The 144,179-nt window shown below is 37.9% G+C and overlaps 1 protein-coding gene, 1 non-coding gene and 1 pseudogene across 2 annotated transcripts; all 3 read left to right on the top strand.

Moving 5' to 3' along the window:
* The first annotated feature begins 5,237 nt into the window (after positions 1-5,237).
* Positions 5,238-5,481, top strand: LOC123612450 (V-type proton ATPase subunit e 1 pseudogene; annotated as a pseudogene).
* Positions 5,482-53,181: 47,700 nt separating this feature from the next.
* On the top strand, positions 53,182-53,255 carry TRNAD-AUC (transfer RNA aspartic acid (anticodon AUC)). Its single transcript has one exon. It is a non-coding gene; the product is annotated as a tRNA-Asp (tRNA).
* Positions 53,256-55,160: 1,905 nt separating this feature from the next.
* WARS2 (tryptophanyl tRNA synthetase 2, mitochondrial) lies at positions 55,161-140,435 on the top strand. The gene is made up of 6 exons (XM_010968021.3): positions 55,161-55,280; positions 92,671-92,928; positions 118,103-118,183; positions 121,013-121,098; positions 137,860-137,978; positions 139,881-140,435. The coding sequence occupies exons 1-6, from the start codon at positions 55,191-55,193 to the stop codon at positions 140,327-140,329; spliced, it is 1,083 nt and encodes a 360-aa protein (XP_010966323.1). The 5' UTR covers positions 55,161-55,190; the 3' UTR covers positions 140,330-140,435.
* Positions 140,436-144,179: the final 3,744 nt, after the last annotated feature.

Genomic DNA, 144,179 nt, shown 5'->3' with positions numbered 1-144,179 from the left:
ACTTCTTTGAAAACAGTTTGGCAGTTCCTTAAAAAATCAAACATAGACTTATATGGCACAGCAATTTCACTAAGTAGATACTCAAGAGAATTAAAAACATATGTACACATAAACATTTGTACACAAATGTTCATAGAAGCCCTATTCACAATAACCAAAAGATGGAAACAATTCAAATGTCCATCAGCTGGTGTGTAGATAAAATGGTCTATGTTATTTAGCCAAAAAAGGAATGAAGTATTAATATATGCTACAACATGGATGAATCTTGAACAGATGGTAAGTGAAAAAAGCTGGGTATAAAAGTCCGCAAATTGTATGATCCATTTATACAAAATGTCCAGAATAGGAAAACAAAGAAGCAGAAAGTAGACTAGTGGTTGTCTGGGGCTGGGGAGAAGGGATAATGCAGACTCCTAAGGGGTCAGTGTTTCTGTTAGGAGTAATGAAAATTTTCTAGAATTAGTAGTAATAGCTACTAAATATATTAAATATTTTTTGAATATATTGAAAACCACTGAGTTGTACACTTTAAAATGGTAAATTAAAAATTTTTTTAATTGAAGTATAGTCAGTTTACAATGTTGCATGAATTTCTGGTGTACAGCATAATGATTCAGTCATACATACACATACATGTATTCCTTTTCATATTGTTTTTCATTATAAGTTACTAGAAGATTTTGAATATAGTTCCCTGTGCTGTACAATAGGAACCTGTTGTTTATTTTATATATAGTAGTTAGTATCTGCAAATCTCAAACTCCCAATTTATCCCTTCCCACCCTTAAAAGGGTAAATTGTATGGTATGTGAATTATATATCAATAAAAAATTTAAAAAGTATTTGGTATTGCTCAAAGGTTATTTAGGACCCTGCCAGGGACTCTAATGTCAACTTGAAAAGTTTTCCTAATTACAAAGAGCACCAACTGCCTCACCCCTCGTCCTCCAACTCCAATCCCAGTGCAGCCTAGATCCATAATCACTAGCAAGCTACTCCTAACGGAAAAAAGTAGGAGAGACATCAATCAGCATTTAAAGGTGAGCTTAGAGACACACCTGACATTTGCAGACATTCTCTGTAAGGGGGTGGGGAGGCGGTTGGACAGAAAAACAGGAATAATGGAAGACAAACTGTCAAATCCCAAGAAGGGATCACATGCTGAGTATGAAAGAAAGGCCATGTCTCCAGAGAACCCTCTTCTGAAACCCTCTCCAAGTGTTGACCATACATTAGTGTGGCCAGCATAATCTGCTTCGGTACAAATGTAGTTGATGGAAGATGGGAGGTCAGCTCTGAGCAAATGTGAGACTTGGCTGCCTGCTGGGCCCCTGCCTGGGTTCCTACTTTTCTGGCTTAACCTCTCCCTTTCTGTCTCCTAGGATGTGTGACAACCTCTGAAGGGATGTCAGTGTACTGCATGATGAGTTGCTTATTTAACTGCTTATAAAGCTAACTGTGAAAAACCCAACTGATTATCTTTAGAAGATGCTAGGGAACCAACTTTTTTTTTTTTTTTGAAAATAGCTTTTATCTCGTCTTTTCTATGCAAACTGTACCACTGAAGAAAACAAAAATGACATGGGTACTTAATTAGAATATTTTAACAAATTCATAAGGAAAGAATAAAACAATTGGGATGTCAATGTAATCTTAATGCATTAACAAATAGAGTAATGGACCTCAATGACTACTAATATTACAAGGAGAGACACTGCCTCCTGATGAAGAACACTTCATCACCCATGAGGCTGTCACGACCAAAACTAAAAAAAAAAAGGACCTGAATTGCATAAGTGGAACATAGAGGCTGGAGGAACAGACTAAGCTTCGCTCTGGGAAAGCAATCAGCGAAATCCAGACTGCAGGAAACTCTACAGAAAAGTGATCCAGTTTCTTCATTAAGTGAATTGTAAGGAAAATTAAGGAGATGGAGGGGAAAACTTATGGATTAAAAGATGTTTAAAAGATAATTTAAAAAAAAACAGGTAAAACTAAACTAGTATTTAGGAACATACACTTAGGTGATAAGACTGAAGGAAAGTGAGAAGTGGTTACACGTAGTGGTTACTCTAGTGGGGAGAGAGGGGTGGTGGCTGAGAGGGGGGCATTTAGGGGGCATTTGGGGTGACTAGAAAAGTTTTCTTATTGTGGGAAGTGTTTACGAGAGTGCCAGCCTTAAAGCAGCCTTATTTTAACCTGAACATTTGTTTTTTATGGTTTTCTGTCACTTAACAATAAAAAAGATTTTAAAATAAAAATTAAGTTAATTAAATAAAGTCAGCTATGATGGGAGAGATGAGAAACAAAGCCTGGAAGATGGAGAGAGAGATATGAAGAAGAGAAAACGGTCATATTTATGACCACACGATGACTTTTTACAGCAAAAGCAGAACCCATCGCTTTATTACAAAGATGATTATTGGAGTCACTCAGGACTTCACTCTTTAAAATGCACACTTAATTTGGCCACCTAGAATTCTTGCCATGGAATTACAGTGGAGATGGAAGAGTCAGTAGAGAAGAGACTGAAACAGAGATTGGCTAGGTGATGGTGTGTGTGGGTTGGAGGAATGGGAAACATCTTGAGGCCACTGTTTGGTAGAAGAAGGCATGTGGCACAGTGTCAGCACTGACCCCCATCAGTGAGACACCAGCATCCTCAGGAGCAGCTGGAGAAGTCAGGACCCGTGTGGGGAAGTGTCAGCCAAGTCACAACCTTGGGAGCAGAGAAGTGAGGCTTCTGTGTCTGCCTGTCCACATGTCTGTCAGCGTGACATTTTGGGTCAATAAATATTCATCAGATGCACCACTGCAGCTGACCTATACCGTCCCCTCTGCTGCAGGAGAAAATAAACAGGGCTTGTAGGTGCAGCGGACTTCTGCCCTTTTCAGAGATGCCATTGTGCTCTGTGTGTGAGCCAAGAGCTCAGGCAAATTTTTGCCTCTCTGGGTCCTCTTGGGACTTGTGCATCTAATTATCTGGCAAGAACCCAACTCCTTCCCTGTGTGTTGAACAGTAATACAGTGCTGCCAACATGTCAACTCCGGGAGAATAACATTCAAGGGACGGTTAGTCAATCAGTGAGCAACTCTCTCTGCAACCCACCAACAGGAGGGTTCTCCCAGCATGCTTTCTTCCTTCTCTGTGCCCTCGACATCTCTGTCCATACATCTGTTTCAGCTTTTCCTTTCATTGCTATTGTCTATGTTTCTGTCTCCACTGTTAGACTGGGAGCCATTCATTCAATAAACATGTATTGAGCAATTCTTATGTGCAAAAGCATTATGCTAAATAAAGTGGCAAACAAAACAGTACCTCATAGACCTAAGAGGGAGCTATTAAACAAAAATACAAATAAATGCATAATTACACATGTTTTCAGGGCTAAGAAAGAAAAGAAAAAGGTAAGATGAGTGATTTCATAGGGAGATTTGTTTGATATTGCCACATAAAGGGAAAACTTCAGTGGGAAGGAATAAGTAGGGATTGGCCAGGCTAGGGATGGGGAGTGTGTCGCTGGGCAGGGAGTATGTCCAGAGCATGAGGGCGAGAGGGTTACTGGTGCAAACCAGAGGTGGAGAGGTAGGCAGCGCCATTATCTGAAGAGGCCGGTAGATCTTGATAAGGATCTTAGATTGTTAACCTACGCACAATGGGAAGGAGAACACGTTTAGAAATGGGGGACCGGCTAGCGGACGAAAGGAGTGATGAAGGAGGTATGGACTAGAGTGGGGAAGGCAGTGATGAAAAGTCAGCAGATCTGATATGTATCTGGGAGGCAGATTTGGTAGGAATCTTGGGTGGATGTGAGTGGTAAAGGTTCGTTTCACAACTTATGGAAAGAACACCCAGGTAGGTGAAGTTGCCATTGACTAGCATAGTCCAACATCCAAGCAATACAAGGGCAGCACACAAGTGCACAAATGCTAAAGCATGACTAAACTCATTCATGAATATTGATGAAAAAACTCTGAATTAAAAAAATTAGTAAGTCAGACAAAGATAAATGTATGATGTCATTTGTAAATGGAATCTAAAAAGATGATACAAATGAACTTATTACCAAAACAGAAATAGTCTCACAGACATAGAAAATAAATTTATGATTACCAATGGGGAAAGGGGAGGTAGGGATAAATTAGGAGTTTGGCATTAATATATATAAAACAGATAACCAATAAGGGCCTACTGTATAGCACAGGGAACTATCTTCAATATCTTATAATAACCTACAATGGAAAATAGATTTTTACATATATATGTATATGTATATGTATCTGAATCACTTTCCTATATACCTGGAACATTGTAAATCAACTTCAATTTTAATACTTTGTAAAATACTTCAATTTTAAACAATGAGCAAGTAGAATACAGTGGTATAATACTAGTAACTTCCATGTATTATTTACCATGGGTCAGACACTATTCTGGTGAAGTTAACTCATTCATCTCAGATCACAACATAAGTACTATTATTATCTTGTTTTATTGATGGGTGAATTGTGTTTTGGAATAATGAGCTACTTTACCTGTATCAATGTGGATCACTCTCCCAGACATAATGGTAAGCAGAAACAGCCAGAGACTTCTTCCCACGTATGATTCCATCTGGTCTATGCAGTTTAAGGACAGGCAATACTAATCTATGGTGTCAGGATAGGGGTTACTCTGTGGGGAAGTGCTGCCTGGAAAGGAAAATGAGGGGGCCTTTTTGGGTGCTGGAAATGTTTTTTCTAGATGTAGGTGATTGTTATGTTATATATGCATACCAGCCTGTAAACTTAATGTTTGTACACTTTATTATATATGTTTTGCCTCAATTTTAATAAAAGACAATGACAACCTTGGAAAAGATATTGGGAGGACATATATAAGACAAAAAACTTAGTATCTTTATAGAGAGCCCTAAAAACTAATTTAAAAAAGTTTAAAAATCAATCTATTAGTGGACAAAGGACAGAAACACTGTCCTTTTGTCCAGTGTGAACAAATAAAGAAATATCAGTGAAAATAAATATATATGAAATGTTTAAGTAGTGAACTAAGAAATGCAAGGTAAACATTAATGAGATATTTTTCTCCTAACAAATGACTAAAATAAAAACGGTCGATAACACCAAGTGTTACGATAATGTGGGGAAATTCGTATTCAGTGTTGCACCTGGGACGCTTCCGGGGGAACCGAAGTGTGGCGGTGGGGCAGGGGCTGGCAGCTCCAACGACAACCATGGCATATACTGGCTTCACCGTGCCTCTCATTGTGATGGGTGTGTTCTGGGGCTTCATTGGCTTCCTGGTGCTCTGGTTCATCCCTAAGGGTCCCAGCCGGGGCGTTATCATCACCATGTTGGCGACCTGTTCAGTTTGCTGCTGTCCCTTTTGGCTAACTGCAATTCTGGTCCAACTCAACTCTCTTTGGACCACAGTTGACAAATGAAACCATCTGGTAGCCTGAGTATCACTGGCCTTGAGGAAGAAGACCTGGTCGCCAGTGCTCAGTCATTGAGGTCGTGAAGAGAATGCCTCTAGAGGCAAAATCACCTCCATTCCCAGACCACCTTCCTCGACTCGCCTCATTTGGCCATCAGCTGCCTTAAACATTCACACCACACTTGAATATCTTAGTCCACAATGTAGTATTTTTTTTCCTATCACCTTTTTTTGCACTTTGATGAATGATGTGCCTATTTAACCTAAACTGTGCTGCCTCCATAAATTGTTTATGTACTCTTCTGAGACAGAAAGTGCTATTCTTCTGGAAAACACGTTACTCTCTCCTTGGAACCTGTGGATTTGAAGATGGCAGCTAACAACATGGGAATCAGCAAAGTGTTTAAAAACTGTCACAAGACAGTAAGACTCCAGTGGGGCAGTCAGCAGGAAAACATGTTCAGAGGGAATCTGTCTCACCAGACTTATACCAAAGTATATATATTTTCAGGATGAATTTCTTATTTCTGCTATCTTTTGGAATAAATTATTTTTCTGCTTTCGATGGAAAAAAAAGTTGTACTTGGAAGTATAAACTGTTACCAATTTTCTGAAGCCAGTTTCACTGAATGTATCAAAATTCTATCCACTGCATATACTTGAAACAGAAATTCTCTTTCTCTAAATTCATCATAAGGAGTTACTTCAGCTATATATTTAGCTATATGGATGTTCAATATAACTTTCTTGATAAAAGCAAAAAATTGGAAACTATTCATGAATATGTAGTTAGTGAAAAAATAGGTGATTAGTGAATAGGTCATTAGTGAAAAAATTATTGTATATTCATACAACAGAACAATATTCAGCCATTAAAAATAATGTTGATCAGTATTTATCAGCATGAGAAGATACCCACAACATATTGTTTAAATTGTTAAAATTGAGTACAAAATCATATATAATTATTATGTAAATATACATACAAATGTGTGTATATTTATAACATAGATATGTATATGTGAATAATGTACATATTATATATTTATAACTACATTAGATGGATGTGTATGAACCAAAATGGTAAGAGTACTTATCTGTTGGTAGAATTATTGGATGATTCTTATTTCTTCCCTATAATTTTCCTATACTTCATGAATTTTTTATAATCAGAATATATTTTACAGTCATATTTATGTGAATATATATATCACTCAGAGAGGCAGAGCAAGGAGAGATAACCAGGTTTGTTGACTCCCATTTACATCAGTGGAGGGTGAAGCCATTTCTTAATCTACATAGAAATGCTTCTATCACACAAGTCTAATGCCTAAATGAAAATCTTGTTTAAATGTAAGCAGAAATAAATATTAAATGTACGAGGAATAACCATATTGAAAATATTGCCGACCAGTTACATGTATACTCTGACCTCTGCCACCATCACCCCCTTTGGGGTGTGTGACTGAACAGCCTAAAACAGCTTTTGAGAGAAACCTTGTGAAAACATTGCCTGGGGAACTGAGATCACATTTCCGCTTGGTTATGAAATGGAGAATTTAATTGACTGGGTTTGATGCAAGAAAACTGCCTTTTCTGAAGAAACTGGGGAAGTTGTTAGATTCTTTATTAATCAAGAGAAAAATATAAGATTGAGTGTCTAAATATTTTAAAATAAAAATATTTTGGAATAGATATTGCTACCTATACATGCATAGACAATAATTTTTGTTTCAATAAAATCCAAGATGTGTTTACCCCAAGGGCCATTTCTATCGACTGGGGTGACAGAGTCTTGCTGCATGCACGGAAAGCTGAAACTTTAAATTTCTGATTCATTTCCCTCTAAATCATCCAAATATTGCTTTTTATGGGCTATGTAATAGCCAAAGAGTCTCTAAGGGAGTATTAAAGCATTTCAAGACTTGCTTCCCTTAAAATAAAATAATAAAATAAATGTTAAAATGGAGGAAGTAGGCTCCAAGTAGCTCTACTTGATCTACAAAAGTTCTCATCAGCCCAAGATCTAAAATGTCTAAGTGGTTCTGAATTTTCTAAATTCTCCTTTCCTGTTAAGTACTGATCCTTGCATGGAGACTGCCTTGAGTACTTAAAATCTACCTTCCTATCAGAAGAATAAACTTTGTCCCTGAAACCAGAACACCCTGTTTTTCTCTACCAGAAGTTACCTTGAGTAACTTTTTTTAGGGTAAAAGTATTATACTAATCTAAACCATATGCATGCTGACATCTAAACCAAGAGACAATTACTGAAAAATTATACTTACCTAAGAGAGCCTACCTTTCAAAACCACTGAATTGTTCAAATAGTGGAGTGTGCAGCTCATAAAGGGTCAAACTGAGAAGAATTACACATGAACAAAAGGTGGACTCCTCCCTTTATCATTATTTTTGAGATGCACATCCCCGAATGGTTGAACGAAATCAGGTCACTTTTGCCTTAAACCGTCCTTTACCTTAATTCTCCCATAAGTGTACTTACATGAATAACCAGGGTAATTTGGAAAGGTTTAAGAAGTCTAAGATTGAAAAAGCCTTCTCTCAAACAATAGTTTAAGGCATTGTACCAATTTGTATAGCAGAAGAAATCCACCATTAAGTTCCCCATTTCCAGGCAGCTGGAAAAGTGATTTTTCGGATTTTTGGCTGGACAAAGATGACCTCAAATCTGAAGACAGGTTGGCAGAGATAACAACATAGTATCTTTAGCAGAAGTCAGAGGAAGCCATTCAGAAATTAACTAACTCATTTCATTAATATTTACTCAGCGCCAACTATGGACAGACGACGTCTGGCAATGGTGATATGACAGCCAACTAGAGAGACATGTATTTTCAAAGAAATGGATGACTAGAGATCTGTTCGGTTTGGTAATAACAAATATTGATTCCAGGACCCGTTAGTGGCATGTTTTGTATTTTTCAGAGAAAGGAAATATGGAAGTACAAACACCCACTGATGAATCTTCATTTTTAGTCCTGAGATATTTGGTCAGTGTTGTGCATAACCACTGGTACTCTCCTAATCTGGGATCCAGTAACCCCACTCTATAGTACATATGAGTCACTCAAATGTCCATTGTTTATCTTTAAATCTTTAGTCTGTATTTCACCTCTGCCCTACTCACTCCCACCTTGCCTTTGCCTCCTACTTCACCATGAAAAGTTGAAGTCATTGAACTTGTACTCTCCCAACTCTTCATTTTGCCACTTTCGTATTTGTCTAGGTCCTACATTTTTAATGCAATCCCAATAAATAATATCTGTAATATATCAGAAGAAACCTGAAAATGACATTAAAGTTCATGCAGAAAAATACATTGTCTGGATACTCAAGGAAATCTTAAAAAATAAAAATAAGTGAGAGATAATTAGTTCTACTACATAATGCAATGTATTTTAAAATCTCAACAAGTAAAAAGGTTTGCTATTCAATAAAAGATGGAAAATCAAAGGGATAGAATAAAGAGTTCAGAAACAGGCTCAAATATCTATGAAAGTTTGGCTTATGATAAAGGAGACACTTCCAACCGGGTGAGGAGGGAAGGGAAGAATTCAAAATATGATTTTGGGCCACTGGCTAACCATTGGAAAAATATTAAAACTATATTTCTCTCATAAAAAATAAATTCCAGATGGATTAAAGATATAAATGTATAAAACAAAGGATTTGGAAGAAAGCATGAGGAATAACAAAGACTTTACCTTATCTCCTGAAACAACTGAAAAAAAGACAAATACAAGAAACAATTTTAAAACATTGGATATCAGGCAATAAAAGACAGCAGTCTCTGAGAGATGGAAACAGATGACATGAGTCCCAGGATTGCCCCAGCTCACTGCTTGGAGAGGTTTCAGGAGAGGTTTCAAGGCTGCACTATAAGAAAGGGGAAGCCAGTTAAAGTCCAGCGGTCTCTCTAAATTGAGGAGATGCAGCTGAGAGTCCAGGAAGGTCAAAGTAGGTAATGTTCAGCGTGGAGTACTAGAGAGAAAAGAGCTGCACAGAGAGAGCTCTGGAGGTCTTCAGAGGGACCCCTTGCAGTATTCAGGTCAAAAAGGCTCAGCAAATGTATGTGAGTAAACCAGCAGAGGACCCAGATGCCGGGGAAGCAACCAAAGGTCTCGAGAGAACAATGCCTCATGAGAGCTGGAAACAGCTCCTGTTTGCCACCAACCACAGTTAAAATACCTCAAAACTCACAGGGAATCAGGAAGAGTACTCAGAAGGGTTTGTCTTATTAATAGGGGAAAAATAGCCCTTGATTGAATGTTGCTCTAGTCCTGTCTAACAACATTTAACAAAATCTAAGCAGATCACTGTTTCCCCAGTAACTGTGTTCTAGAGAAAACTTACGAACATTTACTGCAATACAAAAGAAATCAGTATCCAATAAGGTAAAATTCACAATGTCTGGCAACCAATAAAAAATAACTAGGTATGCAATGAAACAGGAAAATATGACCCATAATGAAAAGAAAAAAAAACCATACATAGAAACTGAGCCAGAAATGACTAAGATAATGGAATTAGTATATGAAGATTTTAAATCAGTGATTATAAATATAATCCACACCATCAAAAAGCTGAAGAAAAGATTAAGCATTCCACGTAGAGACCTGGAAATCATCAAAAGAAACAGATCAATTTTCTAGGAGTGAAAACTACAAGGTCTGAAATGAAAAAACAAACAAACAAACAAAAAAAAACAACTGATGAGAACACCAGCATATCAGACATTGCAGAAGAAAGTATTAGTGAACTTACAGACATAGCAATGGAAGAAAGAATGAGTCATTCTTAAAAACAATTTTGAAATGAAGCATGTATTTTAATACATGAAATAAAACAGGGAAGCCAAAAAGGAAAAAAGACTGCCCTATTTGACATATGAAAATTAGAAGCTCCTTGAAATAAAACATGAAACAAAAATTTCATTTTATTTTTTAGTTTGAATTTTTTTATTAAAGTATATTTGATTTACAAAATTATATTAGTTTCAGGTGTACAACATAGTGATTCAATATTTATGCAGATTATCCTCCATTTAAAATTATTATAAAATATTTGCTATATTACTTGTGCTGCACAATATATTCCTGTATCTTATTTATTTTATACACAGTGGTTTGTACCTTTTAATCCCCTACCTCTGTCTTGCCCTTTCCCCATCCCTCTTCCCACTGGTAACCACCAGTTTGTTCTCTGTATCTGTGAGTCTGTTTCTTTTCTGTAATATTCATTTGTTTTATTTTTCAGATTCCACACGTAAGTGATAACATACAATATTTGTCTTTCTCTGTTTGACATTTCATTAAGCATAGTACACTCCAGGTCCATCCATGTTGTTGCAAATGGCATTAATTTCATTCTTTTCATGGCTGAATGAGTCATATTCTATTTTATAATAAAATTCTGTTTTACAATAGAAATAATGCTGCTATGAACATTGGGATGCATGTATCTTTTCTAATTAGTATTTTCACTTTCTTCAGATATACACCCAGGAGTGTAATTGCTAGATCATGTGGTAGTTCTAGTTTTAGTTTTTTTGAGGAACCTCCATACTGTTTTCCATAATGGGTGCACCAGTTTACATTCCCATCCACAGTGTACTAGGGTTCCCTTTCCAAATGCCAGTTGGCCATCTGTATGTTTTCTTTGAAAAAATATCTATTTAGGTGTTCTGCTCATTTTTTAATCAGGTTGTTTTTTTTTTATATTGAGTTATATGAGCTGTTTATATATTTTGGATATATATTAGCCTCTTATTGGACGTATCATTTGCAAATATTTTCCCTCATTTAGTAGGTTGTCACTTTGTTTCATCAATGTTTTCCTCCTTTTCGTGAAAAAACTTTTAAGTTTAATTAGGTCCCACTTGTTTTTCTTTTGTTCCCTTTGCCTAAGGAGACAAAAAAAAAATCACTTTGACTTACTGTGGAATGTTCTGCCTATGTTTTCTCCTAGGAGTTTTATCATTTCTAGTCTAATATTTAGGTCTTTAATCCATTTTGAGTTTATTTTTGTATATAGTGTGAGATAATCTTCCAATTTTATTCTTTTACAGACAATAGCTGTTCAGTTTTCCCAGCACCACTTATTGAAGAGATTATATTTCCTCATTGTGTATTTTTGTCCCCTTTGTCATAGATTACTTGATCAAACGTAGGCGGATTTATTCTGTTCCGCTGATCTTTGTGTTTTTGTGCCAGTACTATGCTGTTTTGATTATTGTAGCTCTGTAGTATAGTCTGAAGTCTGTGAAGATGATCCTCCAGCTTTGGTTTTTTTCCTCAAGGTTGCTTTGGCTATTCGGGGTCTTCTGTGGTTCTTATTAATTTTAGGAGTATTTGTCCTAGTTCTGTGATAAAATGTCATGGGTGTTTAAATCTGTAGATTGCTTTGGGTAGTCTGGACATTTTAACAATATTAATTCTTCTAATCAATGAACATAGGATACCTTTCCATTTATTTGTATCACCTTCAATTTCCTTCATCAGTGTTTTATAGTTTTCACAGTATAGGTCTTGTACTTCCTTGGTTAAGATTATTCCTAGGTATTATTCTTTTGGATGCAATTTTAAACAGGATTGTCTTCTTGCTTTCTCTTTCTGAGAATTAATTATTAGTGTATAGAAAAGCAATAAATTTCTGTAATCTCCTTCCTCTTCTGTGTCCCCTGCTAGAGGTACAGTCCCGGCCTGATTGCTTTTCCTCTTTTCCTACCTGACTCCATGTGAATCTTTCTTTACAGCCTTGGTTATAGAAGAGTCCTTCTGTCAGCCTTTCAGCAAGAGTTGCTCCACATGTGATGTATTTTTGATGTGTTCACGAGGGGAAGTGAGCTCAGTGTCCTCTTACTCCACCATCTTGATCTCCCAACAAACAAAATTTTAAAAGACACATAACTAAATGTGTTGAAAATATACATACTGTATTTGAGAATTAAAGGGCTTGCCTAAAATGACAAAGATTCTTAAAATTAGTATGAAAAAAATGAACAATTTATGGAAAATGAGGGAAAATGTTATAGTAGTTAGATATTGCTGTACTACAGATTACCCCCCAAATTTAGCAGTTTAAAACAACTTACAAACATCTACTAACTCACGACTTCTCTGGGTCAGGGATCTGGAGTGGGTTATCTGGGAGGCTCCAGCTCTGTTTTTCTCATGAAGTTACAGTCAAGCTGTCAGCAGGGCCAAAGTCTCTGTAGGCCTGACTAGGGGAGGATCTGCTTCGAGTTCTCTCATAGGGTTGTTGTCAGGCCTTAGTTCTTTGCTGGCTGTTGGCCAGAGACCTCCCTTTCTTCCCATATGGGCCTCTCTCTAAGCTGCCTGGGTGTCTTCATGACATGCACGCTTCTCCCAACGTGAGTGATGAGAGAGAGACAGACAGAGAGACAGAGTAAGAGAGATCTCAAAACAAAAGCCACAGTGTATTTTTTAACCTAATCTTGGAAGTGACACACCATTCCTTCTGCCATATTCTTTCTTTTAGTTACACAGACCAGTGCTGGTACACTAAGGGAAGGACTACACAGGAGTCTGAATAATGGGAGTTGAGGATCTTGGGGCCATTCTAGAGGCTGCATACACAGATATAAACACACAGTTCACAGACCAAGAAATACAATTGGCCAATAAACACATTAAAAGCTGCCTAATCTCACATGTCATTAAAGAAGTATGAAGGAAGACAGCAATAAAGATATTTTTTCATATATTAGACTAATAAGGATTTAAAAGTCTGGTATTAATGTTTGGAGAATGTGAAGAAACAGGCGTATGGACACAACCTAAGATAGGCATATAAAATAGCTTCTCCTCTCTGGAGGAGTAATTACTGATACCTTTCATCTAGAAATTTAACTTCTAAAATTTTATCCTATGCATACATTTACAAAAGTGAACATATATATATACACATACACACAATATTATTTGTAAAAGCAAATAACTGGACATGGCTTCAATGCTCTTTCCTTGAATAACAGATTCTTAAATGAATTATGACAACCCATTCAATGACACAGTAGTCAGCTATTAAAAGAGAATTCTAGGTAGGGAGGGTATAGCTCAAGTGGTGGAGCACATGCTTGGCATGCACAAGGTCCTGGGTTCAATCTCCAGGACCATCTCTAAAGCTAACTAAATAAATAAATATACCTAATTACTACCCCCCAAAAAACCTAATAAAATAAAACAAAGTCACCTAGAAATATTTATAAAAAGATAATTCTAAGATATATTATTAGGTTAGAAAATTAAGGTATAAATCTGTACCGTCATATATACAATGTACATACATACATAGATATACACACTCAGCTCTGCTTCTTCCTGTCCTGTGTACAGGGTCAACTTCTTTACCTTATCTCCTCATTCCACAGACTCATTCCCCTCTTAGACTCTAATCCCGTTACCTACTCTACTGTGTCATTTCTTCTTCTCCTCAGGCCATTTGCACCTACCTACAAATGTGCTCATCCAAAAGTACAGCTCTCCTTTTTGGCCCCACCCTGTCATCCCAGGTTGTTGCCTTTCTGCTTTCTTTTTCATCACTTCACTTCTTGATGGAATGACAACAGCTACCGGTAACTGAACACTTACCGTGTGCCAGGCAGTAGTCTCAGTTCTTAATGTATAAGTCACTTAAACCCTCAAAACAACTCGATGAGATAGGTGTTATTATTATCACATTTTACAGATATGGAGACTGAGGGAAAGGGAAGTTAAGTCCCTTGCCTAAAATAACAGAGTCAGTAAACAAAGGAGTTGGGATGCTAATGCTAGCAGTCTGACTCCACGGTCTGTGTTTTTAACTACTACTGATTTTCCCTAAATAGGTTTTATTTGTCCCCCACTTCTTTACCTCCCATTAATTTCTCAGACCTTGTAGAATGACTCCACCAGTGAAACAGTATAAAGGTTTGTTTTCAAACTTTATCCTACTAAATCTCTTTGTGGCATTAATTCTGATAACTTCCTCCCTCTTAAAATGTTTTCCATGGTTTTCATAAGACACTCTCTTGTTTCTCTTTCCACTTCTTTTATTACCCATCTGTCATTTCCTTTGTGGGTTCCTCTTTCTTCAATCACCCTTTCCAAAGAGCTGTTTCTCAAGGATTCCATTGGTGATCATTTTTTTCCATCTTTACGCCCCTCCTAAAGTGAAGTCCCACTCCATGCTATTCATCTCTAATCCTGCTTACTTTGTGAACTCCAGGTCTTTACTGGGTATCTACAAAGGGATGTTTCCTGGCCACCAAATGAGTAACTCCAAAAAGCCCAAAGTGTATCCAGCTCCTCTTTTTGTCTTTCTATGCTTGTATTTATGATCTACTAGGTCACTCAAATAGAAACTGCAGAGTCATCTTTTATTATCATTTTCCACCTTTTTTTTCATTTGCTTTAGTTCAGATTGTCTGGCTATACAACCATAATATGACAGTAACTTCATAATTACCTTCCTGTCTCCAGTATTTCTCACTTCTGAGATAGCCTTCACACTGATAGTAGAGTATTCTAAAGCAAAAATCTGTTCATTTTCCTTGCATATTTAAAGTCCCCGGATGGCTCTTCATAGCTAACAGAAATGACAATAAAAAGCCAACCTCTCTAGCTTCTCATTCAAAGAATTAAATTATCTGCCCCTACATACCCTTCCAGCCTCATCTCCCATCAGTCCTTCTTACCTGCTCTAAGCTGCAGGTTCCTAGGACTACTTCCTTGTCACCAAGCACATGTCCCCATGTTTTCACACCACTAGGCTTTAACACTTTATTCCTTCTGCCATGAATTGCTTACATTCTTTTCATGGTTGGAAAATTCCTGATAATATTTTAAGACTGGGTCAAATGCCACTGCCCTCATGAAGCCTTCTTCAGATTTACTAGTCATTTCCTACTCCATGTCAACCTGATATACATTTATCTATTGTAATATTTGTTACACTTCATTTAAAGTACCTGTTTACATGTCCATCTCCCCACTAAACTCTGGACCCATTGTTGCTAGGCCCCATATCTTATTTAGTCTTAAATTCTCAGAACCAGGCACACAAATTTTATTCTGTGAGTCATCCGAGGGATATCTTTAGAGAACTATTTTAAATTACATCTCAGGTATGTTTTCTAAAATATGGGCTCAAGTTATACTCTGTCCAATCTGTAAAAACAAACATACAACCAAAACCTATTCACCTCCCAAAAGTGAGAGATTCATAAGTCTGTTAGATTTTGAGTGAGAGTTTTTCCTCAGTGCCTATTCTATCTGGATCACTTTGCTCAATAACTCATATGACGAACAAGCAAGTAATAAGCAATAAAGTTGACTTTATTGGTCAACAAGTTAATTTAGGTGGTCTCTGCAGGGAGGTAAAACTGGCAAAGGTTTAATGATAAATTAAACACAGCTAAAGAGAATATTACAATGAATGGAATCAGGGTCAGCAAATCTTTTTCATAAAGGGCCAGATACAGTAAATATTTTAGGTTTTGCAGGGCTGGGGTTTTCCATAACCATTCAATTCTGCTAACGTAGCACAAAAATAGCCACAGACAACACAAACACATATGAGCATGGCTATGTCCTAATAAAATCTTTATTTATGGATGCTAAAATTTGGATTCTATGTAATTTTCACGCATCACAAACCATTATCTTCTTGAAACTTTTTTTCAACCATTTGAAAATGTAAAAGTCAATCTTTGCTCATGGGCCATGCAAAAAGAGACAGTAAGTCAGGTTTGGCCCTTGGACTGCGGTTCACTGACTCCTGAACTAGAAAATGGTTCAGGGCACAATTATCTAGAAATACAAATGGAGAGACAAAATGATGAAAAAGTACACAAGAGATAATAAGAGACATAGAGGATACAGTGAGAAGTCCAAAAGATGTTCATTGTGAGGCCCATAAAAAAAGGAAAGAGATGACAGAGATTTTTCTAGAACTGATAAAAACAGGTTCAAGAAGTCAGCACTTGCCTAATGAAATAAGTGTTTCTTAAAGTTTACATGCAATGTTGATACATCATAATGGAGCTCCAGGCCACCAAAATATAATGAAAAAAATTATTAAAGCACCAGAAAAAAAAAGACAGATCTGCTTTAAATGAGCTACAGTTAGACTTACAGCTGATGTTTCAACAGCAATGGTGGAAACCAGAAAACAGTAAAATGATAACTTCAATAGGAGGAAACCAAATAATTGCCCACTTAAAATTATTTACTCAAAAAATCCATCCTTTGAATGAAAAATCAATATAATTTTTGACAAAACCAGAGTTTATCACCAGCTGATCAATTAAAGTAAATTCTAAAGGATGTATTTCAGGGAAAGGGAATATGATCTCAGACAGATTAGAAAACAACAACAACAACTGAAGAGAAAGAAAAATGGTAAAAATCTAGGTAAAACCAGAAGAATATTGATTATGTAAGACCATTATATTAATTCTGTATTCTTGGTTTTGGAAACTAGAATGAGAACAATGGCACATCAATCAAGAAGGTTTAAATGGATTTATATTGTTCTGATGTCTTTACATTTTTCAGGTGAAGTAAAAGTTAATCATTAATATCAGAATTTGATATGTTACAGATGATGTTGCTGCTACCAAGATAATAATTAAGACACAGAAATAGAATGTGTATCTTCAAAGCAAGGGAAAACAGAATGATAAAAAATAATCAATCCAAAAGAAAGTTTTGGAAAAAAAAAAACAGAATAAAAGGCACAAAATAAGATGTATATTTATCTACAGATGTATCAGTAATTATATTACTAATTATATTAGTAATTTACATCAGTAAATATATCAGTAATTATATTATAATTAATGGATTAAATCTTTTAGTTAAAGACAAAGATTGTTACTTTGGATTTAAAAACAACAACCAAATGCTATTTATAAGAGAAATATTTAAAATATAAGAATACATAAAGACTGAAAGAAAAAGAATGGAAAATGACATACCACGTAAGCACCAAAGGAAAGCTTCTACATAATATTAATAGCAGACAAAATAACTTTGAGAAAAAAAATCATTATTAATGGTAAAGAGAGTCACTTCATAATCATAAAAAAGTTGAATTCACCATGAAGGTAAAAGAGTCCTAAATTTGTATGTACCTATTTGGTGGTAGATTCCATCAAAAATTCTTGGAATAAATAATTCTATTCTTACACCAACTCTTCCAGAAAATAGAAAAGGATTACATATTACCCAACTCATCAAATGAAGACACAATAACATTGATAGCACAAGCTAAGACAATCGAAGAAAGGAAAATACATGCCAATCTCATTTCTGAAAAAGGATATGAAAATCCTAAGGAAATATTAGCAAAGAAAACCTAGCAACAGATAAAAAAAAAAAGAGAATATAAAATGATCGAGTTGGGTGTCCCCACTAAATGTCACAGTGATTTAGCATTTAAAATAATGCATTGATATAAATTACCTTACATAAATAAAAAGGATAAAATTTGTGATCATCTCCATAGATATAGAAAGGGTGCTTGACAACATTCAACATCCACTCACGACAAAAAGCACATCTTTAATGTGACAAAGAAACATACATCAACATCACATGTAACGGTGAAATTTTAAAAACTTCTCCTTTGAGGTAAGTGACAAGCCAGATATCCACTATCTTCTATAATCTACTTATTTTTAACACTGTATTAGAGATTGTAACCAGGACAATAAGGCAGGAAAAAGAAATAATAGGGTAAAAGTATTGGAAAGAAAAGAAGCAAAATTCATTATTAGAAGATGACGTGATTGTATATATAGAAAAACCAAAATCATCTACAGATAATCATATTTAATAAGAATTTAGAAAAGTTGCTGAATAGAAAATCAGTACATAAGATTTTTACTTCTATATACCAGTCACAGTTGAAAAATAAAAATATATGAAGATGTAATTTTTAATAGCATTTTAAAAATTACCTACCTAGGAATATACCTAACAAAAAATGTGCAAGAATTTTGAGGAGAAAATTATAACATTTTATTAAGAGACATTAAAAAAGCCCAAACAAATGAAAAAAAATATGATGTTTGTGACTGGGAAAAATGGTATTTTAAAGATGTTAGATATCCTAAATTGCTTTATCTTTGCTTTTATTTAAATCATAACTTTGTTCAATAGAAACCGTAAAGAAAGAGAAAGAACAAACCACAGAAGTGGAAGAGATACTTGCAGCATATATAACTGATAAATGAATAGTATCTAAACTATAAAAAGGATGCCTATAAATAGGTAAGGAAAAACAAACAAAATCAACCTACCAGAGACATATGCAAAAGAATTAAAGAGGCAATTCATAAAAGAAGAAATTTCAGTTGACCAATTAGCATGTTCTCAGGTTCTCAACCTTAAGGAAATGCAAATTAAAACCACAATGAAATTCCATCACAGACTCACTGGGTTCACAGAAAGACGTATGTCTGATAATATCAGGTATGACAAAGTTGTGGAGCCTGGGGAACGCCCATACTGTGAGCGAGAGGACAACCCCCTCTGAAAACCGTTAAATTTGAATTTACACATACCCTATGATCCAGAATTCTACTTCGGCGTACTTAATCTAGAGAAACTCCTACACCTGTCGATCACATTACAAGTACAAGAATGCTCACAGCCACATGGTTCATATTTGCCCCAAACTAAAAATAACTCACTTGTCCATCAACAGTAGAATGGGTAAATTAAGCTGTGTTATAGCATACAATGGAATATTACATGGCAAATGTAAATAAACCTGACAAAATTAAAAAAGCCAGACACAAACAAACAGACCCAGTATCAGTACATTTATGGAAAGTTTAAAAACAGGGTTGAAAAAAAATCCTAAACTATATTAGTAAAAGTGAGTATTAAACATGTTCATAGGTGGTAAAACTATACAGAAAAACAAGAAAGACTGGGACAAGGAAGGGACACATTCTGGGAGCTGGTAGTGTGCTACTTCTTAATTTGAGCTGACGTTACCCATTATTTGCTTATTTTTATACAGTACATTTAAGTTTTGTATATGTTTCTAAACGTGTATGTGTATGACATTCCAAACGTTGAAAAAGCTTTAACAAAAAAACAAGCAAGCCCAGCTAAATAATACCATCTTTAAACTCTGCTTCACTTCATAAAAACATGATTAAGAACAAATTTTGTCCCTTTGCATCATATGTTATTCTACAGTCAACACTGAATTCCACAGACAGGAATCACCCCCACAGCTGACAGATGAGGCCCAGACTATTTAGACTCTCAAAGAGTCTGTGTCCAATAAATAAGAAACGATAGGAATGGGTGTTTCTCACAGAAATATCTGACTTTCAATAGTCTCTTCAACCAGTTTCCCAATATTTCATTTGATACTTAAAAATTTTAATAGAAGATTTAGATTAATTTGTTTTATTCTTAATTCTTCAGATAAAGAACTTGTATTCACATAACAATAATGAAGATAACAGCTATCACATATTGAGTGCTTGAGTTTTAAATGAGAGTTAAAAATGTATTGTGTTCTTGCTATGTTCTTGTTGCACTGAATATGGGATCTCATCTATTCACCACTGCAACCCTACAATGTAACATTTATAACTGTTTTGCAAGTGACATTTTCAGAAATAAGGTAATTTGTATATATGGCTAATAATCTAATGATTCTTAACTAGGATTTGAATGCAGATCTTTTTTATTCTGAACACTAAATGTTTCCTGCTATTCCACACTGTTTTCCCTAAACAACTCAAAGTATGTCAGACTAATGGGATGAGATCAGCAAAATATCAACTTCACTGAACAACTGCCCTGAACCCAGCACAGTGGTAAATATTATAGAAAATGCAAAAATGGTACAACACAGCTGAGAGTGTCAAAAGGTTGCAAGACATAAGGTCATGCCTTAAGGACCATGATGACATCCCTCCAAGCCTGAGATGCTGTGACTCAAGCCAATGGAGAAAATGGTGATCACACACTGAACAGCCAGAGAACATGCCAGACACCACATAAATAAAATCAAAGCTGTGTAATAAAGAAGCAGTAGATTCTGCTGCCCTCTTTTTTATTACTTTCAGCTCTTAAACTCATGAGATTTGAACCCATGACTGACTTCCACATGTAGCTTAGCCATGGACTATGTATAACCATCACTTCTATGACTACTCTAGGCACTCTCTGTTCTCACAACAGGACATTTGGCCTTAGCTATTTCCATTTCTGTGATTAGATCCAATAGTGTCTAACAGAGCAGGTAGAAATAACAAAGACCTTCCCTGGATTATGGGCTAGAACAATGGTTCTTAATCAGAGGCAACCACTGATTCCAGCAGAGGTGAGGAATGCTGCTAAACAGCCTACAATGCACAGGACAACACGTCCCTCCCCAACCCCTACTGCCCCAACAATAAAGAATTCCATGAAGAATTATCTGACTCAAAATGCCAATAGTGCAGGGTTGAGAAACCCTTGCCTTAGAAGAACCTTTAAGAGAATCTCAGTGAGAACAGAAGAGAATTTGGGAATGTGCCCAGTGATTACAAAATTTAACAGCAGAAAGCAAAAGCGCACACACAGACACACACACACACACAGAGTTGGTTAGAAGAGATGATAAAAGATTTTAGTTTATAATAGCAACCAAAACCAAATAAAATGACCAAAAAATGGGCATAATTTATAAAAACAAAACTTTACAGTGCAAATGCAAAACACATACAATGAAATGTTCTTGGGAGCGAGCAAGCAATATTGTAAAGCTGCCTGCTTTCTCTAAATTAATGTATAAACTTAATATGCCCCTGATTGTTTTCAATGCCAAAATGATTTTTCGAACTAGACAAACTGATTCTAAAATTCATATTTAAAAAATCAACAAAGAAAACAGGAAAGAGAAAATTAATGAAGGGGAACTATTTCTATTAGATAATAAAACAATATTTAAAGCTACAGATAATTAAAATAATGTGATGCTGGCATGACATAAATAGTATGGACTAGGAATCTCAAAAAGAGGCACAATGCCATGGAGATTTTATATATTATAAAAGTAACATTCAAATCTGCGAGTAAATGATGTTGGGACAACTGGGTAGCCGTCTGGAAAAACATAAAAGTTTGATTTACCTGTCATTTATATGAGTACCAGAAGAAACAACAGAATTTTTTGAAGACAATATTAAAGTATAGGAGACCATAAGCAAAACAAAATGACAACCTACAGATTTAGAGAAAATATTTGCAAAGATGAGACTGACAAGTCAGGGCTTAATTTTCAGAATATATAAACAGCTCATACAACTTAATAAAAAAACAAACAAACAACTCAATCCAAAAATGGGCAGAAGACCTAAACAAGCAATTCTCCAATAAAGACATACAAATGGCCAACAGGCACATGAAAAAATGCTTGATATTACTAATTACCAGAAAAATGCAAATCAAAACTACAATGAGATATCACCTCACACTTGTCAGAATCACCATCATTCAAAAGTCCACAAACAATAAATGGTGGAGAGGCTGTGGAGAAAAGGGAACCCTCAAACACTATTGGTGTGAATGTAGTTTGGTGTAGGCATTATGGAAAACAGTATGAAGAGTCCTCGAAAGACTAAAAATAGACTTACCATATGATCCAGCAATCCCACTCCTGGGCATGTATCTAGAAGGAACTTTAATTTGAGAAGATACATGCACCCCAGTGTTCATAGCAGCACTATTTACAATAGTCAAGACATGGAAACAACCTAAATTTCCATCGACAAATAACTGGATAAAGAATTTGTGGTATATTCACACAATGGAATACTACTCGGCCATAAAAAAGAATAAAATAATGCCATTTGCAACAACATGGACAGACTTGGAGATTGTCATTCTAAGTGAATTAAGCCAGAAAGAGAAAGAAAAATATCAAATGATATCACTTATATGTGGAATCTGAAAAAAAGACAAATGAACTTTTCTACAAAATGGAACAGACTCACAGACATAGAAAACAAACTTATGATTACCAGCAGGGTAAGGGAGTGGGAAGGGATAAATTGGGAGTTCGAGATTTGCAGATACTAACTACTATATATAAAATAAACAAGTTTATTCTGTATAGCACAGGGAACTATATTCAATATCTTGTAGTAACCTATGATGAAAAAGAATATGAAAATGAATATGTATATGTATGACTGAAGTATTATGCTGTACACTAGAAATTGACACAACATTGTAAACTGACTATACTTCAATTTAAAAAAAGGAAAAAAAATTCCACATATGAGCAATCTCATATGGTATTTTTCTTTCTCTTTCTGGCTTATTTCACTTAGAATGACATTCTCCAGGGACATCCATATTGCTGCAAATGGTGTTATGTTGTCGTTTTTATGGCTGAACAGTATTCCACTGTATAAATATACCACATTTAAAAAAAAAGAACATAAATACAAAACAGAAATAGACTCATAGACATAGAATGCAAACTTGTGGTTGCCAAGGGGGCGGGGGGTGGGAAGGGACAGACTAGGAGTTCAAAATTTGTAGATACTGACAGGCACATGTAGAATAGATAAACAAGATTATACTGTATAGCACAGGGAAATATATACAAGATCTTGTGGTAGCTCACAGCAAAAAAAAATGTGACAATGAATATATGTATGTTCGTGTATAACTGAAAAATTGTGCTCTATGCTGCAATATGACACAACATTGTAAAATGACTATAACTCAATAAAAAAAGTTTTAAAAAAAAGGAAAAAAAAAAAAAACCCAAGATCAAAGTGGAAAAAACTTGTCTAAGTATGTCACAAAATCAAAACCCAGAAATCATGAAATAAAAGGTGAATATATTAATCTATGTAAATAGAAAAGAATGACAAACAGGAAAATACATTTGCAACTTTTACATCACATGGAGATATCTCCCTAATTTATAAAGCAGCCCTCTCAATCAATAGAAGACCAACAACTCAACAGAAAGGTAAAGAAAGGAAATAGACCATCCACTCAAAAGGAGACCAAATGGCTGTTAAACCTGAGGAAAGAAACCAACCTCACATACAGTAAGGGAAATACACCAGAATGATTTACTTTCCCCCCATCAGATTGCCAAAGTTGTAAAGTTTGTATTTGTGTGGGAATGGGGAACAGATACTCTCATACAATGGTGATGGGTGTGTAAGTTGAGAAATCAGTTAGCTTTGAACTAGACAACCTGATGCACATACGTTTTAACTCAGGAATTTTATTCTACACATCTACTCACACATGTGTAAAATGTTTTAAGTTATTCAGTGATGCATTGTCGGTAATCAACAATTGGTAATATCCCTAAATGTCCATTGATAGTGACCATGAAAGATCAGAAAGAATATAAATGCTCATGAGTTGCGGACTACAAGATTATAGCACATTCATGGTATAGATACTAGGTAGCCATAAAAAGTACTGAAGGGGTTATTTATGTGTCAATACGGACCAATCGCCAAACCTCCAGGATATACTGTTAAACAAAATACGCAAAGAGAAGAGCAGTATGTATAGTATATCACCACTTGTCTAAAAATGGAGGTGGAGAGAGGCACACGCACACACAGACATAAATATATAGTTGACTGTATGTGCATTAAAGTATCTCTGGAGTGAAACAGAGAAACAAGTAACCTTGGCTGTTTCTTCAGACTTGGTGACTACTTTATAGGAGCAAAAACAATACCTTCTGTTCATTGTATATACTTTGATACCTTTTGGATTCTGAACCGAGTATGACTATCAGCCTATCAATCAATCAATCAATATGAAAATTTAAACACAAACCCCAGTACTATCAGCATGATCTCCAGCTCTGGCCAGCCAAGTTTCCTGCCCTCTTTACCTATCTCACCTGGCCTTTTCCAAGCTGTCACTGCTGAGGAAAACTGGGAATAGACAGTTTAAAACATGGGGTTATCTTTCCTCTGTATGCATCAAACCCAGGCTACAACTCTGCATGGGTCCGCAATAGCCTGCTTTTAAATCCACAGGGGTGGAGAATTTAGCTTATTTTTAAATTGGATGGAATTCAGAAAAGAACTGCCAAAATGATTAAATAGACTGGAGAGACTGGTTCATAAAGAGAGATGAAAAGACCTAAACGTGTGTAATTTGCCTAAATGACAGCAGGGCCAATCTGTGGTTAGCACATGCAAGTATTCAAAGTGTTCAGTCACCAGGAAAGGAGAGGAATCGTTGAGGATGTAAATAGGAGAAAGATGAAAATACGGAAAGAAAAACAAAGGGTCTCCATCTTTCTGTCTGTCTCTATCTCCAGAGCAGCCTCTTCAAAGCAATGGATGTCTTGTTCCCTGGATAACACCCTAGAAAATCTTTCCTTTTGCAGAGTTGCAGGCCCGCACCAGCTCCCAGGCCAGAGGGTGAGATGTCACCACGGAGACCATTTATCTCTACTTCAGCTCCCCTTCCCCACTACTCATCTCCTTGAACTGGTGCTCTCCTGGGTCCCAGGGAGCACTTTGCTTGCTCTTTCTCTCTTCCTTATGCATACTCAATGAGGGTCAGTCTTGGGGGGGGGGTTAGTACACAGTTTATTAATCATTCATTCATATTTCAAAATCTTGCTGGGTGCCTATCATGAGGCTAGAAAACAAGACGGTGATTCCCGCTAGTATCAGGGAGTTCACAATGGCTCATAAGAGGTCTACTCTCAAGAAGTGACCAGTGAGATGGCCAGGTTGATAAAGACCAGCTTAGCAGCAGCACTGGGCTGCACATTAAGCCCATCTTTCTCATCAGACTCTCACTCAGCCTATCCCCTGGAGTGCACAGAAAATTTACTTCACTGCAATGCCACTGAAAATGAGTACCGTGGGGGTTATTTTGCTCTTTTGTAATCTATCTGCCTTGTCTTTTTAGCTGCTATCTCTACTCCATTCCTTATTTTTCCCATTGACTGAATCTGCATCCATATTCCTTTGAGCTTGTGTATCAGTGCACCAGGTATGTGTTTAAGGGTGTATATATTGATGTGGGAGTGTATGCAAGTATCTGCGTGTGCATGCATGCATAATCATGCACGCATACTCATGCACCAGTCTGCATGTGCATTTCTGAGTTTATATTCATGTGCTGCTGTGTATCTAAGAAAATGCACATCTGGGTTAAGATGAACCAAAAATAAGATGAGCCAAAAATAAAATTTAAGAAGCACTCGGGTAGGGATTCCAAAACTAATACCTAAGAGTATATTTTAAAACCATTTGTGGTTTATGTTTATTTAAATTTTCCCCTATTTATCAGATGAAGGAATTGAGCTGTGGCTGAAACTTGAGCCCGATGTGCTTACTATTGGCAGCAGCAGGTGAGGCCACACCCCTGTGGGCAGAAAGTAGGGTCTGGGAAAAGAATTATTAAAGCTCTCAATTATCCTGGAAAAGAGGCAGCTTCTGGGTCAGGAGATGAAAAATTGGCAGTTGGGCCCTTGGCTGTGGGTAAGGAGAGAATGACTTCTCTCTGGGCTCTGGTTCTCTGGGGAAGAGGCTCTGAAGAGTCTAGAAGTGCCGAAGGGTTTTCCTACACGGTGGAGAGAAGCTAAGCTCAGCCATACTCAGCCAGGCCAGGAGCTAAGCAGTCCCGCAGCAGGAGAGGAAGCAGGCTCACGCTGGCTATGCCATAATTAGATTTGCCCACAGATGACAGAAAACCCAAACGCACACAAAGAAGTCCAGAAGTAATTGTTCCAAGGATCCTGGGGTGACTTCACTGAGTAATTGGTGACTCCATCTCCTCCCCTCGGCTCTACCAACCTCAGCATTTGCTTCCAGCCTCAAGACCACCTCGTGTTCCAATATGGCTGCTGTAAACCCTGCCTTCACATACTCATTTCAGGCAGCGGGAAAGGCAAAAAGAAGCATCTCCCAGCTGTACCAGCCCCAGCAAGGAACCTTCTCAGAAGGCCACTTCTGTTGCATTAGCTAGAACTTAGGCTGGTGACTGTACCTAGCTGCATGAGAGGCCAGGAAAGACATCCTTTTAGTCTGGTTTATCGCCATCTCCAGTGAAACTGTTCTTCTACAATGAAAGAAGGAAGAGAGAATGGATATGGGTAGAAAGCTTTTCTGCAGTAGCTGGGCAGAAATGCAGCCTACACCAAACTGCATGAAGATGTTCAACTGTTAGCTGAAAGATGATTCTGTTGTAAACTTCCTTTTGGTTATGCCTGAGGCTGTACCAAAAAAGTAATACGAAGTTCTCCTCTTGATGTGCTGTGGGGTATTAAAGAAGGGTCTGTGTCCACTCTTGGGCAGAGGGGAGAGCAGTAAGCAGAAACTATGGTGGTGGCTGCAGTGGCCTCAGAGAGCACTAGCCCGTGAGGAACCACAGAGAGTTTTCTGGAGCAGCAGAGCCATGTCACACTCAGGGACAATGTGTCTATGTTGTCACTACTGATGGGGGGACACAAGAAAGACATCTCCTGGAGACTCCCTGAGAAGCACCAGAGGCTAAGAACACTTTGGAAGCGAGCTGGGGTCCTACTGTCCCACAGGTGAGGTTACCCAGTCAATGAACTTCGTACTGCACCACTTATGTGACCTCGTTTATAGTCATGAGCAGGTGAGACCTGGAGGGTATCTGAATGACTTAAAATAGAGGACACATTTCAAAATCATAGGCTTTGTAAAGAAAGAATTGATTAAGGAAATGTGGATGCATGTATTTCAGACTAAATTCCAGCTTTTTAAAGTGAGCTTAGCTAATCAGTGCTCACTTTGGCGACTGGTACGCTGGGTGATCTTCAAAGCACGTTTCAGGGAGGGTATAGCTCAAGCAGTAGAGTCCATGTTTAGCATGCCCAAGGTTCTGGGTTCAATCCGCAGTACCTCCTCTAAAAGCAAATAAACTTAATTACCACTCCCCAACCAAAAAAAAAAAAGGCTTTGCTTTCAAAGCACGTTTCATGGAACTCTCTTGGTTGGGTTTGTGCAGTTCCTCAGAGAGCAGAGAGAGCTTATTTGGCCTTGGTCCCCAACTCCTGCTACTTACATGATATTCAAATTTTTGCATTCCATATAACTTTGTAATTGAAAAATTACTTACATTCCCCCCAAATTAGAAATTACTGACTTAGGTATTTAACTTATTAATGGTGATTGTCTAATAAAGTTGGTCTCGTTATCTTAAAATAGCAACATTGCAGAAAAACTGAACAAAAGGACATGAATATGTTATACCTACTCTTCTAAAAAAAAAAAAAAATCCCGGCCTATAGCAACAGTAACTGAGATATACAATACCAAGATACCAAGCACTATGACTTAGTACTAAAAAGGCTCTGGACATCATCAATTAAAATATTTAGGAGGAGAGGAGGGGATTCCACATGAAGACAAACTTTGAAAATTCCTATTTATCCATCTGGAAAAACGAAGTGGTGGTGGAGGGCATGAACCAGTGACTGGACTATGTAATAAAAATCTGATTAAAGTTTCCCAAGTCATGGACGATATAGAAATGGTGAACCAGAGACTCTTTAACCAGATCCTGGAATACTGGAACTTGGTGAGACTAGAGTTTGAAAGAAGCAGATACACAACAAATGTGAGAAAGTGCTACTCTACAAAGCAGGTGGTGAATTTATGAAACGTAGTATCTCAAGTGAGCATACAAGGTGAAAATACAAATTGGGGTACAGGAAAGTTTTAGTGGGCCAGATAAGTTCTTCAGGTCTTGACTTCAATGAATGGCTCTTGGAAACCTGAAACAGGAATTTGAGATAAGCTAGAAATGTCTTGAAGTCCATTTTCACTATTGGGGGCCAGTATATTGTAGGGTAATAATTAATTTCCATACAAAATCCCATAATTTTACCTTTAGGCTTGGATACTGGTCTGGGTGGATCATAGACGGACATGTATTCTTAGGAGTGTTTCTGTAATGGGAAGTACTGGCATTTCCCCGACAGCCAACTCTTCCTAAAGCAGTAGGGCACAGCATCAATCATAAACACAATTTATAAGACACATACTGCTGTTACTCTTGATGTAAGAATACATGCCTGCTTTGCTTGGTTGGTTTTATGCTTTGTTTATCATAACATGGATGACAATTATGACAAGCAAGTATTTGTGTCACACTACGTTAATAAGAGTGCTTTCAGCAATCACTACAGACAGGCCACCCCTCCTGATTAAAGGTGAGATGTCACTGAATGCTGTGCTGGCTTTGCACAATGAATTAAGATATTATGGCTATATACATATAGCTTTTTATTAAAACTACCTTTATTGATGAAATTCCAGCAGGAAAAAAAAATAATTTTACTGCAGATCCAAGCCTCTAACTTCCAGTACTTCATTTCCCTCTGAAACAATAGTATTTGGGACACATAAGGTTACTTAAGAATATAATTATCGCGGGACAGCAGAGCTGTCTGCAACGGGGAGTTCTGAGTAGGTAGCGTTATCACAATCAGCCACAGGAGATAAGATTCATTAAAGAGAAGAACGGGCTGTGATTCTGGAGACACATGAGTAAGCCCCGTAAGAGTCAGCTCCAGCACTGTGAGAAGTGCGGCCCTTCGCAGAAAAGAAGGGGCTTGCTGCTGAATTAAAAGGCTGCAAGTGACCTCCCCAGGTCATCTAGTTCATCCCCTTCAGGCAGAAACCCTTAGAACCCAGAGTAATTCGATGATAATGCAGCCTGAGAGAGAGAGAGGGTGCGCAGGCATTCCACAATCACTCCAACACTCAGAACTTCGCTGCCAAGAAATTCTTCTTGGGTTTAAATATAATTCTTCATTCTATGGCTAATTTGCTTTTGTTTTTGTTTTCTCTTTTCTTCTCCTGAGAGACAAATCAGCTGATGAAGTGAGACTCGGGGAACCAAAGGAGCACAGCCTGCCTGGAGTTGGTGAATTCAAAACCAGAGAATGTGTTAGGTATCTTTTCTTTCCCCCAGGTCAAAAGAACAGCAAATGCTTTTCTTGGCAGGCAAAGGGCACTGGCAGGAGGCAGCTGGTCTACCTGTTTTCAGATAACTAAAATTCTTTAAGGCTTAGGGTACAACACACCAGGGAATCATCTGCTAGTGCCAACCAAAAAAAAAATAAAAAAATAAAAAAGGAGAGTAGCAATTTAAAAGTCTATAAAAATACTGAGCTCTGTGGGTCTGAGCCTGGTGCTTGAGCATGGGGGTGAGCAGGAGGTCTCTTTTTCACCCAGGTAATGACTATATGAGCCCCATAAGGAGATGGTTAAATCAAACACCGAGATGACTGCTCTTAAGAGGGGAAAAATATGTCAATCACACTTTGCCTTTGACACAAGGAAATTCCTTGAAACTGAGAATGGGGAGTGGAAGGGAGGGAGAATGTCTCCTGATGTGGGTGGCCAGGAAACCGGGGGCCAGAAAAGCATGAGAGGAGAGAGGGAGAAAGAGACTGAGAGGGAAAAAAACACAAGATTGAATTCTAATCAAAATGCTATGAGGCGTTCACACCAGGCCTTGAGAGAATATTAACAAGGTTACCCGAGGGGGGGCCTTTAGCCCCAGGAATTATTAGTGAATATGGAATTATATTTGCACAAACATTACCAGATGCAAGGAGCTAAATGTGCTGCAGATGTGGAAGGAGCCAGCGTATGTTCCAAATAGGCAGCAGCTTTATTTGTTTTACCCTTCTTACAAGAGCCTGGGCAGCACGTTTCTGAGGGGTTACATTTCTGGAATGACCACCACACCACTAGGCCTCTGTTTCCCCCACTGCTGCTTGTATGAGCCTTGAAAATATCTCTGCCCACCACCACGTGGAGTGGCCCTGAGGAAGGCTGGACAAACTTGCCAACTCACCTCTCCCACCTTCAGGTATCACAGCGCTCTAAGGGGATCATGGTGCACCAAGAAGGGATTTTTCTTAAAGATGATAGAGTTCAGAGTCAGGTAAATCACAGCAATTTCAAAGAAGAGCTTTGAAATTAAATGTAACAAGCTGACATGGAGGTTTAAAAAAACAAAACAAAACAGTAATTCAAGAGGAACAAAGAGTTCCTTCTGATATGCCACTATCAGATCCTCAAGACTTGGTTTAATTGAGATTCACCACTGCTGAAGGAGACATATCTCATCTCCGTGGTTGGACAAGCTGTTGCCTCCAGGGAGTCCCCGGAATTTGTAACCCCAAATCCCCACCACCATCCTGCTTGCTTTGAGCATGACTTGCCGGTCTGGGGACAGAACTGTTCTGCATGTTGATATGATGTTGTAGGGGCAGCTGACCATGAAACTAATGGCATGAGAGCCTTCCAAGGCCCTGGTAGGGACTCCATCAATGTGTAGGCATGGTTATGTTATTACAAAGTTTATACAATTAAGGTACTTAACACCAATTCGTTAATACTGCTCTGACTTCCACTGTCACAATTCTTTTGTGAAGGCTGGCCTCAGAGTTGAGTTGAAGATGCATTTAGCTGGAGTGGAGTGGGATGTACTATGTGTAATACACATCACTTTTGTATATAATTGATCCTAGTCACCCAGTTGTAGGAAAGGATTCCAGAATCACTCCTATCATTTTCTGTTCACCCAAGGAGCTGAGACCGAGGTGTATCATGCCAAGATGTGACTGTCCATCTCACAATGCCCAGCCCCCAAATTAGGAGGGTAACAGAGGAGAAACAAGATTTGACATGTACATTCAGAAGCTAGTCCATGAAAACTTATCTAAATCTTACAAATCTTTCATGAAAAACCTTCACAGAAGTTTTCCCAAATTCAACAACAATCCTAAAATTTTGCATGACAGTAGAAGCAACAACTTGCGGTGCTGGAAAAACTTTTCCTAAATTATCAGTAACAAAAACAAATTTTGATGCATCCTGTTAGAGGTAAGTTGAAATGTTTCCATTCTCTCTATGCGGTATATCAGTAAATTTTCAGTAATATACGAAGAGGCGAACAGGAATATATACACACACATACACACACGTATAAAATAGAGATAGTTCAGGTAGTTATTAAGTTAAAGCACCATGCTGTGATATTTGCAGGTTTTATGATGTTTGTGGTATTTATCCATTTGTTGGGGTTTTTAAAGTAATTTTTTGTAGTTTCTTTTCTCATCCTAAAAAAAAATTTTTTTTGCTTTAATTTTACAACCAGAACTGTGTATCTTTTTCTTAAAGAAGGACTCCAATATTGTTTAAGCTTCAGATCCAATATAGGCCAAACTGGCCTCTGGCACCATGTACCATGTTAACGTACCATGTCCTTTTATTCTACTCATCAACTTGTAAGGTAGGTCTTGTTCATACCATTTTTAAAAAGAACCTGAAACTTTTAGTCACATAGCTTCAAACACATCTGAATACAAAGTCTGTCTTATGCCAAAGGAAATGAACGAGTGCTGGTCCTAACTGTATTCCCTACCCCTACCAGAGCGCATGTGCTTCCCGAGGTCATCTTTCTGTGCTTTATCTAGTCTGGTTTAAATGGATTCTACTGACACCCTTCCCCCTACCACCCTAACCCATCTGCCCCCACGACTGCCTCATTGTTAATAGATCTGAAAGGTCTCACTGTCAGAGAACATTTCTTCATTTCCTTTCCATTACTCTGAAATGTGCCCTTGTGGACCCCTCGGTCAATTCCTCCTTCTTGTGTTATTTGACAATTTTTTGGTGGTGTTTACACTCCATAGAAAGAAACATGAAAGATATTTGAAAGCATCTGGGCTGAAGGACATGCCATCTTTGAAATCTCTTTTTTTTTTTTTAATTTAAATTCAAAACACACCCCCTCCGGGAAGCCCACCAGATTAATTCCAGGCAGCAAAATTCCCATGCCATCCTCTCACAGTCCCTTTATAACTTGCTATTAGCTAGTCACAACTACACTAGATGTGTTTGCTTATATTCTTCTTCTTACTAGAAAACTTGAGATTAGCAATGTCTTACAATCCTTACTTACTATTTAAACTTAAATGCATATTTGGATTGCAAATTTTTTGTGGGAACTCAGTAAATTTTTCATACTATATAAGGTAAGGAAGTGAAGCCTGTTTTTTAATTCAGTACACCTCAGTATCTATCATGTTGCTTTCAAAATGAAAAATATGCAAGTTCATTTTGCGTAAAAACAGAAAACCTCACTTCTCTGGGGGAACAAAAAGCTCATCAAAAGCCCAGCCTGGTTTTCCCAAATTCTTGTGCATGGCTTTAGCTCTTCCAGTGTGTAAGAGTGGCAAACAAGAAATGCTTCAGTTTCTCTATCTGTAAAATAAGAATCGTGTTCTTTCTTGCCCATTTACTTCACAAATGTCTCATGGGGAATAGGAGTTAAATGATTAATGACTGAAAGCTCTTGGACAAACACAAAATGCTTAATAAAAATAATCCCTCATTGCCACAGTGATGGGCACCAGTGACCTGATGCTAAACCTTGACCGTGATTGAAGACGATTCAGATAAACTTGGGGCCCTGTCCATGAATCTGCGTTTCTTTTCCCCTTGTGAGGACAATCTGGGCTGGTGTTCCTTGACTTCCTCCACCGACAGGCCCCTGTCCATGGCCCTCCCAGGCTCAAATCCAACCCCCAGGTAATGTGAAATCTGGCTTCCTGGTTGTAGAGGAGCCACATGTGGGAAACTGTAAAATGCACCATTGTGAGGTCAATATATAATTTCATCCTCCCTTTCTCAGGAAACATGCCTGCTCAGCCCATACCACAGTATTATTAGGAAAACTATTTGAGATCAAAACTCCATTTTTCATTTGTAGTGTAGGCCCTTCCTAAGAGAAGCCCTTGCATAGCTCTGGAAAGAGTCTCCAAGTGCTATAATATTTCCTGTCATGACTGAAAGAACTGGGCCGTGCTTGAAGAGTAAATATATCTCTATTGGTAGAAACTGGAAAGGTTATTATCAAAGGGAGCAAGGGATTTGGCATATTCTTAGTTCATTATGTTTATTGAACATAATCCGTTCTTGGTCTTCCGGTATAATACAGCCATGTGGAATCACCCTGGACTCAGATCCGATCTCCGAGAAATTCAGACAACTCAAGATGCATACCTACTCAACTGTCTTGTCCTAAAACCACTCTTTTTATTTCCTTCTTTAAGAGAATGAAAGAAAAATAAGAGAGTTCCTGTTAGAGAAAAGAACCGCAAAGCTTTATAATGTGTTATGACACGGGACAAAGCAATACGAGGGGCTTGGGCTCTGGCATCGGACCAAACTGAGTTTGGAATCTCAATAATATCAGTTACTCAACAGTATCAGTGGCTAATCTTGACCAAGTTATTTAACTTCCCTGAATCCATGTCTCTGTCTAAAAAGAAGGACTAAAAATTCCTATATCATAGATCATTAGTGAAGACTGAATTAGATATTGTATAAAGTGCATGGCAGAGTGCCTGACATATAAGAGACAATCAATACATAATAGCTAGTCATAATCATAATAGTGGGGGAAAAATACATACTCCTAGACTACCAACAAATCTATTATAATAAATCAACAAATGACTGAGCATCCACGTGCTGGGCACAATGGGGAAGGAAATAAAATGACTTACACACAATGAAACTGACCCCCCAAAAGTAGTTTCATTTTTGAAAATGTCAGTAAAAATACATCTTTATGGACTTTTTTGCTTTTGCTTAAGGTATATGCCAATCATAGCATCTGTTCTTAAACTGTACAGGTTTTAACTGCTGTACTACAATATACTCATTCCTCAGAAACATTGTATACCATAAAATTGTGTGCTAAAATAAAAGGGAAATGGAGAAATAACATATTCAACTTTGTAACTAACAAAAACAGTCATTGTTAGGTAAGAGGTATCTTGAGGGGAAAAAAAGGTGGAAAAGCTGGAAAGCCCAGCAAAGATGATCAGCTGGAGTTTGTCTCACGGGAAATTTAAAAATGCTTAAAAACTGCTGCTGCTTCTGGCCAAGACTGAGTGTCAGGGACCAGATTTACTTTGTTGTGTAAAACAGCAACAGACCTGGACAAATATATGAATCAAACAGCAACTCCCAAGATACTGGAAATAATCAACGAAGGCCAGTGATCTCTGAGTGAGCCCAAGGTTAGCCTTGCTTACTGCCTGAAGAGAGTTTACAGTCTGTGACACAGAGAGAACTCAGGAGATCTCCCTGAATTGAGATGGAGCTGACAGTCCAGATAAGCCAATAAGGCTTGAGTTCTCAGTGCAGAGAATTCAACTGGAGAGAACTGCACAGAGAACTGAGAAGTACAGAGTGCGCCTTTCAAGGCTTCAGTTGGTAACTGATCAAGCATGTGAGTGAGTAAACTACCTGAGACCAGGAAATGAATAGTCTTATGGAGTAAGAGCAAACTATCCAGAGGTTCATGCAGGGACAGCATACTGGCCATTCCCACAACCCAGAATGGAAAATTCATAAGTCATGAGGCTGAGATTAGTAATAAGAAAGTTCTTGCCTCAGCAGTGGGAAAAATTAACCCTAGGCTAAATATTGTTCTGGTGCCACCAAACAAAGCCTAGAAACAAGACCCAAAAGTATCAAACTGTTTCCAAATAACAACCAGATTCCAGAACAAAGTATAATAATATTTTTAAGAATACAAAAACAAGCAGCACTATTTACAATAGCCAAAACATGGAAACAGCCTAAATGTCCATCAACAGGTGACTGGATAAAGAAGATGTGGTATATTTATACAATGGAATACTACTCAGCCATAAAAACCGACAACATAATGCCATTTGCAGCAACATGGATGCTCCTGGAGAATGTCATTCTAAGTGAAGTAAGCCAGAAAGAGAAAGAAAAATACCATATGAGATCGCTCATATGTGGAATCTAAAAAACAAAAACAAAAACAAACAAACAAACAAAAACAAAGTGTAAATAAAGGACAGAAATAGACTCACAGACAGAGAATACAGACTTGTGGTTACCAGGGGGGTGGAGGATGGGAAGGGATAGACTGGGATTTCAAAATTGTAGGACAGACTACACTGTATAGCACAGGGAAATATACACAAAATGTTATGATAACTCACAGAGAAAAAAATGTGACAATGAGTGTGTATATGTCCATGAATAACTGAAAAATTGTGCTGAACACTGGAATTTGACACAACATTGTAAAATGATTATAAATCAATAAAAAATGTTAAAAAAAAAAAGAATATAAAAACAACCTACATCACACAAGATAAAATTCATAATGTTGAACATCTAATCAAAAATGTTCAGGCATGCAAAAAACTCCTCCATAAAGAGGAGAAAAACCAGTCAGTCAAAATATACTAAAAAAAATGACACAGATGATAGCATTAATAAATAAGGGTACTAAAACGGTTATAACTGTATTCTATGTGTTCAAAAAACTAGAAGAAAGAGTGAACATTAAACAAAGACATGGAAGATCACTTTTAAATTGAACTTCTACAGATGAAAACTGAAACTTCTAAAATGCAAAACACACTGGATGAGATTAACAGCAGATTAGACATCATGGAAGGAAAGTAAGTGAGATTGGAGACATAGCAATAGAAATTATCCAAAATGAAGCACAGAATTGAAAAAAAAAAAAAAAGAACAAGAGAAAAATAAAGAGTGTCGCTGAACCATGGGACAACTTCAAGCAGCCAACTATGTGTGAAACTGGAGTTGTTAAAGGAAAGAAGGCAATAAGAAGATACAAAATATTTGAAAAAGTAATGTCTAAAATATTTTCAAATTTGATAAAAAAAAATATAAACCCACAAATCCGGGAAACTCAATGGTCTTCAGACACAAGAAACATGAAGAAAACTACACTAAGGCATATCATAATCAGATTGCTTAAAACTAGTGATAAAGGGAAAAATCCTAAGAAGCCTAAGAAAAATGATACTTTACATACAGAGAAACAGCAATAAGGATGTAGACAGTGTAGAGCATCTTTAACGTACTCAGAGGGGAAAAAAACCATTAAACTAGAATTCTATAGTCCATAAAAATATCTTTCAAAATGAAAGTGAGGAACTTTTTCAGACATACTTAGAGGCAAAAAACAGAAAGACTAAAAGATGATCTATCTATGATTATCTCAACAGGTAGAGGAAGAAACATTTCACAAAATCCAATATACACTACTGATTTTTTTTAAAGTTTCAGCAAACTAGAAGAGAAGTAAACTTGATAAAAAGCACCTACCAAAAACCCTATAGCTAATATCATACTTAGTGATGAAAGACTAAATACTTTTTCTCTAAAATCAGTTTATAAAAAAGACAAAGATGTCTGTGCCATCACTTCTATTCAGCATTATACTGGAGGTTCTAGCTAGTACAATAGGCAAGAAGAGAAAAGAAAGAAAGGAAAGGAAGGGAGGGAGGGATAAAGGAAGGAAGGAAGGATGAACGAACAGAGGGAGGGAGAAGGAGGGTTTCCCTTTGGAAAAAGTAACACTGTCTTTATTCACAGGTGACACAATTATCTGTAGAAAATCTTAGGAAAGCTACAAGAAAGTTACTAGAACAAATAAGTGAGTTTAGCAAACTTGCACTATACAAGATCAATGCACAACAATCAATTGTATTTCTATGTACCAGTAACAATTAGAAATTTTAAAATACCATGTACAGTAATACTGAAAAATATGAAATAGGAGTAAAACTGACAAAAGATGTTTAGTATTTGTATAATGCAAACGACAAAATGTTGCTTAAATTTAAGAAGACCTAAATAAATGAAGCAATACATGGAATTCATGGATCACAAGATTCAATATTGTCAAGATGTCAATTCTCCAAATTGATCTATAGATCCACTGCTTTCCCCATCAAAATAACTACAGGCCGTTTTCATACAAGTTGACAAGCTGATTATAAAATGTATGTGTATGTGAAGTGGGTACACCTAAAACAATATAACATTGTAAATCAACTATAAATAAAAAATAATAAAAATTAGATGAAATGACAAGGCCCTTAGAATCCTTAAAACACTTGGGAAAGGCAGAACAAAGTTGGAGAACTTATGCTACTTGACATTAAGACATACTGCAAAGCTGTAGTAATCAAGACAGTGTGGTACTGGTGTCAAGGAAGACACATAGATCTATGGAACAAAACAGGACAAAACAGAAATAGACCCACACACGTATGGCCCATTGATTTTTGACAAAAGTACAAAGGCAATTAAGAAGAGAAAGCTGGTCTTTCCATAAATGGTGCTGAAACAATTGTACACTCACATGAAAAAAAAAAAGTGGACCAGTTCAACCCTAGGTACTTCAGCATGTATCAAAAAATTAAATGATTATTCTATCTTTCCTTGTTAGTGTTATCACATCGGTAAAGTTAACACTGACGTAGTAGTACCTGATGTTCAGTCCATATTCAAATTTCCTGAATCGACCCAATAACGTCCTTTTCTTGATTTTTTCTCAAGCTAAGGTTTCAAATCAAGTGTTATGCATTGCATTTCGCTTTCATATATAATCTATAATCTGAGTCCCCCTCCACCAAGTCTTTAAAAATTTTTATGACATTGGCGTTTTTCAAAAGCCCATGCCAGTATCTTGAAGGGTATTCAACAATCTGGATTTGTCTGACTGGTTCCTCAAGTATGTATACAGGTGGCATATTTTTGGCATGCAATACATAGGAGATGTACCCTTCCCATTGTAGCATGGTAGATACACCTAATGTCATTTGCCCCATTTGTGATGCTAAGTTTAAGCATTTGGCTAAGTGGCATTTGCTGAATTTCTAATTTCTTTATTGTAAAGATATCTTTACTCTTTGTAATGAATAAGCAATTTGTGATGTAATTTTTTTTTTTTTGCGTGAAAAGGCTATTTAGTTGCTTTACGTTATATAGCATACACTTTTACATTTCTTTTTTCTAAAGGAATTTCCTGTGGTGATGTAGTATTTTGAGATGTTTACTCTGCTCTCCAGTAACAGTTCATTATCGATCTTTTTGTCTCTTTTTAAAATTGATGTGTAATTGACATATAACATTATATTAGTTTCAGGTGTCCAACATAATGATTCAATATATGTATCTACTGTGAAACGATCCTCACAAGTCTAGTTAATACCCACCACTGATGAGCTTCATATGAATCAGTCATTGCACTGATGATTGCAAAACGATAAATGTATACTTTTATCATCCCTTCTACATAAATTAGTTGGCATTTTTCTGTAAAGAAGAGCTTTCCTCCTTCCTGCATTGCTTTAAGAATCACTATGAACATACGGATTTTTAAAAATTCAACATGTTATTATATTATTATAGTATATATTATGTCATATATTATAATGTGTTATACATTTTCTTTGGGATGCTCAAATTGTCTCAAATGTGGCCATTGGGAGGCCATTCAAGACTACTTCTGTGTCCTTTAGAATTTTTAGTCTTTGAGCACTCCCTTGACTTCCAGGACAATATATTCTGGGGTTATCTTGCACTTTGCCTGCTCCAAACTTGAACTGGACATTTGCTCAAGAAGCCTTGTTGTTTTTGGTGAAGGATGGTATTTAGAAACCAGGACCTAATTTCTAGGTCCTGCTGCTGACATGGAGTCCACAGTGGTGTCCCCCAATTTCAGGATTCTTCCTCACCTTTCCCCATTGCATTCTTCTCCCTCTTTTCTTAAACAGGGAGAACCTGGGTTGCCAACCACCTCAACACTGTTTTTTTTTTTCCCTCTATCTTACAATACAAATAAAATAATTGTAGTCCTCCAACAACAATGCTAACAACAAACCCACTAAGTTCCAGATTTTGTTACAGATCTTTTGATCCTTAGACTATATCAGATTCAGATGACTGTGTTCAAAAGTTACCTTAATTCTTTTTCCCTGCATGGTTATGTTATTAATTTGACAAATGGCTAGTTTTTTTTTTCTGATTGTATTCATACTATTGCCATTTTTTATTTTTCCTTCCTGTGTTTATTTTGTCCCAAATTAAGCAAATAGCACACACACATTTTTATTTCTCCTTTCTAACACAAAAGGTAATGTACTACATATACTCTGTTGCACCTTGCCTTTTTTTTTCCCCTCTGAAGAGTATATCCTGGAAATTACTTCCTATCAATTCACAGAGGTCTTCCTCACTGTCTTTTATGGCTACATCATACTCCACTGTACAAATATACCATAGTGTACCAGCTTCCTGTGGAAGGAAATTAGCATGTTTCCATTTTTTTTGCTATCATAAACATTACAATGAATAACTTTCATTATACGTTGTTTCATTTTTTGTGGCAGTGCATCTCAAGCATATGTATCCAAGAGTGTATTAGTTTGCTAGGGTTGACATAAAATAATACTACAGACTGGGTAGCTTAAACAACAGAAATTAATTTTTTCTTGCTTCTGGAGGCCAGAAGACAAGATTAAGGTGTCAGCAAGTTTGTTTTTTCTGAGTCCTCTCTCCTCGGTTTGCAGATGGACACATTCTTGCTGTGTGCTTTTGTGGTCTTTCCTCTTTCTGTCGTCTGTGTCCTAATCTCCTCTTAAAAAGATACCAGTCATACTGGATTAGAGTGTATCTATATAACCTCATTTTGCCTTAAAATGATCCCATTAGAGGTCCTATCTGCAAGTACTGTCACATTCTGAAGTACTGGGGGTAGGGACTTCAACATACAAATCTGGGAAGGGATACTATTTGGTCCAAAATAAAGAGTAAATGCTAGTAGTGGGGAGGGTACAGCTCAGTGGTGAGTGTGTGCTCAGCACACACGAGGTCCTGGGTTCAATCCCCAGTACCTCCATTAAACAAACAAAACTAATAATAAATAAATAAACAGACCTAAGAGTGCCATCTAAAAATTTCTTTAAAAAAGAGTAAATGCCAGGCACTGTCTAATTCCACTTCAATGGTTTATACAGTGTTGTACTACCAATAGTAATCAAGCACTTATTATTCAATCTCTTAAAATACAGCTGAAAAGACTATTGCTTAGCAGTAGCCGCACTAAAAATTTTTCCCTTCATACTGAAGGTTATAATTTTATTCCAGCTATTTCAGCTCTCCTTGCCTAGGAAAATCATGTTCAAGTATCACAAATTCCACGTTATACTGCCGTTATTGTCTTATTTACCAATGCACACGAGATACTTGATGTCATAGAAACATCTTTGGCAGCAGACCAGACTGGACTTTAAACTGCTGTGACTCAGATGTTTTACCCTGAATCTGGGTAACTGTTTTACAAAGAATTCTCGCCCTGAAAAAACTCTTCTACCATAGTAATGGTTCTGAGAGTGGAACATGTGGGTTTTCTAAAGAAAATGTGTAAACCTGGGGATAGATCCAAGTTTTCTAGTCTATGTTAGGAAAAGAGGAATTGAGCACACTCCATTCCCAAAGAATTTAAAATGAGAAACACAGATTGTATTGCCCTTAGGCTTATCCTTTGCATTTCATTTGTAGGTTGCAAAAATAAGCCCCCATTCTAGGGATTACGACCCCATGGGAAGATAGTAACACTGCAAGAGATTTATAGCTATCTCTGGGCTCCTGCATCTGGGTACCACAGGGTTACCTCCTCCAGTTCTCAAAGGTGAGTAGCCCAGAAGACTATTCCTTTCCCCTCTATCAGCCTGCCCTTATCAGACTCTGCCTCTGACTGCTCCCTCCCGAGGTCTCCTTTTGAGAATAGTCTCATATTCTGGGCTTGACTTTACAAGTGGAAGTTTATCCCCAGACAGTTACAAACAAGTGCTCTGAACCTCTTTAATCTGTTTTAATTACAAAAGAAAACATCATCACTGTATCAAATTTACATAGCACAGATGTCTAAAAAGCAAAAAGTAAAAGTCCTTTCCTGAACCCCAGATGGAATTTATGGTAGTGTTTATACGTTGTTATTTATAAAAACCAATTCTCAGTGATGACAGCAGATGGGAAACACTTTCATGCACTGTTGCTGGGTGTACACATAGGTGAACATCTTGGCAGATAAATGAGGAGATAGTTTTCAAGATGCAAATACACATAATTTCAGAATTAGTCATTTCACTTTTAGAAATTTACCCTGCAGGTAGATTTATTTTTTATGTGTACAAATATATACTTACAAAGGTGTTCACTGAAGCACTGTTTGCAGTGTTAATGATCTAAAAACAATTTAAACATTTACCAAAAAGAGACTGTATAAACAAATAATAATATTCTCATTCAACAGAATACTATGAAGCATGACTTTTTTTTTTTAACTGAGGTATAAATGAGTATTGAGATGTTAAGATGCTTGTGACACAGTACGGGGAAAACGAAGAAGTAGAGCCCGTGGGAAGGAAAGCATATGGGCGTTTGTGACATCTCCGTAATATGCATAGAATACTTCCGGAGGGATGTACAAGTGGCTAACCATTCTTCTTCTGGAGCAGGATTAAGGAGCTGGGATAGGATACTAGAGAAGAGAACTTTTACTTCTTGTTTTGTATTTTTCCCAAAATTTGAATTATTTTTGTTTACCATGTGCATGCATTCTTTTTAAAATTGAAAAAATAAAAGGTATTTTAAAGAAGGCCCTTCCGTGTTCTCAGGCATGACTCTTACTCATAGTTCCCTGTTAAGTAGATCATGATGCATTCGTTTCTCGGTGTTCCCTGAAAGTTTTGTTTTTGCTACATTCTTCCTTTTCAGGAGCCATTCTACATAATGGATGAAAATCACTTGAGTTTGGTCTAAGTTATAGTAGGACTGAAAGGGAAAAGAAAAGCCACTTGGGCTTTGTGTTACATAATTCTTTGTTGTGTTATAACAACACATCTAAACTCCCAGACAACACACCAAGAGATGCTTAAGCAAAAATGAAAAAGAGCAAGAAATGTGAGGTGGAGAGCTTGCAGTGGAGACACAGAAAACATCTGCCCCCCAACTATGATTCGAACATTCCTAATTGTTTGTCATCTGTTTACTTTCTAGATCCTGGAGACCAGGAAATAGTTTTTTCAGTCCAGAATTACATTACAATTGTAAAATGTGGATGCTTAGTTACTTTGTTATTGGGGAAGGTCTGACCACTATTTATTTGAGTAAGAGTAAGAATTACTAGAACTCACTAGAAATAAGGCTTTGTAAAATAATACCTGACCATCTTGGACCTCCAAAATTTTTTTACAGCCACACGGAAAGATAAATATTGGCAAAGGTGAAAATCAGATCACTTTGGACCACAGGACCATCAGCATCTTATTCTGAGAATTCAAAGCTGTACTGCAGAGTTGAAACATACAACAGCTGGCCATGTCATTCCACACTACCGACGTCTTCTAAAAGAACTGGATGGCATATGTAAATGAAAATCAAATGAATATTTATTTTCATTTTTAAAATATTTAGAAGCATTTTGCAATTCCCCTGGAGAACTACAGGCTCTCTGGACTGTCGCAAAGCCAGGGCTAGATCCTGGTCCGGGAAGAAATCGGCGCCAACTGCTTCTGAGAAGTCAGGGGTGGTAATGAAATGGCACCAGGACATGTCACTGTCACTTGTGTGGTTTAAATTCTTAAAAATGACCTCAACCAGCAGTTGACCTCTCCAAGTAGGTACCTGAACAGTATTATTGTTCAAAGATTTCTGGAAAGCCTGCACTGCCAATTTAGTGAAAGCAAAGCTTGAGTGCTTCCCCCCACCATCCCTGACCCATTCCAGCAATGGAAAACCATCTGCATCCTGGCTAAGCCTGAACAATTGAACGCTCTGTGCAAAAAGTAACCATTCCTCACCATTCCTGCATCCCATCCAAACATGGATGTCGGCCGCAGTCTGCAAGGGACTGAGGGGATAGGCAGTTTCTGTTCTAGTTGTGTGAAAACATAAACTAACATCTGCAACACACTTTAGCATTTTCAAAGTGTTTTTCCCTCATATATCTTGTGTTCCTTCTTCATACATGACCACAAGTTGGAGAGCAATGAAAATATAATTTGTATTATGCACTCGACCCACACTTCCTCCTCGGTGTCTCAAATCAGGTTGAAAATGTCATTGGTGAATATTAATTTGTAAATTGTGGGAACATTTTTGTTTTCTTAGAAATAATAAATTAAAACTGAAAATGATTTTCAGCCTTCTAAAATGAGTTTGACTTCAACGTTTCAAAATACGCCCAAACTAATACCTACATTGTTTTATTCAATTCAATTAAGCAGTTACTTATGGAGCACCCCTTGTGGGCAGGGTGCATGCCACAAAACCTCAGGCAAAACTAGTGGCTGCTCTAGAAAGATCTTAGGAGTCCATGGAGAACAGTCATGGGCTTCAGAGAGGCTGTGAAAGACCCCATAAGATGTGGGAGCACGAGGTGCTGAGGGAGCACAAGGAAGGGTGCTAATCGCATCTTGGGAGGAAAAACATGTCGCATGTGGCTTTCCTACCACCTCTTCACAGCATGTTAAGGAGAAACATACTGTTTGGATTATGGAAAGTAGTGTGAAAGAAAGCATCCTGTTTGGGGAAAGCAAGTGAAAACACGCACATTCCCCCTTGGCTTTGTCCATGTTCATCATGTTTTCTTCCAAGTCCCTCCCTTATCTCATCACAAGCTGTGCCTCTTTTTGAGCCACACAGGATGCTGGCTCTAAATAGATTCCTGGGAAAGGGCCTGTAAATGCCTGTGTCATGCCAGGGCGTGGGAGGCAGGGAGTGAAGGGACCAGGCAGGGACACCAAGACAGGGGAGAGAAGGCACCCACAAAACAGCTGGCTCTGGTTAGCAAAACACCCAAGGCCAGGGAAAGGCAGGCCTTGATAAGGATCAGACTACTCAACTGAGATATTACTTCGGGGTTTCTCTACTTGCCACCCCTCCACCCTGATGCTGTCCTCCAGGCAGGGTTGGAGTTCCCCTCTGAGCCTCCACCAAAACCCTCCTTCCCTCCCTGGAGACATTTGACTGGGCAGGGAGGGGGGTCCTATTCTCTGTTCACTTGTCACTTACACGTGTGTGTAGCTCAAGAATTTTCTTTTATTTCCAACGTCTACCACAGCGCCTGGCTCAGAGTATCTTTCAGAAAATATCTGTTTCTATCTTTCAAATTGAAAAGCACTGGAAATCCTCAAATTAAAGTAGAACAAACACACACACTTAATCCCACTGCTTTAAAATAAATTACATAGAGATGTAAAATTTCCCCTTTCATATCCTTCTTTTTGCTAAAACAGATTTATCAAAATATACAGTAAATTTTGGTTGTGTGAATTAATAAATGAGTGAATAAGTAAGTCTAATAGAGTTGAAGAGGCCGAGGGAAGGAACAGAAGTTAAGCCAACAATCAAAAGGATCACTTCCCATCCTTCACTTCACTACACCTGCAAAGTCTCTTTTGTCATGTTCTGGGCTACAGGATGTAGACATCTCTGGAGCCCATCAGTCTACCACAGAGCCTACAAGGCACAGAGATAGCAGATCTAAGTACTTTCTAAGTCCAGACTTTCCTTCTAAGGAGCCCTTTGACCTCATTTGCTTTCCATTTTTGGATCTTAGTTTCCTAATTTATAAACTGGGGAAACTCATTTAACCAGTATGTTACTAGCCATGCACATTCTAAATTTTAGAGGTACTGAATAAAGCAGACAAAAGTTCCTGCTCTTATGATGCCCACATTCTAGAGGACGAGAAAGTAAATTAGGTAAAATATGTTAGATGGTGGTAAGTGTTGAGGACTGATGAGGAGACCAGCCTGTCTAGGGCAGAGATGAGGGGAAGGCAATGGGCAAAGAAGCCAGAAAGGGAGGCTGGGATGGAGAATGCAGATCATTTGGAACTTATAGGTCTTGCTAAGGACTTGGGTTTTCTCCAAACGACAGGGGAAGCCACTAGACGGTTTTGAGCAGAGGAGTAACCATGATCTAATATACATTTTAATGGGTTGCTCTGGCTGCTGACTGAGAACAGACCTAAGGGGACAAGGATGGATGCAGGGAAACATGTTAACGCCTTACTCCCCTCTACCATCACTCCTTTGTATGCCTTTCCATTTGCACACCCACGCTTCCTTCATGCTGTTTATCCCTCCTAAAGACACCCTGCTCCTCTCTCCAACTTGAAATTCCATTCAGTCAGTTCCTCCTTCAGGAGCCAACTCAGTGCTCATCTTAAAGCTGTAAGGGCACTTGGGGAAGTTGTTATCCTTCATCCCCATCTTCAGGTGAGGACAGCGGGACAAAGACCCTCAGGCGTCCGTCCAAGGTCACACATATAGTAAGTGCTGCACCCAGGGCTGCCCTAAAGTGTGATTTGAAAAAAATTAAAAGATATTCTTGATAGAGACGTTCCCCCTGAAATTGTTGGCTGTTGGCAATTATCATTAAATTGTCATCTTGAAGAGCATGGATGGTTGTCTTACTCAGCTTTGTGTACTCGGCACTTAGCATGGCGCCTGGCATGCGAAAGACACCCAGTAATTGTTGCTGGATGAGTAAATAATAGACTGTCAAGAGTCCGTGTTTCTGTGTTACTAGCATCATGCTGCCCCACTTCATGCCACTGCCTCCTGGTTTAAAATGTCAGACAACTGGAAAGGTCTAAGAATCTATGAGAGCTAGTCTTAAGTGTTCTAGGAGGAGAACTTATTAACAAATGGAGCCATAACAGGACTGGAGTGGGATCTGCCTAACACAGTAAAGATCCGAGCTAGAGACCCCCTTCTCTCCTTCCCCTTTTCAATTCCCAAGTGATTAGATGGATAAAACAGGTTCTACAGGGGTGTTATTCTTTGAGGAGAAACCACAGTTCTATTATTGGGTGCCTTTCTGCACCCTTGGCATGTGGATGTGGTTTTTTTTAAAACATTTTTTTTATTGAGTGATAGTCATTTTACAATATTATGTCAAATTCCAGTGTAGAGCACAATTTTTCAGTTATACATGAACATACATACATTCATTGTCACATTCTCTTTCGCTGTGAACCACCACAAGATCCTGTATATATTTCCCTGTGCTACACAGTACAATCTTGTTTATCTATTCTACAATTTTGAAATCCCAGTCTGTCCCTTCCCACCCCCCACCCCCTGGCAACCACAAGTTTGTATTCTATGTCTATGAATCTGTTTCTGTTTTGTATTTATTTATTTATTTATTCTTTAGATTCCACATATGAGCAATCTCATATGGTATTTTTCTTTCTCTTTCTGGCTTACTTCACTTAGAATGACATTCTCCAGGAGCATCCATGTTGCTGCAAATGGCGTTGTCGGTTTTTATGGCTGAATAGTATTCCACTGTGTAAATATACCACATCTTATTTATCCAGTCATCTGTTGATGGACATTTAGGCTATTTCCATGTCTTGGCTGTTGTAAATAGTGCTGCTATGAACATTGGGGTGCAGGTGTCATTCTGAGGTAGGGTTCCTTCTGGATAGAGATGTGGTTTTCATTGATAGTGATTATCAACAGTGACAACAGAACTGGTAAGTAGCCAGGGCTGGCGTGGGAACTGTGTGTAATGACCAGAAGAGGCCCCAAGAAGCCCGCCCTTGTCCTGTCAGGGAATTTGTGGACTCATATTGAGTGACCTGGTTGCTAATAGTTTAGAAATGGGAGTATCTGCAAATTTACCCCTGGCCTCTCCTTCCCCTCCTGGTAACCACAAGTTTGTTTGCCACGTCTGTGAGTCTGTTTCCATTTTGTAAATAAGTTCATTTTCTCACTCTTTAATATTCCACATATAAGTCACATCATTATGGCATTTTTCTTTCTCTCCCTGGTTTACTTCACTTAGTATGACAATCTCCAGGTCCATCCAAGTTGCTGCAAATGGCATTATTTTATTCTTTTTTATGGCTGAGTAGTATTCCATTGTATAAATATACCACAACTTCTTTATCCAGTCATCTGTTGATGGACAATGTCTTGGCTATTGTAAATAGTGCTGCCATGAATACTGAGGTGCACGCATCTTTTTAAATTAAAGTTCCCTATGGATATATGCTCAGGAGTGGGATTGCTGGATCATATGGTAAGTCTATTTTCAGTTTTTTTTTTTTTTGAGGAATTTCCATACTGTTTTCCATAATGGCTGCACCAAACTACATTCCTACCAACAGTGTAGGAGAGTTCCCTTTTCTCCACACTGTCTCCAGCATTTATCATTTGTGGACTTTTGAATTATGGTCATTCTGACTGGTATGAGGTGACACCTCATTGTAGTTCGATTTGCATTTCTTTGATAATTTGCAATATTGAACATTTTTTTCATGTGCCTATCGGTATGTCTTCATTGGACAAATGTTTGTTTAGGTCTTCTGCCCATTTTTTGATTGGGTTGGGTTTTTTTTGTTATCAAGTTGTACGAGCTGTTTGTATATTCTGGAAATTAGTCCCTTGTCAGTCTCATCCTTTGCAAATATTTTCTCCCATTCTGTAGGTTGTGTTTTCATTTTATTTATACTTTCCTTTGCTGTGCAAAAGCCAGTAAGTTTAATTAGGTCCCCTCTCCAGTTCTCACTCTGCCTCCAGACTCTCTCTTTGGCGCCAGCTCCCAAACATCACCTTCCCTCACCTCCATGCATGTGATAATATTAGAAGACTCATTATTTTGCCTTTGTTTTGAATTTATTATCTAATGATTTTCTCACTAACACTCTCTTCAAGTTAGTCACAGTTTGAGTCAATTCCTCCAACACCACATTACCCAAGACACAGTTTCCGGGTCTTCCACAGGTTTATAATGAAATGATTAAAGAGTCCTTGAGGTCCCAGGGGAACATTGTCAAAATGGGAGGATATTTCAGTCTATCAGTTTGTAGATGTATTTCCAAAGCACAGAGATATCTTTGGGTTAAAAAATGTAACACCTGCACGAGCATAAGCTTATACAGTTAAGGGCTGAAAGGAACCTTGAGCATCATCTGGTTCAACCATTCCCATACTTTCAGCTAAAAAGTAAGTTGAGAGGTTAAGGACTTTCTAATGTCACTTTGCTACTTAGGGCAGAATTACAACTGGAAATAAAACCCAGGGTTCTTCCAGTACAGCCATGCCTCCTGGAGCACAATCTCTTCTCACACAATCTCTTTTCTCTTGCTTCCCATTGCTTCAACCCTCCTTATGAAAGTTTATCCTCTTATATGCAAACTGATAAGGACAAATCCTTAAAAAGAGATGCTGGCAGAAGGAGAACTTGATTATAAATAGGGAGATGATGCAACCACAAGGGCTGAATCCAGAAATAAATCATATCTTCACATAGTGTTTACTGAAATTGTCTTTTGAAAAATTTCCATAGAAATTATTTTACCCACCACAGGAATGTCACTCCCTCCCACAGGGATCTGACCAAACAGAAAGAGAAGCAGAATGGAGAAAAAGCAGTAATTTAGATTTATATATAAAACATTAGTTGGAACCTAAATAATAAGCTTCAACTAATCAGAATATTTTATGCATCCTGCTTTTTAATGGAAAAGGCAAACCACAAGAAAGCGACCATGTATCAGAGATTTAAAAATGCTTCCAGGGCTTATTTTAGGCTTTACATCCCCCCCCCTCACCATTTCCCTGCAACGTCTGTCTTTAAAATATCTCACTGCATACCTCCCTCCTTCTCTTCACATGTGTTCATTTGTTCACTTAACCAATCTTCCAATATCTATTGAGCCCTCCTCTGATGTCTCACGAACTCTGCTAAGATGAAAACATGGTTTTGCCTTAGTTTAATGTCTGGTTAAAAAGTTATCCTAAGAAGATTTGGATTGTTTTCACTTTTTTTTAAAGTTATATTTCCAGTTCTATAAATGGATAATTCTGTACTGAATATTTCCATTTGGACTTCCAGATCCACTGTGTACCATTTTGCAACCTGTTCCGTGCTTCTAGTGGGGAGTGAGTGGGGAAAGGACTGACCTTAATGGACCAGATAAATCATGTTCCTTTGCTCTGGTCTTCAGCAGATGAGAGGAATCCAAAGATCAGAAGATTAGAGGGTGGGAGGAGAGACAGGTAGGGTGACTCCCACCCACATCCCACCCCTCATTCCCCACACCTGCCAAGCTGTGGGTGAACAATGGCTACATTCCTCTCCTAAAGACCCCAGCACTTGTTAGGTAACCCCCTCCTTGGATTAGCAGCTGTCACATATATCACTGTGACTGTCAATTAAAAAATGATGAGTGTGTTTCCGAGAAACAACAGAAAGCAATGTAGTTGGGAGCTAAGAGAGCTGCTACTTATGTAGCTACACAGAAAGAAAACAGGTCAAATATTCGTCCTGCCTGCCCTTTGAAAATAGATCTGTGCAAAGCCCTTCATGTTCATAGCTAGGTGAGAAAGGTTTCATAGTCGCTGTTCTTCATAAACCCAACCCTGCCATGCCAGGATGACAAGTAGGCCCAGTTTTACTTGGTTGAGAGCAGATGCCTGGGGCACAGTCTTGAAAAAGTTGTGAGGCCTGTTTTCAGTATCTGCCCTGGACATGGGTCAGGGCCCACACTCTGAAATGTAGATCCGGACTGGAATATGGACCTCTATCTCTAAAGGAATCTGATTTAGGACAATTAGAATCTGGGACAGAAACCAGTTCCTAGAATCACAAGAGTTACAATGTATGTTGTCTAGCCCTATTTTTAAATCATTTTACAAACAAGGAAAAAGAGGTACATGATGGTTAAACCAGTTGACAAATCAGTAATGGAACTAGCATGCAAATTTCCTCTGAATTCACACTTAGTTCTACTTATTAAGGACAAAAAGTAAAGAAAAACATGGCTGATTGCAACTGTCAGTTGGTTTTGGAAAGTTCAATAGAATCTAACTGGTCAAGATGGGATTTAACTGAGATAGTGAGGCCAACACCTTTCCTGTTTTTGGAGAGATTGACATCTTTTGATGTTGTTTTTGGAAAGACTTTGATCTAAGCGTTATATCTGACTAGGAGCCTAGCATCACACCAGATACATACATGTGGGAAGGAAACTGATGTAGCTTGATTACATAGACAAAACAGAAAAGAGCCTACCTAAAGACATTCCAGGGAGCTTTTCAGAGACATTGCTCTAGTTCTCTTTGTAAAACATAAATCCAGAAGGGGGAAGCCTATTCACTCTAGCTACGAAGTAGCTAGGAGCAAAGGGTGGTGATTTAAACATAGAATGAGTGTGCAGATAACATACAGATTTTGTCTCAAGGGCTCTACCATCTGGAAAAGATACGGCATGCAAGAAGAGACAACAAAGTAAAATGTTCCTCCAAAACTTCAATTTGCTCATGTCTAAGCTCCATTTCCTCCATGAAACAATTTGTCCTAAGGCAGCAGGTCAACAGTGGGGATGGGGAACATTGAAAATAATCTCCTACGTGTCCTCAAAATCGTTCTCTCCATTCTAGCTCCATGCTTAATTAAGGAAGCAATTCTCTGTCTCCTTTGACGACTTGTATCCTAGTGTTGAAAAGTAGTTTGAAAAAAAGTATGGAGAGAAATTATGGAAAAAGAATAGGAATCCCAGGGCCTGCAACACCCTCCATATAATTAGTCTTCCTCTTGGTACTGACACTAAGAATTCTACAAGTAATGGAGTCAGTTCTCTGAAGACAAGTAACTGTAAATTATTCCCTTATGTCCACTCTGACTCTTCCTATCTATTCTCACCAACTTCTCCCAACCCCTAACAAAATGGCTTCATTGTTGTGGAGTAGGAAACGGTCCTTAATGTAATAAGTTGAATCTGGAAAAAAGAATACGGCCTTGGCCTTTAATTCTGAGAAGAAGGTACTTTGAGGAAAATTCTATTTTTCTATCCATGTCACTCAGGCTCTCCCTTGATTTTGCTAGATGGCATCTTCCAGGAAAAAAGTGACAGTAATATCACCCACGTAGCCCCTAAGCAGCTTTCCCAAAGACCAGATGAAGCCTCCTGATTATTACACAAAGAAGACACTCTCATTTGCACTTCCCCAAACACAACTAGGGAAAAAAAGCATCTTTTAACGTTAGGGGTGGAGAGAGGAAAATATCAACTCTTTAAAATTCAGCCATTGAGTTGCTCTGACTTTGTAGCATGACAAGGAAGTGCCCTGAGGTGAAACTAGCCCTGCTTGGACCAGTCCCATACTTAGCAATTTCAGCCTTACAATGGTATCACTTAGAGTAGAGCACTCATCTGGAGATTAAAGTTCTTTCTATTCCTACTCTTATTTGTTGTGTGAGTTTCACCAAGGTACTTAGTATCTTTGAACCCACTACAGTTTATAGTTTCATCGGCTATAAAATGAGGAGTTGAACTAGAATTAAGCCAATGGTGAAAAAGAACAATCTCCAAATCATCATTATGGTTTCCTAAGTACTTTAGTGATCCTGGGAAGTTATGTCATTCAAACATTGACTCTGCCTCACTTTGATTTAGGGCCTTTATTTAAGTCATAAAATGAGTCCAGGAAAAGACAGTATGGCCAGAGAACTGTGGCTGTGCCCCAGATTATGAAGACAAAGGTACACCTTCATTGTGCAATCTCTTCCTCTGTATTTGAAAAATATACTCAATATAAATGAAAGGTCAGAGGTGAATGGATCATACTTCAAGTAGGTTTGAACATAGATGCCATCTAGTCTTTGCATTCTGCAAAATTCTTCTTTAAGTGAATAAATGTGTAGGGTAACTCTCCATTACCTTGATCAGCATCTAATACCAACCTGACACTTAGAATTAAATTAGAGAAACAAAATTGGATACTCTGAGACTTGAGGGCTGATTATACTACCAGAGCTAGGAGTGGACTTAAACTCTTTCCTTATCCCATTTAAATCTAACTAGATATAAACTCTCCATTACTGAGGAACAGAGGTGTGTCTGCAGAGGTGGAGGCTCCCCTTGATGTTCTTGGACAAGGAAATCTAATCCTTTCTTCTGACACACATGGTTGCAATAGAAAGCCTTCCCCAACTGCCAGTCTGGTTTTAATCTATTGTTTCAAGCAAGATGGGATTTGCAGGGAATGTTAAGGAAAGAGCAAAATGACCAGAATGTACTATAAAATAAAAGTGTTGATGAGAAATCAAATTTTAAACAAGTGTTCAAAATTATAAGCACGAACATATGTAGACATACAGTGCATGCTACAAGCACATGACAATAAAAGTTTTTAATTGTAAGTATATCTAAAGTCTGCTTTGAATACAACATTTATATCTCATTTTACTAAAGTTCTTTGGCTTACCAAACGATAGCCATGGTAAAACACTGCCAATGAATACAGTGGTGCTTCATTTAAACACTGCTGGACAACGAAACATTCCTTAAGCAGACTTCCCATGTAACCAAACTAATCCTGCATTGTACAAACCTTCACAATGTTAAACACTTTATATGGAAACTTTTCAAAAGTTACATTTTTTTCTTTAAAAGATACACTGAATAACATCTTTTCCTGAAAATTCACTCATTCATTCAATTAAAATACTTATTAAAGCATGCTTATTATACTGCACTTCTTAGAAGGCCAGAAGATAGTAAGCTTAGATGGTGGTGAGCATTTTGGTGATACTTCCCCCCCAAACCAAAAGGTTTTAGAATGCCATTGTAAAAAAGTGCAAAAGCAGACAAAACTAGATTGCTTTTAATAGGTCTAGTGTCTTTTCTGCTGTCAGCTATCCCTTCTGGCTAAAAGCATATCAACCTCTATCAATTAGTTGCTTATTTTGTCAAAATAAAATTTAGATTTAAAAGATGTGCCTAGTGGGGCGGGGGGGGGGTATAGCTCAAAGTGGTAGAGCGCATGCTTATCATCCATGAGGTCCTGGGTTCAATCCCCAGTACCTTCTCTAAAAAAAGTAAATAAACAAATAAATCTAATTAACTCCCCCAGACAAAAAAAAATTTCTTAAAAAAAAAATGTGCCTACTCTGTGCAAGGCACTATACTAGATGCTGGGGGCATGTAAGAAATACAGAAGGAATGCCCATGCTGGCTGAGTGGCATTCAAGAGTCACCAGGTCACCACTGTGGTGGGAAACACAATTTATTCTAAGTTTGAAAATAACTTACTTTTAAAAATACAGATATTGAAACACAGATATTGAAAGTAAACATAATGAAAGTTCTGATACATTTTCTTCAATGGGAGTATGTCTTGGGAATATCTCCCAGAAAAACACTGTCAGCCATGTGAGTCTTCATAGACAAAAAACTAAACTGCTTGAGGAGATAAAGTCAGCAGGCCCTGTAACAGCTTTCTGCTGGAACCCAGTCTTACTGCCAGACTTTATCTTACAATCAGGAAGGCTTAAGATGTCACATGTCTAATCTTGCTAATTCCTAGGGTCACTGACTCTAATTAATATATCTATAAAACCTGTATTTTAGCATTTTAATGCTCTGCTGTATATGAGTACAAAACATGTAGGCATTTATAAAACTGCTTGTTTAAAAGGGATACTCTATCGTTTACAAGATCAACCATCACTTCTGCGGGCAAGGTCTCTTTTCAGGGTTTCAGTAACACCATATTTTGGGGCCTTTTAAATATTTTTTGGCTACTCCTTTTAATTTCCATCACCCAACTACTGCTGTTTCACAACTCTACCTTGTAGTCTCAAAAGATTTCCTTGGATTTCCATCTGTTTTGTAGCTCAGACCTCTCTCCTGAGCTCCAGATCTATGTATCTAATTGGTGTCATATTCGGAAGCACTATAAGCTCCTCAGAAACTGAGACAAAACCAAACCGAACAGTTTTGTTGAAGAATGCTGAAGAAATGACTTCCTTAGTTGGTTCCCCCACCCCCATTCCTACAATTCCTTCCCTGATTATTTCTGTATTACACCAATCGTGCTTGAACTTCACCAGTACTTTGTACCACTCTTATGAGATTTTCACTCTATGGTTTTAATTTGTAAGTTTTGTCTTACCTTGTTAAGATTTCAGTTCCATTATGAGTATTGGCCTTCTTACTGCATTTATCTCCTAACTCTCCCTAATGGATAAATACAACAAAACACATAAAGGAATTCTGACAAGTCTCCCCCAGTTTTATTTTTACTGATCGATTTTGGGGTATATTAATAGGAGCAGTAGCACTGTGCGAACTCTACTCATAATTTAAGCCAAACACAAAACAATTTCTTCTATTAGGTATCATCTTCCCAGGAAGCCTTCCCTGGACCAGGTGGAAGCACCACAGTCCTAGACACTCCACCTCCCCAATTCTGGCATTTGCTTCTGTAACACCTAAAACAGTACATCATTTATATGCTATCTCCTTAGGCCATACACTTCCTTAAGGCAAGGTATGTCTTTCTCTGTACTTTCAGCACCTAGAAGATGAAAGGTTTTAAAAAACGTTTACAGATCGTTTTAAAAGTGTAATCAATGTATCGAGGCCACATAGGTCACAAAAGACCACTTACTACCCTCTAAGTGGATTAGGGAGGCCCCATTCCTAGAGAAACTTCTTAAAAGCTTGCCTCATGATGGCGATGATTCGAAAGGCAACTTCCTTGACTTTCTTCCAGTCTAAAAAGCTGCTACTAAAGCCCTCTAAAGAGACGGTCCCTTCAGCAAGCCTGCATAAAAACTAGGTCTCCAGGGCAAATACTAAAAACAAGCCCCACCCTGTTCCTATCCGCACCTGCTCAGCAGCAGCAAAGCAGCCCGCCCGGAGGCCATATGCGCATGCGCAATAAACAAAAGCGCCGAGAATCTAGGACTTCGTCCCTGAGCTGACGTCACTCAAGACAAGACGGCTCCGCCCTCCTCAAGATGGCGCTGCACTCAATGCGGAAGGCGCGTGGGTGCTGGACCTTCATCCGGGCACTTCACCAAGGACCCGAAGCTGTTCCCGCTCCCCAGGTAACAGAAGCTGGCCCTCTCCCGCCGTTTTCCCATCCCGCTATGTCCTTCTCATCCCCCTTTCCTCTGCTTGCTTCTTCTCGCTTCCCTTTTCCTCTGGAGAGTACAGAGCCCTTTCCTTCCTAAGGTCGATTCGCCTACGACTGCCCGCCTACTCGGAGCGTGGCGACGTTGCAAGTATGCGCGGTGACGTAACGCGCTCCTGCTGGGAGGAGCGCGCCGTCGTTTGCCCACTCTGCCTCAGCCTCTCGACCTGAGGGCATCGCACGGGCGCTGTTGCCGGGCAACGCGGGAAGCCGAGCCCTGTGTGAAGTTTTCAGAGACCCGAGGGCCAGTCTCTCCCGGACTGCCCACCTTGTGATCCTGTTGTTGTTTTTAACTCTCCTTTCCCTAACAGCAAGCCAACGGTCCGGCTGAGAAATTAGGGAAGACGCCTCGTTAGGAATTGGGCCGTTTAAGTAGGTGCACCCTCTTGACGCCCTCTCTCTGGCAATGCGGTACTTGAGCAAGTGTCAATGCATCTTCCACTCTGATTTCTCCTCATTGCCCCGAAGTAGACGTGTATCAAGGAGGTTTTATGAAGGAATCTCAGCAAGCTGCCAAAGGCGTCTTTTTGTCCTGGCAGCACTGCTGTTACTGTTTCTCTGTCGGGCTGAGAGCATGGACACGGCTTTTAACCTGTCCCGTCAGTATTTAGAATTTTACCCTCATAGCAAAAAGAAAAAAAAATGTATATTATTATAAATACATATAATCTCTTACCTTCATTCAGATATTTGTTTCAGCCAGATATTTGCTAAACGTCTTCCAAGTGCAGTCTCAGTAGTAGGCACTTTGCCAGACATTTCTACATTTCTTTGGAGATAACTCCTGGGAACTAAGGAGATACTTGAGATTCTGTGATTATTAGGTGATTTCCTGTCATCTTTGCATATTCATAGTCTTAATGTGTGTGAGGATTTTGTATGGTAACTGGTGTATTGGAGAGAGTACTAGACTGAAAGTTAGGAAACTACAAGTCAAGGGATTTGTCTGCCATTTGCTAGCAGTGTGACATGACAAGTCACTTAATCTTGGTGGGTTTATTTTCTTTAGCAAAATGGGTGGAGGAAGGGTTGAACTGATTGACCACGTTCCTTCAAGCTTTGGAAATTCTATTGCTCCATGATTATGAAGTCAAAAAGTAAAGCAGTAAGATTAATTATGAAAACCAAGATTTAAGTTCAACTTGGTTTTCTAATCATCACATAAATTACTTAACTTTCTGTGCTATGTGTTCTTCATGGATGTGGGCCTCAAGATTCTTGGAAGGATAAAGCATATTAAACTAGAAAGCTATTTGTTAACAAAACAGCTATTTAAATGTTATTTTAAATTTCAGGCAGCAATGTTAGGTAAGAATTCATTCAAAATTAGATAATACATCTAATACTCCACTGTTTGAAGTTTGAGGGTTTCATTCTGTAGAACCAGAATTGGTTGATTACTATATTTATAGCTAATAGTAGCATATTAAAACCTGTGGATCCAAAGTAAGTCTTAGACCCAAACCTCCTCTCATTACAAACTCAAGAGTTGAGAATGTCATGAGAAATAAAAAATCAAGGAGAAAAGAAAAACAAATTACAGCCCACAAATACTTGCCCAAGAAAGTTTATGGCATTCAATCATTATAAATGCTAAAGAAAAAATTTCTTAAATCTCTACTATTGTTTCAGTGGCATTTATGAATACGATTATCTTAAAGTATTAATCTAGATTGTTTCAGGGTGTAGAATTTCCAGAACAGGTTACTGTTTCCAAACCTTTACTTTAGGTCTCGGTAGAATATGAATTAAATGTAAGCAAGAGCATTTTTTTGAAGTATGATCTACATATAATTTTCAGTCATTAAAAATGGTTTGAAAGACTAATGCCGTCTTTGGAAAGACCAATTGGGAAAATATATAAAATTACATTTAAAGTGAATTATAATGCAATTTGTAAATAAATATTTATGTAAATATATGTACAAGAAAAAAGACTGGAAGGAAACAACTATTCTTAAATTTTTTTGTTTTGCTTTGGTCTTCCTAAATAGTGGATTAAAAGTGATTTAAGTTTTCTTCTTTAAGCTTTCTGTGTTTTTCACATGTCCTAAATTGAAGATATATCATTTTCAGACCCAGAATAAAGTTTTAAAACATAAATCTCCAAATAAATGCATAGGCATTAATATCATCTGTGATATTTTAGATATCTGAAAGAGATAACTTGTCCGACAGTGCTGTTATTAAAATGGGCTTAGAAAAGTTATTAAAATGGCTTTAGAAAACTAAAGATTTATGGGCACTTCTCCTGTATGTATCTTCTTTTCCTCTTGAAAAGTTTCCTTTGAAGTCAAAGATTTTGTGAACAGATGCAGAAATATGTGAAGGAAGAATTGGATTCTTAAACCAGATGCATTAGACACTTTTATGATATCTCATACTCTTTGCGGAAAATAAAAAAATTATTTTGCAAGGGTGTAGTATATTGGAAAAAAACGTAAATTTGTCACGTGGATGATCCTATCAAAATCTAAGAAATAGAAATTTGCTTGTGATTGGTTTTGGCTGCGCGGTTACTTCCTGAGGTGAGAAGTAAAAGTGGGTGAGACACCGCAGTGCTTTGCTAGAGTCCTGTGATTCCTTGATTGTGTTAGTGTTTTCTTAAAAAGGCAAAATCTTGGGTAATAAGCTTGGCACTGGAGACTTTTAGTTATCTTAGGCTTTTGCCCCCCAAGGCTTGATGTAGAACTCAAGTTTAAAATAAAAACTTGGAAAAAACAGAAATAACAGTGTATCAAGTCCTACTCATTATGAAATGTCCACAGTTTATATGCAAGTAGTTTATTTTGCCAGGTGTTGCCTGACAGAAAAATATTGAAGTCTGCCGAGATGAGAGTAGTCACAGACTCAGGAATGAAGATCTGACATGTTATGTTTAAACGCTGATGGCATTAGGTAAATTTAGGCCTGTCATCATTGGCCAAACACAGAATCCATACTTCTTTAAGTACTAACTTATGATTGCATTGTGCAAAGAGTGAAATATTGATGACTAGCAGACTTTTGCAATAATATATGTAATCATTCAGGTGAAGTGTAAAATATCCACATTTGATCACAGTTGAACAATACACCTCATTCATTATTAGCTGTCCCAGTCTGGGTTTGGCCAGTATTAACATATTGTTCCTACTGTTAATGGCCATTAAATGTAGCCATTAGATGAAGGAATCATGCCTGCAAAAAAATAGGCAATATATTAAATTTTAATCTTGTATTTAGTTCTCACAACAAGGCTTTTTAAAAAATCAGACCCTCTTTTTTTTGGTGTATATATTTTTTTTATTGAACTATAGTCAGTTTACAATGTTGTGTCCATTTCTAGTGTACAGCATAATGCTTCAGTCGTACGTGAACATACATATATTCGTTTTCATATTCTTTTTCACCATAAGTTACTACAAGATATTAACTATAGTTCCCTGTGCTATACAGAAGAAACTTGTTGTTTATCTATTTTGTAGATCCCTCTTTTTTTTAAACATGTTTTATTTTAAAATAATTTGAGATATGCAAAATTGTGAAATTAGTACAGAATATTCCTGTCTACCCTGCACCAAGCAGCTTCTTCTTGCATAATCATGATATAATTATCAAAGTCAAGAAGTGAACTTGGGACAATTTCAAATTTCACATTTTCCCGCTAGTTACTTCCTCGTCCAGGACCAAATCCAGGATCCCACGTTGCATTTAGCTGTCATGTCTTTTCCTATCATTGTCATGTCCTCAGTCTTTAATGACCTTGGCCTTTTTGAAGAGACTTGCTTAATTATTTTGTAGAATGTCTCTTAATATGGATGTGTCTGATGTTTTATCACAATTAGACTGAGGTGATGGATTTTGGCAAGAATACTTCAGAAGAGATAGTGTTCATAACAAGGCTTTAAGGTAGGTGTTAACACCTTATTTTGAGCAGACGAAAATAGACTTTAGTTAAGTTACTTGCCTAATGTCTCAAAGCTAATTAATTGTGAAATTAGGGTGTTAAAATTTACTGTTGGCATTTCATTCCAGATTTTGTAGTTAGTATTTGTTTTTATAGGTTTCTCTGATCATTAAATTGGGGTAGTGTTCCCAGTGACTTTTCCCTTAGCTTTTCTCTGCCGAGTTCATCCATCCAACATGCGATGTGAGCTATAATCAGCCTGGAAAGCCATCAGGAGCCGCTGTGGCCATCTGGGAATTTTACTTGATGCTAACTGCCAGTTTGATCAGGCTGCCATATCTCCAAGTGCTTTTCTTAAATGGCACATAAAAGTGTTTTGTGGACCCACTCTAAAGCCCCTTTTAAGCTCAGTCTATGAGTCCATTTGTTTAAAATACTCTTTGAGTTGATTTTCCTTGTGAATTGACTTAGCTTATTAGAACCAATAATATTTCAATTCTTGGAAAATGTCTTTGAATGGCTAATGAAAACTACTGATGATAACTGCTGAAAATATAGAGGAGGAACAGTAGGTAGACGCTGAGCATTTATCCTGGCAACTGTTATAGCAGCCACAGCCGGGAAGTGCCGAACAGCGTGAGGCTGCTGACCCCAGATCCTTTCCCAGTGTATCTGTTGCATGGCCGAAGGTTACAGAGAACTGTGTGCAGAGGACCCCTTTTTATATTCTTTTTCATCATAGGCCATTCCAAGGTGTTGAATATACTTCCCTGTGCTACACAGTAGGACCTTGTTGTTTATCTATTTTATATTTAGTAGTTAGTATCTGCAAACCGTGAACTCCCCAGTTTTGGATTTCTTAAGATGAAGTTTGAAAAATACTTCAGCTTCCTTAAATATCCAGGTGAATTTGTTAACTTAGGACCGCATGCAATGGATGAATTATTTTTAAGGAGCTGCTCTGTAAATGAGTTATTTGGGAGTTCTTATTCTGTTGTGTATGTTTTTAGTCAATAAAATGCAATATTTGTTCTATTTATGTTAAGCTGTGTGAGTACTTGAGATAATGGCAGTCAGTTTTCCTTCCTTCCTTCCTTTCTAACTTCTTTCTTTCATTCCAAATACAGAAATACAGATTACTTCTGCATAATATGCTAATGTTTGTGCCCAGAGATGATGCTTTGACCTCATTCTCAGTCACTGCTGTGACTAACTTGGCCTCTAGCCTCCTCCCAAGGAGCGCTTACTCCAGTTCTGCTCATGATCCTATTTTACCACCACCACTCAGGGGTTCAGGAATTTCTCTCCTAGAGACTGCAGCACAAGGCCTAAACTTTCTTCCTGAATTTCCACAGGAGAAATATACTCACTTGGGATAGAAACTGCTCTGCCCACGTGAGACACTAGATGCAGGGAGATAATTTATAGGCACAGGGGTGATAAATGGACTCCAGCTTGGCTGAATTTAACTCCATTCAGGCATTTACAGTTTTCTCTCTATATCATTACTTAGCAATACTCTATCTTTTATGCCGAGTCAGAGGCTTAACACTTTTCCTTAACTTCCTTACTTATGGGGTGAAGCAAGGTCATATGTAGGTTTGTACCACCCCATCATCTGACTTCTAATGGTCCTGTAATCACTGACCAAAATTCATCTACTGCTCTTTTTTCTTGGCTCACAGTCTTCCTTGCATTGAACCTACTTCTGGTTGGCTAAGAACTACCCTTTTGACTGCCTCTTTGTGTCTTCAAAAGTGCAGTTGAGCTACCCTGGTTTCTAACCCACAGAGATTCTCACAGCTTCCACTTCTACATTCCCTGCCCTCCAGGCTGGGACACCAACCAGCAGGCAGACAGAGATGTCAGTTTCTCCTTTGCATTCCTGTCCTGGTGTTCTGGCTGTGACTCATTATGGCGCCAGGCAACTCCACTGTGGATAGAGCTCTGAATGACCTTGGATATATCACTGCTTGTTTCAGGTTCTTGGACTAACAGTTGTAGATTTTTCATCAAGGCATTTGAAAACAAAATAAAATAATAAATATCACCTTGTGAAACATTTTCAAGTGGGATCTTTTATTTTCATTAATAATAATACCCTGTTCTAATAAAACACTTCGTAGTCTTCAGAATGCATCACGTATTCTTATTTAATCTTGAGGACGACATTCACTCTTTAGCCATCTAAAATTTTTACTCACTGATTAAATTTTCATTGTGTCTTCTCTCTCTTTTTTTTTTTTTACCAGCTTTGTAGCAATGATGAACCTAAATAAGTCAATACCAGTATTTTTTAAAGTTTTGGTTTGGTGGACATTATTTTCTTATTTGTACTAAAATTGATTTCATGTTTAATTCATTTTTGGGCCCTAGTCTGATAGGACTGTGTTAATTTCAGATATTACTGCATATGGTGATGACAGGGGGAGGTGATACCAGCACACATTTATTGGATGCTTACCGTATAGCAAGCATGTTTGAGGCACTTGACATCATTAGGTCATTTAATCCTTGCAACCTAATGAGGTCAGTGTTAATATTACTCCCGTTTTATAGATGGGGATACCAAGAGGTTAAATAACTCACTCATGGTCACATAGCAAGTATTAGAGCCAAGATGTAAACCCAGGTAGTCTGATTCCAAACTCTGAGTACTAATAGTAATAAAAAGCCATTGAATTCTGAAACAAATTACCTGTGTTAATATGCTGATAACTGCCATGCAAAGTTTTACATCTGTTCCATGGAAGCCACTTATATTTCTTGCCATGGTGACATGCAGAGTAGAAATTATAAATCATCCTTTGTTGTTGCTGTTCCTACAGTCTTGTTTGGCTCAGTGAATTATGAGAAAGGAGCAAAGCTGTCTTGTAAATTTATCTCCATGTCTCTATTTGGCTATTGCCACTAGGATTACCCTGTGTAAAATAAGGGCTTTTAACACGTAAGTCCCAAGGTGCATGTAGGAAGTTCTGTTTATACACAGTCTATAGCTGAAAGGTCAACCAGTGCACAGCCTTGCAAGCAGAGGGGAGGTGGTGAGTGCTGAAGCTTATGGATGGCCAGGAGACCACTATCTAGGGTCTAGTTGGGATTTATGGCTAGAGTATTTTCTTCAAAAGTAACAGAGGTGCAAAGTAGTAAGATGGAAAAGATGAAAATAATTAGTGTTGTAGGCTATTTCTGCAAGGGATAAGTAAGAATTTTATTCTAAAAGACTCTCATTCCAAAAAGTTCGCAGAAGAGTCTGAAATTCACTAATTGAACTAAAGCCAACTATTACCAATTAGTGCATTAATTAGGATACTCTTGCAGCAACATTGAACAGAATTTATTTTATATACCAGACAAAGGACTCCTCATGAACAGTTCCTTATACTCTGGAGAATTCAAATGGACCATTCTATTTTATATTCATTCAGCTCCACTCTTTGCTCACTGTATTACTTTGGAACCCTCTTGGGAAGCAGGAGAATGTGATGGTGAAGGGAAATGAAGCTGTTTATTTAAATCTCTGATTTGAATTCCTGTCCTCCCATGGGGAGAATGGTCTAAGCAGCCAGTTCATAACTTTGCTAGGAGAGAAAAGAGGTCTCTTGGGCTGGGGGTGAGTGTGTAGCATGAAGGTGGACTCCCAAGGGAGATGTTAATGACCAGACTATATGGAGCCCTTGCCAATTCTGGGGAGAGAGCCAGGTTGGCCTTCTGTGGATACTGGTTACCTGGCCATCTTGGGTGTAAAGGAAAGTCCTTCCATGCCGGCAACACTTGCTTCTCCAGTGTCTGGAAAGTTGCCAGGAAGCTGAAAGGAGCAAGGGTCTAGAGGATCAAGAGTCACCTGAACATTATACTTGTCCTCTTAAAGTTGACTGGCTTCTCACTAAGAGGAAGTGTGGTAAAGCAGAAGAGGCATGGCTATTGGGATCTGTCAGGCCTGGCTCCACTAAATGCTAACTGTGTGATGTCAGGCACATTATTTGACCTCACTACACCTCAGTTTTCTCATCTGCAAAGTATTAATAGTAATACTCACATGGTAGGAATTTTATGTGGATTTGAGATTCTACCAAATGTATAAAGTCCCTTGGCCAATGCACAGCACCTAGTGGGCCCTCCATGCTGATAATGATTATTTCTTCAATAATATATGATTCTACTCAGCGACTTTTCTACCATTACCAATCTTAATGATCTTTTGATTCCTCCCATCTCCATACTATCCTCTCCTCTCTCTCCCACCATCAGTCTGACCAGACTAACCTCCCAAAAGCAGTGCACTAATTATGTTCTTCCCTTGTTCAGAAAACTTTGGGGGCTTCTTACAAAGTTTAGACTCCTTATAGCCTCCCATTCAAGATCTTCCACAGTTTCGATCCAAAACACTTCTCTAGGCCATTGCTGACCTACATGGATCCTTTGCCCTGGAGTTAATATAATTTACAAGTTTGCTCAGAGCTATTTCCATTTACTTCTTGGTTAATGTCACTGTCTCTTGTTGGAAAAACCGTTCTTTCCATTCTAATTGGTCTGTATTCCATCATTCTTTAAAATAACAAATAGCAACAACAACAAAACTCATTTATAGGTTCCAGAAAACTTTGCTCTTAAGCTGGAAATGATTGCTCCCATTTTGAGATTTCATAAGACTTTGTACCTTTCTTACGGAAACTGACAAATCCTTCTTTATATTCTCTGTTTATAGGATAGATGCTTTAGGACAGATGGAAAGCTTGCTATTTTTTATTTAGACCTTTTATGAGAACTCCAGCAGGAGGCAGTTTATAAGAAATACATTGTTCCACAGATGCAGTCTTAGGCTGTCATTTAGCAGACCGACACCACCAGGAGTATGTTCTTAGAGGCCACCCCTCATTGTGAAAGACAGGGCAAGAAGGATTCTTCCTGTTGAGCCCTGGATATGATAATTAAATGTGTGAGAAAATGAGTTATTACTCAAACCTTTGATATAATAATTCCTGAAGCAGAAAGAGCTCAGTAAATATTTATTGAGTGAATGAATTCAGCAAAAAATAAATATAAGACATGAGAAGGTGCACACCATTGGCGTTTAGCATATTGTTGAATCTAAACCATGCACTATTTGTGTATATTTTTATGTTTTTAATTACAAAGGATACTCAGTTATTGCTGCAGTTAATAAGTGATCTTATTATTGCCCTAAGCATCCAGATGTTTAAAAGTGATTGGGAGATAATACTGGTTTCATTTCAATGATTTTCCAAGTAGGCTCTGACTTTCTAACTTGTTACTATAACTGACTTTTATTGCCACTCTAGCTCTTATTTTATTTTTCATAGTTACCTTTTCATAGCTAATTATACTGGAGTTTGCAACCTTTATATTTTATACTGAAGTTTGTTACCTCTGTATATAGAAAAGTGTAGACTCAGGATTAAGATGAGTAGATTTTATTTCGAGCAGTTTTGCCTCAAGAGACTGCCTGGTTCAATAAATGTGCGTATTAGCTATACAGGCACTGACATCGTGGTTTTCACTGCTATATCAAGAGAATGCTCTCTTCAATTCATAAAGGAAATAAAAGGCTCATCCTATCAACATTGCCTTTTTTCTTAATTGTTCATTTTAAGTCAGCCTTTAAAACAGCCTTTGAAGGTGTGCCTAGGAACTTTGCTGTATAGATCTAGTTATGCTCTGCAGAGATACAGAAAACAGCCCTAAGTTTCCCTGCACTGTTATGCTATGTAGACAGTGAGGCCACTTGTAAGCTTCCCATCCAATGCTATTTGATTTTTCTTTGCACTATGAAAACATAGTATGATTCAAGAAGAATTTATATATTCATTACAATTAACTTAAATTTTCTTCTTTTAAAGTGGCCTAGTGATGTTTTAGTGGTTGATTAGGAAAGTTTTATTGTTATACTTGCTTACCAACTTATCATTTACATGTTCAATACAACCTGAAATCAACCTAGTATAATCGCAGAACGGTTACAGAATGTCATGTCTGTTCAGAGGGGTTTGATTGCAGCATCTTTCTGATAAGTCTGTGACTACAGTGGCCAAACATCTTGTTAAACCCAGGACCGGTTGTATCCATCAATTTTTAAAATTCTTGGAAATTCCAGTGTTTCCACATCCACACGACATCTCCCGCATTGTTTTTCAAATTCTAAAGTGAAACAGAAATGCTTTAGTAGACCATGTGTCCTTAATTTTGATTAGGAATATATTAACATATCTGTAACTCAAATAGAGACACAGCTCATCCCCTCGTCTTATTTTTCTGTCTAACTAGCAGACTACTTTTGTCAGTCTTCCATGATTCCTGTCTTCCCGAAAGTCAAATGCCCACCTTTACACTGACTCTGTGGAGACAGGGTCATCCAGCTTCCATGTGGACCACATGTTAGAAGGGTTGGGGGTAGAGAGCAGTGTCTCTTCAAAAAAAAGTTAACAGAGCCAAGACCACAGATGGGATTACTGTGATCTGAGTGACACTTAAATTTGTGTCTTTTTTAGAGAGATCATCAAGAAAAGCATGTAAAGTGGGAAAAATAATTTCCAAAACCAGGGTTTTTTCTTTTTTAGTCCTTTTTAGGCTCAGACTTTGGGAGAGAGAGATCAGAACTGAGACATCCAAAAAAAGAGAGAGATGGGAGAAGAATCATTAGAGTGTGGATCTAAGGATTCCAAGAGGTTAGAGAATTTCAAAGAAAAAATGAAGAGCAAGACAGTACTATAGTATGATAAAGACTAAAAGTTATCCATTAGAGTTTATAATTGGTATATCACTAATGATATGAGCAACCACAATGGCTTTAGAGGAGTTACTGGTGCAGACTAGTGACAGTGAGATGAGGGGTGAGGAAGTGGGGATTGCTCTTGTGAGGAGCCCGAGTGAGAAAGAAGCATCAGAGAGGGAGAAGGGCGCTTTGAAGAATGGCCTGACCCAGCGAATTCTTTGAAGGTAGGATCTTTTAGGATGGAAGAGCCTTGAGCACGATTAGAAGAGCCAATAAAGATGGACAGATTGAAGATACAGAAAAGAGATGGAAAGAAATGCAATTCAGAGCAAACGCTTGAACATTAGGAGAGACAGACCAAGCAAGTCTGGGACTGGGAGAAAGGTATAGAGATGGCTGTGGGTCTAGAGTTTGCTGGGAATGGGGTGGGAAATTCAGGAACTCTAAAACCTCATGGGTATAATTCTGTCAAGGGGTTAATAGAATAAGTCAGTGATTTAGTGGACAGGCTCTAAAGTCAGACTGCCTGGGTTCAAAATAAGGTTCTTCTACTTGGTAACTGGAAGTCCTTGGGCAAGTTACTGAACCTCTCTCTACTTCATTTTCTTCATCTATAAGAGGAGTTAAAAACTTGAACTCTGTAGCCAAACCGCCAGAGTTTGGAGCTCATAAGCTCCACCACTAACTAACAGTATGTCCTTGGCAAGTCACTTAACCTTTCTGTGCCTTAATTTCTTCTTCTGTAAAAAGGAGACAATGATACTATCTACCCCACCAAATCACTGTGAGGATTAAATGAGTTAATATTTATAAGGGTCTAAAACAGTACCGGGCATATTGTGAGCACTATATGTGTTTGAAAAAATGGTTCAATAAGCGGTGTTGAGAGTTGAGAGTCCAAGAGACTATAATTTAGATTTATAGATAGTATCTGTGTTGTTTTAAGGTTTTTCACCAGAAGTGCTCAGCTATTCAGGTATGTAAGTGAAGAATGAGCCCTCTAGTCTTGAACCAGGATTGGAGTTTTTGTGTGGCTATGGGGAATCTACTGGCAAGGGTTACTGAAGTTGCTAATGAGAGCAAAGTCCAAGTGATTTACCTTGAGACCAGGCTGGGTAGGGAAGAGGAGAGGTCAGATAGGGACCGCTGCACTAGTTAAAAATGGAAAAATCAGAGACTCCAATTTCTAAGTGAGTTTGGAGAGGAAGTATAGTGGGAATAAAAGCATGAACAAGTTGAAAGGTGGAAGGTTGTAGACTGAATAGAATATTGACACTTAAGATTTCAAAAACAGGAATTCTGGGTGATGACAAAGTCCAGGGTATGGCCATGGGACAAGGTAGTTGAGGTTGAGGATTTCAAACAAATGTATTGAATGCTAGACTATTGGATGAGTAATATTCCTGATAATTGAACTCTTTTGGATAATGGAAGTTAGGGTTGAAAGAGAGCCAGCTTCCTAAGCCTTTAATCAGTTTGGGAGAGTTATTCATGAGACAGGAAGAATACAACAAAGTGCTGAGCAAGTGTAAACGTCTATCCTCCCATTTATGTAGTCACGTGAGACGTTTTGGACCATTTGTACCCAGTGTCTCCTGAACTATTAAAAGATTCTGTTCAGTGGAATATTATTTGGATATGTCACCTGGTAAACTGGGTCCTCATCTCAAATTCAGAGGATTAGTAAGATCATGAATATTTTCTGTGTATTGATATATTAGCAAATATTGAGCACCTACTACACCAATGAAGAACACAGATAAAATCTTATATCCCAGAGGGAAAGACAAATAATAAACAAGTAATTAAAATATGTTAAAATATGTATGTTAGGTGATAATAAGTGACACATTGAAAAATAAAGCAGAGACAAGCGATGGTAACTGCCACAGGATATTGCAGTTTTAAATTGGATGGTCAGCAAAGGCCTCTAAGAAGGTGAGATTTCAGAAGAGACCTGAAGGTGGTGAAAACACATGCAGGGTGGATATCTGGGGGAAGATGGTGCCAGGCAGAGAAAGCAGGAATGGGACAGCCTTGAGGTAGGGGGGTGGCTAACCTGGCATGTTTGAAGACCAGCAAGGAGGCCAGTATGGCTTAAGAAGAGTGAGAATTTCTGCATTTTACAAATACTATATAGTACTTTCTGTGTGTTGGACACTTTTCTAAATACTTTATAAATATTCATTTAATGCTCATAACAACCCTATAATGCAGTGCTATTATTAGCCCCATTTTACAGATGAGGATCTGTAAAACAGGTGTTAAGTAACTTGTCACACTGGCAACAAAATGCACATAGTTTAAGAGGGGAAGGAGCCAGGGTTCTAACCTTAGGTTTGTTTTGCATTATGCTGCCCATTATAGCAGTAGGACATGAACTCAGATGGCTAATTGGAAGGTGGGAGTGGGAAAGTCAATTGTATAGAATCTTGGAAGCAACTGTAAAGACTTTGTCTTTTGCTAGGATTGAGTTGCAAAGCCATTGGAAGGCTTGTTTGGAGGAATGACATGGGCTGACACAGGTCTTTAAGCTGCACTCTGGCCATTAGGTTGAAAATAGAATAGAGGAGCAAGGATAGAAGCAAGGAGACCAGTTAGAGGCTAGTATAAAGTCCGGGCGAGGGATGATAGTGGCTTGGATGAGGATGAGTAGTGAAGATGGTTTCATGAGAAGTGGTCTGATTCTTGATATTTATTTTAAAGAATGTAGAGCCAACAAGATATTTTTACTGACTAGATGTAGGATGAAAGAATGGAGTCAAGATTGATTCCAAGGTTTTAGGGTAGAGCAACTGGAGGAATGAATTTGCCACTTACTGAGATGGTAAAGATGGCAAGAGGAATAAGATATTTTTTGGAAGTGGAGGGGAAGGTCAGGAGTTGAGTTTTAGTCATGTGGAGTTTAGATGCCCAGTGAACATTTAAATGGAGATGACAGGTAGACAATTAGATATATGAGATCAAAGCTCAAGAGAGACATCCAGATAGATATATTTGCGAGTCTTCAGTTGAGACTCTTCTTAAAGCTATGAGATTGTGTGTGATCATCTTAGCAGTGTTTTTGGAAAGAGTTGAGAAGTGGTCCAAGTACTGAACCTGTGAGCATTTCAACATTAAGAGATTGGGATGATGAGAATAACCAGCCAAGACAGTAGTAGCCAGATAGATAGGAGGAAAAGTAGGAGAAGGTGACATCCTGGAAGCCAAGGGAAGATAATGTTTTCTAGACCAATTCACATGCATCTGTGCACATGTGCGCATGCGCGCGCACACACCCACACACACACACAAGTGCTTGCACATGTACACCACGTATCATATATGAAGACAGAATAATCAAGGGTACCAGCCACTTTTCTTCACTGATTACCATAGTCTCTACTTGCAGGAAAATTTAATTGGGAAGCCTCAGTATTAAATAAGGTCACTTGATGGGTGTGGAATCAGAACAAGGGAGGTTCAGTGGGTCACTTTATTGGCTGGTGTAATTAAGCTATGATAACCCGAAGCTCCATCCCCATCGTGGGGTGTACTTGCTCCTTAGGCAACATGTGGTACTGTGACATATGACTTGTGTCACAGAACCATTTCCTTTGGACACATGGCCAAAGTTTTCCCAAGGGAGCTGCTTTTTCTAAGCTTCCACCCCTCCAGGAGGCAGAGTCTTTCTTTAGATATGTTAATGTACCTCATCTTGTTTCCATTAAGTCTTATCCTCAGAGTTCTTAAACTTTTTTGGGAAGGGGTCATTATTTCCTTTGATTAAAATGTAGACTTTCTGCCTAGAAAAATATATATATATAAATTCTCAAAATTTTGTGTACGGTTTCACAAGTCCATGAACCCAGCTTAAGAACTCCTACTTTAGGCTGACCTGTCTCTGATTTGTTGACTCACTCATTGAAGGTTAACTTATTCCCTTCTTTCAAAGCCCTCTTCCTTATACACTGGAATAGTACTGCCACTTACCAATTACAAAGCTGGTCTTAGGATCTACACCATAGAACTTCTATGTGAAATTGTTTAATAACGAAATATTTCTGTTACTTTAATAAGTGAAACTTCTTGTCTAGAAGGGTGGTAGACTGTCATGCCATATGCCTCCCTGTACACATTGCTTCATAGTGAAGTTCTAGCATATTCATATACAATAACACAAATGTGTAAAGCTCATGCTAGCCAGTTCTGAAATTCAGCCTTTAGTAGGGGTGGGTGAGTCTTACTATAAGATGCTGCTGCTTAAACAATTAAGTATATATATATATATATATATATATATATATATATATATATATATATATATATATATATATATATTATATATATATAATTAAAGTTTGGCAGAAATAGAGGAAGATTCAAAATATTTGCTTGAAGGGTGAAAAGAAAAGCTGCCCAGAATATTAAGAGCAATACCCATCTGAACTTCACAGAAAGTGTCATGAGAGTGTCAGTGATTAGAACTGATCAGATATTTGGCTGTCCTTTTCAACCAGAAGATGGATTTGAACCAGATTACCACATCCACTGTTTAGTTTTGAAGAGAAAGAAAGAAAAAAAAAAAGCCAATTATTTGTCTCTTTGTTCAAAGGCTTTTTTTGTATTGTAGATCCCTGAAAGGCTGATAGAGAAGCCAGCCTTTCACATCCATTAAGGTTAGCCCTGAAACTGTTGAATTTGATCTCTTCCATTTGCCATCTGGATACAGTAGAGAAAAAGCTATTCTGCGTTGGGTTGCTGGACACCATCCAGAAAATAATATGTCAGGGGCATCAAAGGCTTGAGGCACTTGGTCCAGTCTGTCTAACGATCACAGGCAGGGCCTGCTCTCCAGTTTTGTAGTATGTTTTATTTTTGCAGTGACAATATATATCCCAGTAAAATAGATCACAAGGGTTACTGCCAACTTGTCAAAGCTGCAATTCTTCCATCATACACTTCAAAAAAGGGCCAGATTTTAATTGGGCAAGGCTTGATTTCCAAACGGAGGAAGCTCCATCTCATCACAGTCTATACCCTTTCTTAGGGAGACTACTTAATGCAAAGGGGATTCTAACTCCTAGATTGTTTCATCCTACACCCAAATGCCAAATTTAAAGTCTCCTTAAAGTTGACCTCATTTAAAGCTGTGTTCCTTACCCTCTTTAGAAGTAGGCCCAGTATCTGGCCAGCTAATGACCATGCTGGCAGCTTTCCAGGAATCTGACAACCACATCTCATTATTCACACCAACTGGAGCCAATTGTGGCTGAACTTTTTTCTTCTTCTTTTTCTTCTGTTATTTAAAAATGTGGATAGGAAGCAACAGCAAGCAATGGCATGGGTTCCTCTGGGATTGGAGAGGAGCCTAGCAAAATAGAACCTGTGTGTCAGGGAGCGTATGGCTATGTTTTAAGGTAGCTGCAGGCCGTCTAACTCTAAGCTCTGATAAAGCAAGCTTTAGTTTAGGTCTTTGCAGGATGTGCTTAGAGATGAATTTATAGCTTCTGCAGTAGGTAAAATTGTAGGGCAATTGCCATTTTGTCTCTTACACTGAGAAGGGGTGGCAAGAAGAGTTGCCAAGCCCTAACCGTGGACCGCACTTTTCTTTGTGGACAAGACTGGGCGCCAAGCTGACACTAAATACTGGGTCAACTCCCAAGTCTCCCATGCTGCCCTCAGGAGCTAGAGAGGCCCTGGCTGGTTTCTGTCCAGTTTGCTAAGTGGGGTGTTGTGGGCAGCAGCACTCTGGTTTTTGTTCCTTGTTCAAGTTATCTGGTAGATACAAAGTTATTACTTCTAATGCTCCCAACTGGTACTGTCCATGTTTCTTTCCATCCTGTCATTCAGGGACTTTACTCTCAGAATCTTTCTGTTCTTCTTTTCTCCCTTCAGATCTGGTATTGAGAGCAGCAAGCAGTTCTCCTACATTAAGTGAAACAAAATCTCCACACTATAATCAAGGAAAGCAGTGTTGATGACTCTGAGCAGCATTATCCCTGCTAAGATTTGGGCGCATGCTCCCAGCATCTGTTTGGCCCCTCCCAGGCTGGCCTGTCCCTTCCTGTAGTTGGTGACTTGTTTTTCCTGTAGTGTTTACCTGCTCTCAGATCCCCTCCCTGGCTTAAAAACAAACAAACAAACAAACAAAAAACTGGAAAGGCTGTGATGTCAAGTCACTATTAGAGCCAGACTTCCTGGCCTCGCCAACCCTACCCAGTTACTTAACCCGTCTGTGCCTTAGTCACCTTACCTGTATAATGGGGCTAGTCAGAGCGCCTGCCATGGTGGTGTTATAGGTTTGGTGTGACAGTTAAGAGAGGAATATGAAGGAAAGAGGCTGGCACAGCAGAGTGCTCAATATATATTTCCTACTGTTGTTATTGTTATCATTATTTGATGTAGGTTAGTATGAATGGATTTCATCATTTTTTACCTCAATCAAGTTATTTAGCATGTTGAGGCCTTTATTATTCATTGTCAACGACAAGATTTTGAGTTCTGCTAAAAGAACTTCTGGGATTAGCAACCAGGAAAGATTGGCGCCAGGGAGATCCTTCAGCTCCCATTGCTGCCCTGCTGGCTTTACAGCTGCACCAGAGCATAGGGTGTTGGAGGAGCTGAGAGGCCCCATCCCCTCCTGGAAGACAAGCTCCAGGAGTGCAGGGATTCCGTCTTTTTGTTCACCCTCATCTTCCCGGCATCTAGGACGGTGCCTGGCTTCTCAAGATGGCGACTCCTCATCTCCAGTCATCAACTTGATCTTGGCTCAGCCTCCACAGACTCCCATGATTTTTTTTTTTTTAAAGACATTTATTGTGTCCTTTAAAAAGAATTATTATCTGTCTAGATCCCTTCTTAGTTTTAAAGAATACCCTCTGTGTAAACTTTGGTGGGCACAGTGGCAGTGAGAATTAAAATACTGTTTTATTTTCAACTTAGCATGGGCCTAATGCCCCAATGTGTAGCTCTGGTAAACTTGATTAGGCCCAAGACTCTACCTAAATCCGAACCCAAAATTTGGGATGTGAATTACCAGCTGCCTGAGATAGAGGGTGCAAGAGATCAACTTGAAAGTTTGGGATCCAGACCTGACTCCAAGGCAGGCTTGTGGGGATGACAGAAAGGGCAAGATTCATCTGGTAACAAATCTGACCCAGTCACGATTCTTGAAGCTGGTCATTTCAACGAGCAATTTTCTGATCCAAGTGGGGAACAAGAATAGGGAAAGAACGGAGGCTCCCCTTCCAGTGAGCACTACCTGTCATGGCAGAAAAAAGTTGGAAACTGCCGCTATGGGGTAAGACCCCATTTAGCCGGTAAGATTAGAAAAGCTGGACCCCAAACTGGAGAAAGCAGATAGGTTAAAATACAAACAATACAGTGTAGTTTTGTGGAAATCAAAGGAGAATATTTTAAAGGATGATAATGAGGAGTGTCAGTTGGTAGATTCAGAGAGACCGTTGGAGAACAAGACAGAAGAGGCTGTTGGATTGAAGGAGTAAGAGACCATTATTAGTTTTAGAAAAGCTTTAGTAACTTGGTGGATGAGAAACCAGATTATAGGGAGTTAAAGTGGTGGTGGTGATATAGGGTTCTCCTGGCAATATTTAGGAAGAGTACGAAAGGGAGAAATAACTCAGGTAGGACTAGACTTCTTTATATTCCTACACAATCTGAAAGAATGTGTAAAGAGATGACGATTTAAAATGGAAGAAAGTAAAAGATAACTTGATGGAGAAATAGTCCTAAGAACACGAGAGGATAAATAGCACTGTGGGAAAGGGTTAGTCTCAAGGGATTTTTCTCTCTAAAACAAAAGAGGAGAGAAGATGGTTATCTACATGGAAGTACTTGGTGGTGCAGACTAGCGAAGGTGATACTAAATACTGAGCTCAGTAAAGAAGAACTGGGGTGATCTGATAAGAGGAGGAAAGCTCCTGGGGCTTAAGTAGACTAGAGAATTAAAATTAGCTCTAAATAAAATGAATCAGTGAATTAGCTGGGCACCGCATAATAGTCACTGCACTGCAGAGTTCTCAAGGGCAGGGATTCTGTTTTATTACTCTTGTATCCCTACTGCTTAACAGTGTTTGGTCCATGGTTAGTGCTCAATAAATATTTGAATGGATGGATGGATGGATGGATGGATGGATGGATGGATGATCTGTTATCTGGATGTGCTTATGAAAGTTTATTTTACTTGAATTAAACTACTCTTGACCCCTAATAAGGGCCTAGGTGAAATCAAATATAATCATTAAACTAAGCTCATAACTGTCTGCAATTTAGAAACAGGACTTAATAGATGGAACCTTTTCTGCAAGTCCCCATTTTTTTGTGTTGCGTTTTCCTAGGGTAAGGGAATGGTAGTGGTGATTTTGTTTTGCAATACTGGATGAAAGGGTGAGTTGTTAGATCTAGCACACACTATTCTGCTGCTTGTAGCTCTGGGATTTGGCCCAAATTCAGAAACGGTCATATTTGGGACCATATTTGCAGCTTCAGTGGCCCCCAAAGAACCTGCACCTTCCTGATTTTGCCTCCTCATTTGATTATTCCAGTAACTTAGGTGGTTCAGATATCCCTACTTAAAACTAGCATGTGTGTTAGAGACGCTTGGAACCCATGTTAGGAATCCTGTACCAGATGTAATAAGTGAAGATCAAGATATCTCAGATTTAATGGCTTGTGCCATTAAAGTAAAAGACTGAAGAGAAAGGAAGACACGGACAGACACTGCTTGAAAAAGAAAAGAAGAAAGACTTACAGTCTTTTATTTTTCTATGAGAATAAGGAAGAAACTGGTGATGACACTCAATTATTCAATAATTAGATATGGGGCACCTGTGGTAGGCAGAGGCCTCCTTAAGATGAGACTAAAATGTGAAATGTAACTTATTCACTGGGAAAATTGTTTCAGTAACCTTTATAAAAAATTACATGGGCTTGTTTTGATTTTACCTTTATGAACTAATATTCCAAATTGATTATTTCCTGATAGAGGGAAGTTGGAATGATTCTGATACTAAAACCTACATTTCTCCTCAACATTGCCAGTTAACATTAGGAGTTTGCTGTTTCATTACAACCGGGGACACTAGTAGGACCAAAGCATTTTCCTCCATGTTGCTTTCGGTTGTTAGGAACTGCAACAGTGGAAGCCCTGGCCCCTTGAACCATAGCAGCAGCAGGTGAGCAGAGGAGGAACTAGATTTCAAAATATTTTGTTTTAAGAGGCCACTTGATGGGTTGAAGTCATCACACAACATCTGAGGTTGATTCTGAGATTCTTAATTTATCCTTTTTAAAGATTCAGATTAAAAAACATAAACAAATTTCCACTCAGTTTTCCCATAAACCCCATCCCTTAACTCAACTCAAAACATCCTGATCCTGCAGTGTTCTGCTGTATTCCTGCCCCAGCCGAATTAGGCAGGCCCCTGGGTGCCTGGTGGGGGGCATGCAGTGCTTGTCTTCCAGAAGAAGGAAGTAGCACTATATTGTAGGTTAGGCACACTCTTCCTAAGGGGAGAACTGGTCAAAAATCAAATTGAATTCATACATGAGCTCCCTGTATACTTGTGAATGCCTTTTAACATCACCTTGTTAAAATAAAATGTCAGGAAATTAACACACAAAAGCCACTCTGAACCTTGAGGTATGATTGCTTTTATTCTAAGGAGAATTGAACAATTTTATAAGGGGTTCATAGAAATAATTTTTCCATACATTTTATTCTAAGAGTATTTTATTGTAGATTCTACTAAAATTATGATACTTTAAGAATTTGGAAAAGTGTTCTAATTGTAGATATTGTTGACTAAAAGATGCCTGGCATTTATATAGGTAACCTGGGAAGGGATCATTTGAAAATGTCCTGCTAGTCTTAAAAATATCCTTTCTTATTCTCTTCTCTGGGGTTACTGAGTGCCTGGAAACCTACAACCAGGCTTCCAGCTCTTGCATTCTATAAGTTGCATATAATTAGTATTCATTTCTACTTTGTTAATGTACGTGTATTGAACCTCCACCCTGTTGATGTTAGGAATGGGAGGAAACATGGATCTTGCCCGTGAGGATTTCACTGGCTGGTGAGGCAGAAGAGGGAGAACAAAGCAATGTAGGTACTTCCAGGAGCAAATAACTCAAGTTACCTTGGGAGGGTGGAGAAGACTTCATAAATGTGGTGATGTCCGAACTGGGTCTTAAAATATAAATTGAAATCTGTCAGGTGAAGACAGGCACACCAGGCAGAGAGAAGTGAATGTGCAAAGGGTTAGAATTTAGAAAGAATATGGCTTCTTCAGGTAACTAAAAGGAATATACAATTCATGGAGTAGAGTGGTAGGAGAAAAAGGCTGAAAAAAGTACACTTGAGTCTTGTTAACTCTGCAGTGCTGATGAGGTATGGATCAGCAAAAATGTAAAACTGCCAGAAACATGAGAGAACTTGCAAAATGTAATGTAAATCATCTGATAGATCATTGGGCTATAGTTTTCTTCAGCAGTGCTTTAAAAAATGTCATCAAGATGGAAGATTTAAAAACTATGTATATGTATGTATTATACTTTAATATAACTCAAGTGCTGCCATTTCAGCTGCATCATTTTTACCCAGTTGGTGTTCTGCCTGTCCACACAAAACAGCTCTGTTTCACTTGGTGCGTACATTTCTCCCTCTTCACTGTTTGATGGTTATGGCACAAGCATTTGCAATTACTTTCTCAGTAACTATGATTATTTGATTGTAATATAAAAAAGAGTCAGTGTTATTTTTCAGAAAAATGTCCAAGAGTTTACCAATTGAGGCAAACAGTAGTGTCACCTGTGGTACCATGTATTTTATCATTAATAATTAGTCAGTGTATAGTAATTTGTCATCTAAGTAGATGAAAAATCATGTTCTACTTTCAAGATGTACTTTCAAACCATCTGATTGAAATTGTTGAATATAAGAGCAATATTCTATTATTTACACTAATTATTTTACCCTACTAATGGTTAGTCATAGAGGAGAATTATGTACAATATAAAAAATTTCCAAATGGAGCAGAGTTAAAGTGCATTTAAAATCATTACAATTTGAGTGTGAGTGCTAATTTTGCGGTAAAGTTGAGGAAAGTTAATCATTTTTGACTCAAGGTATGTTTACAAAAATAGAATACACCCATGTAAGCACATAAAATAAATAAAAATAAAATTAGAGTTGAAAGTTTATTGAAAAACAGTGTTACTGCAAAAGGGACATGATAAATATTCATTGGTGAATAAAGGCAGGGTTTTGGAGTTGGGAATCAAACTAAAATCTAGAAGAGAATAATTATTTTGGTTTATAAATTCACAACTTGGTTAGCACAAAAATGCACAAATTCCAAGTGAAATAACTGGAATTAGAGAAATAAAATTATGATGCCGCATTACCTTATAAATGAGATAAATGTTTTTTTCCATTTATTCAGCAGTAAATGATGATACAACTTAAAGCGAAATGAAAAAGTGTCATCAATTTGTGTAAACAATTAGAAAAGGCCAGGCCCTCTTAATTAAAGAAATATTCTTGAATTTTATTAGGTATAATGAGACAACTGCCTAAGGAATGTAGAGTTATTTTACACACACACACACACACACACACACAGAGTGAGTGCAAATCAGAATTATGTTTCCATTAAACATAAATAGGAAATTAAATGTAGGGTGGGGAAATTTTAGAGGAAAAGCTAAGTACTCAATTGAGCAAAATTCTAGGGTTTGTTAACAAGTGTGAGGAATTGAAAACCCTGAAACGTCCTCAATCCTGACACTTCTTTGACAACGCTGTCTCTGCATCTACATGTAGATTACCAGCTTTTTCAGAATTGTGTAAGAGGCCCAAAGATGTGACGTGCAGGAAACTAATGTGGCATGTCAAAACTGTTTTGGACTGTTTGTTCTCCAACATTATGGGCTATCATCGAGCGCTTTCAGAGATTACTCAAATAACCTTTCAAATATAAAGTGGGATAGTAAGGGGGAGGGTATAGCTCAGTGGCAGAGTGCATGCTTAGCATGCACTTGGTCCTGGGTTCAATCCCCAGTGCCTCCATCAAAAAAACAAATAAACCTAATTACCTCCCCCTGCAGGAAAAAAAAAAAGTTGGGGGATAGTAAATTAATGATCAGCTGACACTAGTTTCCAAATGTGAATTTTTCCCTTTTCTTCCCCAAGTTTATTACAAACCATTATAAGAATTCTTTCTAAAGAGCCTCAAAGAAAAATTATAGGCATATTTTCTTAGTTTATAAAAGTAAAAGAAATAGTTCACTGTTTATTAGCTAAGAAAACCTATATCTCAGAACTATTTGGGCTGGGATAACTATGCCCAAAAATAATCTCTTAAGGTTTCAAAGGAAAAAAAAGAACTTTCAGAGGAGAACACTAGGTCGTGGCAGTTCAAATAGTGCACGTCATACTATTTCATCAGAAAAATGGTACCCAGTCAATATTTTTTTTACCAAAGGAAGCCGTATTTGCTAAGTGTAAATTTACATTTTTCTGAGTGATTACAGCATAGTGAAAACTGTAAAGCTACTCCTTAAACAGAAGGAATAAATGGAGCAAAGCCAACTATGTACAGTAATTTTATGGAATCAGTGCAAATGTGATCCTAGAACTCTGATTTTCCCAGAACAAAGTAACAGCAACTTGATCTATGGGTACATCCCTGCAGTTGATGCTAGCTGTTTATTGGACATGATCTACCCAGTAATGCTTCCCACACCTCAGCACCACTGTCTATGTATGTGTGGTCATGGTTCGGCCAGTCGCGACAGTCAGTGCAGAATGCTTATATTCCACTTAGCCTTGCCCCAGCATGGGCCTGTGCAGCTCTGGAGAAGCTCAGTTGCCTGGCAGATTACAGGTCCTGAAGGCTCACCGTATCAGCGTACGACATTAGCCGAGTGTGTCCCCTAAGGCTGCCGTAACTAAGTGCCACAAACCAGATGGCTTAAAACAGCAGGAATTTATTCTCTTGCATTTCTGGTGGCTAGGAGTCTAAAATCAAAATGTCAGCAGGGCCATGCTCTTCTGCAGGGACTCTAGTGGAGACTCCTTCCTTGACTCTTTCTAGATTCTGGTGACTCCTTGCAAAGTTTGGCATTTGCTGACTTGTAGCTGCACCTCTCTGGTCTCTGCCGCTATCTTCACACGGCCTTTTGCCCTCCGTGTCTCTGTGTGTCTTCTCCTCTCCTTGTAGAGACACCAGTCATTGGATTTACAGCCCACTCTGATCCAGCGTGAGCTCATCCTCACTGATTACATCTGCAAGGACCCTGTTTCCAAGGAAGGTCAAAGTCACAGTCTGAGGGTCTAGGTAGACAGGAGTTTTGGGGGGACACAGTCAAGCCACTACACCCAGCAATGGAAATGCTGTTAATTTAATCTGACCCAGAATACTGTCATTTGAGATACCAATATTTTTTATGTGTTGGGCTTTAAATTATAGAACATACTAAAGATTACTCTTGCGGTTTGAGTTGAGTATGATATTGGCCCTAGTGCTAGGATGAAGAATGAAAAGTGGCATGTTATAAAATATTAAATATAAAACACTAATCTGAAATTTCTTATAGGACTTCTCAGTTGTTTCTCGTTCATGGAGAAACTTGCCCCTCCCAGGTCTCAGTAATCTGTATGTGTGTGAAGTCAGATTATGAAGGATTTTCTACACAAACCTGAGGGGTTTGGACTTGACTGTAGGAAAGGAAGAACCAGTGGAGATTCATTACTTTAAGAAGACAGTTCAGGTGGTGGTATGGAAGATAAAAAAGTCAGAAACTATTGAAACGGCACAGGTGAGATGACTGGGGATTAGACTATATTGATGGAGAGGGAGAAGTGAAATTTTATTGGATAATATCCCTGAAGATTTAGCAATTAATTACATGTTAATAATCATAGCTACTTTTTTCCATCTTACTTAAGATACAGTTGACATATTATAAGTGTAAGATGTACAACATAGTGACTTGTTACCCGTATATATTGTGAAATGGTTACCACAGTGAATTAGTTAATACATCCACCACCTCATATAATTATATATATATATTTTTTTTTGGTGGTGAGAACATTTAAAATCAATCATAGCTGATATTTAATGAGTGCTTTCTATGTGCCAGGAGCTATTCTAAGCACTTTTTATGTACTAATATATTTAATTCTTACAATGATCCTAATGAAGTTAATACTATTAAAATTTTGATTTCAGATGAAGCAACTGAGGCACAAATACTTGCCAGAGATTTAGTAATTGGAGGAGCCAGGATTTTAACCCACAGAATCCGGTGAGGGAAAGGAAGGAATCAGGGATGACTCCTGTGGTTGGGAGACTGAGTGAATGGTTCTGTCATTAGCCAGGATTGAAAATACAGAACAGTAGGTTTGGGGAGAATTGACTGGAAGGTCACAAGTCAGTAGACTCCACTTTGGATGTGTCACTAAGTGTGAAGAGCTGCTGGTGGGACGTCCGAATGGCTATGTCCCACAGATAGTTAATAGTAAGTACTAGAAATAATATTTGGTGTTCAAGTTTGTCTTTTCTCAAAAAGGCAATACTGTTTTACTGTATACAATATGTAGCTGCAGTAAAATGCGAAAAATTGATGATATTGTCTTCGAGCTTTAAAAAACTCAATGGGTGCTTTCATCAGAGTGAAAAGTCTTTGTGATAGTTTATTCTCATGTCCTCTTCATATTGTTAGGTAAATAACTATCTTGCCTGGAACTCTGTGACAGTTTTTGGCCAAGCAGATAGAGGAGAGGAATTCATTCATTGTGATTTGTGCTCACCGGTCATAAGTGAATTTACTTCATTACAGACTCCCCTTACACTCTCACCCTTTGCGCCACACATTCCTCCAAATACACCCCTGCCTTGCTCTAACCACGGGGCATTCCAGTTCAAACCCAGCAGTTTATGGGAACTGCTTTTGTTGAAATCATTAAAGAAAGAAAGGCCTGTGAATTCTCCTTCCTAAGCCCTGCCTGTTTTCTGTGTCATTTCAGTCTCATTAATCAGCATTGCAACAAAGTAGACATGGTGCTGTGTATTTTACTGTCCCCAGCACAGCAGCTTCTGCGTCTCTGCCCCCAGGCCGACGCATTGGGGAAAAAGAGAGAGGGAAACCATCAATCTTCCCAGTTGCACATGTCAGCGGTGATTCCTTCGCGCTTCCTGTTGGCTGTCTCTCTCACCACCTGTGTTTAGAATTAGCACTGAAGCTGCTGCCCAGATGAATAAGAACCACTGTCCCTGTCACCTGCCCTGGTACGGGCCACCACTTCTAAATGAAAACAAGACATACATAGGGCAGTTATCATTACTGTGAGCGGTGCAAAAGAGAGGGTCACACGTCCCCCTAGAAGTTCATCATGACATAAAATTAAAGCAGATTTTAGGTCATTCATTTCAGGAGGTAGCATCATTTATTGAATCAGAGGGGTAAAAGCAATTAATTTCTTGAGCGCCTTGCTGTATCTCAGTCTCCCTCTGAAGTGTATACAGCTGAATTTGATCTACTTGTGTTCAAATCCCGACTCCACTATTTACTAGCTATGCAGTACTCACCGAACCCCTCAACACCTCAGCCTCCTCATCTGTAAAACAGAGATGATGGTACTACCTACCTCATGAGGCTTTTTGTGAGGATTAAATGAGATAATGCATTCATAGCCCTTGCTAGAGTAGTTTGCACACAGTGAGCACTCAATAAATGTTAGCCATTATTATTGTTAACCTCATTGTTCGCATAATAAAACTGAGGTTCAGAGAGATTAAATAATTTGTGCAAGCTACCAAGAGATGTAGAGGGAACTTGAACCTAGCACTCTCTGATTCCCAAAACTCATTTCTGTTCTGTTAACCTATATTGTTTCCATTCTCATTCCAGCTTACAAATAACTTAGTATGTAAGCTTAATAAATCACTTGACTTTATTCACATCTTTATTTCCCATTATGTAAAATGAAAATAATGTTAACTGAGGTTCCTGTTAGAATGAGACCCTTGTAATTACATGTCAACTAGTATAATCAGGCCATATAGAAAAACTAGGCATATTTTAAAAATTTGGCCACTGAAAATGTTCATGCCCTTAAAAAAAAAAAGTTAAATAGTACAAAAGTGTCAAAAGGTAGTCATTGTGCATTCCCATTTATTATTATTATTATTATTTATTATTATTACTCCCATTTTATAGATGAGATTCTGTGACTTGTACAAGGAAACACAGCTAGTGTGTGCAGAGCTGGCATTGGAGTTGTTGTTCTGACACCAGATTTGGGCCTCTTCACCTCTTCTCTGTGTGCTCAGTACTTAACATTCTTCTTAGCTGTTGCATAGTATTCCTTCATATAATAATAAAACAACTATTTAATTAATATGTTCCCTACTAGTGGACGTTTAGTTGCTTTTGTTATGAAATAATCATGTGGGGAATGCCTTGTATCCTTACATTCTCGTGTTTCTGTAGGACCAATTTCTGTATGTTGGATGTTTGGGTCAAAATATTTAAACACTTAAAATTTTGACCTCCATAAATGGTCAGATAACTTACTCCATGCCAGGCACTAAGCACTTTACACTAGTAAACTCGTCACAGCCCCTCCACCCCGTCTACCCTGTGAGGTTGGTATATCATTATCTTCATTTCGTAGATGCTCAAGGCTGTACAAGGAATAGAACCAGGACTTCAACCCAGGCAACCTACCCCTAGAGCCTGCTTCTTAACCATGGTCAATAACCAAACAAGTTATCCTAGTCATATTTGACTGCTTGACTTTGTGAATTTTCTAATTTATTCTAAAGTTGACTTAACAGTATGAGCTGACAAGAAGGTTCTGAACAAATATTGTTAAAACAACCACAGCCCTGGGGATTATATCTGTCTACAGGTCAGATAATGAGAAAGGGAGCCGTGGGTCGCTGGAAAATGAGACTTCTTCCTCCTAGCTGTGGTCAGGACAGCCAAAGAGATTCTTTATTTTGAGTGAACTATCTGTATTCCAGGAAAATAACTTTAGAATTTTTTTTTTCTCTGTTAGCATTGTGAGTACCTTGTAAAAAAATTCACACTTTATCACTCTCAAAGGTTTAGAACACTTGTAGTCATGGAGTTATTTCGTATGTCATGCAGAAGAATTTCTGGCATCTTGGCCTCGATTAGCCAAGGCCACCTGTCGTTAGTCCGGGTCTTAGTCAGCCAACCAAGCTGACCATGAGACCTGCCTATGGCTGCTTGAGTGTTGAATTCAGACTCTCTGATAGGGATTGGAGGGTGCTGGAGAGTTTGCCACCCAGGGAAATGGGTAGAAAAGAACATTCTATGCAAAGATAATTTTGTTTCCTTCCTATTACAATTCTTATGTCAAAACCTTCTTAGTGGGATTATTTTCTTGGCAAAGTCTGGGATACGTGTGCTTCCTGAATCTCTGAGCCTTAAGGATTTATGGAACCGGGCATTGCCAAGTAAGTTTACTAACTTGGAAGATGGTGTGCTTACTTGTCCCAGGTGTCTTTTCTCACCAATGTAGAGGCTCTAACCACACCTTCATAATCTCTTTACCTTCTTAATCTGCTGACCTTCATGTCATATTAGAACTGCCTGAAGCCAGAGGGGCCTCTGACCATGTATAAATAAATGTTCAGGGATTTTATTACCTTGAAATGTAAATTATAAGCAACTGAACCTTTCATATTTTTACAGTCTATTTGTGTGTTCGTGTGTGTATATGCATATTTCCATGTTTCTGACCCAGTTGGCAGTTTTGGAGAATAATTATGTAGTAGTTGGCTTAGAACAGTGGTTTTTCAAGCGTGACCACACATTAGAATCACCTGGGGAGACTTTAAGACATCCTGATGCTCACACCAAACCCGAAACTGATTAAATCAGAAGCTCTAAGAATGGGACCCAAACTCCCAGATAATCACTGTGCAGCCAAGATTGAGAACTGTTGGCTTAGAAGGTATCTTCTATCTTTTATTCATGGTGTTTTCATCTGTACCTCATTATGTGTGGTTGAAGTGAATTTTAAGAATAAGTGTTGGTGCCCCCAAAACCCCTGTCAAACTTGAGCAGGCATCAGAATCACCTGGAAGGCTTGTTGGAGCACAGATTACATAAATCTTCTCATTTCTTCTCCTGGGATAAAACCTACCCTTAGAATTTCTGAGTCAGTAGGTCTGAGTTGGGGCCCAGGAATCTGCATTCCTAACAAGGTCCTGTTACGGTGATGTTGCTGGTGGAGGGACACCCTGTGAGAACCTCTGCTCCCACCTTCCTTCCTCCTTCCTTCTCTGCTCTTTCTTCCCATAGTAGTGGCCAAGGCGACTGCCTCCAGGACAGTCCTCATACTCACAATATCAGTGTTAGGAAAGCTAGTGTTGCAAGAGGGAGCTTCCATGTGTTGCCCCGCCTCCAAATAATCATAAATCTAATTTTCAAAGTCTGTGTGCAAATACAACCTGCCCTTCTTACCAGATTGCTCCCCGTAAGCCCTTTCTGCTTGAAAATCAGAGCCACCACTGGGTAGGTGGTTTTCTAGTGTCCCCAAATGTAACTTGGACTTCACTTTCCCACAGAAACAATTTTATGAATGGGGTTTAGGTGCAGCTGAAATGGTGCTGTTAGAACCATTTCTTCAGAAACACTGTGGGTTCAGTGAGGCTTCGGTGGGCTGCCTTCCAGGAGCTTAACTGCCTACTAAAGAACTGAGTTTCTGAGTTTCAGAAAACCAATTTCAAACGAACTCTTAGGCCATAACTTATTTAGGAACTCCCTATAACTGGAACATTTGGTTCATTTTGTATAGTTATTTTGCCCTTTACATGGAGCCAGAGAACGTGGGGTTGGGGTGGGAGGTTTGTCATTTGTTCCACTAACATTTATTAGATGCTCACAATGTACCTGGCAGTGCCATGTACTGGGGATATAAAGATGAAAAAGACATCCCCTGCCCTGGAGAGCTCGTATTCTGGGTGGGAAAATATTTACTAAGCAAATAAGAAAATATTTACCAAGTTACCAACGTGATATGTGCAATAATGAAGAACTGATGAAAGAGGGATCTGTTCTGCTTGGAGAGAGAGACTGTGTGTGTGTGTGTGCGTGTGTGTATACGTGTGTGTGTGTACGTGGGTGTGTGTTTGGTAGGGAGAAGGTATGTTTAAGAGCTTTAGAATCAGGGAGAGATTGTTAGGCCTTGAAGACCTTGAAGGCCATGGGGAGTTCTCCAGGCAGGGAAAGGGCTGAGGAACTTCCAGGATGAGGGAACAGTCTGAGTGCTGAGGGGATGAGTTGTATGAAAAAAGGCAAATAACAAGGTCAGCTCCTCATGGAGGATGATGGAGGACCACTGGGAAGGGAAATGAGTGTCACATAAAATTTGAGTGAGAAACGAGAAGAGTTATGCTTAGAGCTAAGTCTCTATGTGTGGTATTTGCATTTTTATCCTAGGCTTTTTTTTTTTTTTTGAGAACTTTCTTCTGTGTATTTCCCACTACTCTGAAAAAGAACATTTTTTCAACAAAATATTAATATTTTGAAAAGGTACTGAATCAAGTTGTTTGCAAAGCTCTGCTCTAGGAAGCTCGCAGGGGGCCGCCTCCTGGGGATCCCTCCCCACCTCTCCCGTTACCCCTACACCAAGCTTTTCTTGGACTCTTTTCTGTATTAGGCTTGTCTGGTAAGAATATTGCATTGGAAAAAGGGCACATAACTAAAAAAGAGAAGTTTAAATACCAGTCTAATCTACTTCTCACACATTTAGTAACAGCCAGAGGGATTAGGTGTGAAGAGTCAAATCTCTCAGCTGCTGTAAAAGGACAGCTGTTCTCAGACAATCGCCCAAGGGTGGGCCATCAGGCGGGCATTGATGTGGCTGTGTGATTGGTGATCATGGGTAGGATGAGCCTTCGGCCACAAAAGGGCATGATGAAATCCTACCTTCCCAGTATGATCTAACACTTTAAGATCAATGTTCAAATTTTCTTATGAGGAAAAACTAATATTTTCTTAAGCATTTCAGATCATTCTTTATACTTTAAAATTTTTAGTACTTCTTGAGCTCTTGCCTGTATTTACTATTCCATTCAATATAAAAATAAATTATGTAATGGTGGTTAAGATATTTATGTCAAGAATTTGCTCTTGGCTGATTTAGTTTAGCAAGCAGTATTACATTAGAAACTAAAAGTATTTCTCACTACGTATATGTTATAATTACTGACGTTGTGTTTAGATAATATATTAATCTAGTTTTAGTCACTTTTTCAATAAAAACTAAAAGGACTTGCCAGTTTATTCTGTACCTACATATAACCTTTGCATTTAAACATAGCTTAGCTGCCCCAAGGTGACAGTGCAATCTTTCCTGGGAGCCACAGTCCCCAGATTTTATATTTCATCACCTCTGTCTGTTGGTGAGATATTCACTGAAGTACTGTTGGATATGTAAGCAAGAAGACAGAAAAGAAAGACCTGAAGAAAACAAACCCAAAGAGATGTTGAGGTATTAAAGAAGAAGAAAAAAACGTGATAAACACACAAAAGTGTCATGGTTTGGTGGGCGGAGCTGTGGAGGTCTGGATTCTGGTCCCAGCTGTACCACCAGCTGTGTGCCTTGGCCTTTCAGGAAACATCTCTGTGGCACACCTTCCCCTTTGAGGAGCGTGTGTGTGGAGGGGAGACCTGATGCAGCCCAGTGTGAAGGAAGGAGACAGAACTCGGAGTCCAGTGGTGAGACTGCTATCCAGATCTGACCACCTGCCTGTCATCTTGTGCAGGTTGCTGAACCTCGCAGTGTCCTTCTCTGGAAAGTAAGGCCAGTAATTCCTGCCTCCATCACATGAGATGAGGTACATGCAAGTGCCCAGGAATGTTTCAGATAGCTGAAGTTCAGCCCCAGAAGGAAAATACATCTGCAGAAACATTCAGTCACATGGTGGAAGGACAGCACAGTGCACGGAGGGAAAAGACATGCATGGCTCTTAAAATGTGGTGGTGGCTTAAATAAGTCTGTAGAAAACTTTTTTTAAAAAAATTAAGTTTATTCTTTTTAAACTATTTCCCTGGCCTAGCAATACATATTAAGTGCCCTTATGGAACTCACAGTCTGATGGGTTAGTCACACCTTTCTCTTTTTTTCTTTTTAAAAAATGATTTTTTCTTGCAGTTTTAATTGTTGGCCTACATATTACTTCTTGTTTGAGGGTGACATAAGACCTGCCTTCTCTTACATTGAATTAATATTCACTCTATGGATTCCCAGGTCTGAGCATCTGGTTTCATTTCTACTTAGGTTTTTTTTTTTTTCATTTCTACCGGGTTTTTTTTTTTTTCTTGGTGCTGAGTCAGCATTTTCTCACCGACCCAGGACTCTCTGTTCTTTCTGGAAGAAGGAGCTGACTGGCAGAACAATGCTGAGCTGTGGCCAAAGAAAGCTTCAGAGAAGCACCTGGATCCTCCCAGCCAGGGCCAAAGTGCTGTTTTTCTATGCCGGGTCTCCTACGTTTCAGTTCTTAAATCACTAATGAGTGATAGAGACATTTTCAAGAAAATGTTGAAGATATATGTGAGGTGACTAGGGTTGAAATAGTAGGGTGACATACGTGATAGAATTGAGAAACACAGAGAGCTAAGCAGTGAGAGTCTTAAGTTGAAATTTTTATTTATATACAATTAGAAGAATAAATTAGACATGCAGAAAGAGATTTTCAACCCAATTAGTTGATAATGTTGTCGATTACTTTTTTATCACAATCTGTGATAACATGCCTTTCATTGAACCAATTAGACATAGTGGTTGTTCAGCCAAGTTTTTGGTTCACCGTTGACTACAGTTAAAACAGGTGTGATGAATGCACAGTGGATGTTACAGCTGGACACAAGCAGGACTTAGTAAAAAGAATCTTGAAATCTTTAGTTGGTGTCTTTGGTTCCCATCACTGTACCAAAGCTGAAAGTGTTTCAAAGACAGCCTTCTTTTGATGTATTTTATTCTCTTGAGATTAAAATCAGAAGCTTCCTTTGGTTAATCACAAAAATTATCTTTTACCATAATTAGCCACTTGGGATTTTTCAGTGTTTTTTGGGTGCAGTAATTGAAATTACTGTGATTATGAATTTTGGATAGGCTCAGTACCTTACGTCAGGAATGCTTTTAGCTACGTTTTTCAGATTGATAAGTTTGTTCTCCCTTTGATTCCAACACCTACCGTCTCCTCTGGAATATATCAAATCCCAGGGCTGACGCTGCCCATTGGTAATGCTGATTCTGTTACAAACAAGCCAATTCATGTATTGATTGGAAGTGGCATTTGTTAAAGAAATACACCTGAAATAAAAATGAAGACCTACTTCATAAAATGCTCCTTTTTTAGCCCCTGTGCACTGCGATGGGATTGAAGGTTGATGCTCCAGACTTCCCCATGAGTGAATGCCTGTGGGCTAGTCTTGAAGCTGTTTTCTTTGTGGTTTGCCTCCTGTCCACTGGGAAGCCCGTGCTCCTTTCACTTTCATTCTTTTCCAACTCCAGTGCTTTTGAACACAGAACCCCCATCCTCCCACCACCCAAACTCCACATTCCAGCCCCATGATTTCATGGTACCAGGCGTATCTCCCCTGCCATGCCGTCAGGCTGCCTGCTGACTCTTGCAGGGGAACAGACGGGAACATAAACTCACCACAGAAGAGCAAGCCACTCTCTGTATATTTTTAAGACCAGGAATCCAGTTCTCATTTAGAGCCTGTATTTTTTTAATAGCTCCTTGAAAATTGAACAAAACATTTCTTGTTGCTCTTATTTCTTGATAACATCATTCCCTCTGCCTGGATGTATAGAATCACAGAAACTAGAGAATGAAAAAGACGTATTAGATCATGTCTAGTTCATTCCCACTGGTCACAATTCTTTTTTCCCACAGTCTGTCCTCTAGTGCTTTCCTCTTCTAGTTTTCTCAAGAATTTGTTTCTCCATTTCTCCTGGGGAATAATTCCTTAGTTTGAACATGGAGGAATTTATGTGGAAATATTCATATTCTAGTCCTTATAATCCTTTACATGACCATAAACAATTCCCTTTCATCCTAGGTCAAGCATTTCTGGATTTTTTTTTTTTTTTCCTCTCTTCCATTTATTAAGTTCAGAGCTTGTTTTTCTGCTTTGCTTTCTCTCTTCATCAATCAGGCCCTAAAGCCCATTAATCATTTTTTTTTAACCTCAGTGAAAGCTCCTTTGCTTATTCCCATATCAGGAACCCAGGGCTGGTTTAGGTCCTAAGGTCCTAGAGGAAGCCTCATTGATATGTACTTATTCTATGCTAACTTTTCTCTCTCCCTCTCTCTACCCCCTCCACCCCCAACTCCCTGCCTCAGTTCTCAATTACAAACTGTTTTTAGAATAGTGTCTCTAAATTGTGATTTGGGGAGTTAGTCATTTGAAAGCCTCTTGTGTGTGTACGTGTGTATGGTTTTAAGTGGTAAGATTGTATTTGTTCTCAGTTACTTAGAGGATATTTTTCATATTGTCAGAGCCACAAATCTTTTCGGTCTCCTGAGTGGTTGGATCAAATACAATTCTGGGTCATGGAATTATGATGTAGCATTCTATTTTATGGCTGTCATCTCAGGAGCAGAGAGGACAACAAGCAAATATGGGGAAAATAGACTGTATTTGTAGGATTTGAAATTCTTGGGGAAAGGGAAGGGCAAAGTAAGTAGCCTTGGCAGTCACGTACCTAAAGTAGATTAGCTCTTAGGAGATAATGTTAGATATAATGTTAGATATAAATATATAAAATATAATATTAGGTTAAGACTTTAAAATGTCATTCTTTTCTTAATTTTAGCTTTATTGATGTATACTTGACAAAGAAAGTTAGAAGATATTTAAAGTGTACATAGACCATGATGATTTGATATACACTGTGAAAAGGTCCTCCTCCCACCTACTTAATTATTAACACAACCAACACTTCATGTGTTTATCTTTTTGTGTGTATCTATGAGCATTTGAGTTCTACTCTCAGCAATTTTCAATTATACAATACAATGTTATCAACTATAGTCATCATGTTTTACATTAAATCCTCATTGGTATGTGGTTTTCTAGATTGGAGGACCCAATATTATAAACATGTTGGTTTTCCCCAAAGCAATCTATGGACTCAGTATAATCCCAGTCACAAACCCCAAACAAGTTTTTTTTTTCCTCTTGCAACTTAAAAAGATGACTGTAAAACGGAATGAAAAGGACCAAGGATGGGTTAGATACTCTTGAAGAAGAAGAAGGTAGAAAGACTTGCTCTACCAGGTCCCAGGACTTAATAAGAAGGCAGCTGCACTTGATACTGGTCCAGACATAGACAAATAGACCAGTGGACCAATGAGGCAATAAAAAGACCCAGACATGTAGAGATACTTGATTTATGCTGAAGTGGCATTCCAGAGCAGTGGGGAAAGACAGTCTTTTCAATAAACGATTTTGGAGCAATTATGTAGCTATATAAGGGGGAAAAAGGGGAGAGAAAATAAAGTGGATGCCTACCTCACACCATATGCAAAAGAGGACACAGACAAATGTAAAAACTAAAACTTTAAAGCATGCACATACATATGCTTTATATTTATGTACATGTATACATGAACTCAGGGTATTGAAAGATGTCTTCGATGGCAAAATCTGTAGTCAAAAATTATATATTTGGTAAAATTAAGAACATCTCTTCATCAAAAGATAACATAAAGGCAAATAGCTACACAATGAGAGAACATATTGGCCACACACGTAATTGACAAAAATATTAGGATCCAGAATATACAAAAATTCTTAAATCAATAAAAAGACAATCCAATCTGAGAAAAGCAGGCAAAGTAACTTGAATAGGCTCTCCACAGTTGAAGAAATAAAAATAGCTAATAACCATAAGAGTTCTCAACTTCTCTAATAAGTAATCAAAGAGATGCAACTAAACCATAAGGCAGTTCTACCTTCTATAACCAGTTAACTAAAAATAAAACTACTGGCAAAGTGTTGGTGAGGATGTAAAACAACAAGAATTTGTGGTATAAATTGTGAATTGCTACATACTTAGGAATAATTTAGCACACTGTAGTACAATTAGAGACACGTATGCATACCTTATGACCCAGCAATTCTACTCCTAGCTATGTACAGTACAGAAACTTGGCATTTAATACACAAGTATACATGTAAAAGAATTTTTTCTTTTTTTTTTCTTTTTTTTTTGCAAATTTTCAGACCTATAGAAAAGTAGCAGGATAGTACACTGAAGTTTTAATAGATGGTGGCCAGTCAAAACACGGTAGCTAGTGGAAGGAGTGTGCATGAGCTTTGAAGTCAGTGATACCTGGCTTGAAGTTTCAATTCTACATACTAGTTGTGTGACCCAGGGCAATCTATTAAATCTGTGAGCCTCAGTTCTCTCATCTGCAAATGGAGGTAATCACATGCCTACCACACTGAGTTCTATGAGGATTAAATACATTAATATGTATAAAACACTGAGCATAAATGCCTACAACATTGTAGTTGTGCAATAAATTATGGCTGTTACTAGTAATATTTTTATTGTTGCTGTTAAAAATGATAATGATTCATTTAATTTTTTCAGAACCTTTTATTTAGAGCCCAGTTACTGATAGACATTCATTTTTGGCTTTTCACTATAGAATGCAAAATCATTCAAAGGAAAAGTAGCATTTTTCACCCTATATTAGGGACAGAAAATATTAAAAAAATTCTTTTTTGAACTCAGAGGCTTACAAATACAGAGGCGTATTTCTTCTTCCCATTTCCTATTACAACTTTAATCATAGAAAGTGTAAACCAGTGGGAAAACATGACCATGACAAAAATGATTTTATACTTTAAAAAATAATGCAGAATTTAAAATGTCTTTTAAAGAAATTAAAAAAAAAACTAAGTATGATTTTTATCAAAAGTATAAGAAAACTGAAGCATGAAAAAGTTAAATAACTTTATCAAGAAGTAATATTAGAAATAGAGTATAGGTTTCCTAATTTTTCGCCCAAGATCCTGCACATTAAATTATAATATTAGCAATTATTTTTAAAGGAAACTGAATTAACAGTAGACTTTAGCCCTAATGCTATGGCCTTTATTTCCTTAACTACAGAATGAATGGAATTATGTGAGAAACCCTTGGGCCCCTTTAATCTCCAGTGAAATGTGATCCTACGTCTGAAGTCTTTGTAACTGACCACCAGAACCATAGTCATCTTTTCCTCTTGGGAACTTCTGTCTTTACCCCACTATTTATCTTTCCAAACTGGTCACGATCATATTGTCACATTGTACTGTAACTTAACATTTTTGTAAGCATATCCTCTGTCTCCAATTAGATTGCATTTTCTTGGAGATACAGACATTTTCTTATGTGCCTTTGTATTTGTAAGCTTTCAAGTGCAAAAAAAAATTTTTTAATATCATTTTCTGTCTCCTCATAGCACCTAACATAGTCCTTTGCATAGAGTAGGAACAATATAAATGCATAGGGATGAAGATTGTCAGATAGGAGTTCAAAAAAATAAGACAACAACCATAGCTATGGTAACACTGGCATAGGATTCATGGATTCTGCTTCAAAAGCATTATGTTTGTTTTCCTTTGTTCCAGAAAGATGCCACCAAGCGAATATTCTCTGGCATTCAGCCTACAGGAATTCCCCACCTTGGCAATTACCTGGGAGCTATTGAGAGCTGGGTGAGATTACAGGACGAGCATGGCTCTGTGCTGTACAGCATCGTTGACCTACACTCCATCACTGTCCCCCAAGACCCAGCCTTCCTCCGGCAGAGCATCTTGGACATGACTGCTGCTCTTCTTGCCTGCGGCATAAACCCAGAGAAGTGCATCCTTTTCCAACAATCTCAGGTCAGCTTCTCAGATTAGAACTGAGAAAACTTCCATTTTCAGATTATTTGAGGAATAATTTGAATAGTTTATATAGCTCCTGTTTGTGATTTTTAAGAAATCGTTCAAGGGTGATTTCATCAAATGTGAATGTTTCATTTTAATGTTTTCCCTGTATTCATATCACCGAGTATCATTATAATGCAATAGTATTTTTCAACTGTTCCTCCACTATATGTGGTAAATTTATAATGATTCATATACCAAAAAGTTGTATCTCATTAGTACTTCTAATCCTGGAATTGTTTTTCTCTGCTGGGTTGCATTCAAACTGATGAATTCATGCTGTTGACTAGTCTCCTGGTGATCAGGGATAGAATTTAACGACCTATGGTTTTGTGTAACTTCAATGTTACTTTGTTGGGTATTGCTTTTGGAAGGTCTACTGGATAATTCCCATTATTCATTCTTTGTATAATAGCTTTTGAGAAGATTTGAAAGAACTAGCTAGGAAATTGGAAGACAATGTCCAGTGTCTTGAGTCCAAGCCAAGAAAGTCTTCAGAACAAAGCCAGAATATTTGACTCATATCTTTACTATGGATGAATCAGTTTACTCTTGGACAGGCAGAGAGCCTGGACCAGAGACAGGGCACTTAAGAGACTCCCTAGGAAAGAAGATGAAAATTTTAACTGGATTGTGCCCTCATTACATGTCTACTTTAACCCTGTGACTAAGTCCCAGCCACGGAATGATATGCAGTACATGTTCTGGCACATGTTAACGTGTATAGATGTGTGGTACATGTTATACATGTATATAACTCCTTCCTTGATCATAAACTTCTGACAATCATTATTTTATGTATATCTAATTACCCATAGAACTTAATGTAATTCACACAGAACAACTATATTTTTAAAATATGTCATAAATGAAAAGACTGTCTTCAAAACATAAATGCATTTATCAACTTAAAGTTGTTGCCAGCTTAGAGATGATTTGATAAAATAATAGAATCTAATCATTAAAATGACCATAAAGGCAATTTATCTCAATTTCCTTCCTTTCAGTTGGTCAGGAAGTCTTTCCCTGCATATGACTTTTTTTTTTTAATACATATGACTTTTCAAATTCAATCTTGGACAGATCTAATTGTTATAAAGTACTTGCTTATACTGAGCAAACACCTGCCTCGCTATAACTTCAATCCACTCATTTGACTTCTCTCTAAAATTCATAGTAAGCCAACTCTGTCTTCTACATGACCGCTCTTCAAATACTTGGAGACATTTATTGTGCACCAGCCCTACCCTTCAGGTCCTTATCTCATAGGCCCTACTGTCTTCAAACTAGTCCCTAGATTTCTCACCCTCTTGGTTTTCCTACCTCAGAAGCACTCCTACCTTCTCTCTGAAAGGAATGTGTGCCTCATATTTCATGAAACAATGTGTATTCAAACTCTTCACATCCATCCCTGATATTATAATGCTGGTCATCATTAGAGCCAGTTTTTGAGTCACCTAATGCATTTTCCAAAGCCTACCATCTTCACTCCATCTTACTGTTTTTGATATAAGCTCTCTTTTGATCTTTATGTGATACTTTTTTAAATTGTATTCTCAGTACCTATTTCCATACTTCTTAATATGTGAAAATGTCTAATCTCCACAAAGTAACCACTTGTCAGATTGCTTTTTTAAGAGACCTTTAAAATTCAAGGCTTATTCACAACCATATCCAATACTTACACTTTGAGCTATACCCCTAGAATGATCACCATGTTATAAAAATTTTCTCCATTGTAAAGGATTTTTGGCAGTAACCTCCATAAACAACTAAAATTTGCAAAAATTGAGGTATCTTCTTCCACATGGTACGTTGTTGTTCAAAATAACAATTGAAAGAGGAACCCACAGTATGGGAGCCTTTGTAAGAAATCTCTTATAAATGAGCGATAATGAAATTTACCTTCCTTTTGGTTTTTCTGTGTTACATAATGAGCTCACTGGTTCCCAAAGTGGTTATGGATCTAGATCAGAGAGTGGAGGCAACTGGGGTTGCCTGTTTCCTCAGTGGCCTCTAAACTACCAATCCCCCTCCTTCCATCCCTGACTTAAACTCCCTTAGGGCAATTTCAATCCTTTGCTGGTAAAATTTGAGGAAAGTACTCATCAGCCCACATTGCACAATTTGTCCCACAAAGACAGTATGAAGGACTTCCTCAGGGGTCCTTCTGTCCTCAAGACATGCTTGGCTGAGGCCATTTCCTTCTTTAACTCGGGCCACCAGCCTTATTACAACTCAGTAGATGAGCTAGATATTTTATCAGGTTTTCTTTCCTTTTAAAATATTTAATAAAGAAACTTAAATATACACAGAAGAGTTAGAGTGAGGAGTATACTGTATCTCCACTGTCTCATCAATTTTTGTTGTTGTTGCTGAAGTATTTGAAAGCAGATACCACACATCATGACATTTTATGCCCAAAATATTTCAGCATGCCTCTGTATAAACTAAGGAAGTTTTCTTACATAACCACAATACTGTCATCACACCTAACAAAGTTAATGATAATTCCATATTATCATGTTATTTATATATTAGTTATATGATAACATGGAATTATAATAATATTGTTATCTTATCATGGTCAAATTGTGCTGATTCTCCCAAAATATCTTTGATATTGGCTTGTTTGAATGATGGTGATCTAACCAAGTTCTACATATCACAGTTGATTATGGAGCTTAAGTCTCTTTTTTTACCATACCTTTTGATTTGTTGATCAAATTTTGTTTCCTGTAAAGTTAATCCTTCTGCACTTAAAAAAAAATTAAAACTTTGGTTTCTCTGCTCCCACTCTTTTCATGCTTTTGATGTGTTAATTGGGTTTTCTTTTATTTGCTATAAAATTAGCTCTTTTGAACATAAAAATAAACCTTAAGATTTTGTTGCTTTCTCTTTGCACTCATCTGTGTCAGCTGATGTTTAATGGCCATAACCTGCTATCCCACATAATTGCTCATCATCATTTGTAATAGTTTGAATAGAAACTATGTTTGCGTAGCACCTATGGAGAGCCTGGGAAGAAGTGCTTGGACATCAGAATGGCCATAAAGCCTCAAGCCGTTCATGGAGGCTGGCAGGAAGTTCTTCTCTGTGCTTATCTTGAAACTGTGAAGGCATGTATTGGCTTTTGCTTGTTAGAATCATTTTCAAGTAGAAGTATAATTAAATAAGCTAATTGTCTCCCTGAAACAATTATTATTTTGAACACCTGGCCCCATATTTGCAGTGTTCTAGTAGGCAAAAGAATCATCATGGTGTTGGTATTTTATGTCTTGCAATACAAAAATCAATTAATAACTGCTTTATCAACCTATGGAGTCTCCAGGAGACGGGGATTGAAAAGAAAATATAACATCTCTAAATGTGCAATGTATCAGCCTTTTCATATATGTGACCTCTCTTTTAATCTTCAAAATGACGTATGAGTTAAGCATTACTGTTTCTTCAAGATGAATAAATTAAGGTATGAAAAGATTAAGTAAATTAGAAAATATACTTAAAACCATCTCTAAGAGGTGCATGGTACTCAGTAGAGACTAAACAAATATATCTTTTTTTTAAATTGAAGTATAGTCAGTTACAGTGTGTCAATTTCTGGTATACAGCATAATGTCCCAGTCATCCATATATATTCATTTTCATATTCTTTTTCATTAAAGATTATTATAAGATGTTGAATATAGTTCCCTGTGCTATACAGAAGAAATTTGTTTTTTATCTATTTTTATAACGAATACTGAGATCATGCAGGTTTCAGGGGGCAAATCTAGGACTCTCTTTTTCTTCCTAAGGCACCACTTTTGGAAGGTATACAGACAGTTTCTGACTTACAATGGTTTGACCTACAATTTTGATCTTTTTTCCAAGCTGGCAATATGCAGTATGGTACTCTCTTGTGATGCCTTTCACCTTCAGTATAGTATTCAATAAATTACACGAGATATTTAACACTTTATTATAATAAAGGCTTTGTGTTAGATGATTTTGCCCACCTGTAGGCTAATGGAAGTGTTCTGAGCACGTTTAAGGTAGGCTAGACTAAGCTATGTTGTTTGGTAGATTGGTATGTTAGATGCATTTTCGACTTAGAAAATTTTCAACTTAACGATGAGTATATCAGGATGCCCCATCATAAGTTGAAGAAGCTCTGTACTCACAGGGCAAGAACCTTTTTCTGTCTTCCACCATGCCTTTGACTCTGGAGCTGATGGCAGACGGGCAGTGCAGAGCCAGAGCTGACCTCAGGGTCCTGGACGATTAAATTACCCTTTCACCCTGACCTGAGTCTCACAGATAGACAGTCTCTTCCCTACATTGTAGCCCTGGTCATCTTTCTACTTGAAACAGATCAGCACCTCTCTCCTACCCTCAGGGTAAAAATCTAAGCTGAGTTTCTGGAAAGCCCTTCAAGCATGAGGCCCTTGAGAACATGAGGTCAGTGTTTCTTCCACTCCACTACTGTTTATCACAGGTTATTTTGTGTTCAAACAATCTGATTCACTTTTACCAACAATTCTTCAAAGCAGAAGTTGAAGTATTTTCTTCTGGTTTTATTTTGAGAAAATTTGATAAAGCAATTCTTATAAAACATAACCTTAGTGATTGGTTGTGCAATTTTAACAAGGTTTTTTGTTAGTTCCTTAATATTGGGAATTTTGTAGTGCATTTAGTCATTTAGTTGATCATTAAATATGACTGGAATTTAGAAAACAATTATAGTTAAAGTGTTGGGAGTCAATGCCAGTTAAAATGAGTCATGCTTGCATCTCCCCATACACAATTTTTCACAAGTAAAATTAAGAATTTTTAAGAATTGTGCTGTACACCAGAAATTGACACAACATTGTAAACTGGCTATACCTCAATAAAAAAGGGGTGGGGAATGGAGAAAAAAAGGATTTTTGAAATTGTGAAATAGAGGAAAAAAAATTTTTTTTATATTATATAAGTACTCTTTTCATGTCTGTCCATTGTGTCAAGCACAGTAGTTAGAGATAAATATAAAGCCTCGTTCCCCAAGTGCCATTGTTGTACATTGGAGTAAGTTCTAGTAATCATCTGAAATAGGGAAAGAATTTAGCTAGCTATGTTATAATGCTGATTTTTACCAATAATTTTTGTCTCTAGTCCTTTGCATTCTTTCTCAGCAGTCTGACTGGAACAATTTAGCCTTATTGAAGATTTTTCTCATTATTTTCTTTTTCTTTCTTTCCCACTGGCCTCTAGTCATGGGTCTTCCCTAAAATATGTTTGCCATATGTGGGAAATTTTACAGAGCCTCTCCTCTGAAAGGTGTGTGTGTGTGTGTGTGTGTGCGTGGAATAGAGAGAGAGGGGCTCTGCCTGTGTGTGTGTGTGTCTGGCAGAGGTTTCCATCCCGATGCCAAAGTCAATGGTCTTTTATTTCTAGCAGGCCTGAGTGCAGATCCAATCTGATTCCCACAGCTGTCTCTGAGGTGCATGTCTCCACATCTTTAGTTGTTACTTTGCTTGCGATTGAATCACCCTGCAGATGGAAGATAAAAGCTGGAGTTCATAGCTTTAGGCACTGGCTTCCTGCCAAGGCTGGGCGAAAAGGACAGTTTTGACCATCAGACATCACATTACAGAGGGGCTAAAACAGTCCAGGGAAGAGTCGAGGGAGACGAATGGAATCTCCAGCTTCGGAATGTGGCCTTATTCTCTAGTTAGAGTTAGATTTTGTTTCCCAGGAAACTAAAATCAATAATAATAATAATAAAGGAAAGAGGGCTTTGGGAGGAACCAATTTCTGATCGAAGGCCAAAGGAACTGACTACATGAATCTTGGCTCAAACAAAACAAAAGTTGTCCCATATCTTAGAGGTATATAAAACCAAAGCCTAAACTAGGACAGAGAATCTCTCGTGTTTTCACTTATCCTAGTCATTTTGGAAGCATATTTGAGTACATACTTATATTTGTCAAATTCTCAAAGTTGTCAGGCTACCGACAGCAGGTATACATTCGACTCATAACAGAAAGGGAGCAACAAACTTTTGTATAGGTTAATGGTCTTGAGGAATCTATTTGTAAAATAGGCATCATCTCCAAAGTTTCCAGGGAGAGACAAAGGACTTAAATGGCCCATGACATAACTAATAAAGAGAAGTTAGGAATGTTACTATATACCCAAATTCCTCATGCAATTCCCTGCTCTAAAGAGTTTCCACCAGCACCATTTCCTTGCCTAGATCTATATCCGTGTGTGATTTGATGAGAAGTTGTAGTATGTGTGCTGTTTCCATCCCGGACCACAGGGTTAGGTCCCATCTCAATTATATCTCCAAGAAGAGTTCTTTTTTACTATCAGGGCAATAGTGGAAAGAGTATGGGCTTTGAAGCCAGATATAGTTTGCTTGCATTTTGTTGTTGTTGTTGTTGTTAATGGAGGCACTGGGGACTGAACCCAGGACCTCGGGCATTCTAAGCAGGCACTCTCCCACTGAGGTATACCCCCAAACCCAAAGCCAGATATAGTTTGAATCTCACTGTGATCTCTTCTTGTGGTGACACACTGGGCAAGTTACTAAAGCTCTCTGAACCCCTTTTTATTGTCTATAATAGGGATATTTAAATAATATGATGTATAATACCTGGCAGATGTTAACTTTCTCTCTCACCCTGCCCCACCACACACATCCTGCCCCCACCCCAGGCTCCTTGACTTGTTTAAAGGTGGGGTGGATTTGGAATTTGGAGAACAAATTAATGACAGTGTCCCTTTTTATACTCAATAATAAAATATTTTCAGAAGAGTTTGTTATCAAAGGTTTGGGAGGACTTTTAAAGAAATATTTCAAACATTCAGAAAAGTATGAAGACGAATGGCTGCTTTTTGAAATGCTGACCTTTTGGCATACTTGCTTCGTGTCGCTTTTGTTTTTTAAGAAATAAAGCATTATAAGTATAGTTGAAACTTTGTGTTAGCTGTCTCTAATTCCATTCCGCTTTCTGCCTCCCCAGAGGTAACCGCCGTACTGAATATAATATTGATCATTCCCATGTGTGTTTATATTTTCATTGCATACAATTTGGCCATAACAATCCATGCTATTTATTTTGTTTGTTTTAAAACTTCATATAAATAACATCATGATGCACATATCTTTCTACATCTGTATTTTTGTATGTAACATTAATTACATGGTTGAAATTTATTCATTTTGACTGCTCTACAATGTTCCATTGTCTGGCTCTATCACAATATATTTAGCCATTTTCTTGGCATAGGATGTTTAGATTTTTCCAACTTTTTATTACTGCAAGTAATACTACCCTGGGCATACCTATATATGCTTTTTGTGCACGTGTGAAAGGCTTTTCTAGGTATACGTACCTAAGAGTGGAATCCTGAGCACATATGACATATGTATCATCGTTAGTGGATATTGCCAGATTGCTCTCCAGATTGGTATTCCAATTCACAGTCACACCAAAAGAAGAGTTCCTTTTGGTCTATGGCAATATTTGGCATTTTATTTTTGCCGTTGTAAAGGATGGAATATGCTACCTCATGTTGTTCCAATTTGCACTTCCCTGATTACTGGTAAGGTTAAGCATTTTTTTAATGTTTTAAGCCTTTTGTTTTCTTCTGTGAATTATTTGTTCATCCCTTTTGCCCATATGAAAAATTTGTTTGTATTTTCTTATTGATTGAAGAAGTTCTTTACATATCCTGAACACTAATCCTTTGTCTGTTATACATTACCTTTTTTCAGTCGGTGGCTTGTCTTTTAAAATTTTTAAACACTGTCTTTTGTTGCACAGAAGTTTTCACTTTAATGAAGCCAACGCAATCTTTGCCTATATGATTTTGTGCTTCTGGGTGTGTTTTTAAGAAATTGTTCTCAGGCTGAATGTGATAAAGCTATTCTGCATGATTATCTCCTAAATGGTTCAAAGTTTTGCTTTTCACATTTTTTTAAATTGAAGTATAGTCAGTTACAGTATGTCAGTTTCTGGTGTACAGCACAATATCCCAGTCATGCATATGTATATATATATATTTGTTTTCATATTCTTTTTCATTAAAGGTTATTACAAGGTATTGAATATAGTTCCCTGTGCTTTACAGAAGAAATTTGTTTTTTAAATCTATTTTTATATATAGTAGCTAACATTTGCTAATCTCAAACTCCCAAATTTATCCCTCCCCAGCCCCATTCCCCCAGTAACCATAAGATTGTTAACTATGTCTGAGTCTATTTCTGTTTTGTAGATGAGTTCATTAGTATCCTCTTTTTTCTTTTTCTTTTTTTTTTTTAATTCCACATATGAGTAATATCATATGGTATTTTTCTTTATCTTTCTGGCTTACTTCACTTAGTATGACAGTCTCCAGGTCCACCCATGTTGCTGCCAATGGCATTATTTTATTCTTTTTTATAGTTAAGTAGTATTCCATTGTATAAATATACCACAACTTCTTTATCCACTCATCTGTCAATGGACATTAAAATTGCTTCCATGTCTTGTCTATTGTATATATTGCTGCTATGAACATTGGGGTGCATGTATCTTTTTGAATTAGAGTTCCCTCTGGATATATGCCCAGGAGTGGGGTTGCTAGGTCATATGGTAAGTCTATTTTTGGTTTTTTGAGGAATTGCCATACTATTTTCCATAATGGCTGCACCAAACTACATTCCCACCAGCCGTGAGGAGGATTCCCTTTTCTCCATACCCTCTCCAACATTTATTGTTTATAGACTTTTGAATCATGGCCATTCTGACTGGTGTGAGGTGATACCTCATTGTAGTTTTGATTTACATTTCACTGATAATTAGCGATATTGAGCATTTTTTCACGTGCTTGTTGGCCAGTTGTAATGTCTTCATTGGAGAATTGTTTGTTTAGGTCTTCTGCCCATTTTTGGATTGGGTTTTTTTTTCTTATTAAGTTGTATGAACTGTATGTATCTTCTGGAAATTAAGCCCTTGTCAATCTCATCTTTTGCAAACATTTTCTTCCATTTCATAAGTTGTTATTTTGTTTTACTTATGGTTTCCTTTGCTGTGCAAAAGCTTATACGTTTAATTAGGTTCCATCTGTTTATTTTTGCTTTTATTTCTATTGCTTGGGTAGACTGCCCTAGGAGAACATTGCTAATATTTATGTCAGAGAATGTTTTACCTATGTTTTCTTCTAGGAGGTTTATTGTGTCTTATCTTCTGTTTAAGTCTTTAAGCCATTTTGAGTTTACTTTTATGTATGGTGTGAGGGAATGTTCTAACTTCATTGATTTACATGCAACTGTCTAATTTCCTAACACCCACTTGCTGAAGAGGCTATCTTCCCCATTGTATATTCTTGCCTCCTTTGTCAAAGAGTAATTGACTGTAGATATGTGGGTTTATTTCTGGTCTCTCTATTCTGTTCCATTGATCTTTATGTCTGATTTTATGCTAATACCATACTGTTTTGACTACTGTAGCTCTGAAGTCTTGTCTGAAGTCTGGAAGGGTTATTCCTCCAGCTTCATTCTTTTTCTTTAGTATTGCTTTGGCAATTCTGGATCTTTTGAGATTCTATATAAATTTTAGGTTTTTTGTTCTAGTTCTGTGAAAAATATCATGGGTAATTTGATAGGGATTGCATTAAATCTGTACATTGCCTTGGGCATTATGGCCATTTTAGCAATATTGAGTCTCCCAATCCAAGACCATGGGATATTTTTCCATTTCTTTAAGTCATCTTTAATTTCCTTAATCAGTGTTTTGTAGTTCTCCATTTATAAGTCTTTTATCTCCTTGGTCAGATTTATTCCAAAGTATTTTATTGTTTTGGATGTGATCTTAAAAGGGATCGTTTCTTTACTTTCCTTTCCTGCTATTTCATTGTTAGTTTAAAGAAATGCAACTGATTTCTGTATGTTAATCTTGTATCCTGCTACCTTGCCAAATTCTTTTATCAGCTCTAGTAGTTTCTGTGTGAATTTGTAGGGTTTTCTGTATACAATATTATGTCATCCATATATAGTGACAGTTTTACCTCTTCTCTTCCAATTTGGATCCCTTTTGTTTCTTTTTCTTGCCTGATTGCTGTGGCAAGGACTTCCAAAACTATGTTGAATAGAAGTGGTGAGAGTGGGCATCCTTGTTCCAGATTTTAGTGGGAATGCTTTCAGTTTTTCACCATTGAGTATTACGCTGGCTGTGGTTTGTCATAAATAGTTTTTATTAAGTTGAGATATGTTCCCTCTATACCCACTTTGGTAAGAGTTTTTATCATAAATGGGTGTTGAATTTTATCAAATACTTTTTTCTGCATCTATTGAGATGATCATGTGATTTTTGTCTTTTCTTTTGTGGATGTGGTGTATCACACTGATTGCTTTGCATATGTTGAACAGTCCTTGTGTCACTGGGATGAATCCAACTTGATTATGGTGTATGATCTTTTTTATATGCTGTTGGATTCTGTTTGCTAATATTTTGTTGAGGATTTTTGCATCTATGTTCATCAATGATATTGGCCTGTAATTTTCCTTTTTGGTAGTGTCTTTGTCTGGTTTTGGTATCAGGGTGATGATGGTTTCATAAAATGAGTTTGGGAGTACTCCCTCCTTTTCAATCTTTTGGAAGAGTTTGAGAAGGATCCGTATGAGATCTTCTTTGTATGTTTGGTAGAATTCCCCAGTGAAGCCATCTGGTCCTGGACTTTTGTTTGTAGGGAGATTTTTTATCACTTATTCTATTTCATTTCTAGTAATATGTCTGTTCAAGTGGTCTGCTTCTTCTTGATTCAGTCTTGGTGGACTGTATGTTTCCAGAAACTTGTCCATTTCTTCTGGATTGTCCAATTTGTTTCCATATAGTTGTTCATAGTATTCTCATATGGGTTTTTTTTGTATTTCTGTGGTATTGGTTGTAATTTCTCCATTTTCCTTTCTTATTTTGTTTGGTTCTCTCTCTCTTCTTCTTGGTGAGCCTGGCCAGAGGTCTGTCAATGTTGTTTACTCTTTCAGAAAACCAACTCTTGGTTTGATTGTTTATTTTCTATTTTTTTATCTCTCTTTTATTTATTTCCTCTCTGATACTTTTCACATTTAAGACTTAGTTATCTACAAATAGATCTTACCATCTTACACATTTTGACAGATATTTATGTTATTAAAAAAGCATTTCTTATTATCAACACAGATCATTTCAGGAATGTCTTTAAGTTTGGGAAGATGTCTAGCACATAGTAATGGATAAGTGTTTTCCAAAATGCTAATTTTTGATTGATAACTGACATTTTATCATTAGCAACACGTTCTGTGAGTTGTTTTCCTTGAATTCCCTTGAATTCTGTTTTCCCTTAATGAGTTTTGCTAGAGACTACACTCTTAATCTTTCCGGAGCACAAATTTGGTTTCATATCTTTGTTTTCTATTTCATTACTTTCATTGTTTCCTCTCTTGCTTCTATTTTCTTTGAAATTACTTTGTTGTTATTTTTCTAACTTCTTGAGTGGACCTCATTAATTTTCAACCATTCTTCTTTTCTAATATAAATATAATATATTTATTTCCTTCTAAGTACTGATTTATCAGCATCCACAAAGTTGTGATTTAGTATACTCACTATAGCTTATTTGTAAATGATTTCTGCTCCACTATTATTTTTTATTTGATCTGTGATTTATTTAGAAATATGTGTTTTATTTTCCAAATACATGATTCTTTTTTAAAAACCTTTTTACCCACTCAAATGACTAAAATTAAAAATACTGATAATGCTAAGTTTTGGTAAGAATGTGAAGCAATGTAAACTCACACATTGCTAGTAAGAATATGAAATGGCAATTAAACAACTTCCCTTCTTCTTCTTCCCACTGCTCCCTCACCTTCTTCAGACCCTGGAAACCACTGTTTTACTTTCTATCTCTATGAACCAGACTATTCTAGATAATTCATGTAAGTAAAATTATACAGTATTTGTCTTTTTGTGACTGGCTCATTTCACTTATCATACTGTCCTCAAGGTTCATTTGTGCTGTAGCATATGTCAGAATTGCCTTCCTTTGTAAGGCTGAATAATATTGCATAGTGTGCTTATATCACATTTTGTTTATCCATTTATGTGTCAGTGAACATTTGGGTTGCTTCCAACTTTTGGCTTTTGTGAATAATGCTGTCATGAATATGGGTATACAAATACCTATTCAAGAGCCTGCTTTGAATTCTTTTGTATGTATACCCAGAAGTGATATTGCTAGACCACATGGTAATTTTATTTTTAATTTTTCAGGGAATCACCATACTGTTTTCCATAGCAGTTGGACAGTTTTATACTCCAACCAATACTGGACAAGGGTTCCAATTTCTCCATCCTCACCAACACTTGCTATTTTCTGGGGTTTTTGTGAGTTTTCTTGTTTTTATGGGGTGTTTTTTATAGCTGCCTTTCTACTGGATGTGAGGTGATATCTCATTTTGTAGTTTTAATTTGCATTTCCCTAATGATTAGTGATATTGAGCATCTTTTCATATGCTTTTTGACTGTTTATATATCTTCCTTAGGAAAAAAACTATTCAAGTCCTTTGCCCATTTTTTAATCAGGCTGTTTTTGTTGTTGTTGTTGAGTTGTAGGGGTTCTTTATTTTCTCCCATTTCGTAAGTTACCTTTTCACTTTGTCAATTGTGTCCTTTAATGAACAAAAGTTTTTTAATTTAATGTAGTTCCCCCAAACTTTCATTATTTTCTCAGACCTAAATTATAGGGGCTATCAGATATAACCACATGAATATTTAACATAAAAAATTACTGAAGAGATAGATTTTATTTAAAAAATAATAAACTCTTTGCCATCATGTCCTCTAAGGGATAGACATCTTACTCTTCCTCAAGATAGGAATTTGGCCATTGTTATCATTTCTTATTATTCATGTTCATTTCCTGTAAGAACAATGATCATCTAACTTTTCCTGCAAAAGTATGGATAGTAAATATTTTAGGGTTTCCAGGCCTCATGTGTTCTCTGTCACCACCACCATCACCACCTCTCTTCCTCCTCCTCTTTTTCTTTCTCCTTCTTCTCTTTTTTAATATCTGACTACCCTTTAAAAATGTGAAAACCATTCTTAACCCAAAGGCTGAATAAAAACAACCCACAGGTCAGATCTGGCCTGTGAGCAGCAATGTGCTAACCCCTGCGTATGAGGATTATATGTCCTCATCCATTGTCTTGTGACTGACATTGCATCCTATAGGAGCAGCATCTATTCCTACAGGTGCTGTTGGGCTTGTCCACGTAACTTCTTCAGCCGTTGGAAAGTGAGCGATCATGATACACACCATGCTCAAACAGAATCTTTAAATCCATTCCGTGTTTGTTTTCAGTTTCTTGCTCTTTTTCCTTCCTTCTAACTCCTTCATTTTGGGTCCTGGAATGAGAAAGTATATAAAACAGAGTTGTAGCCAGCATACAGCTACCAATATGTCATGTGAGTGAGAAAGAAAACATTGCTGTGAGCTACTTGTATTTAGGATTGTTACCCAGCATAGCCTAGAAAAAGCTGACTAATATAATGCTGAAGATAAATACATATGTGTACACAGACACACACATATACAGGACAAACAGTAGATTTTAGATGGAGGTGACTTTTAATTCAGGAACAGACTTATAGAGGCTAATTATTTAGCTCTGGAAGTATTAACAAAGAAAAAGTATAGAAACATCCAAATGTGTACAGACAGATACTCATTGGCAAACATAAATACTGACATGAGACAGACCAGTTGAAAAGAGTGAGTGAGAGTTTATCATTGATAACAGCTCTTTTCATTAAAATCAGGTCCCCAAACAAGGATCCTGTTAAGGGGATTTGTGATGGGGATGACAAGAGCCTAATGAAAATAACTAAGCATGAAATTGCTAGTTTCCGAGAGGAAACGATAAATGGGAGTTTGTGAGTCTGGTAAGTTTTCCAAGTGTCCTAACCAAAACTGGTAGTACCTGATTTCTGGGAAAATAACATTTATACGGGAAATAATGAAATCTTAAGGGACACTTAAGACATTTTATCCAAGATTTACCAAATCAGCTAATTGCTTGAATGGCTTTGATAGATACATAGCAGCTGTATTTTTTGGAATCGCGCTATCCTATACTCTCCTTATTAATTAAATATTTTTGAGATAATTTCAAATGCAGTAAAATACAGAGAATAATGTAACATTCATGTCCCCAACACCAAGGATAAATATTGACGTTTTTGTCATACTTGCTTGACTTCCTGTATTAAACAAATAATTATAAATTTGAAAGGCCCCTTAATTCATTCCTTGCCTACTCCTTTCACTCCTCCTCCCTGCATCCCTTTTCTCTCTCCCCAGGCAGCCAAAATCTTGGATTTTGTCTATACCAATCTAGTCAATTTTTCATACCTGTTTTCATATGTAATTCCAGGAGCAACATGTAATATTTTTAATTGTGCAGCTTAAAAAAATAAGTGTTGCCATATTGTAGAACCTTTCTGCAGTTTTCATTTTGCACAGAGCAGTCTGTTTTTGTGATCTCATGTTTAAATGTATGAATCTAGCTCATGTCTTCTATTTGTTGTATAGAATGCCATTATATAAATATGCCACATTTTATTTATGTGTCACCCTATTAGTAAACCTTTAATATCATTTATGCATTCATTTAACAAATATTTATTGAGCACTTATGTGTCCTAGGTTCTGTGTTAGGTACTCATGTTATATCAGTGAAGAAAACACACAAACACCTTTGCCTCCATGGTTCTTACATTCTGTTGGGGAACACAACATAAATGATAGCTATAATAAATAAGCCAAACCTAAAGTATATTAGAATGTGATAGGTTATGTAGAAAAAGATTAAGGAGAATTGGGAGTGGTGTTGAGGGAGATAGATTGCTATTTTAAACAGCTTAGCTAGGGGAATAATGTTAGATATTGAGAAGACAATATTAGATAACTAACAAGATAATATTAAAGCAAAGACTTAATATGAGGGAGTTAGTGAGGTGAATATCTAGGGGAAGAGAATTCCTAAGTGCAAAGCCCCTAAGGTGGGAACGTGCCCAGTGTATTCAGGGAACACAAGGAGGTCAGCGGCTGAAGAAGGGGGAACAGAGGGGAGAGGAAGAGGATTCGAATCCAGACGTTATCCCGGGTTGAATGGGATGAAATTGTCATTAGGCCATTGTAAGGACTTTGAGAAGATGGGAAGTCCAGGATTTGGAGCAGAGAGGCAACACAATCTGTGTTTTAAAAGGATCACTTTGGCTGCTGTTAAGAATAGACTGTGTGGGAGCAAGGTTGGAAGCAGGGAGATCAGCTGGCAAGTTGTTACAGTAATCCAGGTGAGAGGTGATGGTGCCTCAGACTAGAGCAAAAGAGGTGAAAGTAAGATTCCGAACATATTCTGAAGGTTGAAGCAACAAGATTTGCAGATGGATAAGATGTGAAAGAAATAGAGATGTGTGAGAGAAATAGAGGAGTGAAGAATGACTCCAAGGTTTTTGCTTAAGTAACTGCAAGGGTGGAGTTGCAACAGAAAGGACAGCAGTGGTAGAGCAGGTTTGGAATGGAGGACCAGGATCTCAGTTCTGAATAGACTGAGTTTGAGATGTCCATTAGATAGCCACACAAATATGCTGAGTGGATAGCTGGCTACGTGAATCTGGAGTTCAGTAAAGGGGTCTGGCTAGAATTGTACATTCAGAAGCCAACAGTTATATAGATTGTAGTTAAAGCCACGAGGTGAGATGAAGTTGCAAAAAGACCGAGTGTCAAAAAAGAATATAAGAAACAAGGACTAAAACTTGAGTGTCTGCCATATTAAGAGATTAAGGAGGAGAGAAGGGACACACACAGAGACTGAGAAGAGACACTATGGAAATAGGGAGGTAAACTATAATAATGCAGTGTCTGGGGAGCCAAGGGAAGAAAGTCAATCAGGGTGGAAGAAGTAATTAGTTGTGTCAAATGCTGCTAAATATGCAAGCAAGGTGACAACTTGATCCTAACCATTAGCATTGCTGGTGGTGATGAGTGGCCGTAGTGGCGTGGTAGAGGCGAAACCTGAGTTGAGTGGGTTGAAGTGAGAAGGGGAGGCTCCTCAAACACAGTGGCAGCTCTGGTCTGGCATCTTTCTCTTTCTTCAGGATGAGAACCCATTCTCCCAACTCACCTTTTGAAAGGATCTGGAGGTAGCTTTAATATAAAGGCCACCTTTTCCTATGGGGAGAAAATTCCTATGTGGAGGAAAGTGGAGATTGTGGCAAAGATCAGAAAATCAGGATTCCGCAAACTATGTTATCTTTATTGCCTCGGAATAATTAATGTGTGATGTCCCAAAGAACGGTCATGATGAACTCCGCTTGTATAGTTTTTAAAACAGCCTTACTGAGATGTAATTCACCTACCATACAATTTACTCAATTAAAGTGTACGGTTTAATATACACCTTGCACTTTACAATGTACTCTTTTAGTGTATTCACAGAGTTGGGCATCCATCACCACAGTCAAGTTTAGAACACTTTCATCACCCCAAAAAGAAACCCTGTACCCATTAGCAGTCACTCTCGTCGCCCCTCTAACCCTCTCCATGGCAACCTCAGTTCCACTTTGTCTTCTATAGGTTTGCCTTTTCTGAACATTTCATATGAATGGAATCATACTTTGTGTCCTTTTGTGATTGGCTTCTTTCTCTTAGCATAATATTCTCAAGGTTTGTCTACTGTAATATTTATCATTACTTCATTTGTTGTTATTGTTGAATAATATCCCATTGTTGAATACTACATTTTGTTCATCCGTTCTTGAGCCAGTGAACATTTGGGTTGCTTCCACTTTTCCACATGTTTATACGTGAAAAATGCTATCATAAACATTGGTGTCAAGTTTTTGTATAGTTATATGTTTTCAGTTACCCTGGTTTATACCTAGGAGTGGGATTGCTGGATCATATGGTAACTTTATATTTAACATTCTGAGGAACTGTTAAACTTTGAAAGGGGCTACATCGCTTTACATGAGAGTTCCGCCACCAGTGGACAGAGGGTCCCTGACTTGGAATGGTTCAACTTAACAATTTTTCGACTTTACAGTGGTACCAAAGCCATAAGCATTCAGTAGAAACCATACTTCAGGTTTTGAATTTTGATTTTTTTTCCCTAGGCTAGCAATATGTGGCTTAATACTCTCTATGATGTTGGGTATCAGTGGGGAGCTGCAGCTTCCAGTCAGCCATGCCGTCAGGATGGTAGACAATGGATGGACACACAACAATTCTGTGCCTAGACAACTAACTGTTCTGTTTCTCCCTTTCAGTACAGTACTTGATAAGTTACATGAGCTATTCAGCACTTTATCATAAAACAGATTTTATGTTAGATAATTTTGCCCAACTGTAGCTAATGTTAAGTGTTCTGAGCACGTTTAAGGTAGGCTAGGCTAAGATATGATGTTCAGTAGGTTAGAAGTATTAAATGAGTTTTCAACTTAGGATATTTTCAACTTCACGAAGTAACCCCATTGTAAGTTGGGGAAGATCTGTATAGGGATTCCAAATTCTTCATTTCTCTCCTAAACTTTTTATTGTTTGTCTTTTTTTAACAATCCTAGTGAGTGTAAAGTTGTATCTCAATGTGTTGGGTTTTTTCAATGTGGTTTTGACATGCATTTTCCTAATGACTAATGATGTTGAGCATATTTTCATGTGCTTATTAGCCATTTGTATATCTTCTTTGGAGAAGTGTCTTTTTCAAATCCTTTGCCCATTTTAAATTGAATTTATCTGTCTTTTCATTGTTAAATTATGAGTTTTTTATGTAGTCTGGATACAATGACCTTATCAGATATAATTTGCAAATAACTTCTCCCATTTTGTGAATTGTCTTTCACTTTCTTGATGATATCCTTTGAAACACAACATTTTTAAGTTTTGATGAAGACCAATTTATCAGTTTTTTTCTTTTGTTGCTTGTGCTATTGGTGTCATACGGTCTAACAAGTCATTGCTTAACATAGGTCATGAAAATTTACTCCTTTTATTTTCTAAGCATTTTATAGTTTTTGCTGTTACACTGAAGTCTGTGATCCATCTTCAGTTATTTTTTATGTATGGTGAGAGGTGGAGGTCCAGCTTCAGTCTTTTGCACGTAGCTATGCCTATAGAAATTCAGTTGCCCTAGCATCATGTGTTGAAAAGACTATTCTTTCCCCCATAGAACTGTCTTAGCACCTTTACTGAAAACCAATCAACCATGGATGTATGGATTTATTTTTGGATTCTCACTTCTTTTCCATTGATCTACATATTCTATCCTGATACCAGTACTAAATTTTCTAAATTACTATAGTATTACAGGGATTGATTTTGAAACCAAGCTTGCATATTGGAATAAATCCCACTTGATTGTATTGTGTTACTCTTAATATATGTTGCTGGATTCAGTTTGCTAGTGTTTTGTTGGGTTTTTGCATCTATATGCATGTTATTGGTCTGTAGTTTTCTTTCATTATATCTTTGCCACGTTTTGGTTTCAGAGTAATACTGGCCTCCTAGAATGAGAAAGGAAGTGTGCCCTCTTTTTTTTTTTTTTTTTTTTTTTGAAACAGATTCTGAAGAATTGTTAATTTTTTTAAATGTTCATTAGAATTCAGTAGTGAAATCTTCCTTCTCCTCCCTACTCCCCTAGGGTTCATTTTTGTTGTTGCTATGTTTGTGTAGTTAACTTTTCTGCAGCAGTTCTGTAAAGTCTGTCTCCACAGTCAGGCATGGCCACTGCAATCTCTGCTGAGTTAGCTTAGTGCTCAGGAAATGACTGAGCAGAAATCTGCAAATGCTTTGATCTGAGATTTTCAACCCTTTACTGAGGGGCTTACACCGGGCCTCAAGGTGAGCCAGAGGTAAGAGATCAGGATCTTCTCAGGTCTTTTCTGGATGTGTGCACAGCCCTGCACAGACATGTGGCCTTCCGGATGCCCAGGAATATGTCAGGTCTTTTCAAAGTGCTCTATAAGCATTCTCTTTCCCAGCTTTTCTCCTTAAGCTTTTTAGCCAGCCTCCTATTTTCTCCTATTGGTATCAGCACCTCAGGCAGCTGTAATATTAAATCACTGCTGATAAATTTTTATGGAAGAATGTCCAAGGGATAGGCTTTTCCCCACTGAGTGAGCTCTGAGTCAGGTCATAACAGCAAGCCCTACAAACGGGGCTTTTCCAGGGGGCTGTTGCACAGGTGAAGTAGTGATGATTCTCTGAGCTTGGGTCTGTAAGAGGAGCTCCAAAGCCAGACGTTCCCTTCCAGGGGCTGCTGGCTGCTGTTTCCATGACTACCACAGATACAGGGAGAGGCTGATGGCAACTGGGCAAGTTAAAATGCCACGGAGCTCTCTGTTCTTACTGAGATTTGGATGTTTTTCTTAAATAAATACTCTTCAACTAATGGCAAGCCTCTGGTTAATTTTCCAGAGTTTTATAAAAGTGACTTTGACAACTTTTGCTTATGTTCTCATTGCTTTTATGGAGGAACAGATTTTCAGAGGTTGTTATTCTGCTATTCCAGAAGTCCCTTCACCTTATTTTAAAAACCGAAAAAGTTTTGATTGTATTTTATTCAAGGCCAAATGTGGTTAGATTTACAAGCCTCTTACCTATTTTCACAAACTGAACGTACCTGTGCACAAGTTACATGAGTAACTTGCAGTGCTCTTCATGCCCCTTTTCTTTTTGTAGCTTTATTTATATATGTATTTATTTTACAATATCATATTTTAAATTGAAGTATAGTTGATGTACAATATTATATGTTAAATTTATACAATATAAGTGATTCACAATTTTTAAAGGTTCTACTCCATTTATAGTTATTATAAAATATTGGCTATGTTCCCCATGGTGTACAATACATCCCTGTAGCTTATTTTATACCTGATAGTTTTTGTACCTCTTCATCCTCCACCTCCATCTTGCCCGTCCCCCTTTCCATCTTCCACTGGGTAACCACTAGTTCCTTCTCTACATCTGTGAGTCTGTTTCTTTTCTGATATATTCACTAGTTTGTTGTATTTTTTTGGATTCCACATGTAAGTGTTCATTGCCCCTTTTCAATTGCTAACCATCCCTTCCCCCAAGATAACCTTTTTTTAAATTGAATATAATTTAAATTATTTAGTACATACTCTTTTATGTCTGGTTTCTTTCATTCAACATTATGTTTAAGAGATTCATTCATGTCGTTGAATGCAATTGTTCAGTCTTCCTCATTGCTGTAATATTCCATTGAGTGAATATGCCAAATTTATGCATTCTATGTAGGTGGACATTCAGATTACTTACAATACAGGCTGTTACAGTATATTCTTGCACATATATTTTTGTGAACATATATAAACATTTCTTTAGGTATATACCTAGAAATGGAATATCTAGGTCATATGTTATATGAATGATGAGTGTTAGTGGATAGTCAGTTTTCAAAGTTGGTATACCAATTTACATTCCCACAGCACTGTATAAGAGTTCTGTTTTACTCGATATCCTTGCCATCATATTTGGCTTTTCACTTTAATCATTCTGAGTGTATAATGGTATCACCCATTATGACTTCAATTTGCATTTAGTCCATTTGGCCAATTTTCATAGGGTTATCTGCTTTTTTCTTATCAACTTGTAGGCATTCTTTGCATATTTTGCATGCAAATTTATATTCTGTATAGGCTTGCAAATATCTCCTCCCACTCTGTGACTTGCCTTTTCCCTCTTTAAATGGTGGTATTTGATAAAGAGAAGTTATTAATTTTATGATAGTTTAAGTTATCAAGTTTTTTTGCTTTACGTTTAGTACATTTTAGATCCTATGAAAAATCCATACTGACCAAAGGAAATTAAAGATGCAACCAATTGATTTAATTTTTCTACAGGTTTTTAAAAGACCCATTATTTAGGCAGGGCGTTTTAGTCTGCCATGAAGAATACTAGTGTTTCCCCACAGGCGTGTTGTACAAATGATTGTCCTCTTTCCTTCACAGAAATATTTATAAAACATCAAGCCTTACATAACTCTATTCCAGGATTTCTTTTGTTTCTTCCTATCAAACCCAGCAGTTCCACTGAGTATATTTCTTACCCTCTTTGTTTCTAATCACCCTGTCTTCTGTTTTCAGAGATAACAGAGCCCATTAGAGTTGAAGTTCTCTAACTTTCTGTTCTCCACTCCTATCCCACTAGCTCCTCATCTATGTTTATTTCCCCTCTTCCTTTTACAGTGAAAGATATTTCACAGAAAGTAGATCTATCCCACCTTAAAAAACAAAACAAAAACTTTATTCTCTAACCCCCACTAGTTATCTTCATTTCCATCCTTCCTTAAAAAGGAAATGTCTTACACACATGATAAATTACATAGAATGTAATATACCCACACGATGAATGCATGTAAAATTGGTGAAATCTAAATATGGTGGATGGATTGTATCAAACTTGATTTCCTGTAAGTGTAATGTAAAATAAATTATATTATAGTTATGCAAGATGTTGCCATTGGGGGAAACTGGGTGAAGCGTAATACTTGATCTCTTAGTATTATTTCTTACAACTATATTCGAATCTATAATTATCTCAGAATAAAATGTTAAAACCAGAGTCTTTCTAAAAAGTTATCTGTCATAATAATAACTACCATTTGCAGAGTGCTTACTGTGTGCTAGGTACTGTTCTAAGCACTGTCAGGTGGATACTAGTGTTAGTCTCATTTTGTAGATGATGAAACTGAGGTTAAATTACACAGGGTTACCCAGCTAGTAAGTGGCAGAACTGATGTTTAGATCTGGTAGCCTAAGTCTTCCACTCTGCTTGCTATACTTCTTGTACATCTGTCTTCATATCCTACCTCCTGGTCACATGTCAACTCACCCCTCCAAAATTCAGCTTCCATCCCAACCAGCCCCCTGAAACTGCTTTTGCCTGGATTACCAACAAGTTGCTAAATCTAGTGGATTCTTTTTGGTTGTAACCATTCTTTCTGCAGCCTTTGTTCATACAGTCAACAAATATTTGCTGAGCACTTACAGTGTGCCAGATTCTTGTTTTACAGCAGGGGACAAGTTAGGCAAAACTGCTGTCGCCGAAGACTACACGTCTTTACTTGTTACATTAGGAGGTCAGAAGTCTTAAGTCACTGCTAACTTGTTTGTGGATGGTCAACAGACCACTATATTATTCCATACTTTTGTTTTTCTGGAGGTAAAACAGATTGTTTTTGTTATAACAGATATTGTTATTTTATTTGTGGTTTCATAAGTAAATCAGAATGTACTATGTTTAATGCCATTTTCACTTTTCTCCAAATAGAAATCTGAACCTTTCCAAGCAGTTGTCATGAATATGAATAAATTAAGAGAGCCAACAATATTGCTAATTATCAGAAATGCAAATCAAAACTACAATGAGGTATTGCCTCACACCAGTCACAATGGCCATCATTCAAAAGTCCACGAACAATAAGTGCTAGAGAGGAGGCAGAGAAGAGGGAACCCTACTACACTGTTGGAGGGAATGTAGTTTGGTGCAGCCATTAGGGAAAAGAGTATGGAGAGTCCTCAAAAAGCTAAAAATGGACTTACCATATGATCCAGCAACCCACTTCTAGGCATATATCTGGAAGAAACTCTAATTTGAAAAGATACATGCACCCCAGTGTTCATAGCAGCACTGTTTACAGTAGCCAAGACATGAAAGCAACCTAAATGTCCATGACTGGATAAAGAAGATGTTGGGTGTGTGTGTGTGTGTATGTGTGTGTATATGTGTGTGTGTATATATTCAATTATATATACACATATATACATACATATATGTATATAATATATATGTATATTATATACACATGTATACATACACACACACATAATGGAATACTACTCAGCCATAAAAAAGAATGAAATAATGCCATCTGCAGCAACATGGATGGATCTGGAGATCGTCATACTAAGTGAAATAAGCTAGAAAAAGAAAGAAAATATCATATGATGTCACTTACATGTGGGATCTAAAAAAATGAGATAAATAAACTTACTTACAAAACAGAAACAGACTTACTGACATAGAAAACAAATTTATGGTTACCAGGTGAGAAAGGGGCAGGTGGAAGGATAAATTGGGAGTTTGGGATTTTCAGACACTAACTACTATATATATAAAGTAGATAAACAAGTTTCTTCTGTATAGCACAGGGAACTATATTCAGTAGCTTGTAATAATCTATAATGAAAAAGAATATGAAAGGAATAATTTCTGAATCACTATCCTGTACCCCAGAAATTAACACAACATTCTAAACCGACTATACTTCAATAAAAAAAAAATTTAGAGCCAAATTCTGAAGTATACTACCCTTCTTATGTAATTTTTAATGATAAATTATGAAAATTAATTGCCTTTGACCTTTTACTTACTTTTTTCTATATAAGGATCATTGAATTGATTTTATGCCCCATTATTTGGAAACACCAGGAAGATCTCTGCCAAATATTAAATAAGTTTCATTCCACATATCCAAATAAAAAGCTACTCCAAGGAGAATACTTAACTTCGTGGAGACATCATGGTAACTGTTTGCATATCACCAAAGCTGAACCCTTGAGCTCGAGTTGAGGGAAAGAAGTCATCTTGTCTCTTTCCACATGTCTGTGGTTATTTTCTCTGTTTTTATTCCTTTCTCCAGTTCAGTGAAGAAGAAAAAAAAATTTCTCCTACATTTCGTGCCAAAAAACAGCTCTTGTTTTATTAGTTCTAATGGGAATGTGTTTTGCTTGGTGATTGGAAACAACCATAATCCTCTTGCTTCCATCCAGGGTTACTGTTTCTGTCTGATCGCTCTTTGTTTACAGCAGCAGTTAGCAATTTGCATGGACAGTGCTGTCAAAGTCACTGCTCTCAATGAAACCCAAATGCCTCTTGGAAGAAAGATGACAGAGTCAGCCTAGTGACTTGCAAAACTTTAAAAGTGATTCCTTGTCAAACATGTGAAAAACAACTCTTCCCTCTCCATGACTGGGGGAAAAAAATGAGAAACTATCTTACACCAGATGACGATTCCTTGCTAGTAAACAGGCCTGGGCTGGTTCAGCTTCACTCCTTTATGTTCCTTTTGCAAAACCCACAAAGAACACATTTGGGGCCACTTTTCAGAGCTGGCAACAGTCTCTGCTTTTTAAAGAAATCAGATGGGCGCACACACACAAAAATCCACACTGGATGAAGGGCTCCGAATCCCCAGGGTCCAAAAACAGGCCTTAAATTCTAGATCACCAGTCAGGACCTGGCCTGGACCCAAGAATCATCCCAGTTGTTGCCAGATTTGGTTGTTTGATTAAATTTGGGTAAAACAAAAACGAATTGGGAAAAGTTTCTATTTTCTTGTTGACTAGACCTCTTCTTTAAAAAAAAAAAAAGGAAGGAAGAAATAAGAACTACAAAAACATGCTTTGGGATGATAAAGTGATTTCTAAATTTCAAATTATTCTGGGTCTAAAGGATTCAGTCTTTTAATTTTTTAAGTTCAGTACCTTTCTCTACTATTTACATGTAAGGTATTACAGCTGCTTTCATATATTGAGTTTGTTTAGAGAGGATTTGATACAGTGTATGTGTGTGTTTGTGTGTGGGTGTTTTTAATTACTTTGGCTTTTTTAAAATTTGATGTATAGTTGGCTTATAATATTATATTAGTTTCAGGTGTACAACATAGTGATTGAATATTTTTATAAATTACACACCATACAAAGTTATAAAATGTTGACTATATTCCTATGCTGAAATAGATACCTCAGGATAAAATGAAACCCTCTCACTGAAGATGTTAAAGCAGTGTCTGGTCAGCTGCTTGCTAAGGATGTTGTGACGAGGATTTAAATACTAGACTAGTAATTGGGTTTTATTGTTTAGTTTTGAAGATGTCTTCTTCATCTAAAATTCTGTGCATTATGAATTAGCTTCCTTCACCTGTCATTTTTTTAATTACTCAAATCTGGAATATTTTCAGCCATTTAAGATAATACTTGTCTGTTTAGTTTTACCTTCTATGCAAGAAAATATTGACCACCTTTGTTAATGTTCTGTATTATTTCTTCAGGTGTCTGAACACACACAGTTAAGTTGGATCCTTACCTGCATGGTCAGACTACCTCGATTACAACATTTACACCAGTGGAAGGTAAATGCCAGTGATCTGATTAATAAACAGAAAGAAGTTCAGTCTCCATTGCAGCTGTTTTTTCCCCTCTGTTTGTTTTTGCATTGGGCTCTGGAAATCCTGAGTTTACTGTCCTCCCTGACCCGCTACTCTCCATTGGCTAGACCAGGATCTTTAACCTTGCAGCCTCAGGGTATGAAACCGAAAGTAAAAGGGTTTTCCAAGATCCCTTCCAACTGAAAAAACTGGATAAAAATATCCAGCTTTTTAATTATTTGATTTTATCTGTGTATGGTTCACTTAGAGTGACCTTTGAGTAGACTTGGTAATAATGACTTTGAATGTACCGCATTCTAATGAACAATCACCATTTCTGGATTACTGGACTCTGGAGTTGCCTCCACTACAAGTAACTGGCAGTAAGGCAGGAATGTTTCCATTGTGGGGAGACAAGACAACATGTTTTGTTTAACATTTAACCAAGTTGAGTCCAGGCAACAGTTCAAACCCACAGAAAAATTAAGCCTGTTCTTTTTCTAAGGTCAACTGAGAAATATAAATTGGATAATTCATAGTACTTTACTTCCATATATTTTTGCAACTGGATAACTTGAGGGTAAGTAGCCTTCAGCTGTATCAACTCTAATTTCAGCATTAAGCTTCTTTCCAGCGTATATTCTGGGCCATTGATTTCCTCAAAAGCTGGTTCAGAAGCCTTCAAGTATGCTGCAGGAAGAAACAGCTTTAAAGTGGCAGTGCCCAAATAAGAGGTACTGGTGATGGGGCAGAATCATTACCTGCCAGGAGTTGGAAACAAAATTTTGTAATGTAATCTACCATAGTTTGGGTAAGACTTTCCCATTCTATCATAATATTATAACGCTAGGTTGAATGCTGAAATCCTTTTATAAGAACTGATTTAATGGGAAATGCTGCCCTTTAAAATAATTTCTGAGGGCCTCCTGATAACACATGACTAGTGAATACACTAATATTCTGGGGAATCCTTCCCACGGGTCTGTTGATTTCCTATTTGTGGGTAAAACATGGATTTCAAAGCCAGCCTTATCCTAGAGTATGTTATACTGCCTTCTGTGGTTCTTCCTTCATTAACAAATACTGGTGATGCCTTCTGCTAGTCTCACCATGCCGGGTGCTGGAGGTACAGCAGTCACCAAGAAGGATGGACGCAGCCCCTTTCATGAGGCTTGTAGTCTGTATGGGAACAGACAATTAAACAAGCCATCAAAGTGTGAAAAGTTTTAGGAGGGAAAGGCTCCAGTTCTATGGGAAGATCTAAGAACCCCTAGCTGGGTTTTGATTGGGACAGTGAGGGGCAGAACAGTGGGGTGGAAGGGTGGGGTCAGGGCTGCTGGGGTCAGGGTTATTTGGAGGATCGGTGAGATCACACAGATGGGAGGCATCTGGGGCACATAATAGGCACCCAATAAATGTTAGTGCTCCCTAAATCTCTCCCCTTCCTTTGTAGCTTCAAGATCCAGTATTCTAATATTAAAAGACTATAAATCCAATGCATTAGCACTTTTTAAAAATTGGATTCACTCATTCCCAAATTAACCTTTAATTATAATTACCCAGTGATCATTGCAAACTGGCCTTTATCATGGACACTGTAATGAGGAGAGATTCTGAAGGAACTGTATATTCAGACTTTGAAATTTCCTATAAGTGGTCTATATAGCATTAGTAGTGCTGTGAGCTAGAAACTACTTGAAGTAACCAGAAGCTTGTAACTAAATTATGGAACATTAAGATGGTTAAAGAGAGAAGCTGTTGTTTTCAGCCCCAGCCCCAGAGGGTGTGTCTGCATTTTGGTTGGGGAAGCCCGAGTGGTGAGCACACGCGCTTGGTCCTTGAAAGGGTGCAAGTTTATAAATTCAGTTGTTCGGTTCATTCAGAAATCCTTGGATTTCAGGGAAGTGATTCATATTAACTAAGCAAATAAAACTTACCTATACATCAAAATGTCCATTTATCATTTCATACATAAGAGACAATATACCTGGGTCTTAGCAGTTACCAGTCTGCACATAACAGTCCCTGCTAATAAGTAGCTCTACTCAAAAAGCCAGACTGTCTGCAGCAAGGGGGTCAGAGTCACACAGGCTCGTACTCAGCCTGCGCGGACTGTTAGTTCACAGTCAGCACCCACTGCTCACCGGCTATCAGGTATTTCCAATAACCACCTCTAGGGTTCCCACCAGCTTCCCTGTTAAGGAGCTATTCTAGTCTGTTGTTTACTGAAATCTCTTTACTCCCACTGCTTTAACACCCGAAGATCAAGACAGATCATTAGGATTGGTCTGATGACAATATCTCTTAGTTTCACTTTTTAATGACATGATTTGGGGATTTTTGTTGTTACTGTTTTTTGTTTAATGCAATTTTAAAGGAATATTATAGTTTTGTCAATAGCACAGTGTGAGACTTTTCAGGACGTTTCCACAGGCAAACAGTAGGACATTTGATGTTAGCTAATGTTAATTTATAGAAATTTAATTTCATGGTATTTTCTGACCTCCCCTGTGAAATCTGGAATTTATTTGATTCGGAGCCTAGAAGACCTTATGCTCTTACTTTAATAAAATGAAAAAGAAATAGTGACAGTGCAGGATCGTTTCCAGGGGAAGTAGGTTCACCTTATTCCCACCAAAACCTGGAGCATAAGGACAAACCAGCTGGAAGATGGCTGGAGCTGCTAAAAGGAACTGAGATAGAATGTTGTTACAGGTGGCTTCAGATCACCCTTTGCTTTAAAGGTTTCTTAATTTCACATTAGAATTAGGTTCATGTTGGATTTGTTTCCCTCCTCTCTTTTCACCCACACAGGCAAAGACTGCCACGGAGAAGCACAGCGGAACAGTGGGCCTGCTCACATACCCAGTGCTCCAGGCAGCCGACATTCTGCTGTACAAGTAAGGGGCAGGGCTCACCCTGGTCGTAGATGTGCTCGTGCTGACAAGAGAATGTTTCACCTAGCTCAAGAAGATTTGGTTCACGGGGAATGAGGGGTGTAGAAAGGATCAGGCATCTATTCCCCAGTTAATAATACCAAATGATAGAGTATGTTTCAGTGTTTAAACTAATAGTGTTAGGAGCTAACACTTAAATAGCACTGGCTATGTGTTGGAAAAAGTTGTAAGTGCTTTACATACATTAACCCATTTAATCTTCACAACCACCTTATAAAACTTATACCGTTATCATCCCCATTTTACAGATGTGGAAACTAAGGCACCGAGTGGTCAGTAACTTGCCCAAGGTCATGTGCTAGCAAGGCTTGGACCCAAGATTTGAGTCTAGAAAGTTTGGGTACAGAGTCTGTGTTCTTAACCACTATGGAAGATATCCTCCCCCAGTAATAATTACACTTCAAGGGTTTTAGCGGGGAGGGTATAACTCAGTGGTAGAGTGTATGCCTAGCATGGATGAGGTCCTGGGTTCAATCCCCTGTACCTCCATTTAAAAAAAATGTGTTTAAAAAATTATTTTTGTGTTTATTTCTCATATAATCTAGACTTTCAAGCAATGCTATCCAACAGAACTTGCTGCGACTATGGAAATGTTCTGTATCTGCATTTATTAAGACCGTAGCCACTAGCCACATGAGGCTATTGAACACTTGAAATGTTAACAGAGGAACTGAATTTTAACTTTTATTTAATTTTAATGAATTTAAATTTAAATAGCTGCCTGTGGCGAGTAGCTACTGTATTGGGACCTGCAGGTTGAGAGCAAGTCTTTCAACATGATACAAGGTACCCTCACTTTTCTTGGCCACGTAATCAATATGTCAACTACTACTGCCACTTACAGGTCTCAAAACTACAATCAGAGGATGCCAATGCCTGTCCTCTCTGCAGTGCTGGCCAGGGCTTCTGACCCCACTGCTTTCCCAGCTCTTCCCTGCTATCCCCGCATCACCCTCCTCGGGCCCCACTTGGCCTTCTAGAAGATAAAGCCTCCTCATTAGTGTGCACTCATAGCCAAGCCTCGCCACTGTGAAAGCTTCTGAGGAAAGAGAGAAACTCTGTGAGTCTTCTTACCCCTTACCCTTAAGGTCTTGACCTCATTAAAGTGATTCTTCCATGGGAAATGTAGAATTCTCTGCATGTAAATATGATAATAGCATGGAGATGACAGTATACATACCCCGTGACACGACCCCAGAGCCCTTGTGCCGTTATGATGGAAACAACCAGAGCAGCTGCTGAACTTTCCACATAATGAATTTCCATGAGTACATGCAGGCTGTCTTTAATTCTGATCCAAACTTGTATGTTGGGAGTATGTGTCTGTTTGTTGTGTTAACTTGAATGCTGGACTCTTGATAGCATTTATTATGTACAGTGAGTAACTTTTGACTTAGCCTGGGAACTCTAGAATACTTTTCTCCAGGAGTAGCAAATGAAAGTTTAATAAGGGTCTAAAGACATATATCCTAGTGAGGTAACATGTTTACTTAGAAAGATTCCATAAACAACCTTGATTTTGTCACCCGTAAAGATGAGAAAAATCCTTGTTAAAGGATTAAAACGATGTCTGTCACTTGACTATGATCGATGATGATGATGTCTTTGACGATCTCAATCTTACGTCTAATTTCGTTTTCAATGGCTACTTCTTCATAAAGCCAAAGGCTGCGATTTTTCAGCATCAGGGTTTGGAAGCACACGAGCACAGTAGATTTCTTTAACAGTTCAAGAGCTCAAGGCTGTGTAAAAGAGTAAACTTGAACAAGAATGATTGCCCTCTTGGTGAGCCATGGGGCACAGAGTGGGAAGAAACTTTAAAGGGCCTCTTCTTCAATTCCCTTGCTTTACAAATACGTCCTAGTGAGGTTAAGCAATTTGCCCAAAGCAGTGCAGTCAGACCGTGGACAGGGGAGCCTCAGAGCATGATTATGGTCTCCTGAGGCCAGTGCTCACCTTCCTGAAGGAGCCAGTTGTTCTGTTAGGAGGCAAGATCATCACATGAGCAACCAGAGCGATACATGATCGTATATGCTAAAGTGATGATGAATTTGTTTTTATCGATTGCCCAAAATACAACTGGCAGAATGATAAAATACTACAGTTTCTTTCATCTGTAAAGTGGGTTAATGGGACATAGCTCAGGGGGTTATTAAACGAATTATGTATGAATTGATATTACCTAGTATATACTTAATACAAGTACAGTACAAGCAACATCTTACAAGACTGACAATGGCAAAAATAGTTCCTTAAGATCCTCCAATCTGTCATACAGTCCACCTTTTCTCCAGCCAAGCCTGAGATTGTCAGTGTCCTCTTTCCTTACGTGAAACACTTGTTATCTCACAGGTGGCAAGTAAACACCAAGAGCTTCCTGATGGCTTCCTGTCTGCCTCGTGCTGTCCCACACCAGTGGGTTCTCACAGTTAGTTCAGGCTTCCAAGGATAAGCAGTTCTTTTTCACCTCAGTTACCCCCAGCCCAGTCCTGGTAGCAAAAAAATTCCCAAACTATAAATATTCCTTCTTTGACTCTTACTGATCTACTTGGTGGTTAGAATATTCTTAGTAAAGAATGCCATTAGATGCTTTTCTTTTCCTATTTTCCGAAAGGAGGATTTTGGTGGCAGATTTTTATCTGTCTCCATCAGGAGTCTTGCATTTTGCATATAACTTGGTAAAACAAACAGATAAAAGTCTTTTTCTATCAAACTAGGTAATTATCTATATTCAAGATGACTGTCTCCTACCCTAGCCCAGAAACTATCTACCTCTAACGCCATAATTAGACCATAGATGTGGAGCTGGTACCTGCAAGCTCCTTTTCTTAGGAGGAATGCCCTGAATTTCCCTCCTATCTAGTCTTAGGCCAGACCTCCTGGTGCCAGCCACAGATGCTCCAGCTCATAGACTCTGTTCCTTTGGGCTCTTTTCTCCTGCCATCTTCCTTTGAGGGTACCCAGGGGTGCCATGGCCACATCACATATATCCCACATTTCCTGGGCATGTGTGTCATTTGGACCACTGCAAAGCCTGCAGACAAGTACAGTAAAACCAGCTCTGTTTATGACAGCATTTATTCTGCTAACATACATTTCTCTTCTGTCTTATCATGCTTCCTTCCAAGTTTAGAGATTCCTAATTGCTCCATAATAAGTAGCAGAAGCAGAACTGAAACCCAGGTCTGGTTTTTAGCCGGCACCACTGTTTTCCCTATAACAGAGCTCAAGCACTTGGGGGTATTTTTTGTTTGGTTTTGTTTCAGATATTTCTGGATTTTGAAAAAGTTCATCTTTAGAATGTCTGTGAATATATACATTATAAGTATAAATAAATACACAAACGAAAAGTAGATAGATGGATACAAAAAAATTTACATTTTCTCCCACCAGCAAATCTATGTGAGTTCTTCACAAAATGTTGATGTGCAGGGCAAGTATAGATTTCATGTTTGCTTTTGTCAAAATCAGCATTAGAATGAGTGGTACCTGGTGGGCTGGAGAACAAACATGAGGGAAGGGAATGGAAGAGGAGCCTTCCAGATAAGTGTGTGAACGATTTATGTAATTGTTCGGGCAGAACTTGGTAAGGAACCCAGGAATGGCCAGCTGAAACCATCCTAAGCTTGAGAGTATAATAAAATAGCAAGTATTTGAAGAGAGACAAAATACCCCCAAATAACTAGTGTTTATAGTTTTTATTTTGCATCTGTGTTATTTTTCTAAATATCTAATTTCAAATAGCTTGATATATATTAAATAAATATTTCTCTCTCTCTGTATATATATAGATATATACAGAAACATGCACATAGCTTTTATTAATATGTAGCAAATACTTGTTAAATACCTATAATGCCACTAATCCAGAAAAAGGCACTATGCATGGACTTGAGGGAACGGGAAGAAGGAATTCACATGTGGTGAGCCTTGTTTGTTAGGTGTCATACTAGCTGCTACATACACGGTATCTATTCAGATTCTCACAACAGCTCTATAAGATAGTTAAGTGGCATTACTCCCATTTTACAGATAAATGAAGTTTTAGAGAGGTACCACTAAGTCTGCTCAAACAGAGATGAGAGTGCTTTTCTGGGCTAATTGGTTTCTCTTTCTCAAGAACCTGAAGAGGGAAACATGGGAAGAGGATAAGAAGGTAGTGAAAGCAAAAGCTGAAATGACATAGGAAAACGTGGAAACAGAGTCCTCAAGGAGCTATGAGCAAGCAGAGCCAAAACCAACCAAAGTGAAGAGTATGGAGAGGAAGATGCCTGGTCAGAAACTTAAGACTTGGTAATTCCAGAGAGGAGCTGAGTCGCCATAATGTTTGAGGATCAGGCCACTGCCATTGAGGACAGCTGAGATAATGGTTCCCAAAGCTGCTTTGGAGACTTCCAGTTCTTGAATTACATTTTTTCTCTGTGAGGCCAGACTGTCCTAAATTTTTATGAGATCCTGAGAGCTGCTGGCCAATCCTCATTTCAGTGCTGATGTCCACATACTTACTTGCAACTGCCAAAGCAATAATTTCTTCTTTGTCTTTCACTTGTGAGCTACTGGGCAAGTGCCTACGCTAAACCAGAACCCTACTGGAAGGTAGTCTTAGAAATGTAGCTTAAGGCTGCTAGCCCCTGAAGATCAAGGAACAGCGTAGAAGGGAGAGAACGGTGCTGAGGGGTCAACAGACAGTCCAGTACACACTCCAAAAAGCAAGAGGAAGCATTTTGTACACTTTTAAGGACAGAGTGAAATGATTCGATTTGTACTTTTAAAAAAGGGCTGATTAAAAGACAGAATGAGTTGTTGAGGGACAAGAGCAGTGGAGGCAGTCTATTAAAAGGCTCTTCCACTAATCTACTTAGACCATGATGGTGGCAGTGAAGATGAAGAGAATGGAGAAATCTTTTTTTTTTTTTTTTTTGGATTATGGTCTTCTTATATATTTTTTGTCTACTTGCACATCAAATTTGAAAAGATCTCTCATAATTTTAAGCTTTTTTTGTTTTTCTAGAAGCTTTCCCGTTGATATTTCATTATAGTTTTAGTGTATACATCTTTTTTTCCTAAAGTATAGTCAGTTACAGTGTGTCCATTTCTGGCATACAGCATAATGTCCCAGTCATGCCTATATATACATATATTCATTTTCATAATCTTTTTCGAGAATGGAGAGATTTAAGAGATGTTGGGGGTTAACATGGATAAGACTTTATAATGGATTGGATGTGTCTGAGAAAGAGCTGTCAGGGACGACCCCAGGTTTCTGACTTGTGCGACTGGATAGATGGTGTTGCCATTCACCGAGATAGGGAATACTCTTAAGAGGACCAGCCAGAAGAATTTATAACTTCAATTGGTGTTCTCTCCTCCTGGAAGACTTAACTCCCTAGAAGACAAAGTCTTGTTTATATCTCTCACAGTACTGGCACGAGGCCTTGCACATCATAGGTCTTCATAAATAATTGCTAAGTTGAGGAATCATTACAGTATACCCAACAAGCAACCAGTGGTGGTTAAGTAATCCTTTACAAAAGGAAAAACAGCACCGAACTCCTTTCCCAGTCAGGATGGTTAAAGGCAGCAGCACTGAAAATGCACAAACACAGCCAAAAAAGTAGGGGGGAAAAGTAAGAGAACAGATCTCTGTGAGCAGATATATGTAGGCAATAATTATTCATCTGGACACTAATCCTGCCAGAGGGGAGGAGTGGATCCTAAGGAAACGTAGATGTAACTAGGAACTAAGCAAAAGAAAAACGGTTTAGTCACCAAAGAAGATCAGACGCATTATTATGTGACAGAAGTTATAACAATCAGAATTATGAAAGACTTGTTTTATGTTGTGTCTAAGAAAGTGCTGTCAGGATAAGTGAAAAAGAAAAAAAAAATGGGGGGAGAGAGAAGAATATTAATATGGATATCATTATGGAGAGTATAAATTTTAAAAGAAAAGCACTAAATTATTTGAAGTGAAAGGAAGACTATGAGGAGGGAGGTTGAAAATATGAAGAGAATAAGCCCCATAAGTGAGCAGAATCAAAGACAGGCTGAATTAATGTGAAGTGTAAACTTAATGGATGAGAAGTAAGGGCCAAGATAAATTATAGGAGGTGAAAGGAGCAGCAGGAGCAGAGCGAGGAAAGGCTAGAAACAAACAAACTGAAATCAGATGAAAAAGCCAAGTGGAACAATAGGTCCAGGTGAAAAAAATTAAAATTTTTTAATCCTTTTTTTTTTTTTTTTTGAAAGCCAAACCTCACAGAATTGTAAGAAAAGAGGCAAGGCTCCGACATAAGGCAGAGACACATGCAGAGTCATTATGAAAACTAAATGTGTTTTCTGTTTAGTTTGGTTGCTTTGTGAATCTGGAACCATTTTGACATGTGGAAATATTCATTTTGATGTGCTTAAAGTGTATTGATTATGGTAATTGTTTTTTCTGTGTTGGTTGCAGTCCATTGTGATTTCCTATGGGCTACTGTAGTTGCTTTTTAACCTGCCCTGTTGGCTAATTTGGTTTAGGGGAGTCAAGCTGACCTCTGCAGGTCAGCCTCACTGTAATTACAAGATGGGAGTGCAAAGTCCAGTCAAAGAAGAGGAATTTAGAAGGATGGGACATGTGCATGTACACCTCCAAGAGGAACGTGTACAGGGTTGTGGACACTGATGGGAAACATAAAAAGGAACATTCTTGTTTTCACCACTCACTGAGCCAGTGACTTTCGGCTCCAGGCTGCATGGAAGAAAGCACTATACGTGGCCTAACAACCGTGTTGTAGAATTTCCTAGTCATTCACTGACCTTAGAAGAGAAACTACATCCTGATCCTTTGTCATGGTCTCTGGATTTTTGTCTTTTTCTTCATTATTCTCTCTGCTTTCCTTAAATTAAAAGAATCCTCAGAATTCCTATAGCATACCATTTATATTTGGGGATTACCCAATCAGATATGTGACCTGTCAGTCTGAAATATGTATTCTACCCAAATCAGGATTGCTGCCCAGATCTGTGACTGTCCCTGGGATTATATGTTGATATTTATGTTTGTGGTGTGAATCAGCTGTCAGAAAGTGAAAATGGTCCTGGTTTGAAAAAAGTCACAATGTACCTCACACCAAGGGGTCCCTAATAGTATCTTTTACCATTTTGTCCTTTATGGTGTCAGATAGTAATGAATACATATTATGTGACTAGCCAGTGCTTGCTGAGTTCTTGCTGTCGAGTACTATGCTGGTTTGCTCATTTAATCTTGGAAACAAGAGTATGAGGTAAGCACCATCGTTATCCTCACTTTAAAGAGGAAATGGAGGCTCAGAAACTGGAAGAAAGTTGGCTAGTAACTCAATAGTAGCTGGTGGAGCTGTGATTTAAACAGTCTGATCATGAGCTGATTTTATTATCATTTTTCTCCTGGTATAAACCTGTATAGACTAAAGTTACTCCCTCTTAAGATCATTTTGTTTATTGAATAAATATTTATTGAGCGCCTCCTACCTACCAGGCAGCTCTACCAGGTGTTGGAAATAGATTGAAAAACAAGACAGGCTTTCAAAAAGCCTGTTTGCTAGCAGGAGAGAAAACAACATACAATTAAACAAACAAGTGAAATAAAATAATTAGACTTGGATTAATACTATAAAGAAAATAAATAAGATACTGGGGAAAAAGAATAAGAGGGCAGAGCCAACTTTGGAGAGTATAGTTAGGGAAGGCTTCTCCGAAGAGGTGACATTTAAGCTTAGACCTGAAATAAAGGCACTATTGGGCAGGAGTTAAGGAAGGAACATTCTGGTAGAACAGAGGAGCAGTCTGTTCAGTAGATCCAGCTCCCTGCCCTAAACATTTGAATTACAGTACTTTCCCAGATACACGATTGCTTTTTCTGTCTTGATAGGATCTAGTAGTGGGAGAGTCAGTGGTCTCTTACAGTTTTGTTTCAGTGTATTGTTAGCTATTAACTATTATTAACTATTAGCTACTGTTTCCATTCTTACTAACATATTGGTGCACTTCCTCCAAACCAGTTTCTGAGGCTAACACTCTTTGTTTGCATACTTTCTTCCAGGCCCCAAACTGCAAGTGTTGCATGCATTATTATACTCACTCCTAAAGAAACCCCCTAAGTACGGACTATTATTAATCCAAAAAAAAAAAAAAAAACAGATTTAGGTTAAATAACTTGCCCAGGAGCACCAACGGATGAGTGACATAGCAGGACTCTGGCCCTAGAACTACCTGACACCAGAGCCCCTCACTCAAACCACTGTGGCCCCTCCTATATATGAATACACATTATACGTATTTTCGAAAAAATTTACATCCTGGGGTTTTTTTGGTCATATTTTTCCACATCATTATGTGTTTTCTGCCTTTTGCTATATAGATGGTGTTTTCTTTGCTTTTATCTCTTCCATCGACTTGGAAGATGTGCTTTCTGTTTTTAATTCTGATAGTGATCATCTTTAAACAAATACCTCCCACCTGAGAACAAACAGGCTATTTATTCAGAGTTTGCCAGAGCAGGAGAGCCAGCCACTGTCACTCTGTGTTCTGCAGACTCGAAGGCAGGCAGGGTCGTGGAGAGGCTTGACTAGAGGTGGGGCATCATATGTGGTTGGTTTGGGAAGCATATTTGACTCTCTCTGGTTGCACAGAGCTTGGACGCAGAATTGGGATGTTGGCAGTCATTGACCAAGTCTTGACTGTGCTGGGCCCCTTGCTGTAGAGACGTGGTTTGGCTTCCTGGGCTCGGTGCTCCAGAGATTCTGGGTGAGAGTTTTCTGGTCATGTAATGTCTGGACATTGTCCACTTGTATATGTTTCTCACTCTTCAAAATTATATTTTTGAGTCTTTTTTTAATCATTCCAAGTAAAAAATGATATGGTATCATGTAAGATGGATTATTAATCATACTTTCAGGTTCTCAGTCTATATTCACACTTCCTTTTGATTTTGTAAACTAACCTGGGATTTTTCAACAAAAATTGTTGTTATAAATGGCTTGATTTTAGATTATTTTCTATTTCGAATTGTTACCAAAACTTAGACGTAATGTTTTTATTCTTTACAGCCAATCTTTATACCTTGGCATCTCCGTTTCCAAGTTCTTGAGTCCATAGATTTGAATCAAAAATTTTTCTAGTCCTTTACATGCCTGAGAATTTCTTTCTGTTCAGCTTGCCTCATCTGTAAAATGGGATGAAGTACAATAATAATACATTAAAAATTCTTAGTAAAGTGTACAGCATATAGGAAGTATTCAATAGCTATTAGCTACTTTATTATCATCATAATAATGATCATTATAGTTCACATCTAAAAGACAGCATGGCTAGATTTTTAATACTTTTTTCTCACAATCCCATAAACATTGTTCCATTTTGTGTTATTAACCTGATTTCTCTTATTTTTGTCGTTATTTTTTGACTGTGATGTATAGGATTTTTTCCATTAACTTTGTGATTTACAAATTTTTCTGGGTTGTGTTTTGTTGTGAGTCTCTAGGGTTTTTTTCCCTGAAACCTGCCTAGTTCCTTGAAAATGCATACTCAGTTTTGTCTACCTGTTATTTGCCTGTCATACTTCTTTCTTTTTCCTCTTGCTCTGAGGTCCTACAGAGCTTCATGTTTCTCTTCCAAGTTCACTGATATGACCTGTCCTTAGGATTCTGCACCTACTGCTCCTGATTCTTCTATTGTGTGTTTGATTTTCTTTAATTCATCATTTCACTTTCTCTTCATTTTATTATTTTCTATCACCACCTGTTTTTCTCCTTTTCTGATTTCTTGCTCATACCTTATAATAGCCATGGCTTTTTGAATCCTATTGAGGTTACCAAGTAATTTTCTTTAAGAAACAAAATAGAACAGGGGGAAGGTATAGTTCAGTGGTAGAGTATGTGCTCAGCATGCATGAGTTCCTGGGTTCAATTCCCAGCACCTCCATTAAAAACACAAAAACAAAACAACTATAAAATTAACTTTCAAATGTTTGACCTTCCTCAGGATCTACAGGGTAAAATTCCCTTTCCTTTGTTCCACGATATTTTTCATAGGCTCTGTTTTGGGGTCTTTTACTTGTTTGTTTGATTGATTGATTGATTGATTTTTTATGTAGCGGGCTTTTTTTTTTAACATTTTTTATTGATTTATAATCATTTTACAATGTTGTGTCAAATTCCAGTGTAGAGCACAATTTTTCAGTTATACATGAACATATATATATTCATTGTCACATTTTTTTCTCTGTGAACTACCATAAGATCTTGTATATATTTCCCTGTGCTATACAGTATAATCTTGTTTATCTATTCTACAATTTTGAAATCCCAGTCTACCTCTTCCCACCCCCTGCCTCCTTGGCAACCACAAGTTTGTATTCTATGTCTGTGAGTCTATTTCTGTTTTGTATTTATGCCTTGTTTGTTTGTTTTTTAGATTCCACATATGAGCGATCTCATATGGTATTTTTCTTTCTCTTTCTGGCTTACTTCACTTAGAATGACATTCTCCAGGAGCATCCATGTTGCTGCAAATGGCATTATGTTGTCGGTTTTTATGGCTGAATAGTATTCCATTGTATAAATATACCACATCTTCTTTATCCAGTCATCTGTTGATGGACATTTAGGCTGTTTCCATGTTTTGGCTATTGTAAATAGTGCTGCTATGAACATTGGGATCCAGGTGTCATCCTGAAGTAGGGTTCCTTCTGGATATATGCCCAGGAGCGGGATTCCTGGGTCATATGGTAAGTCTATTCCTAGTCTTTTGAGGAAACTCCATACTGTTTTCCACAGTGGCTGCACCAAACTGCATTCCCACCAGCAGTGAAGGAGAGTTCCCTTTTCTCCACAGCCTCTCCAGCATTTGTCATTTGTGGATTTTTGAATGATGGCCATTCTAACTGGTGTGAGGTGATACCTTATTGTAGTTTTGATCTGCATTTCTCTGATAATTAGTGATATTGAGCATTTTTTCATGTGTCTATTGATCATTTGTATGTTTTCCTTGGAGAATTGCTTGTTTAGGTCTTCTGCCCATTTTTGGATTGGGTTGTTTATTTTTTTCTTATTGAGTCGTATGAGCTGCTTATATATTCTGGAGATCAAGCCTTTGTTGGTTTCATTTGCAAAAATTTTTTCCCATTCCATAGGTTGTCTATTTGTTTTACTTACAGTTTCCTTATGTATTCGGCTTTTAAAATCCATATCAGAACAAGAAAACTATATTCAAATAGTGCCTGTCAGTAGACAAAATCTATGAAAGGCCCTCATGTCCACTGTCTGCGTACCTGGATGCTCACTGAAGTCCCTGCTCAGAATCCAACAGGAGGACAGAATAGTGTGCTGTGCTCCTAACCCAGGTGCTTGTGTTGCTCAACTTCGTTAGTATTTCTGGTCTGAGATAGATTTCCTCCTACTGCCTGCCTAGCTCTTGCATTCTCTGAGCAGATGTATCATGTGAAAAAGAACAGCCTCACCAGGATACTCTGCTTCCAGGTCTCATCCTGCCTCAGTCTCTCACCTTAAGCACTTTACTTTTTCATTCATTCATTCAACAGGTATTCCTTGAGTGGAGCCCATCCCCAGTCAGAAAACATTCTGTGTCCTGGGGTACAGTAATGGACAAGGCAAACAAGTCTGTACTGTCATAGAATTCCATTCTCATTCTTATGAGGAAGCAGTGTACCGTGACCACTTCCTGCTGCCTCCACTGCTTGTAATGTTTCCTGAGAGCAGAATGTAGAAAGAGTCAGGCTGATGAAGAGAAAGGGATCCATATCAGAATATGAGTCTAGCTGTGACAGAGGGATGTCTGTCCTCATCTCCCGTTGGGATAGGTTTCCAACAATGGGGCATTTGCTCTGACTTTGAAGGAAGCTCAGTCAGTTGCTCTTTTCAGTTCAATTCTGTTGATTTCACAGTTAATGAAAAGTCTTCTCAAATTCTGTTTTAGGTTTGACTCCTTTTTTTTAACACCTTTATCATGGTATGATTCCTGTACAGTAAACTACACATAGTTCGGATGTACAATTTGATGAATTTTGGTAGACGCATATACCAATGAAACCACCACCACAATCAAGATAGCTAACATTTCCATCACTCCCCAAGAGGTGCAAATTTCAAATTCCCAATTTATCCCTTCCCACCCCCTTAAGACTCCTAGTTATATGTTTGACTCTTGATGCTAATTTTCAGTTATTTTTTTTCCTCTGTCCTCCAGAGTATTTTAGTAAGAAATTGAGACAGGTTATCTTGGACTACAATGCTGACATCATTTCAAAACTGGAATGTTGATTCTTTAGTGTTGAGTTTGGAAGTAAACATGGGATATGTAATACCAATGTCCAGTCCTAACCCTTCAGAGAGATGGCAGAGCTAGGGACAGAGCCCTAAAATCATCAGAAGAGAAGGGACTTGTGGATCCTCAGGTGAAAGTTAATAAGCTCTCCAATGATGGGAGAGAACTACAGAGCCATGACCATGTTTTTAGAAATGTCAACATCTAGGGGACAAAAGGAGACTAAGCCAACACATTGCCCTCTGTTGATTTGATTTTCTTTTTACTCTCCTGAGAAAATTTATATATAAATGAATAAATATTCATTAGGGCTTGGTTATCCACTTTGCTAAATATGCATGATGACCCTGGACTTTTTTTTTCCGCTTCATAAACTGTCCCTCTTTTCAGCCAAGCTAGAGAGAAGTTGGAATCAGAGTTAGGTAATGAGTGAACCTCTAGTTATTTGAGATATATGTCTTGAGCAGTTTTCTGAAATACAGTCTACCATTTCAGAATTCTCTTTCCTACATAGCTACCATTATTTTAAGGCTTAGCAAATTCCAGGCACTGTGGTAAGCACTTTACATGCATTATCTCATTTAATCTCCACAACAATAGTATGGGGTAAATATTAATACTCCCATTTTATAGTAAGAAAGTTTTCTATGATAGAAATTCTATGATTTACCCAAAGTCACATACACAAAAAATGAGAGTAGCAAATGCATAGGTATTTGAGAGGCTATATGAAAACACAGCTAATGTTCAGGGATTTTTTTTTCAATAAATAAAATATATTGCTTCTGTGCAAAAGATGTCAAAGAGTTGCTTTGACACCTACTGCTTATTCTAACATTCAAGACATTTATCAACGTTTCCTTTGGAGATATATTCAGAATTATTTTGTGATATAAATATTAGTTTCATTAACTGACAATCATGCCTTGTTTTTGGCTGGAAAGTATTGAACACTTATTCAGCATATTTATCTCCACAGGACTTTTGGGTTATTATAAAAAAATAATTTTTTTCACTTGAATCAAAATTTCTCCCTATGTAAATATTCAAAAGAATCTGCTGCAAAATAATGTACATTCCTTATAGTTCTGCAACTATAGTAAGAAACACTTTTATGCATCTATTAAAATTCTGTTAATGAAGAACACATAGAATCATGGGAACTACCTATTATGCTAACATAAAAGATAGTATGCGTATTACAACTGCAGTTATGTAAAAATATGCATCCATAGAGACAAAAACAAAGACTAGAGTAATTTCCAGAAATTAAGAATGATTGCAAAATTATGAGGAATATTTCAGAATTTTTCAAAATCTTCTCAAGTCTAGTTACTGTAGTAAAGTAGCTAGTCTTTTTTTTTAAATTGATTAACATATGCTATTATGTTAGTTTCAGGTATACAACATAGTGATTTAATGTCTACATAAATCTCGAAATGATCACCGTGGAAAGTCTAGTTACTGTCACCATACAAAGTTAATACAGTATTATTGACTATATTTCCTATGGTGTACATTACATCTCCATGACTTAATCACTTTATAACTAGTAGTTTGTACCTCTCTATCCTACCCCTATCCATTTTGCCCACCCTCCAACTCCCATCCCCTCTAGGAACTACCAGTCTGTTCTCTGTATTGTGAGTCTTGTTTTATTTTGTTTTGTTTGTTCATTTGTTTTGTTTTTCGGGTTCCACATATAAGTGAAAACATACAGCATTTGTCTTTCTTTGCCTGACTTACTTCACTAAGCATAATACCTTCCAGTTTCATCCATGTTGTTGCAAATGGCAGGATTTCATTCTTTTTTTTATGGCTGAGTAATATTTTATTATGGTGTGTGTATACACACACACACACACCCCACAGCTGCTTTATCCATTCATCTGTTAATGGGCATTTAGGTTGCTTCCATATTGTGGCTATTGTAAATAATGAACATAGGGGTGACTAAATCTTTTCAAATTCATGTTTTTATTTTCTTTGGATAAATAACCAGAAGTGGAATTGATGATTCTTATGGTAGTTCTATTTTTAATTTTTTGAAGAACCTTCATACTGTTCTCCATAGTGGCTGCACGAATTTATATTCCCACCAGCAGTGCACAGGGGTCCCCTTTTCTCTGCATCATCACCAACACCTGTTATTTCTTTGTCTTTTTGATTATAGCTATTCTGAAGGGTATAAGGTGATATCTCATTGTGGTTTTGATTTGCATTTCCCTGATAATTAGTGATGTGAAACATCTTTTCATGAGTCTATTGGCCATCTGTGTGTCTTCTTTGGAAAAATGTCTATTCAGGTCCTCTGTCCACTTTTTCATCAGATTTTTTTTTACATTGAGTTGTATGAATTCTTTGTATATTTTGGATATTAACCCCTTACTTGGTATATCATTTGCAAACATCTCCTATTTGGTAGTTTGCCTTTTCGTTTTGCTGATGGTTTCCTTCACTGTACCTGTTTAGTTTGATGTGGTCCCATTTGTTTAATTTTGCTTTTTTATTGTCCTTGTCTGTGGAGTCAGATCCAAAAAAATCCTTAAGACTGGTATCAAAGAGATTACTCCCTATGTTTTCTTCTAGGAATTTTATGGTTTCAGCTTTTACATTCAAGTGTTTTATCCTTTTGAGTTATTTTTTGAATATAGTATAAGATACTGGTCCAGTTTGATTCTTTTGCATGTAGCTGTCCATTTTTCTTAGCACCATTTATTGAAAAGTGTCTTTCCCCCACTGTCTATTCTTGCCTCCTTTGTCATAGATTGACAATACCTGCATTTATTTATTTCTAGGCTCTCTATTCTGTTCCATTGATCTATGTGTCTGTTTTTGTACCAGTACCATACTGTTTTGATTACTGTGTAGTTTGAAAATCAAGGCTAAAGTAGCTAGTATATATCAAATCAAGTCAGACAGAGTATACTTTGAAATCAAGGCTAAAGTAGCTAGTCTTTATGGGTAATCAAAGCTGCCTTCACTTCCTTATGCTCTGAACAACTATGTTAAATAAACCAGTAGCTGTGGACAGTCATTCGCAAGGAAAATAGTATCTCTGACAGTTTTTCAAGGACGACTAATTAACCATGGGGCTAGGAGATACTCTCTATAACGAAGTACCGTAGTTTTCTAGCAGTTTTTCTTTCCTGGGGTTGTTTTTAAAAGTTGTTATTGTTCCACTCGTATGTACAATTATCATTTAAATATTCAAGTTGACTTTAAGGCTGCTGCTCTCATGGGAAGAATGTTAAGCATTCTTGATCAAGAAACTACAGCATTTTATTAACTGTATTATCAAATGTAAATTCCTAGCCAGACATTAAAGACTTAAAACTACGTGTCTCCTTCCCCAGTAATATTTTAGTATAATTTTCCCCCTCAAGACTTCTCTATAGTGATTAATTCTTCCCTTGTTTGATGTACCTCCTCATGATCCAACACTGCAAACTTTATATATGGGATTAAAATAATTAAAGTCCCTATATTTTGATAATTTTTGTTTCACATCTTCATTTTTTGATAAAATAAAATATTGCAGATAAAACTCAGGTCCTTTGTTCCTTTCCCCAGACCCATTCTCTTTCCTTCTTTAGAGGCAGCTATGATCATGCATTTGTGGAGGAATCTCCAATATGTTTTTGTACTTTTATATATGGACCTATAAACAATATATAATGTTATCGTATATACTTTTAAGATTTACAAGTGAGCAGCTACATGCAAAAGACATGTAGAGAAGACTCTACATGTCTTCTATGACTTGCTTTTTTTCATTCAACATTGTTTTGAGATCCATCTACATTGTACTAATAGATTTTGTTTATTTATTTTAAGTTCCCTGGAGCATATTAATGGTCTCGTGATTGCAGTTTACTTGAAAACAAAGGAGCATATTCCAAAAAGATCTTAGGTTACCCCCTGTGTGACAAGGAGGGAAAACTCTTGCCCAAAGAGCTTTCTGCCATCTTTGATTTGGAGAGTCGGGTGGAGTGTCTTTCAAGTGTAAACACCACCTCTGAAGTAAAAAGCATCTGGTCAAGGCTAGGATAATATGTGCCGACTGGGTGAGGGAATGGGGAGTAGTTTAAAATACAATTATGCTTAGAGCATATGCTGTTTAAGATACCATTCCTCCCTCCCAGCAAGAGCCTGTCACACTGGTGTTGATGGCTGTGTTCTTCTGCTATGGAAGAAACAGAACTAGAGTAGACAAACGTCTCTTTGGCATTTGTCTGATACACAGATAAAGACTTGGGTCTCAACATTCCCTCTGTAGCTGGTGAACATTTGTTGAACACCAACAGTGAAATAGGCACAGGAATTGCAGCTGCTTGCAATATCATTTCAGTGTAAGCAGGAGCCTTGCTGAGTTTTCCTGCCTGTCTTTTATTAAAGGTCCACACATGTTCCTGTTGGAGAGGACCAAGTCCAGCACATGGAGCTGGTTCAGGATCTAGCGCACGGGTTTAACAAGAAGTTTGGGGAGTTCTTCCCGGTGCCCAAGTCCATTCTGAGTAAGTAACAAATGTGAAATTGTTAAATCAGGGTGCATTTGAAGAGAGGATTGATTGGATGACGGACCAAGGCTTGGAACTTTCTTGGGACTAAACTTGGCTTTGTCATGGATAGGCTTCAGGATTTGTAATGAGAATTCTATCCTTTCCTGTAATGTAATGTAGGACTCTTCAGATTATTGAAAAAAAATAACGAAGAAAGTTTGAAAAATATGGGAGAGACTAGAAACTAAAAATAATCATTTTTGTTATAAAATATTACATTATATATATAAAAACACATCTCATTTAGTAGAGCAGGTATTTTTCCCTATTCTGTGGTTGAGGAAAGAAATTAAGGCTTGGCAAGGCTGACTCTGTGTCCAAGTCATGTATCTAGTTGGTGGCAAAACCTGGGCCCTACATTGAGGCCTCTGGTTCCAAAGCCAGTTGACCTTGTGTTCCCTATTCACAAAGTCAAAAGTGTAAGAACTGCTGGATCATAATCTAGATATAACAAGAGGGCATTCATAATCCTCGCATTCTGCCTTCTTAAATGCACGACCCAGACGGAATGTGCAACCTACCTACTGAATCCAAAACCTCGCCTGCAGCTTGCAAGGCTGTGCTGCGCTGGAATCTTCTCGAGGGAAGAAGCTGTAAATCTCTATCAGCATTTTGGTAGCAATGTAAACTTGTGGCAAGGGCAGAAATCACTGAATCTAAGCTCTGTCCATCGTTATTAAGCTGACAGCATTTTAGAGAGTGTAACTCATGCCTAGTATCAATTTAGAAGCATAAGGCGGCTGTAAATTTCTAAGTTATTCCGACAGTTCACACAAAGCCCATGCATTGAAATCACCTTCTTTTAGCAATAAGGACTATTTTAATGCTTTGACCAATTATTATTTTACCTATTTTAACTTTATATGTTTCTGTAAAAGCCATAAATTGGGCAGTTATTAATACATTGGTTTATGAAGCACGCCTTAACATCTTGATTCTATCAGAGCAATAAACAAGTCACTTGTTTCATTCTCACACGTGTACATGTGTGTGTTAGCAATTGCTTACATAATCATGGGTAAAGAAATGGAAAGATGCCACAGGTTGTGTAAACCAGCACAAGGGCAGGAGGGGCAGTGGTTGTTGGCAGGGGTGATTAACCAGTAGGGAAGACCAGAGGGGAAAGAAATAGACAATATTTGTTAACAGGTATTCACAGCAAAAACAGTATGATTGATACAATTTCATTTGTGTAAGATTGTACATTTTTATGTATATATGTACATTAAAAGATGCATCAGAGGGAGGGAGGAATGAATAGATGGAGCATAAGGGATTTTTAGGGCAATGAAATTATTCTGCACAATACTATAGTGGTGGCTACACGTCATTATGCATTTGTCAAAACGCATAGAATGCACAACATCAAGAGTGAACCCTAATGTAAACTATGGACTTTGGTTGATAATAATGTGTCCTGCCATATTGGTTCATTGATTGTACCAAATATGCCACACTGATGAGGGATGTTGAGGGTAGGGGAGAATATATGTGTGAGTGGGGAGGGCTGTGTGCAAACTCTCTGTATTTTCTACTCAATTCTGCTGTGAACCTGAAACTACTCTTAAAAAATAGTCCATTAATAAAAAAAAGATGCATGAAAATATCAACAAAATACTGACAGAATTAACTAACATTTCCAACATCTTCACTTTCATGCTTATATAAATTGCTTGATTTTTTTTATAATGAGCATTTGATATTAATTGGGTAAAAATAATAAAGTTACTTGGTGTTCTTGGCACTTAAGATCTAGACACTGACATTCCTATTGGTGTTTTTTTTGTTTTGTTTTTGTCTTTATTTTTTTGGTCTGGGTTTTGTCTTTCGTGCCTCTGTGTTGGTGTTTCCACCTAGCATCGATGAAGAAGGTGAAATCCCTGCGTGATCCTTCTGCCAAAATGTCGAAATCAGACCCCGATAAACTGGCCACTGTCCGAATAACAGACAGCCCTGAGGAGATAGTGCAGAAGTTCCGCAAGGCTGTGACGGACTTCACCTCGGAGGTCACCTATGACCCGGCCCAGCGAGGGGGCGTCTCCAACCTGGTCGCCATCCACGCGGCAGTGACCGGACTCCCAGTGGAGGATGTGGTCCGCCGCAGTGCTGGCTTCGACACTGCTCGCTACAAGCTGGTGGTGGCAGATGCTGTGATCGAGAAATTTGCTCCCATTAAGAGTGAAATTGAAAAACTGAAGATGGACAAGGGCTACTTAGACAAGGTTTTACGAGATGGGTCGGCGAAAGCCAAAGAATTAGCATATCCCGTGTGCCAGGAGGTGAAGAAATTGGTGGGGTTTCTATAGGAAGTTTCAACTAATCACAAAAAGGCTTTTATATCTTGCCGTCTGCTCACTCCAATAAAGGCAGCTTTCCTTGCCAGGGAACAATTAAAGTTTGGGGAACGCTTTATTTGGGACACCTGATTATTGGCTTCATTTGATGAATAATGATTTGTAGCCTTCAAATAGAGCAGTGTTCTAAATCACATCAGCAACATTCTGTGGCAAAAACAAATCAAACAAACAAAACCCACAGAAGAAGGCATAGCTATCTGAATCCTCAGTTATTTGAGACACACTCTTTGGCCTTAATTTATTCACACAAATGTGATTGAGGTGAGTAGTAATTTGGCAAACAGGGGTATTATTGTGTCTGTCTGGAGTACTTATTGTCACAGGTGCTCACTTACCTATCCCAACCCTTTAAAAAGTAATATAATAGACATAGTCCTTGGGATGCAATTGGACCAATTTGTATTCAGACCCCATAAAAATAAGTTGATGATTATCATTCATTCGTCACTGAGATGGTACCTGCTTTAATGTATTTAATCAGCTTAACTTATTTCCTGAGAAACCACACTGACTATTCTAGCAAGGATTATTTGCTGTTGTTTTAATTCAGAAATGCATAATATAACCTTCTGAGAAGGTTGCATTATTTCAACTCGATTGATTTACTGTACAAAAGCCCAGATCCCTGGATTATGTTCTTTATAAGCCTTTCCTTGCATTTGTCTCTCAGTTTAATCTCGCCAACCCCCTGTGAAATATATAGGAGAGGGACTGCCGTTTTACACCTGAGGAACATGAGGCTCAGAGAGGACAATTAACTTGTACAATATCACCCTGCAAGTAAGAAGCAAATCCAAGATCAAAACCTTTACTCCATATTCCTAAGAATAGTGCTTTTGTCATCAACACAGAGCCCTGAGAGGCAGCATGTTTGAGACTCCAAGCATTTTTATTTATGAAGGTGAGTACTGGAAAGACCTGAACTACAGATACTGTTTATATCAGCAGATCATCCCATAGCTACCAGCTTTAAATCTGGATTCAGCCAGCCTTGGTCACATTTGCTTCTCAGGACCCCCAAAGCAGGTCCCAAGTTCTGTCTCCTCTTATTTCGAGGACACTTCAAAGTATATTCTGCCCTATTACAAGACTAGTGAGGTCTGCCGAGTCAGATTTTCCCAGTGATTGGAAGCTTTGCACCTCACCTCCACCTCCATCTAAGTAGCAGCAAGTCACTCGAAAACCTAGCTTCCCTGCACTTCCCTTTCCCACACCTGAAAGTGGAAATGACCATCCTGAGTCACCCCACCAGGACCATTTAGAAAGACTGATTTTGTAACAGAAATTGCTTAAAGGTTTTTGCCAGTGGCTACCATGATCACCATTTATACATAGGAGACAAGTATACTGGGCAATGAATTTTTACTCATGTTTCTTAAGAGAAAGAAGTAAAGTGATCCTTTTATCAGAACAGATAGAAATATACCAAACACTGCATCCTAGAGTCCAAATTTAAAGACCCTTTTTGGATCTTTTCTTGGAATAGGGTGTCTAGAATCTTAGAACCTCTTTGGCATATCTCCTCCAAGGCTCTTTTTTTTTTTTTTCCTTCCAAGGAAACCCTAATATGAATACTAGAAAATGACTAAATTAAAGAATTAAAGGTGGACCTATCCAACTGTTTATTTTTTTACCCCCTTACAACACCTTCCATTCCAAAGAACAAAAGGCACCTTGGAAAAAAATCTTAGAGGAGAGAAACAAGATGACATGTGATAACTTTTAGGGGGCAAAGTCCTATAGAGATGAGGTTGGGCTTGTGAGAATCCTGTTGTTGCTCTTCTTTGAAAGTGACCATAGGACTCAAGTCCATAGTCATTGAGAGATGTGCCCAAGGGAGCTCAGGAAGTTTATAAAAGAGCCAAGGCCAGAACCTAGATTTATGTTCACATACCTTCCAATTATCATTTACAGGCCTCAGCACAGTCTTTTCATTGGGATGAAAAACTGGAGAGAAATCCAACTTGTGGCTTACCTGAGAAGGTGATTTTCATTGTTATTTTCCAGTTGTTTTGTGGAGAGTTGAAATGACGAAAAATACTTAGATGGTGGTAATAATGGTCAAATAACTTGGTGCTCTGTAGCTCCATCTACTGACAAACCCTACTTCAAACTCACCTTGACAGACTGTCACTCGGAATACTGTGAGGGTATCTTGCCTTTTGTAGATGCTTCATAAACATTTATCAAAATAATGTCAGAATGTGGGCTAGAGAGTCCTAATAAATTGTGGGTTTTTTCCCCCAGAAACCTTCCTGATGCAGACCATAAAAATGCACATCATAAAACAATAACGCCATTGCGTCCTCATTGTGTATCAGGCTCCGTTGCTAAATGTCTTATCACAGTGTTTTTCCAGACCAGCAACATGAGCATCACCTGGGAGCTCATTAAAAACGCAAGCTCTCTGGCTCTACCCAAGACCAATTGCGGAAAAACTTTGAGGATGAACCCAGCAATCTGTTTTAACAGCCTTCCAGGTGATTCTGATGCCTGCTCAATTTTAAGACCCACTGCTTTTATATGTAGTCTCTCATTTGGTCCTCATAACCCAAGAAAGTGATACTGTTACCAATCTCATATTTCCTCAGGATGGAACCGAGGCATAGGAGGTTGAGTAATTTGCCTAAGATAATTCAGCTTCTAACAGGTAGGATCCAGAGTCCCACGAGGCCACAGTGGCTCCTGCACAATGTTTTCTGGTGTGTTTGGGGTAATGTGCTCTGAGGCTGCACTGTCCAATATGTACCTGTTTAGATTTAAATTAATTTTAACTAAATTTAACTTTAACCACCACCCCATTTCCTCAGCAGCACTTAAAAGTGCCAGATAGCCTCAATGGCTAGTGGCTAGTGTACTAGACAGTACAGGTGAGAATATTTCAGTTATCACTGGAATGTCTATTGGACACTGCTGCTTTAAGGCATTCAGCTGATTTTGCTTGTCATAGGTCAAGCCCATATAGCTGAGGCCGCTTCCCGGAGAGCTCTTCAACTGGGGAATTCATGAAGATAGTAAAAGGATTAGTTGAGAAAGACAGACCATATAGTTTCCCAAACTTATTACCTGTAGTCTCTTAGATAACAAAAGCTGGCATGTATTGTGTACTTGCTATATGCTGGGCACTTTGTGTGCTTATGTGCAATGTCTCATTTAATATTTATATCAGTCCTAGGAACTGTTAGTGCTACTTTTTCAAATAAGAAGTAAGATTCATCAGCTCGTCTGAAGTCACACATTTATTATTAGTCTATAGTTTCTCCTAGTTAGAACCCAGTGGTACCTCTTAACTGAAAGTGCCAAGGAAGTGGTGTGCCCCTTCTTGACTAGTCTAGATTCTAATCCTCTCCTGTGTATCCCATTTTCTTAACCCTCACAGCTCCCTCCCTGCCTCCTTTCTTCAGTGCTCTTATAATTATTCCCCCAAGTTCCCCATTTGTGCACACAGCAGCATCTTTAGGTTGCCTTCTCCCAGACTGTTCCTTCCAGTTTCCTCTGTCAAGTGCTGTGTGCCTGTGTTATGGGAGTGACTGCGTGCGGTGGGGCAGCTCTTGGTCTCTCTCGCTTTAACATGATGACTCTGTTCTCATCGACTGTGTGTTCTCCCTGTGGGATCAACATTCTCTTTTTACTCTGTCGACTGGAGGGGGTCTTTTGAAATCTTTTTGGCTGGGAAGAGTCTCTTCCTCCCTGAAATTGAGCTGAAAACAGATTGCCTATCACTAGCATGTAACATTTTCAAACACTCTCATAGACAGTCGTTCTGGAGGTTTTACTGTTGTTTAAAACCTCATATGTT

This window comes from Camelus bactrianus, chromosome 9, assembly GCF_048773025.1.
Source record: "Camelus bactrianus isolate YW-2024 breed Bactrian camel chromosome 9, ASM4877302v1, whole genome shotgun sequence".
Taxonomy (NCBI): Eukaryota; Metazoa; Chordata; class Mammalia; order Artiodactyla; family Camelidae; genus Camelus; species Camelus bactrianus.
This window is presented reverse-complemented; position numbering and strand designations above follow the sequence as displayed.

Bases quoted from the DNA above. Each gene is read 5' to 3' on its own strand.
- WARS2 (XM_010968021.3), top strand. From the start codon at position 55,191: ATGGCGCTGCACTCAATGCGGAAGGCGCGTGGGTGCTGGACCTTCATC. The intron at 92,929-118,102 runs GTCAGCTTCTCA...TTATTTCTTCAG, and splicing joins TCCTTTTCCAACAATCTCAG to GTGTCTGAACACACACAGTT. The intron at 121,099-137,859 runs GTAAGGGGCAGG...CTTTTATTAAAG, and splicing joins GCCGACATTCTGCTGTACAA to GTCCACACATGTTCCTGTTG.